At 45.0% G+C, this 144,179-nt stretch overlaps 2 protein-coding genes and 1 pseudogene across 2 annotated transcripts; 1 reads left to right on the top strand and 2 right to left on the bottom strand.

Annotated features, from left to right (window-relative positions):
• Positions 1-25,362: 25,362 nt before the first annotated feature.
• LOC136628746 (zinc finger protein 585A-like) lies at positions 25,363-105,255 on the bottom strand. The gene is made up of 11 exons (XM_066604846.1): positions 105,222-105,255; positions 93,439-93,562; positions 59,998-60,098; positions 59,305-59,484; positions 59,099-59,222; positions 58,952-59,016; positions 57,714-57,816; positions 42,505-42,596; positions 40,143-40,322; positions 39,937-40,060; positions 25,363-30,980 (listed from the first exon to the last, which is right to left on the bottom strand). The coding sequence occupies exons 3-11, from the start codon at positions 60,073-60,075 to the stop codon at positions 28,126-28,128; spliced, it is 3,801 nt and encodes a 1,266-aa protein (XP_066460943.1). The 5' UTR covers positions 60,076-60,098; positions 93,439-93,562; positions 105,222-105,255; the 3' UTR covers positions 25,363-28,125.
• Positions 85,186-87,645, top strand: LOC136628747 (myosin-9 pseudogene; annotated as a pseudogene).
• Positions 105,256-130,368: 25,113 nt separating the features above from the next.
• On the bottom strand, positions 130,369-143,993 carry LOC136628748 (zinc finger protein 420-like). The gene is made up of 7 exons (XM_066604847.1): positions 143,960-143,993; positions 142,119-142,219; positions 141,460-141,639; positions 141,254-141,377; positions 141,107-141,171; positions 140,509-140,596; positions 130,369-132,473 (listed from the first exon to the last, which is right to left on the bottom strand). Exons 1-7 carry the CDS (start codon positions 143,991-143,993, stop codon positions 130,393-130,395), a joined length of 2,673 nt encoding a protein of 890 aa, XP_066460944.1. The 3' UTR covers positions 130,369-130,392.
• Between the last annotated feature and the right edge of the window lie 186 nt (positions 143,994-144,179).

Raw genomic sequence — 144,179 nt, forward strand, 5'->3', positions numbered from 1 at the left:
GATAGATAGATAGATAGATAGATAGATAGATAGATAGATAGACTGTATGCAATAACCCAGATAGATAGATAGATAGATAGATAGATAGACAGACTGTATGCAATGACACGTACAGCTTGAAACCATAAATACTAGAGCACGCCAGCCATTTACAGTCAGTCTCCATTGGAGTTGGAAGTGGGCAAACATGTACTAGGCTATCTTCCCAAGAAGCCACAGCAGCCGGATAAATTGGATGTTCCACCCAACGGCTATTTTATTCAGCCTGCAAGGGGGAAGCAGCGGCCTACAAAACCTCAGTGGTCGCTGCTGCCGTCATCTAGATATATAAAAACGAATGTATGTATGTATGTCTGTCTTCGCAGCAACGCGCGACGGGTACGCTAGTTTATATATATAAAATTGAATGTATGTCTGTCTGTTTGTCCTTTATGCGCTACTACACCATTCATCCGATCGCCATGAAACTTTGGGAAGTTGTTGAGTACACTCCTGGGAAGATTATAGGCATAGTACAAATATTCTATGATAAATGGCGCGTGCGCGAGCGTCGTCAACGGTTACGACCCCCCCCCCCCCCCGTAGATCGTTCAATTTCCATCATTGCCACTAATTCTCTCACTTCCCGATGTCGTAGAAACATGAAATTTGGCACAAGCATTGATTATATCACAAATAGGAAAAGCTTATGGGTCCCAACTCGATTATTCAATTCTAAGTGCAAAAGAATTGGCGTCCAAATTTTACGTACGGAATCTTATTTTCTCGCTTCCCAATGTCATAGAAACTTGAAATTTGGCACGAGCATTGATTATGTCATAAATAGGAAAAGCTAATAGGTCCCAACTCCATTACTCAATTCTATGCGCAAAAGAATTAGCATCCAAATTTTACGTACGGAATGTTATTTTCTCACTTTCCGGTGTCATAGAAATGTGAAATTTGGCACGAGCATTGATTATGTCCTAAATAGGAAAAGCTAATGGGTCCCAACTCGATTATTCAACCCTAAGCGCAAAATTTGGCACGAGCATTGATTATGTCATAAATAGGATATTGGAAATGGTGAGGTAAAATAAAATCTGTGCTGTGATTGGTTGGTATATATTATACCGCTGAGGTAAAATGAATGCTGCGCTGTGATTGGTTGCTATTTTTTCTATTGCTGAGGCAGAATAAACGTTGCGCTGTGATTGGTTGTTATTTCTCTTACTGCTGACGTAACATGAAAGCTGCACTGTGATTGGTTGTTATATTTTATACTGCTGAGGTAACATATAAGCTGCGCTGTGATTGGGTGTTATATATTATAAAGCTGAGGTAACATGTAAGCTGCGCTGCGATTGGTTGTTATATATTATACCACTGAGGTAACCTAAAAAAAGCTGCGCTGTGATTGGTTGTTATCTAAATATATAAAAACGAATGTATGTCTGTCTGTCTTCGCAGCAACGCGCGGCGGGTAAGCTAGTATATATATAAAACAATCAATCACAGCACAGCTTTCATTTTACCTCAGCAGTATAAGGAATAGGAACCAATCACAGCACAGCTTTTATGTTCTCTCAGCAGTATAATATATAACAACCAATCACAGCACAGCTTTCATGTTACTTTAGCAGTATAAAGAATAGCAATGAATCACGGTACCGCTTTCATTATATTTCAGCAGTATAAGAAATAGCAACCAATCATATCACAGCTTTCACGTAACCTCAGTAGTATAAGGGATAGCAACCAATCACAGCGCAGCTTTCATGTTACCTCAGCAGAATAAGGGATAGCAACTAGGGATGGGCGAGTATACTCGCTAAGGCACTACTCGCTCGAGTAATGTGCCTTAGCCGAGTATCTCCCCGCTCGTCCCTAAAGATTCAGGGGCCGCCGCAGCTGACAGGTGAGTTGCGTCCAAAAAGAAGCAGGGTCAGGCAGCAGGTTAGGTGCTTAAAGATTTTAATGCATAAGCATCAGTTATAAACACCTCATTTATAAACACCTCAGTTATAAACAGCGCAGATTTCATGCTACCTCAGCAGTATAATATATAACAACCAATCACAGCACAGCTTTCATTACACCTCAGCCGTATAAGAAATAACAACCAATCACAGCGCAGCTTTCATGTTACCTCAGCAGTATAAGAAATAGCAACCAATCACAGCACAGCTTTCACATAACCTCAGAAGTATATGGGATAGCAAGCAATCATAGCGCAGCTTTCATGTTACCTCAGCAGTATAAGGGATAGCAACCAATCACAGCGCAGCTTTCATTTTACCTCAGCAGTATAATATATAACAACCAATCACAGCGCAGCTTTCATGTTACCTCAGTGGTATAATATATAACAACCAATCACAGCGCAGCTTTCATTTTACCTCAGCAGAATAAGGAATAGCAACCAATCACAGCGCAGCTTTCATTTTACCTCAGCAGTATAATATATAACACCCAATCACAGCACAGCTTTCATGTTACCTCAGTGGTATAATATATAACAACCAATCACAGCGCAGCTTTCATTTTACCTCAGGAGTATAATATATAACAACCAATCACAGCACAGCTTTCATTTTACCTCAGCGGTATAATATATAACAACCAATCACAGCACAGCTTTCATTTTACCTCAGCAGTATAAGAAATAGCAACCAATCACAGCACAGCTTTCATGTTACCTCAGCATTCTCAATATCCAGCAATTATCTTGCGAAACGTTCGGCGGATGCATCATTTTGTAGTTGAACACTCATCCCGTTGCTCGTAATGCCTTTTTTTTTTCGTGCTTGAGATGGAAATCAAACGATCTTTGTCTGGGGGGCATAACTGTGGACGATGCTCGCACACGCGCCACCTATCGTAGGATAGTTGTAATATGCCAGTAATCTTCCCTGGAGTGTACTCAGCAAGTTCCCAAAGTCTCATGGCAATTGGATGAATGGTGTAGTAATGCAGAAAGGACAGACAGACAGACATTCATTTATATATATAGATGAGTGCCTTTACACTGGGGACATAATGGCCTGATGATCGTGCGATGCGAGAGTGAGTGAAAATGCAGAATTATGAAGCCCATAATTTTGAATAGTTTCTTTCACAATGGCGATGTTTTTACACATGCGATGATGTGAGAGAAAAAAATCGCAGCATGCCCTATCTTTCTGCATTTTGTGTTTTTTTTCATCTCCCATGTTTCCCTATGGAGCCTCCTTTTTATCGCATCGTGAAACAGGAACTTGCGTCTTTCATGCGATGCGTTTTTAACATTAGAAATTCCTATTGCCTTTTGCACTAAAAAATTGCAGCAAAATCACATGAAAAAATTGCAAGTGGCAGCGATGTTCTTGTGAGAAAAAGCATCTCTGATGCTCCAGAATCGCGAGGAAAAAAGTCACAATTTTGGCGCGATTTTCACGCGGCGATATTGCGATCGCCAGTAGGAAGGAGCCCTAAACCTTTGATTTTGTGTATTTCTAGTTCTGCAAATGTCATTGAAAATCAAGTTTTTGTCATGGAAATGTTATAAAAATTTTCTTTTAAACCTGTATGAACCCTGGTGGGGTTATTTTTGAGGATGTTGTCCCAATTAATGATCCTAAGAGTAATTCTGAGCTGATCAAATTTTTCTTTACTAAAGTTTAGTTTTTTCTCTTGTTCCCTAATAGGGCTTCCTATTGAATGACAGCTGGACATTTTTTATATTGTGATCACTATTTCCCAAGTGTTCCTCAGCCTGCACTCCTGCGATTCTGTCCAGGTTGTAGCTTAATACTAACATTCTCTGAAAAAGCCAAAAAAATGCAATACCTGATGTGCTGCAGAGAAGGCACAGTCGCCGCAGGGCAGGCACAATCACCACAGGGCAGGCACAGTCGCCACAGGGTAGGCACACTCACCACAGGCACACTCGCCATGGGGCAGGCACAATCGCTGTAAACTCTTATAGAATGTAGTCAGCTAGACTATGATATTAAGGAACAAATTGTTCGCTGCTGACTAATGTACAGTCACCAACTCAACCCAGCCCAGATTGGGGAGGAGCGACTGCAAACAAACCTACCCTGCAATGTGAATGATACCAAAGAAGGATTATAGACTAAACTGGAGTAACCAATGCCAGTCAGCTGCTGTAAAAGCTAATAAAGTATTGGGGTGCATTAAAAGAGGTATAGGGGCGAAGGATGAGAACATTATCCTTCCATTATATAAGGCACTTGTCAGGCCTCACATGGAATACTGCGCACAGTTCTGGTCACCGGTGCTCAGCAAAGATGTCACAGTGCTGGAGGGGGTTCAAAGATGAGCAACTAAACTAATACATGGAATGAAGGGACTGGAATACCCAGAGAGGCTATCAAAGTTGGGATTATTTACTCTAGAAAAAAGACGGCTAAGGGCGCCCACCCACTGGCGATTTTTTTCCCTGCGAAATTCGCAGCATTTTTTTCTCTGCAGGGGTCTATGGGACTTGTAATGTTAAAATCGCGATCATGCAAAATCACAATTTACCGCGAGATCGTGATTTTAACATTACAAGTCCCATAGACCCCTGCAGAGAAAAAAATGCTGCGAATTTCGCAGGGAAAAAAATCGCCAGTGGGTGGGCGCCCTAAGGGGCGACCAAATAACTGTGTATAAATACATGAGGGGACAATACAAAGATCTCTGGCAATTTTGATCGTATCTTTGCATACTTTGTTTTTTTCCCTGTATGATTTTAGCGCTTCTTCACTGCCTTCTTGCTTTAGTAGTTTGAACGCTTTCTTTTTTTCGTTTATTGCCCCTCTTACCGTCTTGTCGAGCCACATTGGTTTCCTTTTGGTTGAGATTCTTTTATTTTTAAAGGGAATGAACTGCTCACATGAGGTGATTAGGATCCTTTTAAACTTTTCCCATTTGTCCTCTGTACTGATATTTTTGAGGATGTTGTCCCATTTAATGTTTAGTTTTTTTGTCACTCCCTGATAAGGCTTCTTATTGAATGCCATCTGGAAGTTGATTATATTGTGATCACTGTTCCCCAAGTGCCCCTCAACCTGTACATCATTTATTCAGTCCAGTTTGTTAGTTAGTACTATGTCCAGAATGGCCCTCCCTCTTGTTGGTTCCTGCACAAGTTGGTTCAGATAATTATCTTTAATTACTCTCAAGAACTTATCACCCCTATGAGATTTGCAGGTTTCGTTCTCCCATGTTATGTCTGGATAATTAAAGTCCCCTAAGATAATTACTTCATTGCGGTTTGACACTTCTTCAATCTGCCTTAATAATAAGTTTTCAGTTTCTTCTGCTTTTGGTAGTCTACAGCAAACCCCTATCAAGATTTTGTTATTTTTTTCTCCCTGTATTTCTACCCGCAGAGATTCCACCTGTTCTTCTCCTACCCCTATATCCTCCTGTAGTCTCGGCTTTAAGTACAATTTAACGTATAGACATACCCCTCCCCTTTTCTGGTTCCTTCGGTCTCTTCTGAAGAGATTGTACCCCTGTAAATTCGCCGCCCAATCGCACTTATCATCAAGCCATGTTTCCGTTATTCCGACTATATCATAGTTTTCATCGGCCATTCTCGCTTCAAGCTCACCCACTTTACCGATCAGACTTCTTGCATTCCTGGTCATACAATTTATATCGCTTTTTTTTGTTCTTTAAATACGTTTTGTTGCTATTCGTACTAATGGCTGATCTAACAGTTCTAACTGTACTAACCCTACTCCCTGCTCGACCCCCATTCCCCTTGCTTATACCCGGGTCACTAGCTACACTGACTACCCCACTATTTCTCATTTTGCCCTCCACCCAGTACCTAGTTTAAACACTCCTCCAGCCTTCTAGCCATCTTTTCCCCCAGCACAGCTGCACCCTCCCTATTAAGATGCAGCCCGTCCCTATGGTAGAGCCTGTAGCCGACAGCAAAGTCAGCCCAGTTCTCCAGGAACCCAAATCCCTCCTTCTTACACCAACTTCGAAGCCACTTGTTTACCTCCCTAAGATCCTGCTGCCTTTCTAGTGTGGCTTTTGGTGCAGGTAGTATTTCCGAGAAAACTACCCTGGAGGTCCTCGCCCTAAGTTTGGATCCTAAGTCCCTGAAATCATTTTTGAGGGCCCTCCATTGACCTCTAATTTGTTTATTGGTGCCGACGTGCACCATGACCGCTGGATCCTCACCAGCCCCTCCCAGTAATCTGTTAATCTGATCCACGATGTGTCGAACTCGAGCGCCAGGAAGACAACACACCGTTCGACGGTCCTGGTCTTTATGGCAGATTGCCCTATCTGTCCCCCTTATAATTGAGTCCCCCACCACTAGGACCTGTCTAGCCTGCCCTGCTCTCCCCGTCCCCGTCTCACTGGAGCAGTCATCTCACTGGCGTTCAGAGGGCATGTCGTGCTGGCTCTGTAATGGCATCGCCCTCATCTGCCAACGTTGCAGACATGTTGGGTTGTGCCAGTTCAGGACTAGCCTCCCTGGTTCTCTTCCCTCTACCCCTCCTTTCTGTCACCCAGCTTCTTGCCTGCTCCCCCTGCTCTTCCGTACTACCATCCGCCCCCACCTCTACCCCAGCGAGTGCCTGCTCAGTGAGCAGCAAACTCCTTTCCATGATGTCAATGGCTCTTAGTGTTGCCAGTTGCTCATTTAGATCCAGGATTTGGGCTTCTAAATGTGCAACGTGCACGCATCTTGCGCAAGAGTATGCACCCTCAATCGGCTGATCAAGGACCGCATACATTGCACAAGTAGCACACTGGATGACATTGCCAGGCATGGAGCTCATCCTAATGGGGATCTACAATTTACTTGTGGAAGTAGTGAAGAAAGACTTGTTCACACTCCGCTCACATGCTGCCACCTCTGCGCAACCGCTCACATGCTGCTGCCTCTGCGCAACCGCTCACACGCTGTCGCCTCCGTGCAACCGCTCACACGCTGCCGCCTCTGCGCAACCGCTCACCCACTGCCGCTGACCCGCGGGCGCCTCTGCACAACCGCCCACGCACAATCACTCGCGCGCTGCCGCTCCTTGCTGCCGCCTCTGCGCAACCGCTCACACTCCGACGCTCGCATGCAACCGCTCACCCACTGACGTGCAACCGCTCAGTCGCTGCTGCTCTGCGCAACCTCTCACACACTGACGCTTGCATGCAACCGCTCACACACTGACGCTCACCCGCTCACACGCTGCCGCCTCTGCGCAACCGCTCACACGCTGCCGCCTCTGCGCAACCGCTTACACTCTGTCGCCTCCGCACAACCGCTCACACACTGCTGCCTCTGCACAACCGCTCACGTACAACCACTCGTGCGCTGCCGCTTCTCGCTGCCGCCTCTGCGCAACCGCTCACACACTGACGCTCACCCGCTCACTCACTGCGACCTCTGCGCAACTGCTCACACACTGACGCTCCCCCGCTCACTTGCTGCCGCCTCTGCGCAACCGCTCACACACTGATGCTCACCCGCTCACTCGCTGCAGCCTCTGCGCAACCGCTCACACACTGACGCTCACCTGCTCACTCGCTGCTGCCTCTGCGCAACCGCTCACACACTGATGCTCGCACGCAACCGCTCACACACTGACACTCACCCGCTCACTCGCTGCTGCCTCGGCGCAACCGCTCACTTGCTGCCGCCTGTGCGCAACGGCTCACACAATTTTTTTTTTCTCCCTCACAAACACTTAGACCCACAGACACACTTAGAATTTTGCACTTCGAATTGAATAATTGAGTTGGGACCCATTAACTTTTCCTATTTATGACATAATCAATGCCCGTGCAAAATTTCATGTTTCTATGACACCAAGAAGTGAGAGAATTAGATTCCGTACGTAAAATTTGGATGCTAATTCTTTTGCGCATAGAATTGAATAATCGAGTTGGGGCCCATTAGCTTTTCCTATTTATGACATAATCAATGCTCCTGCCAAATTTCAAGTTTCTATGACACCGGGAAGTGAGAGAATTAGATTCCGTACGTAAAATTTGGACGGTAATTCTTTTGCGCATAGAATTGAATAATCGAGTTGGGACCCATTAACTTTTCCTATTTATGACATATTCAATGCCCGTGCCAAATTTTAAGTTTCTATGTGAGAAAATTACATTCCGTACGTAAAATTTGGACGGTAATTCTTTTGCGCATAGAATTGAATAATCGAGTTGGGACCCATTAACTTTTCCTATTTATGACATATTCAATGCCCGTGCCAAATTTTAAGTTTCTATGTGAGAAAATTACATTCCGTACGTAAAATTTGGACGCTAATTCTTTTGCGCATAGAATTGAATAATCGAGTTGGGACCCATTAACTTTTCCTATTTATAACATAATCAATGCTCGTGCCGAATTTCACGGTTCTATGACACCGGAAAGTGAAAAAATTACATTCTGCACGTAAAATTTGGACGCTAATTCTTTTGCGCTAGAATTGAATAATCGAGTTGGGACCCATTAGCTTTTCCTATTTATGACATAATCAATGCTCGTGCCAAACTTCACGTTTCTATGACACCGGAAAGTGAGAAAATAACATTCCGTACGTAAAATTTGGACGCTAATTCTTTTGCGCATAGAATTAAATAACGGAGTTGGGACCCATTAGCGTTTCCTATTTATGACATAATCAATGCCCGTGCTTTTAAGTTTCTATGACATTGGGAAGTGAGAGATTTAGATTACGTACGTAAAATTTCGACGCTAATTCTTTTGCGCTAGAATTGAATAATCGAGTTGGGACCCAATTACTTTTCCTATTTTGGAGATAATCTATGCTTGTGCCAAAATTCATGTTTCTACGACATCGGGAAGTTGGAGAACTTTTGGCGAGTCAGTGAGTGAGTGAGTTAGTCAGTCAATGAGTCAGTGAGGGCTTTCAGCTTTATATATATAGATGTTACTATGTTAAGCCAGCCAAAGATGGTGTGCCCCACCATACAGGATAGCAACTTTTTTGGCTTTTTTAGTGAATGTTTTTTGTTTTTTTGCTCTCACCTCTGTGATTTTAATGTTGTAAATAGTGAGATAGTGTAGGTTCTGGTGGACGCGTGGTGGCCTCGTGTGGCCCCTCAGCCTATGCGTTTTGGCCAAAATGCAGAACTCACACCAGCATTTATTAGTATGTATCAGTATTTTTTGTATGCAGTTTGCTGGAGATTTTGGGGGCGTCCAAGATGTCAGACAGTGTGTACCACTTTGTAGATACAGGGCGACCCACTTGTCAGTGAGAGTTGCTATCCTGTATGATGGGGCACACCCATCTGTAGCTGGCTTCTTTGGTATTGGTCACATGTGCGGGCTAGGTTTGTTTGCAGTTACTCCTCCCCATTATGGGCTGGGTTGAGTAGGTGACTGCACATTAGTCGGCATTGAACAATTTGCTCCTCAATATCATCCATGTGCCTGCCCTATGGCGATTCTGCCTGTGGCAACTGTGCCTGCTCTGCAGCATATTAGGTATTGTATATTTTGGCCTTTTTAGTGGTTTTTGGTTTTTTGCTCTCACCTCTGTGATTTTAATGTTGTGTAGGCAATTAAAGGGTGAAGTTGTGGATGGAGTATATCTCCTTCCCAGGCTTTAAGTCTGGACAGGGTGGCGATCCAGTCCACAACTTCACCCTAGCTCTCAGGAAGCGCAGCTGCAGGCACTGATCCCAGTACTGGAGCATAAAAGACTGCAGCTCCAGGAGGTCAGGGCCTGACAGCCTGAGGAGGAAGCCTCTGAGCACCTTGCATGGTGCAGCTTTCATTTAGTGATTCTTGCGTGGACTTGAGTACCTTGCGTGGTGCCTTGCACCAAGTGGAAAGAAAACAACTATTCTCTCTCCAAGGAATACGGGGCTCCGATATAGGATAATAACGTCCTTCTTTATTAATAATCCAACACCAGTTTCGCGAGCAACGCGTTTCGGTATACACAATACCTTTTTCAAGCTCCATACATTTACAATAAACTTACAAACATAAATAAGCACTCACATGGCCACGGGATTGTCTACAGCTCGCCGCAGGACAACTCCGTAATTAGAGGGGGCTGGTAAAAGCCTCCCAGGTAACTCACACGTTATACAGGTAAAACACATGGAACGCCCATCTGCGTTCCACGTTCTTCAACAAAACTTTATTTGGATTGCTAATGAACAGCAATCTCCATTCAAACTTCGTGCACACCCGCTATACGCTAGGTAATAGTGGTTATAGTTATAATAAACATACTTAAATATAGACAATATTCATATATTAAAAAATAATGAATAAAATTTGCTTAACCCCTTAGTGACGAAGCCTGTTTGCGCCTTAGTGACGGAGCCAAATTTTGGAAATCTGACATGCGTCGTTCAACGTGGCATAACTCCGTAAAGGCTTTACATATCCCAGTGATTCTGACATTGTTTTTTCGCCACATGTTGTACTTCATTTAGATTGTAAAAAGAGACCGATATAATTTGTGTATATTTATTAAAAGTACCAATATTGGAAAAATTTTGAAAAAATTGTCATTTTTTCACATTTTCAACCGTAATATCTCAAATATGTCCAAACATACTGTACAAATTTTTGATAAGATATGTATTTCCATCTGTTTACTTTATTCTGAATGCACAATTGAAAAACTTTTGTGTTTTTTTTAACCATTTAGAGGACGTACAAATTTAACATTACTTTTTAGCATTTTGAGGAGCACTTTGTTTTCCTGCACCAAGCCAAGTTTGCAGAGGCTCATAAGTGTCAGAATAATAGATACACCCACAAATGACCCCATTTTAAAAACTACACCCCTTAGTGTATTCACTGAGGGGTGTCATGAGTATTTTGACCCCACCAGTTTTTTTCAGGAATTAGTTCAATTTAGGGGACAAAAAATAAAATTTCATATTTTTGCAAATATGTCATTTTAAAGACATTTTTTTTTCCTATAGAGCCCATGAAAATGAGGATTTACACACCAAAATGGATACCCCCGTTTCTCCCGTGTTCAGAAACATACCCATTGTGGCCCTAATCTTATGTCTGGATGCATAACGGGAGCCAAAATGAAAGGAGTAGTCGGTGTCTTTCAGAACATAAATTTTGCTTGAAGGAGTTTTAGGCCCATAGCACACTTGTAGAGCTCTTGAGCGGCCAAAATCAAAGAGAACCCCCACAAGTGACCCCATTTTGAAAACTAGACCCCTTAATGAATTTATCTAGGGGTGTACTGCCCATTTTGATCCCACAGTTTTTGAATGAATTGAAGCAAAGCAAAAGGAAAAAATTGTGATTTTCGTTTTTTTGGCAATTCTGTCGTTTTAAAAACTGCTTTTTTGGTACAGCACACACATGAATAAAGACTTGCACCCCAAAGTGGATACCCCTGTTTGTCCCGTGTTCAGAGACATACCCATTGTGGCCCTAATCTTTTGTCTGGATGCACAACGGGGCCCAAAATGAAAGGAGTAGTCGGTGGCTTTCAGAACAGAAATTTAGCATGAAGGTGATTTAGGCCCCATTGCCCACTTGTAGAGCCCTTGAGCGGCCAAAACAACATAGAACCCCCACAAATGATCCCATTTTGAAAACTAGACCCCCTAACGAATTCATCTCGGGGTGTACTGTGTATTTTTACCCTACAATGTTTGAATAAATCTAAGCAAAGCAGTAGGAAAAAAATTACAATTTTCATTTTTTTGGCAGTTGTATCAATTTAAAAACTGTTTTTTTTGTACAGCACACATAGGGATGAAGACTTTCACCCCAAAATGGATACCCCTGTTTGTCCCGTGTTCAGAACCATACCCCTTGTGACCCTAATCTACTTAAAGGACGCATGGCTAGGCCTATAAAGGAAGGAGCTCCGGTTGGATTTTAGGGTACAACGGAATAAATTCCAGGCCCCATTGCCCACTTATAGAGTCATTGAGCGTCCAAAACTATAAAGACCCCCACAAATATCCCCATTTTAAAAACTAGACCCCTTAACGAATTCATCTAGGGGTGTACTGCGTATTTTGACCACACAGTATTTGAATAAATTTCAGCAAAGCAGAAGAAAAAAATTACAATTTTCATTTTTTTGGCAATTTTGTCAATTTAAAAACTTTTTTTTTTGTACAGTTTACATAGGAATGAAGACGTTCACCCCCAAATGGATACCCCCGTTTGTCCCGTGTTCACAAACATACCCATTGTGGCCCTAATCTACTTACAGGAAACATGGCAAGGCCTGTAATGGAGGGAACACGCGTTGGATTGCAGGGCATAACTGAATAAATTCCAGGCCCCATTGCTCATTTGTACGGAATAAAAATTGACTCCCTAAAATCCCCCCCCCCCCCCCTCCACGCCCTTTTCGGCGTTCCCCAAATCTTAGATAAAAGTAATAATGTGAACTGTGTAGTATTTCCAAAGACGGGTAATTATGGAGGCTGGTTGGGATGGGCACATGGGGCAATAAAACCGGGTATCCCCCCTCCTCTCATGCTTTTTGGGAGTCATTTTTTGACCTCAGTGGCGGGGATGGGGTGGAAAAAGTGGCGCTCTGTGAGTCTCCGTAAGCTTGATGAGGTGCGGCGGTCTCACACAGAAGGCGCTCAACAAGCTGCTCCTGGAACTCCAGGAAGGCGAGCATTCCCGGGGCTTCTTGTAAATTGCGTATTACAGGTAGCGGTCTGAATAACGCCGGGCTCACACAGCCGTAGGTGGATCCCGGCTGTGAGCCCGGCTGTGACCCTGCGTACGGCCGCGTAATGTACTGCGCATAACTGCGTACTTACACGGGCGGTCATGCGCAGTACACCTTTTTTTTGTTTGTATTTCCCGCACCATCGCTTAGCGATGACGCGGGTACCCGCAGCCCGTATACAACGTAGTAGCGTATGGGCAGCGGGTATATCCACGACCATGGAGCACAATGGGCTCTATGTTGCGGATATCCGCGGTAAAATAGAACCTGCTGCGTTCTCTTTTCTGCGAGTGGATTACGCAATTCCAACCCGCTACTGTGAGCGGAATTGTGTAATCCAATGCGATTGATCTGCGTATTACCGCTAATCAAACGCATGCGGAATCCGTAATTCCTATCCGGTCATGTGAGACCGGCCAAAGGTAGATCGCTACCATTTTTTCACGTGACCGGGGACCGCTCAACGAGGCCACCCGTCACTGCTCCAGGCTCTCGGCGACCAACGGTCGCCGAGAGCAAGGAGATATTAAGTTTCCTGGGCTCCCCGACTCCTGCGCATGTGTCCGGTGTTTTGCCGGCGGTCGCATGCGCAGAATACGGGAAAGTTCACGGAAGAAGATCGCGTCGGGGTGCAAATATGGAGGCCTCCGGTAAAAAATTTTATCTCCTCTCACCGATCGCATCAGTGAGGGGAGATGAAGCTTCACCTTTTTTTAACTTTTACGTGATCGCCATTATTCTTTGGATAACGGCGAACACGTGATCAGGAACCGCTCACCGCGGCTCTCCGTGAAATCTCCAGGCTCTCGGCTAAGTTTTGTAGCCAGGAGCAGGGAGATTTTAAAAAACCACGGCTTTTGCGCATGCGCCTGCCACTTTGGCGACGGGCGCGTGCGCAGAAGCTGGGTTGAGGTCCGCGGATAAATCCGCAGGCCTTAGGTACGTCATTTCATCCTCCCTCACGGATATGATCCGTGGGGGGAGATGAAACGCAAGCTTTTTTAAACTTTTTAAAACTTTTTTTTTACTTTTTGCACTTTTTTTTTTTTACCTTTTACCCCTTTTTTTTTTTTTTTTTTACTTTTTGCACTTTTTTTTTACTTTACATGATCACTGTCATCCATTGGATGACAGTGATCATGTCCCCAGCGACATCCCTCTGCTCTTGGCTACACATGGCAGCCAGGAGCAGAGCAATTTTGAATTTCCCGGGGCTCGAGCCCCTCTGTGCACGCGCCCGATGTCAATCATCGGGCGCGCATGCGCAGACGGGGATTTCGGGTCCCGGGACATCGGGACATCGCAGAGGACCGGGGGTGAGTATCTTCACCTCCCCTCATGGATCCGATCCATGAGGGGAGGTGAAACTTTACTTTTGTTTTACTTTTTAAACTTTTTCGCGATCACCGCTATCGCAATGGATAGCGGTGATCGCGGGCCCGGGGACCGCTCACAGTGGTCCCCGGTAACACCTCCTGGTTCCCGGCTACCTTCAGGAGCCGGGAGCCAGGAGATTTTAAATCTGCCGGGGACACCCGGGCTCCTGCGCGTGCGCGTGACGTCATCGTCAGGCGCGCATGCGCAGAAGGCCGCCGGCGGGTCCGGGAGGACCAGATCTCCGGGGGACACCGCCGACAAGCCGTGTGAGTATTTTCAGCTGCCGTGATGGATCCGATCCATCATAGCAGCTGAATTACTACTTTTTTACACTGTTTTGTTTACTTTTTTGCGATCGGCGCTATTCATTTTATAGCGCCGATCGCAAAGCCGGGGGGGACTGCCCGCATCCTGGGATGACAGCTCCATGCTGTCGGCTACCTGCGGGCACCGACAGCATGGAGCTGTCACGTCCTCAGGCCAGTGGGCATCAATCCAAAGAGGATGCATAAAACTACGTCCTCTAGGATTAAGGCCCACTTTCTGAGGACGTAGTTTCCCGATGGGGCCGTCGTTAAGGGGTTAAAGGGGTTCTGACATGAAAAAAAAAAATTGTACTCACCTTGCCTGGCCTGGCCCGATCGCCAGGCATGTCCCCTCCAGCCGGCATCTTCTTCTGTGCCCTTAAAGCAGAGCAGGAGCGGTCAAAAAGACCGCTTCCTGCTCTGGTCCGTCCGTCAGGCACTTCCGAGGTGAACGGACGGACCGCACAGTGCTTGCTGTGGGCGGCCCGTCCGTCCTGCTGAACTCCGGAGTGCTGAGCATGCGCAGTGGAGACGCGGCCCGTCCTGACTCCTGTCAGAGGGCACCTCTCCACTGCGCATGCGCGCGATTCCGGAGCGGCGCGGCTGCTGGAGGAAGAAGACTGCCTGCCAGGAGGCATACTAGCACTTTCTGCTTAGGTTAAGCAGCGCTGCTGATTAGAGCCACCTGATTGGCTCTTCGGCACCACGTGACTGCACAGCGTGCACCAATCAGGTGGCTCTAGTCAGGCTGCTTAACCTAAGCAGAAAGTGCTAATATGCTGCTGGGAGATGACCCCCGATGTCAACAACAACAGGAGAACAGGTAAGTATAAGATTTTTATGCTTTAGCAGCCATTAACCCATGGGTTCCCTGGGTCCATTAGGCAGACCAGGGAACAATGGCTGCTAAAGCATAAAAAAATTATTTGTGTCAGAACCCCTTTAAATAAACTATCTACGAATAACTTCATTCTATGTTATCAATCAACATGAAAAAAGGCAATAATATAGTAACAATTAATTGCATATTTACCTACATTTACACGGCACTTACTCTATACATACACTATCAATAAATATCATATAAAAAATTATTTATATATATATATATATACATATATACACACACACACACATATATATATATATAAAATTAATTAACCCCATAATATCCTCTACTAATAACTATAATAAATTATTTATGTTATATTTAATATTTCATATCATATTTCATATTTTTTCAAGTACTTCATTTAAACCATGTGGACATAGGGTATTAAATCTGTGAATCCGATACATTTCACATTTTCTTAGTTCACTAACTGAATCTGTTTCTAAATATTCTACTGGAGTTACAGTCATTTTTAAAAAGTCGGCATTATGGACATCGTTAAAGTGCCTTGATATACTATGAGTGCGCAGATTATTTTTAATATTCAGACGATGGTTATTAATTCTTGCTTTTAATTTGTTTTTAGTGCGACCGATATATCTAAATTTACACGGACATTCAATTAAATAAATGACTTCTGTCATATCACAAGACAGATACTGACTAATTGAAAATGTTTTATTCTTCCTATCGCTCTCATCATATATAATTTCTGTTCTTTTGTTGGTAATCACTTGGCAGCATTTACATTTAACATGTCGGCATTTATATACTCCCGATATTTTGGCGCATCTATGTTTATATTGAGTGAGTTTTTTATCCGGGTTTGATGGGGAGATAATATTTTGAATTGTCCCATTTCTTCTAAATATCAATACGGGATTTTTTTCAAGACTCCTCGAAAGGAAAGGGTCTTGAGATAATATTGGCCAGTGTTTTTTGATAATGTTCCTAGTTGTGGTACTATCAGTACTAAATTTTGTTATAAAGGATAGATTTTTAGAGTTTTTCTTATTAATCTTACTTTTAATTGGTGATTTTTTATTTATTGGATTCGTTTCTTTAGCTATTTTATTATATGCGTTTTCAAGGATTTTTTGGGGAAAATGTTTTTCTCTAAACCTATCTTTTATGAGAGCAGCTTGGTTTTCATAGTCACTGTTTAATGTGCAATTTCTCCTGGCTCTTTTTAGCTGGCCATATGGTATATTTTTCAGCCAGTGTTTGGCATGACAACTCCTGTAATCCGGGTAAGAGTTTTTGTCCACCTTTTTAAAGTGCGTTCTCGTAGTAATTTTTTTTTATCAAGGGGGATTAATTCTAGGTCTAAAAAGGTTATCTGGTCCTGACTAATATTACTAGAAAATTTTAAATTATTAGTGTTATTATTTAAAACTTCTATAAATTCTATAAGACTATTTAAAGGGCCCTTCCAAGTTATTAAAACATCGTAGATAAAACGTTTATAAAAGGCTAAATGTTCATGTGATAAGAATGCTTTTTCAAAATGGCCCATATACAGATTGGCGAAAGCCAGGGCGAATTTACATCCCATGGCCGTCCCGTGGGTCTGTAAATAAAAGGTTTTTTTTATATAAAAAATAATTATTTTTGCAGAAGTTCCTGCAAAAGATGACTCCCAATGATTATGTTGAGGCCTATTTGACCATGTTTGAAAGAACTGCCGAACGAGAGAACCACCCCAAGGCTCCACCCTCGAAGGCTCACCTTCTCTCTTCTTCCCTCCAGCTATTTGCAATGGGAGTGAGTGGGATTGGGATACAGCTAAGCACCACCCCCTCCCCACCCCTGGTCAGAAGCCAGCAATGGAAAGGGTGGAGCTGAGCTCCACCCCATCTCCCCCCTCCCATTGCAAACAGCCGAAGGGGAGGATAGAGGAGAGTTGAGGGATTTTAGCAGTCATGCTGCTAAACTCCCTCCCACCTCCCTTCCCTGGCCGCTATGATTGGCTCCCACAGGAGCCCATGCAGCAGATAATGTATTCCAGCCAGAAGGATAGTTCCAGGACTATCTTTTTGGCCCGGCATGAAAGCGCTCGACACTATATTGGCCCAGCCGGGTGCTTTTATGCCACGGGAATACGGCCATATAATCTGATGCATTGGAATCCAATGCATCAGATCATAGCATATATCGGCTAGCCATGAAAACAGCGTCCGATATAAACTCGTGTGAAAGAGCCCTGAGGATATGGTAATGGCAAAAGCAATAGAGGAGTTTACAGTGACTAGATGCATTTCTAGAGCGATATGATATTACAGGATATAGACATTAGTTGAACAGCGGGGTTGTGGATCCGGGTCTTGGAGTTAGGAACTCAAACGTTGATCCAGGGATTATTCTGACTGCCATTACGAAGTCGGGACTGAATTTTTTCCCTCAAGGGGGCTAATTAGCCTTGCCTAGTTGGGTTTTTTGCCTTCCTCTGGATCAAGAAGGGGGGTGGAAACAGGCTGAACTAGATGGACACTGTCTCCTTTCAGCCTAACCTACTATGTTACTATATTACTATGATAAAATGCATATACTGATAATTACATATTAATAAAAAAAAGCATATCTTGGTGATTATTATCTATCTATATAAAATTGAATGTATGTCTGTCTGTGTGCGTGTCTGTCTATCTGTCTGTCTGTTTGTCCTATATGCGCTACTACGCCATTCATCCGATCGCCATGAAACTTTGGGAAGTTGTTGAGTACACTCCTGGGAAGATTATAGGCATAGTACATTTATGCTACGATAAATGGCGTGCATGTGAGCGTCGTCGACAGTTACGACCCCCCCCCCCACGTAGATCGTTTGATTTCCATCATTGCCACTAATTCTCTCACTTCCCGATGTTGTAGAAACTTGAAATTTGGCACGAGCATTGATTATGTCATAAATAGGAAAAGCTAATGGGTCCCAACTCGATTATTCAATTCTAAGCGCAAAAGAATTAGCGTCCAAATTTTACGTACAGAATCTAATTTTCTCGCTTCCCAATGTCATAGAAACTTGAAATTTGGCACGAGCATTGATTATGTCATAAATAGGAAAAGTTAATGGGTCCCAACTCAATTATTCAATTCTAAGCGCAAAAGAATTAGCGTCCAAATTTTACGTACGGAATCTAATTTTCTCGCTTCCCAATGTCATAGAAACTTGAAATTTGGCAGGAGCGTTGATTATGTCATAAACAGGAAAAGTTAATGGGTTCCAGCTCGATTATTCAATTCTAAGTGCCAAAAGAATTAGCGCCCAAATTTTACGTACGGAATCTAATTTTCTCACCTCCCAATGTCATAGAAACTTGAAATTTGGCACGAGCATTGATTATTTCATAAATAGGAAAAGTTAACAGGTCCCAACTCGATTATTCAATTCTAAGCGCCAAAGAATTAGCGTCCAAATTTTACGTACGGAATCTAATTCTCTCACTTCCCAATTTAATAGAAACTTGAAATTGACACGAGCATTGATTATGTCATAAATAGGAAAAGCTAATGGGTCCCAGTTCGATTATTCAATTCTAAGCGCCAAAGAATTAGCGTCCAAATTTTACGTACAGAATCTAATTTTCTCACCTCCCAATGTCATAGAAACTTGAAATTTGGCACGAGCATTGATTATTTCATAAATAGGAAAAGTTAACAGGTCCCAACTCGATTATTCAATTCTAAGCGCCAAAGAATTAGCGTCCAAATTTTACGTACAGAATCTAATTTTCTCGCTCCCCAATGTCATAGAAACTTGAAATTTGGCACGAGCATTGATTATGTCATAAATAGGAAAAGTTAACAGGTCCCAACTCAATTATTCAATTCTAAGCGCAAAATAATTAGCGTCCAAATTTTACGTACGGAATCTAATTCTCTCACTTCCTGATGTCATCTATATATATAAAAAGGAATGTATGTCTGTCTGTCTGTCCTTTTGGCGCTACTACACCATTCATCTAATCACCATGAAACTTTGGGAAGTTGTTGAGTACACTCCTGGGAAGATTACTGGCATAGTACAACTATCCTATGATAAATGGCGTGCGTGCGAGCATCGTCGACAGTTATGCCCTCCAGACAAAGATCGTTTGATTTCCATCTCAAGCACAAAAGCAAAAGGCATAACGAGCAAGCATATTCAACTACAAAATGATGCATCCGCCGAACGTTTCGCAAGACAATTGCTGGATATTGAGAATGCTGAGGTAAAATGAAAGCTGTGCTGTGATTGGTTGCAATTTCTTATACTGCTGAGGTAAAATGAAAGCTGTGCTCTGATTGGTTGCTATTTCTTATACTGCTGAGGTAACATGAAAGCTGTGCTGTGATTGGTTGCTATATGTTATACCGCTGAGGTAACATGAAAGCTGTGCTGTGATTGGTTGCTATATATTATACTGCTGGGGTAACATGAAAGCTGCTGTGCTGTGATTGCTGGTTTTATATTATACCGCTGAGGTAACTTGAAAGCTGCGCTGTGATTGGTTGTTATCTAGATATATAAAAACGAATGTATGTCTGTCTGTCTTCGCAGCAACGCGCGACGGGTACGCTAGTATATTTATAAAATGCATATTTTGATAATTACAATTAATAATTATTTAATAAAAATATGGTTCTTTATGCAGATACTATGATTGTGGGTAGTGATAGAAATATTATATATAATACATTGTATGAAATGACCATGAATAAAGCATGCTACATTAACAATGTACGGCTATAAAAGGTACTACCGTATATACCGGCGTATAAGGCGACGGGGCGTATAAGACGACCCCCCAACTGTCACCTTATACGCCGGTATTCAGTGGAGAAAAAAAAAAAAATTCATTACTCACCTGCCCCGGCGTTCTGTCGCGCTCCGGCAGGATGTCGCTCGCTCCGGCAGGCTGTCGCTCGCTCCTCGTCCCCGGCGCAGCATAGCTTTCTGAATGCGGGGCTTGAAATCCCCGCTTCCAGAAAGCTAATACACACGCCGGCAGCCATGACAGCATTGAATGGCTGTGATTGGCTGAAGGCGCACGTGTTAGCAATCACACTATTCAATGATGTCATTGAATAGTGTGATTGGCTGAAGCCACGTGCGCTTTAGCCAATCACAGCCATTCAATGATGTCATGGCTGCCGGCGTGTGTATTAGCTTTCTGGAAGCGGGGATTTCAAGCCCCGCATTCAGAAAGCTATGCTGCGCCGGGGACGAGGAGCGAGCGACAGCCTGCCGGAGCGAGCGACATCCTGCCGGAGCGCGACAGAACGCCGGGGCAGGTGAGTAATGAATTTTTTTTTTTTACACTTTTTTTTTTTTGAATTACCGGCGTATAAGACGACCCCCGACTGCAGAGCAGATTTTTCGGGGTTCAAAAGTCGTCTTATACGCCGGTATATACGGTACTATAATTTTACCGCCAGTAATTTGTTTGTTGTTTTCAACATAATTAACATTTTTCCAGGTCCTCATTCAGACCCCGGGGTGAAAGGGTATCTAAACTTAAAACCCAAAAGCATCTCTCAGTTTAAGAATGAGAAAAGTCCAAGTTTGATAGTTTCAAGTGGCGTAATTTTCAATTTCGAGACATCTTGGTTGTGGTATTTCAAAAGATGTTTCGAAACACTATGTTTCCAAAAACCGTAAAGTATATTGAAACGGTGTTTAAGTCTTGTACACAAGGGGTTCACGTATTGAAGGCCACATGGGCATTTAATCATGTGAATCACATATACAGTAGCACAACTCAAATATCGTGTTAACTTGTAGGGAGTTTGGTCTTTCTTTATAAAAACTTCCTTTCTTCCATGTTGGATATTCGTACAACATTTACACCGGTTGAGGCCACATCTAAAAGTGTTTAATGCATATATGTGTATGCCGTTTATGCTGCATATTAGTTATGCTTCATAGAGGTGCTTTGTATACACTGAAACGCATTGTCCTTGTATTTTATTGTATGTTATGTTTTTAAATTAAAGGGGCTGTCCCGTGAAAGCAAGTGGGGTTATACACTTCTGTATGGCCATATTAATGCACTTTGTAATGTACATCGTGCATTAAATATGAGCCATACAGAAGTTATACACTTACCCACTCCGTTGCTGGCGTCCCCGTCTCCATGGCGCCGACTAAAGTTGCTTCTTTAGTCGCACGAACAGTCGCGCTTGTGCCCTGAAGGATTCCTCTTCTGTCTCCCTCCGGGCTCACGAGCTGCGTCCTGGCTCCTCCCTCTTCTCCGTGTCATCATAGCTCCACCTCCGTCACGTGGTGCCGATCAGCCAATTAGGTGGCTGTAATCGGCAGTGGAACGCAAGACAGGAGAAGATAATCTACGGTGCACCATGGGAGAAGACCCGCGGTGCACCATGGGAGAAAACCGCGGTGCACCTTGGTAAAGGACCGGCGGCCATCTTTAAAAGAAGAAAAGAAGAAGCTGCCCAAACGGGATGCAGGTAAGCGATTTTTTTTAAAAAATAACAAAGGGATTGTTTTTAACGGTGCACAATGTGGGGGTATGTAGAAAAAAAAATTTGATTTCGCTGCGGGACAACCCCTTTAAATAAGAATATTTATTATCATCATCTTCATCATCACTTAGTTTCCTGAGTTCACCAACAGTAACTACTCTGGTTATCACCACTTGGAGGAGTTTTTGTGTTTATCTATAAGTAAGTTTCCTCTTTCTTCATTTTTAACCTTGATAAATGGACACAGAATCAATAGCCTTCTTATGAGCGCAGGATTTTTTGTAATTGTTTTTCAATTAACTTTGTTTTTTGCTCCTTGCAGCTCTCCATCATTGGAATGGATGCCTAAGGCATAAGAGGGACGTATACGAATACAAAAACTGGGACTGCAGGTGTGGCACCTGGTTATCCTTTATTGGATCCGGGCGTCCACACCAGGTGAGTCCCTAAGTTTCATTTGGAGTATTCTTCTTTATATCTTCTCGAGGCGCCTTCCTAACTATACCATTTAGGCCTCATTCAGATGAGCGTGTGTTTTGCGTGCTCATAATGCATAAAAGAACCGATGGGTTCCTATAGAAGAGTTCATATGCGCAGAATTTAAAGTGCAAAACAGCACGCACCTAAAAAAGATAGGACATAGGTGAGCGTTTTGCAGGAGTTTATCAAACTCCTGCACATAGAACAGATCCCTCGCTGCTTACAGCAGGACAATTAAAAGATGCTTCTGGTTTGGAAAACAGTGCTGTCACAATGTTCAGTGATGAGGTGGCCTATGAGGAGCAGCTGCTCCAGGGAATGGGGAAAGTTTCACAAGCAAACTTTGTCTGTTCACACGTTTTCCGCATAAGCGAGGAGCATATTTTTTTCGCACACATAGGCACACAGAAACATGTCTGAATGAGGCTTTATTGTGTAAAAGTAATTTAAAAAAATCAAAATCTTATTAATCCAAATACCAAAGTTAACCTGATATTTGGTATATGCCATAAAAATAAAAATGAAAAAAAAACCAAACAAACAGAATTGCTGGTTTTTTGGTTCATCTTCCTCTAAAAAAAAACACAATTAAATGTGATTTAAAAAAAGCCTTATGGTAAAGGTGGAAATGACAACTCGCCCCATATAAACAAGATCTCACAAGCTCTGTTGGGGGTAAAAATGCAGTGAGGCAAACACAAATTTATTTTTTACTTTAAATGTTTATTGTGCAAAAGTAATAACACATAAAAAGGCTTTATAAATTTGTCATCAGTGTAATCGTATTGACACGCAGAATAAAGATCATGTCATTGATACTCTGCAGTGAATGCTGTATGAAAAAACAAAAACACATGACACAAATCTAGGGTTTTCCAAAGCACCCATAAATGTTTTATAGTTAAAACAATACAATATGTTTAGCCCAAAGTGCTGCCATTATAAACAAGCCCCCCTATTAGCAGGTCAATCAAAAAATGAAAACATTATGGCTCTTGCAAAATAACCAAGGAAAAGGGGAAAAAAAGTTGGGTCACTAAGGGGTTAAGACTGGTAATGTAAATGCTAGTTTTTAAGCTGAATGGCGCTGAAGTAAAATGCACCAAGTTTAAGAGATCTATGTCTCTTAACCCCTTAGTGACGAAGCCTGTTTGCGCCTTAGTGACGGAGCCAAATTTTGGAAATCTGGCATGCGTCGTTCAACATAGCATAACTCCGTAAAGGTTTTGCATATCCAAGTGATTCTGACATTGTTTTTTCGCCACATGTTGTACTTCATTTTGGTTGTAAAAAGAGACCGATATCATTTGTGTATATTTATTAAAAGTACCAATATTGGAAAAATTTTGAAAAAAATTGTCATTTTTTCACATTTTCAACTGTAATATCTCAAATATGTCCAAACATACTGTACAAATTTTAGATAATATATATATATTTTCATCTGTTTACTTTATTTTGGGCGCACATTTGAAAAATTTTTGTTTTTTTTAAGCATTTAGATGACGTACAAATTTAACATTACCTTTAAGCATTTTGAGAAACACTTGGCTTGGTGCAGGAAAACAAAGTTTGCAAAGGCTCATGAGTGTCAGAATAATAGATACCCCCCCAAATGACCCCATTTTAAAAACGACACCCCTTAATGTATTCACTGAGGGGTGTCATGAGTATTTTGACCCCACCATTTTTTTTCAGGAAATAATTCAATTTAGAAAAATAAAATTTCATATTTTTGCAAATATGTCATTTTAAAGAGATATTTTTTTCCTATAGTGGCCATGAAAATGAGGATTTACACCTCAAAATGGATACCCGTTTCTCCCTTGTTCAGAAATATACCCATTGTGGCCCTAATCTTATGTCTGGATGCACAACGGGGCCTAAAATGAAAGGAGTGGTCAGTATCTTTCAGAACATAAATTTAGCTTGAAGGCGTTTTAGGCCCCATAGCAGTTTTGTAGAGCTCTTGAGCGGCCAAAATCAAATAACCCCCACAAATGACCCCATTTTGAAAACTAGACCCCTTAACGAAATTTATCTAGGGGTGTACTACCCATTTTGACCCCACAGTTTTTGAATGAATTAAAGAAAAGCAAAAGGAAAAAATTGTGATTTTCATTTTTTTGTCAATTCTGTCATTTAAAAAACAGCTTTTTTTGTACAGCACACACATGAATGAAGCTTTGCACCCCAAAATGGATACCCCTGTTTCTCCCATGTTCAGAGACATACCCATTGTGGCCCTAATGTTATGTCTGGATGCACAACGGGGCCCTAAATGAAAGGAGTAGTCGGTGATTTTCAGAACATAAATTTAGCTTGAAGGCGTTTTAGGCCCCATAGCACATTTGTAGACCTCTTGAGCGGCCAAAACCAAAGAGAACCCCCACAAGTGACCCCATTTTGAAAACTAGACCCCTTAACGAATTTATTTAGGGGTGTACTGCATATTTTGACCCCACAGTTTTTGAATAAATTCAAGCAAAGCAAAAGGAAAAAAATTAGATTTTTGTTTTTTTGGCAATTCTGTCATTTTATAAACTGCTTTTTTTGTACAGCATACACATAAATGAAGACTTGCACCCCAAAATGGATACCCTTGTTTGTCCCGTGTTCAGAACCATACCCCTTGTGGCCCTAATCTACTTAAAGGACACATGGCTAGGCCTATAATGGAAGGAGCACCCGTTGGATTTCAGGGTACAACGAAATAGATTCCAGGCCCCATGGCCCACTTATAGAGCCATTGAGCATCCAAAATGATGAAAAAAAACCACAAGTGACCCCATTTTAAAAACTAGACCCCTCAACAAATTCATCTAGCGGTGTATTGCGTATATTGACCCCACAGTATTTGAATGAATCTAAGCAAAGCAGAAGGAGAAAATTACGATTTTCATTTTTTTGTCAATTTTGTCAATTTAAAAACTGTTTTTTTTGTACAGTGTACATAGGAATGAAGACCTTCACCCCAACATGGATCCCCCCATTTGTCCCATATTTCAAAACATACCCCTTGTGGCCCTAATTTACCTACAGGATCCATGGCAAGGCCTACAAAGGAGGGAACACCCGTTGGATTGCAGGGCACAACTGAATACATTCCAGGCCCCATTGCCCACTTGTACGGAATAAAAATTGTCACCTTAAAAAAATCCCCCCCCCCCCCCCACTCTGTGCCCTTTTCGGCGTTCCCCAAATCTTAGATAAAAGTAATAATGTGAACTGTGTAGTATTTCCAAAGACAGGGGTAATTACGGAGGCTGGTTGAGATGGGTACATGGGGCAATAAAACCGGGTATCCCCCCTCCTCTCATGCTTTTGGGGGGTATTTCGTGACTTCAGTAGCGGGTATGGGGTGTAAAAAGTGGTGCTCTGTAAGTCTCCGTAAGCTTGATGAGGTGCAGCAGTCTCACACAGAAGACGCTCAACAAGCTGCTCCCGGAACTGCAGGAAGGCGAGCGTTCCCGGGGCTTCTTGTAAATTGCGTATTACAGGTAGCGGTGTGAATAACGACGGGCTCACGCAGCCATAGGTGGAATCCGCTTACGGAGGCCCGCTGTGGATCCCAGCTGTGAGCCCGGCTGTGACCCTGCACACGGCAGAGTATTGTACTGCGCATAACTGCCTACTCACACAGGCGGTCATGGGCAGTACATTTTTTTGTTTGTTTGTATTCCCTGTGCCGTCGCTTAGCAATGACACGGGTACCCACAGCCCGTACACAATGTAGTTGCGTATGGGCTGCGGGTATATCCACGACCATGGAGCACAATGGGCTCTATGTTGCGGATATCCGTGGTAAAATAGAACCTGCTGCGTTCTCTTTTCTGCGAGTGGATTACGCAGTTTCGACCTACTAATGTGAGCGAAATTGTGTAATCCAATGCGATTACCGCGGATCAGACGCATGCGGAATCCGTAATTCCTATCCGGTCATGTGAGACCGGCCAAAGGTAGATCGCTACCTTTTTATCACGTGACTGGCGACCGCTCAACAAGGTCACTGCTCCAGGCTAACGACGACCGCCGTTCGTCACTGGGAGTAGGATATTTTAAATTTCCTGGGCTCCCCGCCTCCTGCGCATGTGTCCGGTGTTTTGCCGGCGGTCGCATGTGCAGAATCCGGGAAAGTTCACGGAGGTAGATCGCTACCTTTTTATCACGTGACTGGCGACCGCTCAACAAGGTCACTGCTCCAGGCTAACAACGACCGCCGTTCGTCACTGGGAGTAGGATATTTTAAATTTCCTGGGCTCCCCGCCTCCTGCGCATGTGTCCGGTGTTTTGCCGGCGGTCGCATGTGCAGAATCCGGGAAAGTTCACGGAGGAAGATCGCGTCGGGGTGCAAATACGTAGGCCTCCGGTAAAAAGTTTCATCTCATCTCACTGATCAGATCGGTGAGGGGAGATGAACCTTCACCTTTTTTTTACTTTTACGTGATCGCCATTATCCATTGGATAACGGCGAACACTTGATCAGGAACCACTCACCGCGGCCCCCCGTGAAATCTCCAGGCTCTCGGCTAAGTTTTGTAGCCAGGAGCAGGGAGATTTTAAATTACCCTGGCGATCCACGGCTTTTGTGCTGCTCCTGCCATACTGGTGACGGGCGCGTGCGCAGAAGCTGGGGTACGGTCCACGGATAAATCCGCGGGCCTTAGGTCTGTCATTTCATCCTCCCTCACGGATATGATCCGTGGGGGGAGATGAAACGTAAGCTTTTTTAACTTGTTTTTTACTTTTTAGAATTTTTTTTTACTTTTTAAAACTTTTTTTTTACTTTTTATACTTTTTTTTAAACTTGAAATGATCACTGTTACCCATAGGATAACAGTCATCATGTCCCTGGTGACATCCCTCTGCTGCAGGCTACACATGGCAGCCAGGAGAAGAGGGATTTTAAATTTCCCGGGGCTCGAGGCCCTCTGTGCACGTGCCCGATGATTGACATCAGGCGCACATGCGCAGACGGGGACTTCGGGGTCCCGGAACACCGGGGACATCGGCGGATTGGATCCATAAGGGGAGGTGAAACTTGTACTTTTTAAAAACTTTTTCGCGATCGCCGCTATCCAATAGACATCTCCTGGTCCTTCAGGAGCCGGGAGCCAGGAGATTTTAAATTTGTCAGGGGCTCCCGGGCTTCTGCGCATGCGCGTGACGTCATCGTCTGGCGCGCATGTGCAGAAGACTGGCGGCGGGTCCGGAAGGACCAGATCTTCAGGGGACACCACGGTCAAGGCGGGTGAGTATTTTCAGCTGCCCTAATGGATCCCACCCATCAGGGCAGCTGAATATCTAACTTTTTACACAGTTTTATTTACTTTATTGCGATCGGCGCTATCGATTGGATAGTGCCAATCGCAATGTTGGGGGGGGGGGACTGCCCAGGATGACAGCTCCATGCTGTCGGCTACCTGCGGGCACCGACAGCATGAAGCTGTCACATTCTCAGGCAAGTGGGCATTAATCCAAAGAGGACTCATAAAACTACGTCCTCTAGGATAAAGCCCACTTTCTGAGGACGTAGTTTCACGATGGGGCCCTCTCTAAGGGGTTAAATTTGTCACATATTTTAGCAGTCCATGTTCTAGAAAAATCAAATCCACCCAACTGGTGTAGATTGATGGTGTAATGTAAGCCAATTTTTCGCTGTAAAGGCAGACACATAATTTTGTGCTATAAAGTGTGACCAAATTTGCGACTTTTTGACAGAAAGCTGATGCAGGCATATTGATAAATGCTCTACCCCATCAGGGCTCCATATTACTTTATCTTTCTTTTGTCTCACTTGAAACTTTTCTTTGACAGTAAAAGTTTACATTTTTATCTCATGCCTTCGGTCAGTAAAATTATTTTGAAAAAAAAAAGGTTACTTTTCCAAGATAGCTCTTTGAAATTCAAGAAGACTTGATTTTTGAGTAAAACATTTCACCCATTCTCAACATGAAAAAGCCTTCTCCCCCGTGTGAGTTCTGTGATGTCTAACAAGCTTTGATTTCTCTGTATAACATTTGCCACATTCTGAACATGAAAACGGTTTCTCTCCTGTGTGAATTCTCTGATGTTTATCAAGATGAGTTTTATCCTTAAAACATTTTCCACATTCTGAACATGTAAATGGCTTTACCCTTGTGTGAATTCTCTGATGTCTATGTAGATCTGAATTATCCCTAAAACATTTGCCACATTCTGAACATGAAAATGGTTTTACCCTTGTGTGAATTTTCTGATGTCTATGTAGATGTGAATTAGACATATAACATTTGCCACATTCTGAGCATGAATATGATTTCTCTCCTGCGTGAGTTCTCTGATGTTGATCACGCGATCTTTTTTCCTTAAAACATTTTCCACATTCTGAACATGTAAACGGCTTTTCTCCTGTGTGAGTTCTCTGATGTCTATGTAGATCTGAATTACACTTAAAACATTTTCCACATTCTGAACATAAAAACGGCTTCTCCCCTGTGTGTGTTCTCTGATGTTGATCAAGATTTGTTTTAGCCTTAAAGCATTTGCCACATTCTGAACATGAAAATAGCTTCTCTCCTGTGTGATTTTTTAGATGTGCATATAGAGTTGAATAATACATAAAATGTTTGCCACATTCTGAACATGAAAATGGCTTCTCCCCTGTGTGTGTTCTCTGATGTTGATCAAGATTTGTTTTAGCCTTAAAACATTTGCCACATTCTGAACATGAAAATAGCTTCTCTCCTGTGTGATTTTTTAGATGTGCATATAGAGTTGAATAATACATAAAATGTTTGCCACAATCTGAACATGAAAATGGCCTCTCCCCTGTGTGAATTCTCTGATGTTTCTGTAAATTTGAATTATAGCTAAAACATTTGCCACATTCTGAACAAGAATATGGTTTCTCTCCTGTGTGAGTTCTCTGATGTCGATCCTGACTTGATTTATCCATAAAACATTTGCCACATTCTGAACATGAAAATGGCTTCTCCCCAGTGTGATTTCTCTGATGCCTAACAAGCAGTGATTTCCGTCTAAAACATTTGCCACATTCTGAACATGAAAATGGCTTAGCCCCGGTGTGAATTCTCTGATGTTGATTACGATTTGATATACTATAAAAATATTTTCCACATTCTGAGCATGGAAATGACTTCTCCCCTGTGTGAATTCTCTGATGTGCAATAAGATCTGGTTTATACAGAAAACACTTCCCACACTCTGAACATCGAAATGGCTTCTCCCCTGTGTGAATTCTCTGATGCCTAACAAGCAGTGATTTCCGTCTAAAACATTTGCCACATTCTGAACATGAAAATGGCTTAGCCCCTGTGTGAATTCTCTGATGTGCAATAAGATCTGGTTTATACAGAAAACACTTCCCACACTCTGAACATCGAAATGGCTTCTCCCCTGTGTGAATTCTCTGATGTTTAACAAGCTCTGATTTATACAGAAAACACTTCCCACATTCTGAACATGAAAATGGCTTATCTCCAATGTGATTTCTATGATGGGTTGTAAGTTGTGATTTTTTATAAAAACTTTTTCCACATTCTGAACATGGAAATGGCTTCTCCCCTGTGTGAATTCTCTGATGCGTAGCAAGCTCTGATTTATGAAAAAAACTGTTCCCACATTCTGAACATGAAAATTGTTTCCCTCCTGTGTGAGTCCTTTGATGACTGAGAAAATTTGATTTGTGGGCGAAAGATTTCCCACATTCTGGACATGAAAAGGTTTTTCCTGTGTGAATTCTCTGATGTTCAACAAAATAAGCTTTAGTTGAAAAACATTTTCCACATTCTAAACATGAAAATGGCTTATCTCCAATGTGATTTCTATGATGGGTTGCAAGTTGTGATTTTTTATAAAAACTTTTTCCACATTCTGAACATGGAAATGGCTTCTCCCCTGTGTGAATTCTCTGATGCGTAGCAAGCTCTGATTTATGAAAAAAGCATTTCCCACATTCTGAACATGAAAATTGTTTCCCTCCAGTGTGAGCCCTTTGATGGCTGAGAAAATGTGATTTGTGGGCGAAAGATTTCCCACATTCTGGACATGAAAAGGTTTTTCCTGTGTGACTTCTCTGATGTTCAACAAAATAAGTTTTATTTGAGAAACATTTCCCACATTCTAAACATGAAAATGGCTTCTCTCCTGTGTGAGCCTTTTGATGCCTAGTTAGAACTGACTTCCTGCTAAAACACCTTCCACAAACAGTGCAAGAAAATGGCTTCTTATTTGTGTGAACAATCTGATGTTGATGCAAAGTTGAGTTAGAAGTAAAACATTTCCCACACTCTGGACATATAAATGGCTTCTCCCCTGTATGAATCCTCTGATGTACAACAAGCTTTGCTTTATATAAAAAACATTTCCCGCACTCTGAACATGAAAATGATTTTTCTCTGTGAGTTATTTGATGTGTAGTAAAAGCTGATCTTTGGTTAAAACACTTTCCACATACAGTACATGAAAATGGCTTCTTCTCCGTATGAACTCTCTGGTGTTGAGTAAGTTGTGGTTTAGTTTTAAAACTTTTTGCACATTCTGAACATGGAAATGGCTTCTTCCCTTTGTGAGCTCTTTCATTTTCTCCCCTTTTGTGACCTTTATTTACCTTATCAGTCAGTGATGAATCAGATGATGGGACCTGTATAAGAGGATCAGATGATGGATCTTTGCTGTGAAGAGCTGAAGGGATAACTGGGATAATGGCAGGTTCTTCATATGTATCTTGTGTAAGACTACAATCATCTGCGTTACACTTGGCAGATATCAGACGTCTATCTGAGCTCCCGGCACCGTCATCTGCCAAGATAAAATGGATTTTACTATTTATTAAATCGAAATAGCCTTAAAATGATATTTTTAAAACATTTCTATATAACGATGTCATTACAAATTGCAAATCACGTAGCAAAATGCAATTAGTAACTGACTAAGACAGTGAAAGCAAAACAGATCAGTCTAATAGTAAGCTTACTGAGTAAATCATGATGTTTGGCCACAGGTTGTTCTTTTGCAGATTTCCACTTCTGTAGTGAAGCCTCCAAATTAGGAGGAAAAATTATTTCTAGTTTTTTCTTTCATTACAATAAATGCTTCTGAGGTTGGTGAAAAAAATCAGCATAAACAAGAGCACCAACAACTGCATGCGTTAATTTGGCCTTGTAAGTAACTAATTGCGACTGTCAGGGGCCTCTAGCTTATCTGAGGGGCATGCAATACATTTTGCAGCACCGCCCTCCACAAGCCTCGGGTTTTGCCCTGGTAGATTTCTGAGCTCAAAGAACTCAAGAGGAGAATTTTTGTCTAACACTAAAATACTTTTCTAGTAGTCTTTATTGGGGGAGACAGGACCATGGGTATCAGCTGCTACCAAGAGTAGTACTAAGAGTGAAAAAGTTAGCTCCTCCTAGGCAGGTTACAGCCACCTATAGCCACTGAACTGATCAGTTTGGATGCCAGCAGTAGGAGAAGAACAAGCTGAAGATAACTGGTATCAGAACACCACAAAAATTGACAAAACTCAACAACATAGTACAACTGAGAAGGGTATAGTAAGATGGGAAGAAAATGGATGGTTGTATTGTCCCCTTAATGAAGGCTACAAGAAATGGACTTTATAGCAAAACTAGCGTACCCGTCGCGCGTTGCTGCGAAGACAGACATACATACATACTTCGTTTTTATATATCTAGATGACGGCAGCAGCGACCACTGAGGTTTTGTAGGCCGCTGCTTCCCCCTTCCAGGCTGAATAAAATAGCCGTTGTGTGAGAATCGCTGGGGGGGGAGACATTCTTACTGCTGGAAGAATTGCTGGGGGGGGGGGGGGGGAGACATTCTTACTGCTGGGAGAATTGCTGGGGGGGGGATGGGAGACATTCTGACTGCTGGGATAATCGCTGGGGGGGATGGGAGACATTCTGACTGCTGGGAGAATCGCTGGGGGGGGATGGGAGACATTCTGACTGCTGGGAGAATCGCTGGGGGGGGATCGGAGACATTCTGACTGCTGGGAGAATCGCTGGGGGGGTATGGGAGACATTCTGACTGCTGGGAGAATCGCTGGCGGGGGAGCGGAGGCATGACTGCTGGGAGAATCGTTGGGGGGAGGGGGGCATGGTGACTGCCAAGAAAATCTCTGTGGGGGAAGGGGGGCATGATGACTGCCAGGAGAACCGCTGGGGGGGAGCCATTATGACTGCTGGGGGAACCACTTGGGGGGAGGGGGGCATTATTATTGCTGGCGGACAGCTGGGGGTGGCATTGTGACTGCTGGTGGACCACTGGGGGGGGGTATTATAACTGCTGGGGGAACCGCTGGGGGGGGGGGAGCGGGCATTATTACTGCTGGGGGACCGCTGGGGTATGTCACTCTTATTACTAATGGGGGGAGTGTCACTATTATTACTGCTGTGGGATGTCACTATTATCGCTGGGGTGAAGGTGTCACTATTACCGCTGGGGTATGTGTACATGTGGCAGAAATGGGCAGGGCTCTTTCAGAATAGACCGGGTGCAGATTTTGACTGCTTTTTAGATGCGGAAATGCTGCAGAATTTTCCACAGAAATCTCCGCTGAGGACATTCTGCAGTATTTCCGCGTCCAAAAAGCAGTCAGAATCTGCACCCGGTCTATTCTGAAACAGCCTTGTCTTTTTTAGAACGACGGGGGTAAAATCATACGTTGTGATAAGCCCCGCCCCCTGACGTGTTGGCACTTTGCGATACATAAGTGGGTTTTGGGTTGTAGTTTGGGCACTCGGTCCCTAAAAGGTTCGCCATCACTGGCCGAGTACATGTTTGCCCACTTCCAACTCCAATGGAGACTGACTGTAAATGGCTGGCGTGCTCTAGTATTTATGGTTTCAAGCTGTACGTGTCATTGCATACAGTCTATCTATCTATCTATTTATCTATCAGGGTTATTGCATACAGTCTATCTATCTATCTATCTATCTATCTATGACATCAGGAAATGAGAGAATTAGATTTTGTAGGCCGCTGCTTCCCCCTTGCGGGCTGAATAAAATAGCCGTTGGGTGGAACATACAATTTATCCGGCTGCTGTGGCTTCTTAGGAAGATATCCTAGTACTTGTTTACCCACTTCCAACTCCAATGGTAATTGGCTGGCGTGCTCTAGTGGTTCCAAGCTGTACGTGTCATAATACAGCCTTAATGACATCACAATGCAGCTTTATAGAACATGTTGGGGCATGTTCAAGGGCGTCCGATGTTGATGACATCAGTGATGACATCACAATAGCAGGTGGCTTACTTATTCGATCTAGGTGGGGGGGGGGGTGTAACTTTCGACGACGCTCGCGCGTGCGCCATTTATCGTAGGATATTTGTACTATGCCTATAATCTTCCCAGGAGTGTACTTAACAACTTCCCAAAGTTTCATGGCGATCTGATGAATGGTGTAGTAGCGCATAAAGGACAAACAGACACGCAGACAGACATACATTCAATTTTATATATATAGATAAAAATCCTCTTTTTTCTCTCATTTCATTGGGGGAAACCATGAGATGTCTTAAAGCAGACCCTGGGGTGGGAAACAGAAAGGACAGGGCTGTAACCTGCCTAAGAAGGGGCACATAAGTGCAGGCCCCTGCATGACCGGGTTGACTGGGAAACAGAAAGGCACAGCAGGGGTTAACAGTGAGAGCATTAGGGGAGGGGTTTTAGTGACGAGGCAGTTAGGGATTGGGGGAGCTGGCAGAAGGGGGGAGAGGGTGTAGAGGGCATAAAAGGAATTAATTTGGGCGGGAGCACCATATTTTATCAGACATTGGAGAGTACAGCAGAGCCAGTATAACGGAGTGCAGCAGTTAGTGAGGGCATTTGCGGAGATAAATATTGCGAGCGGAGTGATAGCAGAGGAGAAGCCACTAATAGACTTACTTTCAGGCATGTCTTCGGTGGAGGAAGCGCTAGCAGTCCTGTGGGCAGTGGCGGAGCATCACCCCCCCGGATGGATACAGGAGCAGGTAGCAGGAGCGGCGGGCGGGGAGACAGACCAGCAGGTGCTCAGTGGCAGAGTGTGCGTGCGAGCAGGGCCCGACCTCCGGCAAGACGGATAACCGAGGAGGCGGAGCTCAGGACTCGGCGCAGGAGGAGGACCCCCTCCGGGGACCCTCTGGCCAGTCGTCCACCGCTTGCAGCCAGCGGCAGTGGAGCCAGATTGTCCAGGAGGAATTCTGGACAACACCCGGGTCCAACGGGGTGGGGCCTCGGGGGCCTGACACCTTCCATGGGGAACAACACACGGCTACCCCCCTTGGTGATGTGCCGGTCAGTGGGGGAGCCAGGCAGCGCGATCGTGGTCGGGAGGGGGGGGGGGTCCTGGGACAGCAGGACAGCAGCAAGTCTGCACGGTCCGCTCACAGGGAGCATGACCGGGGGAGGATGATGGGCAGCGGTTAGAAGATCCGCCTAGGGCCACGGGAAGCTCGTCCGAGCGTCTCAGGGACATGGACACAGGATTGCATTGCGAGTTATTGGGAGGCGGGCGGCAAGTGAGGAGAGCGGTATTTGTGCCGCAGTCAGACTGGGCGGCAAATCGGCCCGGGTCAATTCGGGGAAACAGGACGAATACAGCAAGGGAGCATTTTCCAATACCAGCTGGACAATTCGGGAAGAGACGCAGCTCGGATGGAAGAGAGTCGACCGGATCTGTGGTGCACGGCTGATGGGATCACAGCGGCCTGGTGAGCATGACTGTATTTCACACTTATCTAATGTTAATGTTGGTAATATTGTAAGAGTGGGGGACAGGTATGTAGTTAGGAGCGGTGGAGAATGTGTGGGGGTCGGACAGCATGAGGGGGATATTAGGTTGTTATTGGGTAACATGCGAGAGATGTTGGCTCGTTGCGAGCAGGGTCTGGGGTTGCGTAGTCAGGTAGTGACATCGCCAGTGGCAGCATGGTTGGCAGGCACAGAAGGACGTATGCATGAGAGGGAAAATTTATTGGGGAGTCAAAGGGTTATGACCGAGTCAGGGGTGTCTGGCGTGACGGTAGGAATACAGACGGAAAGGGAGGGTGAAGTGATTCGGTTAGATGACAAGGCAAGAGGGGAGGTCTACGTATGTTTTGAGGGGCCGTTGGGGGCCCATTTAAAAAAGCATGTGAGGGAAAAAATATGGAAAGATGAGTATGTGGAGATTTTTTCCCTCTTGCCGCTAGAAAAGTTTAATTTGGATAAGGGGAAAAAGGACTGATTCAATGAAGGACAAGGAAGAAAAGAAACGATGGAGGCTAATTCCGCAGAATTTTCAAAATTGGTTGCAAGCTTTTGCGATTTTAGCTAGTGTGATCGGGAAAAAAGCCCTCGAAAACTGTTTGGGTTTGTTTTGTTACCTGGATGCAATAGGGGAGGCGTACCGCACGTACGGCGGGCAGACTTGGCTTCGCTACGACGAACAGTTTCGTCAGCGAAAGGCGGTACGGCCTAGTATAAGATGGGATAACAAGGACATTGGGCTTTGGTTAAAAGTGATGGCCCCAGCACAGTACGGGCATCCTTTTCAGGGAGGTGCCGGCACTGCTGGCTCAAGGATCGGTAGTGCAACAGGGCAGCAGGGTGGGCAATACAGCAGTAAAAAGCCAGGAGTATGTTGACTATTTAATGAGGGAAAGTGTAAATTTGGTGCAACATGCAGATTTAAGCATGTCTGTTCAGTATGCAATGGGGACTCGCACGGAGCAGCGCGCTCTATCAAGAGAGATAAGGGAAGAAGCGGAGGTGGTAGTGGAAAAAGGGATGACGCCGGTGAGGCTTCAAAAGATGGTCCCTTATCTAAATAGATATGGGGACCGTGAAAAAAGTTTATTGTTGTTCAACGGTTTTAAGGAAGGTTTTAGAATTCCTCCTCCGGGGCATACGGTACCTTTGTCGTTAAAAAACCTGAAGTCTGCTTTGGAGCATGGGGAGGTGGTTAGGGAAAAACTGGATAAGGAGGAGCGCTTAGGAAGAATGGCGGGCCCATTTTTGTCCCCACCTTGTCGAGATTTGATTATTTTACCGCTGGGGGTGGTGCCTAAAAAAGAGCCGAATAAGTTTCGGCTAATTCAGCATTTATCATATTCAAAGGGGGCATCAGTCAACGACGGTATTGACCCTGAGCTTTGCTCAGAAGTTTACACTTCATTTGACACTGCGGTAAAATGGGTAAGGAAATATGGCCAGGGAGCTTTGCTAGCAAAGACTGATATCGAATCGGCTTTTCGTTTATTACCGGTCCATCCGGACAGTTGTAGATTGCTGGGGTGTTTTTGGGACGGGCGGTATTATGTTGACAGATGTTTGCCCATGGGCTGTTCAATTTCTTGTGCATATTTTGAAGCGTTTAGCACCTTTTTTAGAATGGGCAATTTGCGATGTAACAGGAGTGCGTTCCGTTATTCATTACTTGGACGATTTTTTATGCATCGGGGCTGCAGGGTCACCCATGTGCGTCTCCTTATTAGCTACAGTTCAATGGGTGGCGAATCATTTCGGCATACCATTGGCTCCGGAAAAGACAGAAGGGCCAACGACTGTTTTGAGTTTTCTGGGGATTACGATTGATACCCAGGCTATGGAATTTAGGTCACCCCAAGATAAGTTAGTATCCTTGAGGCATGATTTGCGGAAAGCCAGGGCAGGAAAGAAGATTACGTTGCAGGCATTACAATCGCTGTTGGGAAAATTAAATTTTGCTTGTAGAATCATGCCCATGGGCAGAATATTTTGTCGAAAGTTGGCGCGGGCAACGGCAGGCGTAAATTAGCCGCACCACTTTATAAGGGTTACTAAATGAAGGACGATTTGGAGGTTTGGTTGTCATTTTTAGACGAATACAACGGAAGGTCCACGGTAATGGATGAGGGGGTTGATAGTGCAGAATGGATATTGTTTACTGATGCAGCGGGAAGTGTAGGTTTTGGAGTGTTCTTTAGAGGTCAGTGGTGTGCGGAAGCATGGCCAGAGGAGTGGGTGACAGCCGGCTTGACCAGGAACTTAAGCCTATAAGAATTGTTCCCTATTGTGGCGGCTGTAGCGATTTGGGGAGAGTGGTTTAAGAACAAAAAAGTTGGATTTTATTGTGATAACATGGGGGTTGTGCAGGCCATTAACACCGGATCTACGCACTCACAGCCAGTCATTGAGCTGTTACGGCAGTTAGTATTGTTGTGTTTAACACGGAATGCATGGGTAGTAGCAGTATATGTCCAGGGGGTAAAAAATTCTATTGCCGACTCACTCTCTCGCTTTCAGTGGGAGCACTTTCGGACTTTGGCGCCAGAGGTAGACAAGGAAGGACAGCCATGCCCTCCGGAACTTTGGCGGCTGGTCGACGTGCGACGGAACACCTAATTCAGAGGTCGCTGGCGGCCGGCACTTGGAAGGCATATGAGGCAGCGTGGAGTGACTGGGAACATTGGATTGAGGAGATTAGAGAAGTATATTCGGATGAAGACAGGGTAGGGTTGTTATGGTTGTTGAGCAAAGCGTATGGTGAGGGTTGGTCATTTTCTAAGGTGGAAAGAATTATGGCGGGTTTGGCTTTTGGTCTGAAATTTCGGGGCATGCAGGATATTACAAAGCATTTTCTTATAGGCCAGGCCATAAAAGGTTTTAAAAAAGAGAAGAGAACGAAGGATAGTAGAAGGCCTATCTCGTTTGCTATATTGGAACAAATGGAAAAAGTATTGGAGGAGATTTGCAGGGATGGCCTGGAGGTGGTTAAATTTAGGGCGTTTATTTCTTTGGCCTTCTTTTGGCACGTTTCGCATTGGCGAATTGGTGTCGCCAAGCAGGACAACGGGGGGAGGATTGGAGAGGTCGGATGTTACGATAACGAAGGATAGGATAGAGATATGGCTAAAGCGTTCAAAGACAGACCAGTTTGGAAAGGGAAAAAATATTATATTAGGGATAGTGGGGGGGGGGGGCGCAATGTGTCCGGTAAAGTGCTTGGGTAACCTGATTAGAATGTCACCAAATAACCGAGGCCCATTATTTCGACATGGAGATGGATCGTTCTTATCTAGGTTCCAGTTTGGGGTGGTGTTAAAGAAAGCGTTGGGGAAGTTGGGACTTGAAAATGCAGGGTACTCCTCCCATTCATTTAGAATGGCGCAGCAACAGAGGCTTTTGAATGGGGTTTGAGTCCTGCAGTAGTGCAAAAAAATTGGGCGATGGCGGTCTAACCGATATCGGTTGTACGTACGACCTGAGGGGTGGTTTAGGCACATATAGGTGGATAGTTACATATATATACAGTATATATATAATAAAAAAAAGAAAAAAAGAAGAGATAGCAGTTTTCTTGGGATTTCTTATGTTCTTGTGTTTTGACAGGTAATGGACCAGCGTTGGTGTGGATCCTAGGACATTCATTTGTTTTTTGGGCAGCGGAGCGGGCGAATATTAGGCCGAATGGAAGACAGCTGGGATCACCTGGAACAAGTAGCACCCTATTGGTTTGTGGTTGGGTCTGGTGCGGTGTAACGGCCAGGTAAGGGATCCCGGGTGGCTTAAAATGTGTTTCTAACCTCCCAGTGCGGGGAGCTAGTGGTGCCTCCGAGCCGGGAGTACGGTTGGAGGCAAGATACGTTTTGTTGTCTATTAAGCACCAGATCCTTAACTTTATGGTTGCGCCTCCAGGGGTCTCCCTCCCCGCATATTAAAATAAATTGTTTTATAGTGTTAATTTTAATAAATGGCTGCTGTGGCCAAAAATTTCCAAAACGTAGGTTGTCGAGTCTATTTTTCTTGGGTGATAAGTTGTAGGATGCCAGTGTTGAGTCGGGCATACCCGGGTCGTGAAAAAGGCTGAATGCTGAGTCATTGTTGCCTGTGAAACCTTAAAGGGGTTGTCCCGCGCCGAAACGGGTGTTTTTTTTTTTTTTTGCATAGGCCCCCCCGTTAAGTGCAGGACAAACCCAAGGGATGTGTTGAAATTAAAAAAAAAATTTTACTTACCCGAATCCCTTCTCTGCAACTCCTTCCTTCTTTTCCTCCAAGATGGCCGCCGGGATCTTCACCCACGATGCACCGCGGGTCTTCGCCCATGGTGCACCGTGGGCTCTGTGCGGTCTATTTCCGATTCCAGCCTCCTGATTGGCTGGAATCGGCATACGTGATGGGGCGGAGCTACGCGATGACGCTTAGAAGGGGGCGGAGCCAGAACGCCGCTCGTGCCCGGACCGACCAGAAGGGTGAAGACCCTTCTGCGCAAGCGCGTCTAATCGGGCGATTAGACGCTGAAATTAGACGGAGCCATGGAGACGGGGACGCCAGCAACGGAGTGGGTAAGTGAATAACTTCTGTATGGCTCATATTTAATGCACGATGTATATTACAAAGTGCATTAATATGGCCATACAGAAGTGCTTAACCCCACTTGCTTTCGCGAGACAACCCCTTTAAGACCAAGACTCTCATCTGCACTTTGTAAAATTTGGCAAAATAAGTGTGGCCAGAAGACGATGTGACAGTTCTGCAAAGCTGAGTGGATTCAGCCAGGTGCTTCACTTCACATGAGCACCTACTGAGTGGGTAGAGGGCGCCAAACTCCTGACAGGGAATGTAGACCCTTCACTCTGTAAGCCTCTAGAATGGCTGAGCAAATCTGACATTGATATTTCTCTGGTGTTTTTCTCTTACTGGATGGAACTGGGGGAAACACAGACAGACACTGAAGTCATTCTTTACATACAGATAATAAAGTCCCCGTGTATTTAGTCCTGTCTATTACCTGGTGATGGGAGCGGCTGGCGGGTCTCCATCATGGCCTCCTTGTACAGATCCTTGTGTCCTTCTAAATACTCCCACTCCTCCATGGAGAAATAGACAGCGACATCCTGACACCTTATAGGAACCTGACAACACAATATACAGTCATTACCCAGAAGCCTCCAGTGCTGTTACTGTATAATGTCCCAGCATTCCCTGCAGCGTCACCTCTCCAGTCAGCAGCTCAATCATCTTGTTGGTGAGTTCTAGAATCTTCTGTACATTGATGTCCTCATGTATCAGGGGGTGAGGTGGGGGCCCCGAGATTGGGCTCCAAGGTCTTCCCCATCCATCACACACAGGGGCCCGACAGCCATTACTAGAGGTCTTCTTCACTACTGTATAATCCTATGTATGGAGAGACATTAATAAATGTCATTACAGATATTTCTAGAGTCCATCACCTCCCCAGTGACATAACCCGTTATTACCATATGTAAGAATGATGTGACATCATCAGAATCTCTCCCCTCTTTAACCCCTTAGTGACAGCCTTATCAACTTTCTCCGTCCTGCTGTTGCAGGACGCATCGCGGCTATTAACCCTTTAAGTGCCCCGAACATCGTTGATCGCGGTGAGATCGGGGGAGCCGTGCAGGTGTCATGGCAGTGGGGTGGCTTGATAGACTGCCTGTGAAAAAGCAGTATGACATAATGCTATAGCATTACGTGATACTGCAGGAGCGATCAAAGCATCGCTGGTTGTGGTCCCCCCTGGGGACTGAAAGAGAGTGTAAAAAAAGAACAATAAAGTTTTAGTTATTATTAAAAAAAAGTAATAAAAGTTAAAAAAACAAAAAAACCTTTTGCCATATTTGCAATAAAAAAAAAAAAAAAAATAAACCAAAAATACTTGTTTGGTATCGCTGCGTCCGTAAAAGTCTGATCTATCAAAGTAATGTATTATTTACCCCGCACAGTGAACGTGGTAAAAAAAAAGAAAGAAATAAAGAATGCCCAAAATGCCCTTTTTTGGTCACCCTATCTCCGAGAAAAAATGTAATAAAAGGCGATCAAAAAGTCAACTGTATGCAAAAATGGTAACAAAGGAAAAGTCAGGACATACCGCACAAAATGAGCCCTCACACAACTACATCGCCAAAAAAATAAAAAGTTACTGTGTGCAGAAAATGGACACAGAAAATAATTTAAAAAATTAAATAGCTTAAAAAAAAATACAAGTACTACAGCAAAAAAAAAATACTATATAAGTTTGGTATCGTAGTAATCGTACTGACCCATAGAATTAAGTTATGAGCTCGTTTTTGTTGCAGTTTGTGCGCCGCAGAAACAGGACGCACCGAAAGATGGTGGAATGTCGGGGTTTTTTTCCCATTTCTCTCCGCTTAGAATTTTTAAAAAGTTTTTCAGTAAACTATATGGTACAATAAATAGTGCCATTGAAAAATACAACTCATCCCGCAAAAAACAAGCCCTCATACAGCGACGTCGATGGATAACTAAAGGAGCTACGATTTTTTAAGGGAGTAGGACAAAACGAAAATGGAAAAAAGCAAAAAAGCTCCGTCACTAAGGGGTTAACCCCTTAAGGAACAGGCTGTTTAGTACCTAAAGGACCAGACACTTTTTAGGGATTTTACCCATGTAGTGGTTTAACTGCCCTATTTTTTTCGTTTAGCTACCTAAATTATTTTTTGTTGCATTTTTTCCCGTAACATATAGGGCTATTTTTTAATATCTTTTTTTCACTGACATTTTTTCCCATTTTTTAGTTTTATTGGGGGCAAAAAGCTAAATAAAAATCATTAAAAAAAATAACTTTAAATATTAAAATTGGTATATTTACACTAAAAACGTATGAGAACGGGTTCCTCATTTTGTTTTGGGCGTTTTAAAATTTAGTATGTATGGTTTTGGATTATAGGCCGCATATAGCGACAGTTTTGGTTGGAGGCAGCTTTGGGTTATTTTCTTATTTTTATTTTATTCTGTAATTTTCTTTTACTTAGATAGTAAAAAACATAATTACATACATATGTCCCCCATGATGTCATACAAGATCTCTGGAGGATATTCACATGTTTTGGGTTTGTTTTTACTTGACATTTTTCCACTGTAGCTGGGAAATTCGTAGGAGCCACAGTTACAGGGAAAAATATTCCCTGTTGTGACATTAGTCACTGGCAGAGCTGATCAGGCTCTAGTATGACCCTGTAGCTCTGCTGTAGCAGGGAATCCCGGTGGTCATGTGACCACACTTCCACTTGTTAGTACATGGTGCTTATTGAGCGCTGTGCACTCGGGGAAGGAGAAGACAGAAAGGGTTAAAAACCCGTCCTGCCTTCTCCCACAGGTTATCAGCTGTGACTAACAGCTGACAACCCGTTCTGTCTCTGATTAATTGCAGAGACAGGAGGCTTAAATACCCGCCGTAATTTTACTTACAGCTGGGATTTAAGCCGGGGACCAGGCGCCATAAATTTACTGTGCCTGGTCCTTAATAGGTTAATGACATCATCAGTTATTACCATAGATAAGAATGATGTAATGTGACATCAGAATCTCTCACCTCTCCAGTAAGCTGGAAGAGTATATTTAGGGTGAGATTTAATATGCTCTCCGCCATCTTGTTCCTGTCCTTCTCCATCCTTGTGTAGGCACCTGAATAGAAATATGAGGCAACATTAAAGTCACGCAAAATCCCAGAATTGTTGCTAGAATGAGGGAAGCTTTAACCCTTTCCACTCCAGTGTCGGGACATCATCATTTTCCTGCACAGCTCCGATGTCGGTACAGGCCCGACACTGCAGTGCAGGAGTGCATCTGCACCCGATCATCAGTCACATCGGGTGCAGATACATTCCTGCACTGTTCCTCATTGAGGACCCCCGAGGAGAAGGCAGAAAGAGTTTTTAACCCTTTCTGCCTTCTCATTTACACATTACATAGCGCTCAATTAGCGCTATGTGATGCATGAAGATTCTGGACGGCAATCATGTGACCGCCGGTGTCACCAGACCCCCAGCAGTAACATAAATGCCGAGCCTGCATTGTGGGGGGACCTGCTTACCTGTCCAGCGTCTTCTACCTTCTCCCTTCTGGCCGTGCGATCATGTGACCGCTGGGTGCCACCTGACCCCAGCGGTCACATGATCGCCGAGCCGGGAGGCAGAAGAGAGAATGCGGAAGACGCCGGACAGGTAAGCAGCTCCCCCCACAGTGCAGTGAGCACCTGCACCCTCCTGAACTCTGTCAGTTCAGGAGGGTGCAGGGAAAACGTATTTTTTCTCATTCATTCTCCCCAGCAATTTATTTGGAGCTGGGGAGAATGGATGAGAAAAAAATAATTGGATTGGAAAGGGTTAATGGATATATTATTTTATCAAATTCAAATGAATCACAAAGAGAACCATCCTAAGTTATGGTGCTGTAAGGGAAGATCTAGAAAGGGAGCTAAATAAGCTTATTTAGCCAAGTATACCAGATGAAAGGCATATATAAGACAGAAAATAGCCTAATGGTTATACCCTCCAAAAGAGAATGATATAAAATTATATACTTTGTTGACATATGCGCTCAAAATAGACAAAGAATAGGTGGTTGAACTAAATCCTTACTGAGTGCATAAATTAGCTAAATATATATTGCTAGGCAGGCTGTGAGGGCAATTGTCTGTAGCCAGTAATATAGTCACACAGCTTGTAGTGTTTTTCGGTGATTACATAACTGTTAGCAACCAATAGTAGGATGCACAGTGTGTCAGTTAATAGAGGTGCTATATAAGCAGACATATAATAATATCCCATTAACCCCTTTAGACAAAATATTTGGGTCAGAAGCGGCGCTCCAATGGTGTATGGAAAAGTAGAGAACAGAACTAGTGTGGAAAGACATTCACCGCAACTGATCCGGTCCTATGGTTAAGAGACCGGTCAGTTCGTTGGTCCACAGGGGCCTTTCAAGCCAAATTTGGGGCAGTACACGTTGACGGTCCTAGAACATCCCCTGAGGGAGAGCAGCAGCGAGCGACTCCAAAACAACCGTGTTGAGGAGGAGAGAAATATATATTCAAAATGGGAAAAAACTCACTTTATGCGCTCCGTCAAACTGTGTCAGAATAGAGAAATCTTACTTGTTGAGGGGTGCCTGGACTCCTGGCACCCCCAATATCCAAGGAAGCAGAAAAACTCCAGTGGAGCAGGCGTATTCTTCATAGGTCTTCATTAACCCCTTAACGACCGGGCCATAGCCTTTTTACGTGCTCCCGAAGTGGGCTTTATTCTATGAGGACGTAAAAACATGCGTCCTACAGAGAATAAAGCCCCTCGGGCTCTGGACGTGATAACTCCATGCTGTCGGTGCCCGCAGGTAGCCGACAGCATGGAGCTGTCATCCCGGGCTGCGGACCCCCCCCCCCCCCCCGGCAATGCGATCGGCGCTGTCCAATCGATAGCGCCGATCGCATAAAAGTTAAAACAAGTTTTAAAAAAGTTAAAGATTCAACTGCCCTGATGGATCGGATCCATCAGGGCAGCTGAAATTACTCACCCCTGTCCGCCGCACTGCTCCCCGCTCTCCTCGTCCTCCGGGTCCTGAAGCCGTCCTTCTGCGCATGCGCGCCAGGCGGCATTACGTCAGTCGCATGCGCAGAAGGCCCGGCGGCGCGGGAAATTTAAAATCTCCTGTAAGTAGCCGGGAGGCAGGAGATGTCAGTGGGGACCAATGGATAACGGCGATCGCGGAAAAGTAAATAAAGATGTTAAAAAAAGAAAAGTTTCACCTCCTCTCATGGATCGGATCCATGAGGGGAGGTGAAAATACTCACCCCGCTTCCTCCATGTCCTCCGGCCAGTCTCCGGACCCCCCGCTGGCTCCTGCGCATGCGCCGATGTGGCGCGCATGCGCAGAAGGCTGGCGAGCCCAGCAAATTCAAAATCTCCCTGCGCCCGGCTGTCACAGATAGCCGAGTGCAGGGAGATATGACTGGGGACCGCTGTATGCGGTTTCCAGTCATATGATCACCCGGTGATCATATAAAGTTAAAAAGTAAAAAAAAAAAAAAAAAAAAAAAAAAAGAAGTTAAAAGTTAAAAAAAAAAGTTTAAAAAGTTAAAGTTTCATCTCCCCTTACGGATCGTATCCGTAAGGGGGGATGAAATTACGTACCCAAGGTCCCGGATTTGTTCCCTGGTGGGATGTTTATCCCCAGACCTTACCCCAGCGTCGGCGCATGCGCCCATCAGCATGATGGCGGACGCATGCGCAAAAGTGAAAGATTGCCCAAGAAATTTAAAATCCAAGCCAAGAGCCTGGAGATGTCACGTGGAGCCGCGGTATGTGGCGATCACGTAAAAGTTCTTAAAAAAGTGGCAGTTTCATCTCCCCTCACCGATGCGATCGGTGAGAGGAGATGAAACATCTTCTCGGAGGCTTCCGCATTTGAATCCAGATGCGATTATCCTATATTGGACCCTTCCGGCTGCTGCGCATGCGCCCGCCGGCAAAATGCCGGACACATTCGCAGGAGTCGGAGAGCCCAGGAAATTTTAAATCTCCTTGCTCCCAGCGACCAACGGTCGCTGAGTGCTTGGAGCAGTGACCGGAGGCCTCGCTGAGCGGTCCCCGGTCACGTGATAAATTAGCGATCTAACATTAGGCCGGTCACACATGACCGGAGAGGTATTACGGGTTCTGCATGCGCTTGATCAGCGGTAATCCACGGATCAATCGCATGCATTGGATTACACAATTCCCCCCAATTAGTGGGTCGGAATTACGGAATCCACTCGCAGAAACAGAACACGGCATGCTATATTTTACCGCGGATATCCGCGACCTAGAGCCCGTTGTGCTCTATGACCGCAGATATACTCGCAGCCCATATGCAAACACATTGTGTACGGGCTGCGGGTACCCGGGTCATCTCTAAGCGACGGCGCGGGAAATAAAAACAAAAAAAAAGTACTGCACATGACCGCCTGTGTGAGTAGGCAGTTATGCGCAGTACATTACACGGCCGTACGCAGGGTCACAGCCGGGCTCACAGCTGGAATCCGCTGTGGGCCTCCGCAAGCAGATTCTGCCTACGGCTACGTGAGCCCGGCATTATTCAGACCGCTACCTGTAATCCGTAATTTACAAGAAGCCCCGGGAACGCTCACCTTCCTGCAGTTCCAGGAGCAGCTTGTTGTGCGCCTTGTCTGTGAGACCGCCGAACCTTAGCAAGCTTACGGAGACTCACAGAGCGCCACTTTTTACACCCTATACCCGCTGCTGAGGTTACGAAATACCCCCAAATAGCATGAGAGGAGGGGGATAACCGGTTTTCTTGCCCCATGCGCCCAACCCAACCAGCCTCCGTAATTACCCCTGTCTTCAGATATAAAACGCAGTTTATATTATTACCTTTATCTAATATTTAGGGAATGCCAGAAAATGGGGATGGCGGGGGGGGGGGGGGATTATTTTTAGGAAGTCAATTTTCTTTCCGTATAAGTGAGCAATGGGGCCTGGAATTTATTCAGTTCTGCCCTGAAATCCAGCGGGCATTCCCTCCATTATGGGCCTAGCCATGTGTCCTGTAAGTAGATTAGGGCCACAATGGGTACGTTTCTGAACACGGGACAAATGGGGGTATTCATTTTGGGGTGAAAGTCTTCATGCCTATGTACACTGTACAAAAAAACCAGTTTTTAAATTGACACAATTGCCAAAAAAATGAAAATCGTAATTTTTTCCTTCTGCTTTGCTTAGATTCATTCAAATACTGTGGGGTCAAAATACGCAGTACACCCCTAGATGAATTTGTGAAGGGGTCTGGTTTTCAAAATGGGGTCATTTGTGGGGGTTCTCTATCGTTTTGGCGTCTCAATGGCTCTACATGTGGGCAATGAGGACTGGAATTTATTCCGTTGTACCCTGAAATCCAAAGGGTGCTCCTTCCATTATAGGCCTAGCCATGTTTCCTTTAAGTAGATTAGGGCCACTATGGGTATGTTTCTGAACACAGGACAATGGGGGTATCCATTTTGGGGTGGATGTCTTCATTCCTATGTACACTGGACAAAAAAAAACAGTTTTTAAATTGACACAATTGCCCAAAAAATGAAAATCATAATTTTTTCCTTCTGCTTGGCTTAGATTCATTCAAAAACTGTGAAGTCAAAAAAGACATCGTACCCCTAGATAAATTCTTTAAGGGGTCTACTTTTCAAAATGCGGTCACTTGTGGGGGTTCTCAATCGTTTTGGTCACTCAAGGGCTCTACAAGTGTGCAATAGGGCCTAAATCTCCTTCAAGCAAAATTTCTGTTCCGAAAGCCACTGGTTGCTCCTTTCATTTTGGGCCCCATTGTGCATCCAGACATAAGATTAGGGCCACAATAGGTATGTTTCTGAGCACAGGACAAACAGGGGTATCCATTTTGGGGTGCAAGTCTTACATTCATATATGTGCTGTACAAAAAAACTGCTTTTAAAATGACAGAATTACCAATAAAATGAAAATCGTAATTTTTTTCCTTCGGCTTGGCTTAGATTCATTCAAAAACTGTGAAGTCAAAAAAGTCATCGTACCCCTAGATAAATTCGATAAGGGGTCTACTTTTCAAAATGGGGTCACTTGTGGGGGTTCTCTATCGTTTTGGTCACTCAATGGCTCTACAAGTGTGCAATAGGGCCTAAATCTCCTTCAAGCAAAATTTCTGTTCCGAAAGCCACCGGTTGCTCCTTTCATTTTGGGCCCCATTGTGCATACTGCCGTAATACTAGGGCCACAATGGGTATGTTTCTGAGCAAGAGACAAACAGGGGTATCCATGCTGGGGTGCAAATCCTCATTTTCATGTGTACTATAGAAAAAATTCCTGTCTTTAAAATGACATATTTGCAAAAATATGAAATTTTAGTTTTTCTCTTCTAAATTGCATTGACTCCTTAAAAAAAACTGTGGGGTTAAAATACTCATGACACCCCTCAGTGAATACGTTAAGGGGTGTAGTTTTTAAAATAGGGTCACTTGTGGGGGTATCTATCATTTTGACTCCTATGAGCCTTTCCAATCTTGGCTTGGTGTAGGAAAACAAAGTGTTCCTCAAAATGCTGAAAAGTAATGTTAAATTTGCACGTCTCCTAAATGGTTAAAAAAAACGAAGGTTTTTCCAATGTGCGCCAAAAATAAAGTAAACGGATGGAAATATATATCTTATGAAAAATTTCTATATTATTTTTGCACATATTTGAGATATTGCAGTTGGAAATGTGAAAAAATGATGATTTTTTCAAAGTTTTCCCAATTTTGGCGCTTTTAATAAATAAACACAAATTCTATCGGTCTTTTTTTTCCGCCTAAATGAAGTACAACATGGTGAAAAAACAATGTCAGAATCGCTTGGATATGCAAAACCTTTCTGGTATTTTTCCATGCTAAAGTGGCACGTGTCAGATTTGCAAAATTTGGCCTGGTCATTAAGGCGCAAACAGGCTTGGTCACTAAGGGGTTAAACTGCTATGCTGATTATGCAGCAATCACAGTCGTGACAGAGTTCCCTGTCAGGCCACAAAGAACTGCCTCAACACCTAAGCTGAAAAACCTGTAACACATGCCCTCCCAACCTCTTTCGCCACACAGGCTTTCTCAAAGAGTTCAGGTAGGTTATAATTAAGGCAGCGCTGCGCTGACAGCTTTTTATAGAGAGGGTGGGATGATTAGATGTCTAGCCAATGTGAGGCTATGTCTATGCAGGACCAATGAGCAGCGGTTCTATCATGAATGACAGCTCAGAGAACGTAATCTATCCAATAGGATATAGTGACAATGTGTGTCCTATAGAGTGCAGTCACCGGCCCATGAGCAGGCAGGACAGGGTGTAAGCAGTCCCCTCTGCCCTTGTGCCCAACACTGTAAAAACTCAGTACATATGAAAAAAGAAATTGAAACTTAGCAGGAAAAAGGCAGATACAGCTATGTCATTTCTGTAAGCACCGGTATGCAGCGCATGTGCCCTAGTTGGAAATAGCGACTTTGAAAAAAAGACTTTGCCAGAGTAGTATTGAAGTATCCTAGGCAGGCAGTAAATGTAATTAAATACAGTAGTTGTATGCAGCTACAATCAAAACTCAGGGCCACCAGTTTATCATTTCAACAAGGATAATCTTTTATAAACTGGGCCAGGATAGAAGAGTCTTCAATTTCTCCTTATTTTAAGGCCGTTTAACCTTTTTATTTTTTACTTCTTCAAATATCCTGGAAAACACCTTTAAGATACTCAACTTAAAGGGGTTGCCCAGGGTTCGAAGAACGAGGCTGCTTTCTTCCAAAGACAGCACCATCCTTGTTTGTGGATGGAGTCTGGTATTGAAGCTCAGCTCCCATTCACTTCATTGGATCTGAGCTGCAATACCAATCACTATGGACAAGAGTGGTGCGATGGGTGGAAGAAAACCGGGGACAAGAAGCAATCAAATTCAACCCAATTTGTCACCAAGCACCAGCCACTGAGTCTTTTTTCTTACTAGCTAGCGATGCGTTTCCAACTCTATATCATCTGGAGAAAGTTATGGATAACCTCACAGACAAGGAACATCTGGCTAATCAGGCCATTGTGATAGAATATGGATATTGTTATCCAGGCAGCCGGCAAGAGATGAAGTACGGTTATCCAAGAGGGAAGATCATCCTGTAAATGATGAACTGGCTTTATCAATATTGCTTCTCCTCCTTCTGTTTTTTTCCTTTTGTTCTCCCCAATACCTATACTGATCTGCCGGCTGCTTTTTGTTTTCCTCTTTTTTCTGCAACCTATATACATTACTGGTCAAAAATTTTACACCACTACAATTTTCCCCACTTTTATTGCCATTTATGCAGTTTAATGTCTCAATTATACTTTGAAATGAAAACATAGAACTAACAAGTTAAGATGAATAAAAATACAGATAGTCGCCTACTTACAAACAGGTTCCATTCCAGGAAGATATTTGTAAGTATCAAGTTTCCCTGAGAATAAGACCTATTCCCATAATAAGCCCTACCTTGATTTTAGGGGGAAAAGGGCGGGGATGGGGGACTTGAAATATAAGCCCTCGCCACACTATATGAAAAAAAAAAAATCAAAAAACACAATACTCACTTAGCAGGCGTCGTCCCCGTCTCTCCCACTGGGCAGTGGCACTCTGACCAGGCTTCTGTATAGTACTCAATGCCAATGGATTATCTCCTGTTGGTGACAGGGCTTGAATACCCCGCCTCCTGCAAGCGATGGCTCTGATTGGTTAATCCAGCGCCGGCTCTTATTGGCTGAGGCTGTCAGGGTTTCCTCCAGTTTCCAAGTGTCTTTTGATGGTATAGGAAACTGTACTGCCTGCAACCTTGGCCAATTCTCTGTAGGACAGACCTACACTTCTAAGGGTTATAATTGCCTGTCTGTCTTCTTTGGTCAATTGCCTGTTTCCTGCCATTATGATAGCAATGCGTGCGCATAAATTCCGACTATCGTTGCATTTCAGGTTAAAATATCAAAAGCTTTTGATGTTTTTAACTTATTTTTGACCCTTTGAACCATTTTATGTTATTTGGACCTGAACTGTGCTAATGTCATAAATAACTGGAAGATTGAGATGTTCTAAAACTTTGACTGATAATGTTCTGCCACTCATTCATCTACTGAATTATATGCAAACTCATTAGAACAATCTGAGCCTGTTCTGCCATTAATCTTCCTTCTGTTTTTTCTACCGTACAGTTTCATAAGGTCCGGTTTTCATATTGTTCTGGTTTTATCTCTTCTAATTCCTATATGTTTTTATATGTTTTATGTATTAATTGAGTAATCTGATTTGGAATAACTGTGTTGCATTGTGCCTGAGTCCGATCAGCTGACAGGCTGATGTCACACGCTACGGAATACCTGCGGCTTTTAAATTCTGCCTGTTGCCTGTAAGTGACCGGATGAAGATGTCAATCCGACACCAGGATGAGTTGTCCCTAATAAATGTGGAGTACTGAATAATTTCCATCCACCAGCAGTGCCACGGATCCTCCTCCTCCTCTGTGGTAGACCTGATCTCCCAAATACTAGTGCGATGCCTTAGGATATGTTTACACAGAATGCTTTTGGTGCGGACTCCACCTCCCTCTGTGACCAATCAGTGTCCTATCGCTTCTAATAGCAATCGGCGTGGATTATTGCTGTAGATGGATTTGAAATTGATGTTTTTGATGTCTTTTTTCTCAAATATGAGGTGACAGATGTTACTATAAATTAGTAAGTCTACATACACAGCGGTTTTGGCGTGTTCTTTTGGCTATAAACCCCTACTGTAGGTGATGTTTAGTGAATCCTTAACGCTGTGAAGAAGGGATAGTTCAGCAGCACAGACGAGCAGACAAGGCTTGGTGTTGTAGAAGAGCCGGATCCTAGCGACGGTGCAGCAGAGCCGACAAGGTTTAACATGAAATTTCAATTATCTGTTTGTAGGACGCACAGGCTTCCTGCCCTTAATGAAGTAATTATTGCTGTAAACAAATAGGTCTCCATTAGAGATGAGCGAGCACCAAAATGCTCGGGTGCTCATTACTCGAGACGAACTTTTCGCGATGCTCGAGGGTTTGTTTCGAGTAACGAACCCCATTGAAGTCAATGGGCGACCCGAGCATTTTTGTATATCGCCGATGCTCGCTAAGGTTTTCATTTGTGAAAATCTGGGCAATTTAAGAAAGTGATGGGAACAACACAGAAACGGATAGGGCAGGCGAGGGGCTACATGTTGGGCTGCATCTCAAGTTCCCAGGTCCCACTATTAAGCCACAATAGCGGCAAGAGTGCCCCCCCCCCTCCCAACAACTTTTACTTCTGAAAAGCCCTCATTAGCATGGCATGCCTTAGCGAAGCACCACACTACCTCCAACAAAGCACAATCACTGCCTGCATGACACTCCGCTGCCACTTCTCCTGGGTTACATGCTGCCCAACCCCCCCGCACGACCCAGTGTCCACAGCGCACACCAAACTGTCCCTGCGCAGCCTTCAGCTGCCCTCATGCCACGCCACCCTCATGTCTATTTATAAGTGCGTCTGCCACAGGAAAAGCAGGCACACACTGCAGAGGGTTGGCACGGCTAGGCAGCGACCCTCTTTAAAAGGGGCGGGACGATAGCCCACAATGCTGTACAGAAGCAATGAGAAATATAATCCTGTGCCACCTCCATCTGGAGCTGCACACGTGGGCATAGCAATGGGGAACCTATGTGCCACACACTATTCATTCTGTCAAGGTGTCTGCATGCCCCAGTCAGACCGCGGTTTTTTATAAATAGTCACAGGCGGGTACAACTCCGCAATGGGAATTCCGTGTGCACCCACAGCATGGGTGGCTCCCTGGAACCCACCGGCGGTACATAAAAATATCCCATTGCATTGCCCAACACAGCTGAGATAGTAATGTCGTGCTTAATGCAGGTGGGCTTCGGCCCACACTGCATGCCCCAGTCAGACTGGGGTTCTTTAGAAGTGGAAACAGATGCATTTACAACTCCCTGTGGACCGACAGCATGGGTGGGTGCCAGGAAGCCACCGGCGGTACATAAATATATCCCATTGCATTGCCCAACACAGCGGATGTAACGTCAGCTGTAATGCAGGTGGGCTAAAAAGTCATTTGATTACACTGTAGGCGAGGGCCCACAAAAATTGCTGTATCAACAGTACTAATGTACATCCAAAAAATTGGCCATGGCCAACCAAGAGGGCAGGTGAAACCCATTAATCGCTTTGGTTAATGTGGCTTAATTGGTAACTAGGCCAAGAGGCAGCCCAGTTAAAATAAAAATTGGTGGAGGTGAAAGTTTCAACGCTTTAATGAGCATTGAAACGTATAAAAATTGTTTAGAAAAATTATATGAGTGAGCCTTGTGGGCCTAAGAAAAATTGCCCGTTCGGCGTCATTATGTGAGGTTTCAGGGAGGAGGAGCAGGAGGAGGAGGAGGAATATTATACACAGATTGATGAAGCAAAAAGGTCCCCGTTTTGGATGGGGATACAGAACGATGCTTCCATCCGCGGGTGCAGCCTACGTATTGCTTAGGTATCGCTGCTGTCCGCTGGTGGAGAAGAGAAGTCTGGGGAAATCCAGGCTTTGTTCATCTTGATGAGTGTTAGCCTGTCGGCACTGTCGGTTGACTGGCGGGTATGCTTATCTGTGATGATTCCCCCAGCCGCACTAAACACCCTCTCTGACAAGACGCTAGCCGCAGGACAAGCAAGCACCTCCAGGGCATACAGCGCGATTTCAGGCCACGTGTCCAGCTTCGACACCCAGTAGTTGTAGGGGGCAGAGGCGTCACGGAGGACAGTCGTGCGATCGGCTACGTACTCCCTCACCATCCTTTTACAGTGCTCCCGCCGACTCAGCCGTGACTGGGGAGCGGTGACACAGTCTTGCTGGGGAGCCATAAAGCTGTCAAGGGCCTTAAAGAGTGTTGGCCTGTCTGTGCTGTACATCCTGCCTGATCTCCGCGCCTCCCCTGCTACCTGGCCCTCGGAACTGCGCCTTCGGCCACTACCGCTGTCGTATGGGAATTTTACCATCAGTTTGTCCGCCAGGGTCCTGTGGTATAGCAACACTCTCGAAACCCTTTCCTCTTCGGGTTTGAGAGTGGAAAGGTTCTCCTTATACCGTGGGTCAAGCAGTGTGTACACCCAGTAATCCGTAGTGACCAGAATGCGTGTAACGCGAGGGTCACGAGAAAGGCATCCTAACATGAAGTCAGCCATGTGTGCCAGGGTACCTGTACGCAACACATGGCTGTCCTCACTAGGAAGATCACTTTCAGGATCCTCCTCCTCCTCCTCCTCCTCCTCCTCAGGCCATACACGCTGAAAGGATGACAGGCCAGCAGCATGTCTACCCTCACCAGTGGGCCAAGCTGTGTCTTCCCCCTCCTCCTCATCTTCCTCCTCCTCCTCCTCCTCCTCACCGCGCTGAGATATAGACAGGAGGGTGCTCTGACTATCCAGCGACATACTGTCTTCCCCCGGCTCTGTTTCCGAGTGCAAAGCGTCTGCCTTTATGCTTTGCAGGGAACTTCTCAAGAGGCATAACAGAGGAATGGTGACGCTAATGATTGCAGCATTGCCGCTCACCATCTGGGTAGACTCCTCAAAGTTTCCAAGGACCTGGCAGATGTCTGCCAACCAGGCCCACTCTTCTGAAAATAATTGAGGAGGCTGACTCCCACTGCGCCGCCCATGTTGCAGTTGGTATTCCTCTATAGCTCTACGCTGCTCATAGAGTCTGGCCAACATGTGAAACGTAGAGTTCCACCGTGTGGGCACGTCGCACAGCAGTCGGTGCACTGGCAGATTAAACCGATGTTGCAGGGTGCGCAGGGTGGCAGCGTCCGTGTGGAACTTGCGGAAATGTGCGCAGAGCCGGCGCACCTTTCCGAGCAGGTCTGACAAGCGAGGGTAGCTTTTCAGAAAGCGCTGAACCACCAAATTAAAGACGTGGGCCAGGCATGGCACGTGCGTGAGGCTGCCGAGCTGCAGAGCCGCCACCAGGTTACGGCCGTTGTCACACACGACCATGCCCGGTTGGAGGCTCAGCGGCGCAAGCCAGCGGTCGGTCTGCTCTGTCAGACCCTGCAGCAGTTCGTGGGCCGTGTGCCTCTTATCTCCTAAGCTGAGTAGTTTCAGCACGGCCTGCTGACGCTTGCCCACCGCTGTGCTGCCGCGCGACACCGACTGCTGGCGACGTGCTGCTGCTGACACATCTTGATTGCGAGACAGAGGTTGCGGAGGAGGAGGAGGGTGGTTTAGTGGGGGAAGCATACACCGCCGCAGATACCAGCACCGAGCTGGGGCCCGCAATTCTGGGGGTGGGTAGGACGTGAGCGGTCCCAGGCTCTGACTCTGTCCCAGCCTCCACTAAATTCACCCAATGTGCCGTCAGGGAGATATAGTGGCCCTGTCCGCCTGTGCTTGTCCACGTGTCCGTTGTAAAGTGGACCTTGCAGTAACCGCGTTGGTGAGGGCACGTACAATGTTGCGGGAGACGTGGTCGTGCAGGGCTGGGACGGCACATCGGGAAAAGTAGTGGCGACTGGGAACTGAGTAGCGCGGGGCCGCCGCCGCCATCATACTTTTGAAGGACTCCGTTTCCACAACCCTATACGGCAGCATCTCCAGGCTGATAAATTTTGCTATGTGCACGTTTAACGCTTGAGCGTGTGGGTGCGTGGCGGCGTACTTGCGCTTGCGCTCAAACACTTGCGCTAGCGACGGCTGGACGGTGCGCTGAGAGACATTGGTGGATGGGGCCGAGGACAGCGGAGGTGAGGGTGTGGGTGCAGGCCAGGAGACGGTAGTGCCTGTGTCCTCAGAGCGGGGTTGGATCTCAGTGGCAGGTTGGGGCACAGGGGGAGAGGCAGCGGTGCAAACCGGAGGCGGTGAACGGCCTTCGTCCCACCTTGTGGGGTGCTTCGCCATCATATGTCTGCGCATGCTGGTGGTGGTGAGGCTGCTGGTGGTGGCTCCCCGGCTGATCTTGGCGCGACAAAGGTTGCACACCACTGTTCGTCGGTCGTCTGTACTCTCAGTGAAAAACTGCCAGACCTTTGAGCACCTCGGCCTCTGCAGGGTGGCATGGCGCGAGGGGGCGCTTTGGGAAACAGTTGGTGGATTATTCGGTCTGGCCCTGCCTCTACCCCTGGCCACCGCACTGCCTCTTGCAACCTTCCCTGCTGCTGCCCTTGCCTCCCCCTCTGAAGACCTGTCCTCAGTAGGTGTAGCAAACCAGGTGGGGTCAGTCACCTCATCGTCCTGCTGCTCTTCCTCAGAATCCTCGGTGCGCTCCTCCCTCGGACTTCATGCCCTTACTACTACCTCACTGATAGACAACTGTGTCTCATCGTCATCGGCCTCCTCACCCACTGAAAGGTCTTGAGACAGTTGCCGGAAGTCCCCAGCCTCATCCCCCGGACCCCGGGAACTTTGCAATGGTTGGGCATCAGTCACGATAAACTCCTCTGGTGGGAGAGGAACCACTGCTGCCCAATCTGAGCAGGGGCCCGAGAACAGTTCCTGGGAGTCTGCCCGCTCCTCAGAATGTCTCATTTTCATGGAGTGAGGAGGCTGGGAGGAAGGAGGAGCAGCAGCCAGAGGATTCTGAGTTGCAGCAGTGGACGGCGCAGAACTCTGGGTGGACGATAGGTTGCTCGAAGCACTTTCTGCCATCCACGACAGGACCTGCTCACACTGCTCATTTTCTAATAAGGGTCTACCGCGTGGACCCATTAAATGTGCTATGAATGTGGGGACGCCAGAAACGTGCCTCTCTCCTAATCCCGCAGCAGTCGGCTGCGATACACCTGGATCAGGAGCTCGGCCTGTGCCCACACCCGGACTAGGGCCTCCGCGCCCTCGGCCGCGCCCACGTCCTCTAGGCCTACCCCTACCCCTCAGCATGCTGTATTACCAGGAATGCAGAAACACAACACTGTAATTTAATGTGCCGCTTATTGGCCTGTGGTTGTAGGCTCACTTCGCTTACGGAACGCCAGGAAATAATTTTGCGCAAGCCTGCTGTAACACTTAGCTGGCTGCGTATTTATTTGGAGAACTACAACCCGCAGCAGACACAAACCCAGAACACTGAGCAGAGTGACAGGCAGGCCAAATATTTGTTTTTCTTCAAATATTTTTTTCAAAAGGACCACTGCGTATATTCAATCTATATATGTCTTCTGGCCCTGCCTACACAATTCTGTCCCTGTAGTATTACTGCAGGGCGCAATGCTCTGCACGGCCGATATAGCAAAAAAAAAAAAATGTGCAACACTGCTAAAAGCAGCCTCCACACTACTGCACACGGTTAGATGTGGCCCTAAGAAGGCCTGTTGGGGTTCTTGAAGCCTACACTAACTCCTAACACTCTCCCTGCCTAACCACCACTTCTGTTCCTGTAGTATTACTGCAGGGCGCAATGCTCTGCACGGCCGATATAGCAAAAAAAAAAAAAATGTGCAACACTGCTAAAAGCAGCCTCCACACTACTGCACACTGTTAGATGTGGCCCTAAGAAGGACCGTTGGGGTTCTTGAAGCCTGCACTAACTCCTAACGCTCTCCCTACAGCAGCTCCAACACTATAGCACTGTTCCTCAGCTATCTCACAACGCATCTGAGGCGAGCCGCGGGAGGGGCCGATTTTTATACTCGGGTGACACCTGATCTCCCCAGCCACTCACAGCAGGGGGGTGGTATAGGGCTTGAACGACGCAGGGGGAAGTTGTAATGCCTTCCCTGTCTTTCAATTGGCCAGAAAAGCGCGCTAACGTCTCAGAGAGGAAACTGAAAGTAACTCGAACATCGCGTGGTACTCATTACGAGTAACGAGCATCTCGAACACGCTAATACTCGAACGAGTATCAAGCTCGGACGAGTACGTTCGCTCATCTCTAGTCTCCATTCCTGGCAGGTTATATCAGACTAATGACTGTAATTACTTTATTATAGCTAATAAAATAAAAAATGCCCCATAACTTACACATTCCATGCTTTACTACAGGCGAGTAGTCCTAGTGCCCTGATGACTGGGGGCCTGTAGTCTCATATATTTACTGCCACTAACAGGCTTACAGAATGAACCAGCTGGGAGGACGGGGCCCGGACTGCAGGATCGGTCATCACCAATAATCCCACAGACCATAGAATAGCATATCTGCAGCCGCTGACTGAGGGGAATCTGTGACTCCTCTCTGCTGTATTTAGTGGTTACTACTCACCTGGGCGGTTACCTGTAGGAATCTCCTCTTTACACCGCTGATCGCCCCTCACATTTGTCTCTGTAGTATTAATATCAGTCAGATCTTCATCCTGATACAAAAGCTGTGAGACAAATATTGTAAAAGTCAGCAGACGGTTGGAGAAGTCATATGGAAGGTTTTACATGACAAGAGAAGATCATTAATCATCATGATGACCAAGAATGACCTGACAGGAGTAGTTATCTGAGCCACATAGCTGCAGGTCTAGAAGCTCTGCATATACGAGGTGTGTTTAAAAAGTATCCAACCTCTATTTCCAAAAAAATATTGTATTCAGATAAAGCAATTTTACACTAATCTTCTTCTAAGTAGTCTCCTTGGGTAGTCACACACTTCTCCCAACACCTCTTTTAAATGGCGCATACCTGGTCCATCTTATTCTGCATGATGTCTTCTCTAGACTGAAATCTGGTTCCTTTCAGGGACATTTTCACCTTGGGTAAAAACCAGAAGTCACATGGAGCCATGTCGGGAGAGGATGGAGCCTGACTCTCCACTGATGTGCGCCCATCGTTGAAGCGTTTTTACCACTCCTTTATCTATGTGATGCCTATTGCTTCATCCTCAAACGCCTTTTGAATCTTGCGGATGTTTCCACTAGGGAATTGCCAAGCTTCACACAAAATTTAATGCAGTAATGTTATGTTTCTCTGTCATTTTGTCAAAAAAGAAAAAAAGTCAGACACTTCCTCACTCATTGGCTGTCTGCCGGCGACTGGCAGCTTCTGTAGGCAGGAAGAAAAGCCAAGCCTGTGTATTAGGGTCACCTTAGTACATGCACCAAACCGCGCATCTCTAACTTTATTGGTTTATACACAAAAAATTATGGTTGGACTTTTTGAAGATAATGGCAAAATGACCCCTCAGGATCCTCATACACATGTATATCCGGCATGGCTACACATGCTGCATGTTGTCTCAGTGGAGGAGATCAGCGTCTACCAGACACATCCGCGGTTTGTCTCGGGGGACATAAAGGAGCAGATAGATATAAATCCAACCTGTTGGCTCCTTATTCCCACCAGCAGTCTCCACTGCCAGAAAACTGGGAGAAGATCCAGACAACATGTAATGTCCCTGGTCAGCGGTAAGCCTGCCATCTCCACCGGCCTCATCACACAAGGAGAAGACATCTAATAAGACTGAAGACAAGAGCTTCACAGCCTTCTACAGATCAGAGGGACATCTCCATCTACCTGGTGGTCCTGTGGAAGAAGAGGACGGGGACATCTCTCTGGTGGGCTTCTCTTACTGGATGGAACTGGAGGAAACACAGACAGACACTGAAGTCATTCTTTACATACAGATAATAAAGTCCCCGTGTATTTAGTCCTGTCTATTACCTGGTGATGGGAGCGGCTGGCGGGTCTCCATCATGGCGTCCTTGTACAGATCCTTGTGTCCTTCTAAATACTCCCACTCCTCCATGGAGAAATAGACAGCGACATCCTGACACCTTTTAGGAACCTAATAACACAATATACAGTCATCACCCATAAGCCTCCAGTGCTGTTACTGTATAATGTCCCAGCATTCCCTGCAGCATCACCTCTCCAGTCAGCAGCTCAATCATCTTGTTGGCGAGTTCCAGAATCTTCTGTACATTGATGTCCTCATGTATCAGGGGGCGAGGTGGGGGCCCCATGATTGGGCTCAGGGATCTCCCCCATCCATCATACACAGGAGGCTGACAGCCATCACTAGAGGTCTTCTTCACTACTGTATAATCCTGTATATGGGGAGACAGTAATAAATATTACTACAGACATTTCCAGAGTTCATCACCTCTCCAGTGACATCATCTGTTATTACCATAAATGAGAATGATGTATTGTGATATCATCAGAATCTCTCCCCTCTCCAGTGACATAATCTGTTATTACTAGAGATGATCGAACGTGTCCGTAACGGACACTTACGCACCCGGACACCGGCTTTCCCGAACACTTCAGTGTTCGGGCGTAAAGGTTCGGGGGCCGCCGGGGGGCGGGGGTCGCCGTGGCAGCGCGGGCGGCAGCAGCGGGGAACAGGGGGGAGCCCTCTCTCTCTCCCTCTCCCCCCCACTCCCCGCCGCACCCCCCCGCGCTGCCACGGCGACCGCCGAACATTTTTCGCCCGAACACGGAAGTACTCGCAAAGTTCGGTGTTCAGGCGAAAAGGGGCGGGGCCGAACATGTTCGATCATCTCTAGTTATTACCATAGATAAGAATGATGTAATGTGACATCATCAGAATCTCTCACCTCTCCAGTAAGCTGGAAGTGCATCTCTAGGGTGAGATTTAATACACTTTCTGCCATCTTGTTCCTGTCTTTTTCCATACTTGATCCTATATTGTGGACACCTGAATAGGAAGATGGACCAATGTTAAAACCACACCCAATTCAACATGAAGATACGCAATTTCTAGAGCTAACTATAACTTTTTTTTTTTTTTTTTTGACAAGAAGTAGATATTTCTTAATGAATGAAAAAGCAATCCCTACAAATAACGAAATAGAATTTCATATAGACATGCCCATAACCACGGAGCTCAAAAATAAAAGTAATTTCTTCCCAACTGAAGCAAAAGGACCTAACATAGAACTATTTTTCAATAACGTAGCACGAGAATTGAAAAACCTACATAAAAACAACCAATATAAAGACAATTTATCAAAAAAAGAGAGAGAGATTCTAAAAAAACTATCAGAAAACAAAGAATTGGTAATAAAAAGAGCTGACAAAGGGGCGGGAATTGTCATCATGGATAAAGATAGATATATACAAATAGGTAACGATCTAGTAAACGATAAAAATAACTATAAAAAAAGTCATAAATGATCCCACAATAACGATCCATAAAGAACTAAAAACAATGGTTACGGAAGCAGAAGCAGAAAACGCAATTAGTAAGATGGAAGCAAAATATATAATAAATATAGAACCAGAAATCCCATTCCTATACCACATACCAAAGATCCATAAAAATGCACAGAATCCCCCCAGTAGACCTATAATATCAGGAATAAATTCAGTAACTAGCCGCTTAGCGGAATATATAGACAAAATCTTACAAAAATATGTCATTAGCCTCCCTACTTATATTAAAGACTCCAGCCAAATAATAGATACTATACAAAAAATTGAATGGAAAGAAGAATATATGTGGTGCTCACTTGATGTAGAATCGTTGTACACAAGTATACCACACGAATTAGGGGTAGAAGCAATTGAGTGGTTCATAAACAATGACCCACTCATGCCACAGTCTCAAAAAAAGCATTTATTAAAATTCATAATCTTTGCATTAAAAAACAATTATTTTTCTTTTTTTTTTAATTTTTATTTTCAGACAACCGGAACAGCGATGGGGAGCAAATTTGCTCCGACATTCGCTAATCTATATATGGGACAATTCGAGGCCGAAAAATTCAAAAATAATAATATAGTATACCATGGTCGTTACATTGACGACATACTAATAATCTGGAAAGGTTCAAAACTAGAACTAGAAAATTTCATCATTAATATCAATAAAAACGAAAAAAATCTAAAATTCACATCCACCATTAACAATAAAGAAATAATTTTCTTAGATCTAGTTTTATACATTAAAAATAATATCATAAATACAAAAACTCATTTTAAAAAGGTAAACAAAAACAGTTATCTACAATACAACAGCTGCCATCACAAAAAATGGAAAAACAACATACCTTACAGTCAATTACGACGAGTTTACAGAAACTGCAGTGAAAAAGATATCTTTGAAAATCAAGCAAAAAACATAATTCACCGTTTTGAAAACAAAAATTACCCAAAGCAATTACTAAAAGATGCTTATCAAAAAACCAAAAAAAGTGAAAAAACAATAAAAAAAATAAACACAAAACAAAACACCTACAGCAATAATACTTTTATTACAAAATTTAGTACAGACCACAATTACATAAAAAATATCATACAAAAAAACTGGTCCCTTTTAAAAAATGACCCCTACCTCGGTAAAACACTAGAAAAAACCCTAGAATTATTTTTAGAAAAAATAGAACGATAGGTAATAGTTTAGCTCCATCAAATCCTCTAAATAAAAAAGAAAAAAACAATCCATTTAAAGAGAAAAATAAAACAATAACAGGTGGTTTTAAATGTAACAGCAAGAAATGTAAATGTTGTACACATATATGTCATAAACAAAACTATGTACAAAAAAGTGAGGAAAAAATAGAAATAAAAGAAAAAAATGACATGTAAAAGTAAAAATATCATCTATCTATTAGAATGCCCTTGCGGCTTGCGTTATGTTGGAAGAACAACTAATAGCCTGAATATAAGGATCAATCAACATCGATATAACATAAAAAGGGGGTACGAAAAACACAGTATATCTAAACACTTCCAAGAAAAACACAATAAAAACAGTGAAAAATTAAAACTAATTCCGTTAGAAACCATAAAACAAAACTCAATAATGAAACTGAGAAGAAAAGAAATGTACTGGATCTACCGTCTGAACACCTTAAAGGGGTTGTCCCGAGGCAGCAAGTGGGTCTATACACTTCTGCATGGCCATAATAATGCACTTTGTAATGTACATTGTGCATTAATTATGAGCCATACAGAAGTTATAAAAAGTTTTATACTTACCTGCTCCGTTGCTGGCGTCCTCGTCTCCATGGTGCCGACTATTTTTCGCCCTCCGATGGCCAAATTAGCCGCGCTTGCGCAGTCCGGGTCTTCTTCTTTTCTGAATGGGGCTCCGTGTAGCTCCGTGTAGCTCCGCCCCGTCACGTGCCGATTCCAGCCAATCAGGAGGCTGGAATCGGCAATGGACCGCACAGAAGCCCTGCGGTCCATGAAGACAGAGGATCCCGGCGGCCATCTTCAGCAGGTGAGTATGAAGACGCCGGACCGCCGGGATTCAGGTAAGCGCTGTGCGGGTTGTTTTTTTAACCCCTGCATCGGGGTTGTCTCGCGCCGAACGGGGGGGGGGGTTTAAAAAAAAAAAAAACCCGTTTCGGCGCGGGACAACCCCTTTAATGCCAGAAGGATTAAATGAAGTACTGGAGAAATTTTAACAAAATAAATGCACTTACATGGGAATTAGATAAAAAATTATAAAAAATACACAATAAAAAATAAAAAGTTTTATGTAGAATATAGTAAAATGAATAGATAGTAATCCTAGATAATAATTTTATATGAAAAATTTTTAAAAACAGAACTGGATTATGGTGTGAATAGGAGAGACAATTGAAACGAAAACAATAAAGGTTAATGGAAAAAAAAAAAAAACCTATGGAATGCAATGCATTCCAAAAGAGCTCCGTGGACAGACAAGGGAACAATAAAGTACCCTAATTGAAAAGAAAAAAAAAAACACGCCCCTAGATGATTGGGGAGTGAGCCACACATACATGTTATTCCACACTATATAAGGCAGCATATATGAAAATGTCTGTATGAACTTGAAAAAGACACATATTGTGTTGAAACGCGTTGTTTTAAAGAATAAAAAAAGATTGGTTTTCTGCCAAGGCGCGGGATAGTTTTTATTTTTTACTTTTATACTAAGTTAAACAGTGAGTCATAGCTATCCGTTAAACTCAAAGCCAGGATTAGCATACAGCCACATTGCCCTCTGCCTCATCTATACTCCACTAAACTCAAATCAATCCTTCAGCTAGATCAACTAGTGGGGAGATGGTCTGTCAAGTCAGTTCAGTTAAGAAAAGGAGAGAGTGAGTGTTGAAGTCAGGTCCTACTCAAGTTAAAGGTTACTGTATTCCTCATCGTGTTCAATTGTCTGCCTAGTAATGCATCTTTGTGTACCTGTTAAAAGTACTTTTGCTGAAAATTGTGAATTCCATTATACTGCAAAATACCAAAGTCAGTAAATCTGCATACTCCCAGATTACTAAAATACTACTGGACTCGACTCATTTATTTAATCGTCATTTCACCCCCGAGGTTCCAGTTGGAGTACTGGCGTCACTGTGACAAAACAGGCCTTCCTGCCACCCATACTAAGGTACATTTCTTGAGTCGCTTCTCCGCCGTTGCACAATCACTTGCTGGAGGCGGAGTATTCAAGCCCAGTCACCAGCAAGAAATGCTCCGTCACCATTGAGGACTGCACGGAAGCCTGCCGGAGTGCCACAGCACAGCAGGAGGAACATGGATGGCACCTGCTATGCGAGTATAAGACACCCCCCAAAAATAAGACCCTGTGCCTCTTTTGGGCCAAAAATCAATATAAGACAGGTTCTTCTTTTTGAGGAAGCACTGTAGTATTTATCCAGTTCAACCTATTACGCTCCAATGTTGATCCAGAGGATGTAAAAAAAAAAAAGTTAGAAGCAAATTTTCTCCATTTAAGTCCTTCCTGACTCCAATCTGGCAATCAAAGTAATGTCTTTTTCAACAGCCCTTTTGAAGTTAATAATAATTATAACATAATATTGTTTCGCTCAAGAAAGATGTCCAAGCCCCTCTTGAACTCTTATCGAGTTTACCATCACCACGTTCTCTTGCAAAGAGTTCCATAGTCTCACTACTCTTATGGTAAAGAACCCCCTTCTATGTCGGTGTAGAAACCTTTTATCCTCTAAACATAGAGGATGCCCCCTTGTTACAGTCACAGTCCTGGGTATAAACAGATGATGGAAGAGATCCCTGCATTGTCCCCCTCATATAGTTATACATAGTTATTAGAGAGACGCTCAGCCATCTTTTTTCTAAACTACTCAAGTATAAGCCGAGTTTTTCAGCACATTTTTTATGCTGAAAAAGCGCCCCTTGGCTTATACTCGGGTGAGGTAAAAAAAAACAAAAAAACGCAATACTCACCTCCCAGCCGGCATCTGTGTCCCTGGCGTGATGGTCTCCCCTGCGGTGTGGTAAGCTGCTTGAGAGTTATCCCCGCTGTCATCTTCCTGCTCGGCTTTGAATTCCCCAGCGGTCAGCTCTGTATAAGTAAGCGCTGTGATTGGATTGAGCTGTGGTGCACCGGTGGTTAATACAACAGGCTAGCAAGGGCTATTGTTCTCATGTCACGTGGCAGGGTGCCTTCACTAACCTGATGGTCCCGGGTTCCACACCATACCCTTTTGTCAAGGGAGCTGCTTCAGTTATACGGAGTGCAGGATGGACTTCTGACACTGGGATTTCGTGAAACAGCTTTAACTTTACTACAATTGCTTATGTACATTCCAGGTTACGAGTCAATCAAAGTATAGCATGCGGTATTACAAATAAGCAGTAGATGGATGATCATTTGGTCATCACGACTTTAAAGGTGACCGCTTCAGCAGAGATATTGACGATACAGTCTATGATGCTCTTGGGAATGTCTCTTACTTGGCTGGTAGCAGGAATATCTTTGCTAACAGTTAGATTCAATTCTCGATATACACAGTCCAGTTTAGATTAACCTCTGCTGTGGGGCTCCATTCACACTGCATTACAATTTTCACTTGGTACTCACAATTCCGTTCCGTCACGCGGTACCTGGAAGGACGCATGCGGGACAATTCATCAGCGTGCTAGCTGACCAATACCGCTCTCCACCAAAAGTTAGAAACAGCATACGCAGGGAGGTCCTTGTACAACTTATCCTCTCTGTCTTTAGCTCCAGCTCTGTCTCGCTTCCTCAGAGCTCATCACACAATAATCCCCTTCACAGCGTGGACTGGCACAAAAATGGCAGAGTGGGCTAAGGTCCCAGGAGCGCTCACTCTGTCTGCCCTTTGTTCTTGGCTCACATGTTACTCTACTCTCTTCCCCCTCCAAGAGCCAACTGACTCCCTTTGCTGTCGGGTCCCTCCCACCTTCTTGGGGGATGTGGAGCTCTGCAGCATCTGCTGAGGGGCTGCTTGATAACCAAAATCACATCTCATCTGTACAATTTAACCCTTGTATCTCTGCATAGCCTGAGATATGCAAGGTTCTGCAACTATAACACAGCGCAGTGCAAAATACAAACAATATATATTATAATGCATTGTGAAAAATATGCTTTATGAAACCACACGACAACTTTGCACTGGGGTGTAACACGGACTCTGGTTCTGGGGCACTAGAGAGCGCCAGCCAATCACAGCCGGTGCTCAATCATTCACAGCCATTCAGTGAATGACATCACTGAATGGCTGTGATTGGCTTATTGAGCGCCGGCTGTGTGTTAAAGGAGATGTCCCGAGGCAGCAAGTGGGGTTATACACTTCTGTATGGCCATAATAATGCACTTTGTAATATACATTGTGCATTAATTATGAGCCATACAGAAGTTATAAAAAGTTTTATACTTACCTGCTCCGTTGCTAGCGTCCTGGTCTCCATGGTGCCGACTAATTTTTGGCCTCCGATGGCCAAATTAGCCGCGCTTGCGCAGTCCGGGTCTTCTGCTGTTCTCTATGGGGCTCCGTGTAGCTCCGTGTAGCTCCGCCCCGTCACGTGCCGATTCCAGCCAATCAGGAGGCTGGAATCGGCAGTGGACCGCACTGAAGAGCTGCGGTCCACGAAGATAGAGGATCCCGGCGGCCATCTTCAGCGGTAAGTATTGAAGTCACCGGACCGCCGGGATTCAGGTAAGCGCTGTGCGGGTGGTTTTTTTAACCCCTGCATCGGGGTTGTCTCGCGCCGAACGGGGGGGGGGTTTAAAAAAAAAAAAACCCGTTTTGGCGCGGGACATCTCCTTTAATATCTTAACATAGTTTTCTGTAATCTACAAATACTGATATTTTACTGCACAATCCAGTGACTCTACAGTTTAGTCTAGAATTTAACTCCTCGTAGAAGCTGATCAGATTGGATGACAGGAGTGATCTGGCATAAACCCGTGCTGATACAGAGTTATGCAGCCATTTTCCTTGAAGTACTTCAGTTTTGCATCTTTTAGAAACCCTTCAAACATTTTACCCACAATGGTAGTAAGACGTACCTGCCTGTAATTTCCAGGTTTTCTTTTTTCATCCCTTTTTGAATATTGCAGCACATTGGCTATGCACCAATGCAGTGGAACAGACCCCGTCGCTAGAGAGTATAGATTATAGAATATAGATACAAGTCTGTTTATCACATAACTTAATTTCCTTAAAACCTGCGATTGCACGGCTATCTCTCTTCATACAGCACGGGTGCAGGCTGTTTATTACAGCTGACACCTGGCTGTGCAGGCCAATCGCGGCTGTTAACCCTTTAAATGCTGCTTTCCATTCTGACCGTGGCATTTAAATCTCCCGATGTTTGGGGGTCCCATACGGTCCCCGCAATGAGATCGCAGGGAGCCGTGCGGGTGTCATGGCAGCTGGGATCCTTTCTTGGTAGTATGCCCATCAAACCATCCTCAATGGGGTGGCTGGCTAGACAGCCCGTCAGATCGCAGTATAATGTAATGCTATGGCATTACAGCATACTGCAGGAGTGATCAAAGCATCTCAAGTTGTGGTTCCCTGGAGGGGGGGGGGCTTAAAAATAAAATAAAACTTAGTTTTTATTTTTACTAGGTATTAAAAAAAAAGTAATAAAAGCTTTAAAAAAAACTCTTTTCCCATATTTACAATAAAATAATCTAAGTAATAAAACAAGACTACATATTTGGTATGGCTGCATCTGTAAAAGTCTGATCTATCAATGTGATGCACTATTTGCCGCGCATAGTGAACGTCACCCGAAAAAAAAATAAAGAACACCAGCAATGCATTTTTTGGTCACCCTGTCTACAAGAAAAAAATGCAATAAAAAAACATCAATAAGTCATATGTTTTCCAAAATGGTCCAGACACAAACTACTGGATGTGCTGCACCAAATGAGCCCTTGTACAACTAAGTCGATGCAGAAGTAAAAACGTTATTGCACGCATAAGATGGTGGCAGAAAATACATTTTAAAAATTTAAAAAGGCTTTGAAAAAAAATAAAAGTAGAGCAGAAAAAAAACTGTATGTTTGGTATCGCAGTAATCGTACCGACTAGAGATGAGCGAGCGTACTCGGAAAAGCACTACTCACTCGAGTAATTTGCTTTATCCGAGTATCGCTGTGCTCGGGTCTGAAGATTCGGGTGCCGGCACGGAGCGGGGAGCTGCAGGGGAGAGCATGAAGGAACGGAGGTAAGATCTCTCTCTCCCTCTCTCCCGCGCTCCTCGCTGCGACTCACCTGTCAGCCGCAGCGGCACCCGAATCTTCAGGGACGAGCACAGCGATACTCGGATAAAGCAAATTACTCGAGCGAGTAGTGCTTTTCCGAGTACGCTCGCTCATCTCTAGTACCGACCCATAAAATATAGTTATTATGTCATTCTTGTTGCAGTTTGTGAGCTGTAAAAACAGGACGCACTGAAAGATGCCAGAATGTCATTTTTTTTCTCATTTACTCCGCTTAAAATTTAAAAAAAGTTTTTCAGTACATTATATGGTACATTTAATAGCACTATTGAAAAATACAACTTGTCCCGCAAAAAACAAGCCCTCGTACAGCGACGTCACTTTATAAATAAAGGAGTTACGATTTTTTTAAAGGGGAAAGGAAAAACCAAAAATGGAAAAAAAAAAAAGGGTCCGCGTCATTAAGGGGTTAAGGACCCTCCACCTACTATTGGTGCCAATATGTACCATGACCGTGATGTGTCGAACTCGAGCACCAGGATGACAACATACTGTTCGACGATCCCGGTCTTTGTAACAGATTTTCCGGTCTGTCCCCCTTATAAAAGGAGTCTTCCAGGACCTGTATAGGCTGCTGAATAGACAAAAGTGCTGCAGAATATGTTCACGCCATACAAATAACAATTGCATCGCCCATTCTTCTTTGCGATGCGAGATTACATTGAAAACATCACAAATGAGAATGAAACCATTGAAAATCATTGGTTTCATTATCATACGTTTTCACTCACTCTCGCATCGCAGGGAAGTCGGATCGCCAGTGGGTGTGAGCCCAAACTCTGCTGGATGATACATTTGGGTAATTTTTATACTGTTTAGTCCAACTTTAGGCTGGATTCACACGGGCATCAGCATTTTTACCTTCACCCGCTGGCAACATAAAGACGGATGAACGGGCGCACAAATCAAAATGTTTGTGCGCCAGTTCAGACGGCCTGAGCCCAGCGTATATACGCCGAGGCAGCTCTGCTAAACTGTCTCCCCCTCCCCATTTCTCGGTTAGGAGAGGAGGCGGGACGGAGCGGGAGCTAGTGTGCTAAGCTCCTGCCCCCTCTCCGCCAGCAATAGAAGGGGGCGGAGCTTAACCACCCCTCCCATTGCAAACAGACGGCGAGGATTGGAGTTACGCTGCTAAGCTCCCTCCCACCTCTCTTCTCCAGCAGCTGTCATAGGCTCCCATAGGATCCTATGCAGCCATTGCCAATGTAAAAGCGCCCAGCCAAAATGCACCTTCTTAGCTGGTCGAGCACTTAAACCCCACGGAAATACGGCCACGTGTAAACCAATGCATCAGAGGGGCAGCGTATATCGGCCGGGCGTGAAAACCTGGCCGATATACGCCCGTGTGAATCCAGCCTTATGCCACATGTTCTTTGGCTTAGTACATGCTACATTTTTGGAAAACATTGTCACATTTAGGATTTTTTTTTTTTTTTTACAAAACCATGTATTTTTTTACAGAAACAGCAAAAAAAGAAAAAAAAAAAAAAAAGAAGTGGCCAAAAGCCTCTAAAACACATCATAAATGTGGAGCAAAGCCGATCAGACAGTTTTCTGGTGCAATTTGTACCGGATATCTGGTGCATTTTCAATAGTAAATCTGCCCAGAGCAGAGATGTAGTAGGTTTTCCTGCACCAGGGACAAGATAGTTTGCCCCCAGTCCCTCTTCCCCCTTCCTTAGCCAATTAATGAATTATTGTTAGATTAATCCAAGTTCTTTTTCTTTACGTTGTGGAGATAAGATCTGGGCATCTCATGGATCCTGACAAAAATTCAGTTTGGGCGCCTCTGTGCAACTTGACCAATGGACAGTATTGCCGAGCAGGGACACAATGGGTGAGCTTGGCAAAAAAGTGAGTGGTCCAAAACGTATCCCTCTTTTCTCTGCTGAAAACTTGAAAGTAAGACGTATGAGCGTATACTGTATACTTCACACAGGTGCATGCATATTTGCAGGAGTGTAGCATTTTTGCAAAATGAACTATGCTTTTTTGCGCACGCATCGGCATATTTTACTGTACTTTTTGCGCCTGCAAGTCATGTTCATTTGCACATGGCAAAAAATATGCACTGATTAAAATGTCTAATTAGTCTAATGAGTTCCAGTTCTGCTCCTTTAGCTGCACACAGTGTTTCACCTGCTTACATGTTGTGCACACATTTGTGCATCCCTATCTATATATAAAGACGAAAGCCCTCACTGACTGACTGACTCGCCACTAATTCTCCTACTTCTCGTCGTAGAAACATGAAATTTGTCGCGAGCATAGATTATGTCCAAAATAGGAAAAGTTAATGGGTCCCAACTCGATTATTCAATTCTAGCGTAGAAGAACTAGCATCCAAATTTTACGTACAGAATCTAATTCCCTCACTTCCCGGTGTCGTAGAAACGTAAAATTTGGCACAAGCATTGATTATGTCAAAATTAGGAAAAGCTAATGGGTCCCACCTCGATTGTTCAATTCTAAGCACAAAAGAATTAGCGTCCAAATTTTACATACGGAATCTAATTCTCTCACTTCCCAATGTCATAAAACATGAAATTTGGCACGAACATTGATTATGTCATAAATAGGAAAAGCTAATGGGTCCCAACTGGATTACTCAATTCGAAGCGCAAAAGAATTAGCATCCAAATTTTACGTACGAAATCTAATTCGCTCGCTTCTTAGTGTAATAGAAACTTGAGATTTGGCATGGGCATTGATTATATCATAAATAGGAAAAGTTAATGGGCCCCAACTCGATTATTCAATTCTAAGCGCAAAACAATTAGCATGCAAATTTTACATACAGAATCTAATTCTCTCACTTCCTGATGTCCTTTTATATAAAGAAAACGTCGCATGGTTACCTCCACATGTGTTTCCTGGGTAACGCAAAAAAGGATGCAAAATGGTGAACATATTTTTTTCCCGGTATCTCTAAAGTAACCACGACTTCATAAGATTTTCCGTGTGAACACCAGATAAACACCAGTACCAAATTAACTCGGGTGAAGCCGGGTATATCAGCTAGTATATATAAAGACGAAAGCCCTCACTGACTCACCCACTGACTGACTGACCCGCCCCTAATTCTCCAACTTCCTGATATCGTAGAAACATGAAATTTTGTAAGAGCATAGATTATGTCAAAAATAGGAAAAATAAAGAGGTCGCAACTTGATTATTTAATTGTAGCGCAAAAGAATTAGTGTCGAAATTTTACGTACGGAATCTAAATCTCTCACTTCCCAATGTCATAGAAACTTAAAATTTGGCACAAGCATCGATTATGTCATAAATAGGAAAAGTTAAATGGGTCCCAACTCGATTATTCAATTCTAGCGCAAAAGAACTAGTGTCCAAATTTTACATACGGAATCTAATTGTCCAACTCCCTAATGTCATAGAAATTTAAAATTTTGCATGGGCATTGATTATGTCATAAATAGGAAACGTTAATGGGTCCCAACTCGATTATTCAATCCTAGAGCAAAAGAACTAGCGTCCAAATTTTACGTACGGAATCTAATTCTCTCACTTCTTGTTGTAATAGAAAGTTGAAATTTGGCATGAGCATTGATTATGTCATAAATAGGAAAAGTTGAGGGGGCGTGGCCGGCTAATGCAGGAGTAAGTCGCACCTCAGACCAGCTCCCGCAACGGACCCCTACATAATTGAATGTGGATGACCCAGGCCAGATTGCTTACCGGAATGGCAAGAGGGAAGAAAAGAGGAACCCTGAGGACTTCTCCGGACGACTCGGGGAGAAGAATAACAGCCTTCCTGAGGAGAACGGAGGGAGAGGAGCCCCGCGCAGCCGCACCCAACATGGCGCCCACAGCGCATCCTGCAAGGCAGACGAGCTCCGATACGGAGCAGGAGCGGCCGGAAGAAGGGGATCCCCAGAACAAGGCAAGCGGGGACAGCGGGCAAGCAACTCTACACACACCCGACACCAGGCGCCGCGGAGGAGCCGCCGGAGCCAGCGGGGAGAAGCAGGAAGGAAGAGAGCCGCAGACATCAGCAGCGCAAGCAGAGGGAGAGGAGCAGCAGTCAGCCGGGAACGGACCTCAACACCCGCGGCGGCGGGAGCGGTGAGTGGGGCGGACGGAACAGCCATAAGGGAGGGGGACGCCGCACACAATGCAGAGGCCGAATATGCCGGAGGCCAGGCGGCCCCCCCGCATCCTCCCCCTCAGAGCCGCACAGTAACAGCTGAAACAGAGGACGGGGCACAGCAGAGCAGCGTCCTGACCCAGCCCCCCATGCTAGAGGGGTCCCCAAAGCCCCAAGGGGCAGCAGGCTCAGACCCCACCACCAACAGAAGAAATGCAAGAGCCCACACAAACCAGGGGCTCCTACACCCCATGGAGTTAGGGGAAGAACCCCCACAACATGTACCCCATCAGGGCAGCATATCCACAGCACACACAGGCTGCATCCCCCCGCTACACAGCCCCCCAACGGCCCCCGGTTCTTCTCCCGGGAAGCTCTCTGGACCCAGAGACGCCTCCAATGCACCCCCAAATGGCGGCCACCTGGTCCCAGGAACAGTCATAGGGACCCAGTCACATCACGGCACCCCACAGCCGCAAAGAAACACAACTCAGAGAAGAGTCAGGCAGCCCACTGCCCAAGGAGCAGTTGATTTCATGGACCCCAGTCCAGGGCCGCACAAACAGACCCCAAGACACAACAGCAGCGACGACCCCAGTAATAGAGAGGGCCAACCAACTGACCCCAGACGCGCATCACAGAGAGAACCCGGTAACCTCTCCCCCACGCCAGAAGCGGAAGACAGCTGGGATTGGAAACAACATCTCAGAGCAATGCCGACACAAAACCATATCGACACGCTATTCCAACAGCTGGAAACTGCCCGCAAGAAAGACGTGGAGTCGCTTCAATACGAGATTCGACAAATAGGGCAGAGAGTCGAATCAGTTGAGGAGGCCCAGGAGAAGATAACGGAGACCCTCGAGACACACAATCAAGAAATACACCTGCACTCCCAGCAGATCCTAGACCTATATACCCATCTAGACGACTTGGAGAATCGTCATCGACGAAACAATCTACGTATAAGGGGCCTCACAGAGGAAGTTGAACCATCACAACTTGAAGCCTGGGCACAATCCTTCTTTAATAAAGTCTTGAAAAGACCAGAGTCCGCCACCTTAGAAATAGACAGGATCCACAGATCGCTAGGCCCGAAGTCCTCCGATCCCAGCAGACCCAGGGGCGTGGTCTGTCGAATACATTTCTTCAAAGACAAGGACTTAATCCTACAAAAACTACGCCCGCTCAGAGACCTATCCTTCAAGGGAGCGCCGATTCAAATTCTCCCAGATCTTTCGCGGCGAACCTTACAGCTACGCAAAGCCCTGAAGCCTTTATTAACCCTCCTACAGGAAAGAGAGATCCCATACAGATGGGGATTCCCCTTCCAACTGCATGCCTCCAGGAATGGCAAGTCAACAACCTTCAGAGGGCTGGGCGATCTACCGAACTTCTTGGGCACACTAGAACTCCCCCCGGTCCGACTCCCAGACTGGCCCTCTCCATGTACCCTCCCAGTGATGCCCCCGAGGAATACCTGGCAGCCATCGAACACAAGATCTAGACTTCGACGAAAAGAACCACGCCAGGAAGGGGGGAGCAACACCAGAAGCGAAGCGGCGGAATGACTGTGCTGAAATCATCTCTTCTATGCCATACAACTGTTTTTGACTTTCCTCTCTGTCGTTCTGACATACTTTCCCTCCCCCCCCCCCCCCACTCCCATCTTTAAGAGACGCCTCCCTAGAGGAAGGTAGCGTTAGGTTAAATTGACGGGGAGGGGGGGGGGGGGGAATTGGATCCGTTCCGGCCTGGGAACATCCACTCACACCACAAATATACTCGGTCCGTCAAACCGGGAAACTTTCACTACAAGGGGTCGGGAAGCGGGAGGGAGCTCACCCTTCCTTGGCCCCCACTCTCCCACGTAGGGTTAACAGCTAACTAAAGCTGTTGTTTACTGCCTGATATAGGCAGGACGCTAACGCGAGGGGACCCTGAGTATCCCCCCATTAGCTATAGTTTATCCCCATGTTGTATGTTCTCCCCCGCATATACCCTTCACCCACGGCCTTCCCCTATGTGTCTTTTCCTTCCCCCCCTCCCTACCCCGATCCACACGAGGGGAGACGAGAGGCACGCTCCCACCCTTGAGCAAACTATAAATGGCGAACTTAACTTTTTGCTCGTTTAACACCAAAGGCCTTAACAGCCACCAGAAGAGAAGGCAGCTCCTCTACCACCTCCATAAAAAAAAGGTGATGGTGGCCCTATTACAGGAGACCCACTTCAGGGAGGGGAGCGTGCCGAACTGCTCCTCTGCGTACTACCCCATATGGCTACACAGCCCCGACCCCTTGAGAAAGGCGGGAGGGGTCTCCATTGCCTTGCACAGGACTCTCCAGTACCAGCAAATCGATTCTCTGATAGATCCAGGCGGCAGGTATATATTTCTTAAAGCAGAGATATTGGGCATAATAATTACATTTGCGAACATTTATCTCCCCAACCAGCACCAAGTCTCCACCACACTGAGAGCATTGAATGCACTTGCCAACTTCGCAGATGGATCGAAAATTATCCTGGGTGGCGACCTTAACACGGTAATGGATCCCATCATGGACTCATCATCGGGTAAGTCCTCTGTCTCCCGAACTGCAATTAGGACACTCAAAAAAAAGCTAGATACGCTTCAACTAGTAGATCTCTGGAGAATATTACACCCAGAAGTTCGGGATTACACCTTCCACTCAGCGGCTCACAATTCCTATAGCAGGATAGACTACCTCATTATCTCACACAGCCTTCTAGATAGCTCCCCCTCATGCTCGCATGGTGACCTGCTGTGGTCAGACCACTCCCCAGTCTTCGGAGGCCTGGCGGGGTGGGGATCTGTACCAAGACAACAGACATGGAGACTTAATGATAACTTGCTAAAGGACCCTTTGTGTGTCTCAGCAATTAAGAAAGAGATAGAAATTTTCAAAGAGACACATCAGTTGGACCAAACGTCTGCACCAATTAAATGGGAGACGCTCAAATGCATAATAAGGGGCCTGCTGATCTCCCATGGGGTCAGAATTAAAAAAGAAAGATCGGAAGCCCTGACGCGCTTGTTGGCTTCCCTGAGGACCAGGGAGTCAGCCAATAAAAGGCAACAAAGTGAGGTCCTGAGAGCAGAGATCTCCTCAATACGACAGCAGATCCTAGAGATTTTGGATCGACGCTCCCTGGCCTTTAGGGACAAACTTAGACAAGGGTCGTTCGAGTATGGGGATAGGTGCGGGAGTCATCTCGCCAGAACCCTCCACCCCAGGTCGCCCCTCACCTATATACCTAAAATCCAGTCAACCAAAGGGCACCTGGTGCACAATACCAAAGATATATTGGAGGAATTTAAATCCTATTACAATAAACTCTACAATATCCCGACAGAGTCCCATTCTTCCACCCTAACCCTAGGCAAGGAGATAGAAGCTTACCTGACCGAACACGCCCCAAAGGGCTTGACGCCCACAGAGGCGGAGACCCTAGAACAGGACTTTTCCCCACAAGAATTGCTGGACATAATCCAAAACTTAAAAATAAATAAAAGCCCAGGGCCGGACGGTTTTACGGCCAGATTTTATAAATTATTTGCAGAGGAACTCGCCCCACTTGCAATAGAGGCATTTAACACAGTAAACGGAGGTTATCCGTTCCCCAAACAAGCGTTACAAGCCCACATCACAGTCATCCTCAAACCAGGGAAGGACCCCTCGGCCTGCGGGAGCTATAGACCGATTTCGCTAATAAATATCGACATTAAGATGTTCGCAAAATTGCTAGCAAACAGGTTGCAGAATCTTATCTCCGGACTGATACACTTTGAGCAAGTCGGCTTTGTCCCAGGCAGAGAGGCAAGGGACAACACCATTAAAACAATGTCCCTAATAGCCAGGGCCAAATCAACAAACACACCGTTATGTCTCTTGGCCATAGATGCCGAGAAGGCTTTTGACAGGGTGAGTTGGACCTTCCTCTCTGCCACATTAAGGAAAATTGGTTTGGGCCCACAGATGCTCCAGTGGATCATGGCGCTGTATCGAGATCCCACGGCTAGAAGAGTGAACGGGACCCTGTCTGACCCGTTTACAGTGTGTAACGGAACGAGACAGGGGTGCCCCCTCTCCCCCTTCCTATACATTCTGACCATGGAGTCCCTAGCCAACGCCATCCGAAGCAATGACTCAATAAAAGGCCTCAGGATAGGCCCTACAGAACACAAAATGGCCTTATTTGCTGACGACTTGCTATTATACTTAACCAATCCCCGAGTTGGCATGCCCGTGCTCCTAAAAGAATTCGAAAAATTTGGGAGAGTTAACAATTATAAAATCAACGCACAGAAGTCGGAAGCCCTGAACGTCTCGCTCCCGCAGGCCGAGGCCTCCCATTTGGGGTCGGCGCTCCCCTTCCGCTGGGTTAATTCACACATAAAATACTTAGGGACAAACATTGCCGCAGACCCATCCCTAGCCTATAAACTGAACTGCATTCCCTTTGTCGAGAGACTTGAAAAAGATCTAGGCAAATGGAATCCCCTCTTTATTTCATGGAACGGGCGTATCAACGCACTGAAAATGGATATACTGCCCAGATTCCTTTACCTTAGCCAAACTATACCGATTGGGCTTCCAAGAGCATTCTTCACAAAAATCAGATCACTAATCACAAACTTTGTATGGAAGGGGCACAAACCGAGATTACAATACTCCCTACTGTCGAGAGAAAAGGAAAGGGGGGGTCTGGGTCTACCGGACTGTCCCTATACCACAAGGCCAGCATCGCAAATTGCGCGTTCGACATCTTTAAAAACATAGACTCAAAGCTCTGGGTGGAAATAGAGCACTCGGGCAGAATCGATGGCCTATACGGAGCCATGTGGATCCCCCCCAAGTGGGTCAAGCACATCCCCAACATCTCTCCCTTTAGCCTTCAATTATTCAATACTTGGGCAGGTTTTGCGCCGAGATTAGGATTAGCTACAGTCCCGGGCCCCCTAACGCCACTCATGGCAAACCCCTCATTCGAAATCCCCATAAGCCAGACGGGGCTGTTATCCCTTCCAGCAGACCCAATCCCAAGATTGAGAGATGTGATGACCGCAGAGGGACTTAAACCCATGACCGAGATCTTGGGCCAGACTCCGCCACAGCCAGGCTCCTGGCTCCAATATCTGCAGTTAAGGGGTTTTGTGAGCTCGCTGACGCCGAAGGTGAATCTGACGGCACCACTCACGGAGTTTGAGCAACTCTGCCTATCGAACACAACCCAGAGACACATGATCTCCAAGATTTACAAAATGCTATTGAGTCGGGAGACGGAGGACAGGATACCGAAATACAAAGAGTCCTGGGAACGGGAACTGGGGGAAAACTTCACCGAGGAGGAATGGAGCAAAATCTGGGTACTTACCCACAAGGTTTCCTCAGCAGGCCGAATCCAGGACCTTAATTATAAGATAGTTTCTAGATGGTATAGGACCCCGGACCAACTACAGAGAATTTTCCACCATTCCTCCCCGGTGTGCTGGAGATGCAATGGGAGCAGAGGCACAATGGCTCACATCTGGTGGGAATGCCACTCAGTGGCTGACCTCTGGAGGGAGGTGACAATCCTGTACAATCGCATCAGTCGAGCAGACGTGACCATGACACCCAAACTAGCCCTGCTATCACTGTTCCCGTGCGCTATAAGAGCAGCCAAAACGAGTCTTCTAAAACATTTTATAATTGCAGTAAGAAGACTTATCCCAAGGTTCTGGCGTTCAGTAACCATCCCCACTAGGGGCATGTGGGTGGAGGAGCTCCACACCCTCATGAGATTCGACGAGTTAGGAGCGGACGAGCCAAAACTGTGGGAAGAATACCACAAGACATGGCAGCCATGGGTGGAGTTCAGGGGAACAGACAATTTTAAACGGTGGATAGACCGAGGCACACTCGACTGAGCTACCTCAGCAGGAGCGGGGACGACATTCTGCATAGCCTCACCCGTTCTCAACTATCTAGTCTCCTCCCCTCCCCACCTACCTCCCCCCCCCCATCTTTCCTTCACCCCCATCACCATTACCCCCGTGTGTGTCTTAGTTTAAGTAAAATATAAGTTAATAGGAGAGGAGGAGTTTTCAAGAGAGCTTAACACAGGTTCGAGATGGGTTATTCAACCTCGAATTTCAGATCTAAGATGAAAGACAGAGTGAGGGAATGCCACAGTGAGTAGGCTCCCCACATCATACTAGATGTCCTCGCAAGAGGCAGTCATACCCCTCTCTAAGCTTTCTCCTCTCCTCTTTTTTCAATTTTCAATTTTTGGTAGAAGCAGTTGCTTTTAGTGACGTTAAATAGACAACTACCTTTGAAATTATCTCTGTTGTGTATTTGTGTGAATTGATCATAAGCTGATGTCAAACAACAAATGTTATGTAATTAATAAAATTTAATTGAACCATAAATAGGAAAAGTTAATGGGTCCCAACTCGATTATTCAATTCTAAGAGCAAAAGAATTAGCGTCCAAATTTTATGTACGGAATGTAATTCTCTCACTTTCCCGTGTCATAGAAATGTGAAATTTGGAACGGGCATTGATTATGTCATAAATAGGAAAAGCTAATAGGTCCCAACTCGATTGTTCAATTCTAAGCACAAAAGAATTAGCGTCCAAATTTTATGTACGGAATCTAATTCTCTCACTTTCCCGTGTCATAGAAATGTGAAATTTGGCATGAGCATTGATTATGTCATAACTAGGAAAAGCTAATGGGTCCCAACTCGATTATTCAATTCTAAGCGCAAAAGAATCACCGTCCACCTTTTACAAACGAAATCTTATTCTCTCACTTCTTGGTGTAATAGAAACTTGAGTTTTGGCACGGGCATTGATTGTGTCATAAATATGAAAAGCTAATGGGTCCCAACTCGATTATTCAATTCTAAGCGCAAAAGAATTAGCGTACAAATTGTACGTATGTAATCTAATTCTCTCACTTCCTGATGTCATTTTATATAAAGGAAACGTCGCATGGTTGCCTCCACGTGGTGTTTCCTGGGTAACGCAGAGAACTATGCAAAATGGTGAACATATTTTTTCCCCAGTATCTCTAAAGTAACCACGACTTCATAAGATTTTCCATGTGAACACCAGATAAACACCAGTACCAAATTAACTCGGGCAAAGCCGGGTATATCAGCTAGTTGACTTATATGGGTAGTTTTGGTGTGCTAATGCGCAGGAAAATAGAGCACGCTACGTTTGTTTTTGTCACGACTGGAATGCACATGTGATCGAACCTTTACAAATCAATGGGTTTATTCTCTGTGTATTGTGTGCACAAATACATCTGTGTGAAGAGAACCAAATGTGCGATCTTGTATAGGTCATATACCTCTGGTGTAGTTAGTGCTATTCTCCACTAGATGTCGCCTGTGTACTGAGGAATGCAGCTACAGAACTAGGACAGAGGAGAAAAGCCTCTGCTATCAGTCACCTCACAGCGGGAAGTCTGATCCCACAAAGGGAGTGAAGGGTTAGTAATAACCTGCCATGAGGGGGGGTCAATGGGGGGTACACGGACCTCCACCTGCAGAGCCCCCAGCAGCCCTGTGCTTTACTGATGGGTCATTAGTGAATGAGCGGCTCTACAAGATGCTTCCTTCTTGTGAATGATGGAAGTTGCTTCCTGTCTGAAAGCAGAAGTAGCTTCTAACCCTTTCACTGCTGGAGAGGTGACATTTGCTCCTCACACAGCAGTTAATAAGGAGCTTAGGGGTCATTCAAGGTAAACATTCCACTGAGGCTTCTCCAACAGACGATGGCTCAGGGGCTTTCTGCAGTGACAGAAAGAAGGCAGCATGATGTCATTTGTAGGCTGGGGAGTCTTCCACACAGGGACTCGCAGTCTATGGAAAGCAGCGTGTCACCTTGTATTAGATTCTCCCCAAGTCAGAGAAGATTAACCTGTGACATTCCACCAATTCCAGTTGCAAGTTATGGTGGGCAGCCAAAATGCCTACTGCCATTTTCTAATTACACTATGAAGTGCTCTGTGATTGCAAAGCCACAAAACAAGTGTAATACTATGGTAGTCCTAAAAGTGTGAGAGGCCGAGTGTCCCCTCAGTGACGTCCTGTACCGTACGAGAGGCCGAGTGTCCCCTCAGAGACGTCCTGTACAGTACGAGAGGCTGAGTGTCCCCTCAGAGACGTCCTGTACAGTACGAGAGGCCGAGTGTCCCCTCAGAGACGTCCTGTACAGTACGAGAGGCCGAGTGTCCCCTCAGAGACGGCCATTACAGTACGAGAGGCCAAGTGTCCCCTCAGAGACGTCCTGTACAGTACGAGAGGCCGAGTGTCCCCTCAGAGACGTCCTGTACAGTACGAGAGGCCGAGTGTCCCCTCAGAGACGTCCTGTACAGTACGAGAGGCCGAGTGTCCCCTCAGAGACGTCCTGTACAGTACAAGAGGCCGAGTGTCCCCTCAGAGACGGCCATTACAGTACGAGAGGCCGAGTGTCCCCTCAGAGACGGCCATTACAGTACGAGAGAATTGCAATGATTCTCCGCTCGTGGACAGGGGGAAAAGCACTATCCATAGCAACGCTATGGAGAGCTTTCACTGCGATCCCCGCGGCTGGGTTATCATCGCCGCGGGGAACGCAATTCAAACCCGCCCATGGACAGGCAGCCTTAGGGCTCATGTCCACGGGCAAAATGTGATTTAAAATCCGCAGCGGATCTCCCGCGCGCGGATCCGCACCCCATAGGGATGCATTGACCACCCGCGGGTAGATAAATACCCGCGGATCGTCAATAAAAGGCATTTTAAAAAAAATGGAGCATGAAAAAATCTGGACCATGCTCCATTTTCATGCGGGTCTCCCGCGGGGACGGCTCCCGCGGGCTTCTATTGAAGCCTATGGAAGCCGTCCGGATCCGCGGGAGACCTAAAATAGGAATTAAAAGCATTTACTCACCCGCAGCGGGCCGCGAAGCTCTGCTCTTCCTCACGGCCGCATCTCCCTTGCTTCGGCTCGGCGGATGTGCCCGGCGCATGCGCGCGGCACGTCGACGACGTGCCGGCGACGTGCCGCCGGCGTCAGGAATTCATCCGCCGGCCGAAAATGAAGATCCGGCCGTGAGGAACAGCTGACCTTCCCCGCCCGCTACGGATAGGTAAATGCTTTTAAATTTCTATTTTCAGCGCTCATGTCCGCGGGGCAGGAGGGACCCGCTGCAGATTCTCCATGTAGAATCTGCAGCGGATCTGATTTTCCCCGTGGACATGAGGCCTTAGTCTTATTTTTTGATGCATCATTTTTCAGGCATGTCCAAAAAACAATCGCTCATCTGAAAGAACCTGTAGGAAGCCAGAGATTCTTTTAGATGCATTTTTTGACGCCCCAAAATGATGCTTGTGTGAAAGAGGCCTCATTGTGTGATGGCTGATGGGAAGGTTGAGTATGAAACCACTGGATGCAAGGAATTGTGCAGTATTGTGCATATACTGATTGTATATTTGCACACCTCCCATAGAATGCTACGGGGCCCTTGGTGCACAAATACACAGGAAAGCAGAGCAGTGCTCAATAGGTGGCGCTGTAGAGAAAAGTGAAGGAACAATACGGTAAAGCTATATCTAAGGCCGGGCTCACATGGGCGTAAGTTTACTGCATATTACAAACGTGCTGTAGACCCTTGTTATACGTGGAAACTCACAGGAATTAGCGTGTCAGAATTGTGTAATACAGAAGCGCAAAACAAACACAGCACATTTTAATTTGCTGCATATATGCACAAGATAGAGCCCGTGTTCTCTATGGGTGCGTATATACGTGTGCCCATATGCAATTACATTATGTATGGGTGGTGTGTATGCGTGCCATCGTGAAGAAACGGCGAGGGAAATCTAAACAAAAACAGGTGTACTGCACATGACAACATGTGTGAAATACGCCGTCATGCCCAGTACAATTTTGCCGCCATACGCAGCAGTATGCTGGGTGATCATCGGCTCCACAACTGTAAAATGCTGCGTGACCCCCTGTCGGGAAAATCTAAGGGTCTCCTTCCAATATGTTACCGATTGCCAAATTAGCAGAGTATCAAGCCGGCTTGGAGAAATCAATGCGACATGGACAACAGACTATGTGCAAGAAGTTTCTGATTTTAATTACTGAACCTCTAGTTTATATACTATTCCAAAGATATGAAGGCATTATGCCAAAAAGCGTACATGTATTCTCGACAATCTGGAATTTCCCATATATTTTTAGAGATTACAGTATTTGAGGCGAAACTGCTTATGATTGAGTTTCACCCAAAACCAAAGTACAGAAAACAGGAAGCCATCTGCATAGTGGTAATGGCCAGCAGGTTAGTATTTTTATCTTGTGAGTGTTAGCAAAAATCATGTTAGTATTGTCCATTAACTGTGATTATGAAAAGACAAGACGGAGGGACTTCAGCTCTCATCCCTCACACCCCCACAGCGTTTTACGCACATGGCTGTGTGACCCCCGCAGCGTTTTATGCTCACGGCCATGTGGGCCCGACCTGAAATAACCATTCAGGCCATGCATGATCTATCTTTTTTAAATCCACTGAATTGGTATAAAGCATTAGCTGGTATGATATCCGGACTTGTCAATGTATAACACTGGGAAGAGAGAGAGAGTATTCAAAAAGATCTAGAAAAGCTTGAACAGTGGGCGGCGACTAACAGAATGGTATTTAACAAGGAGAAATGCAAAGTCCTACATCTGGGCAAGAAAACTGAAGAAAACACATACAGAATGGGAGGAATTGGACTAAGCAGCAACACATGTGAAAAAGACTTGGGTATACTAATAGATCATAGACTGAACATGAGTCAACAATGTGATGCAGCAGCCAAAAAGGCAAACACAATTCTGGGATGTATTGAGAGAAGCAGAGAGTCTAGATCACATGAGGTAATTATCTCCCTCTACTCTGCCTTAGGGCTCCTACCCACTTGTGTTTTTTTAACGCTGCAATATCACAGCATTGTTTTATGTGAATATCAAAGGGGCTTTCTACTGTTAAAAACGCATTGCAAGTTTGTGCTGTGTGATTTTTGTGTGATGCGTTTTTAACATTAGAAAATCCCATTGACAATCAATTTAAAAAAACACACTGATATCGCAGCGTTAAAAAAACGCAGGTGGGTAGGAGCCCTTAGTCAGATCTAATCTGTAATACTGTGTCCAGTTCTGGGCACCCCACTTTAAAAAAGATATAGACAAACTGGAACAAGTTCAGAGAAGAGTTATCAAAATGGTGAGTGGTCTGCAAATCATGTTCTATGAGGAACGGTTAAAGGATCGGGGAATGTTTAGCTTGCAAAAAAGAAGGCTGAGAGGAGACTTAACAGCTGTCTACAAATATCTGAAGGGCTGTCACACTGCAGAGGGATCAGCCTTATTCTCATCTGCACAAGGAAAGACTAGAAGTAATGGGATGAAACTGAAAGGAAGGAGTATCAGGGAAATATCCCTCGTATGTCATCCATCCCCCTGGCAATTCTTAAAATCTTCCCAGAAGAAGACTTAAGGATTCCAGTGTTACTTAGTCTTGCTTTCTTTAAGAGCTTATTACATTGTTTTCCCACTGCACTTTTTCACTGGTGTTCTTCAACTATTTCTCTTGGGGTCTTCAAGTGTTTGCCGCTAGTTGGGTGTGTGTTTCCCGCTATAATATGCCTGTATGTTCCTTTCCCCCCCTCTCTTCCTTCTCACCTCAGGTTCCTCCTCCTGGCTAAGGAGGTTTTCCCGAGATTTTATATATATATATATATATATATATATATATATATATATATATATATATATATATATATATATATATATAGTAGGGGTGCGCTACAGAGGATGGCCTGTAGGGGGCAACAGACAATCAGTATGGTGCCTGAGGCAAGAGGGAAAACACCCACAGGTGTGGTCAGTGAGATAAAGGTTTGTTCCTGTTGCAGTGGGAGAGTGTTTGGCTTAGATAGCCAGCTCAGTGGAGCTGGGAGGGCTGCTAGCCCAGGGTCTGGTGCAGAGCAAGAAGGCCAGAGGTTGACAGAGTGGCGCCCCTAACCTCAACACCTGGGAGAGGTGTGTGTGTGTGTCTGGGAGAGCCAGACTGCAATTAAAAAGGAACTCCTGTTGTACGCAGAGAGAGACGCTGTGGACTCAAGGAGCTACGTGGTTCCAGCAGGACCCTTGGGGAACGCCTGCCCTCGGACTGGGGTCCGGTGATATCAAGGGCTTAAGGACCAGCTGTGCCCTGGACAACCACAGGTCTGTGAAAACCAATGGACTTATTGCTTTTTCTTTCAACCCTGTGGAGGATTATATTGAAGGGACTTTCAAAAGGACTGTGAAGGGACTTTAAGAAGGACTTTTGTGTTGCAAAAGTTATTATTCTGGAGACCCAGTCGGTTATGTTTCTGATAACGCTTATGTATGAATAAATGAGAAGTAAAGAAGTAAAAGTGACCATTTGGCATGCTATTTAACCCCCGTGGTGCTATTTAACCCCTGTGTGTCACATATGGTGGAGGATGCGCTGGCACAAGCGGTGAATGTCCCAGCTCAAAGACGCCAGTGAAAAAGCAAACAACCTCCATGAGTATGGAGGAATTGCTGAAGCGGTTGATACAAGAGAGGCTGCAGCAACAGGAGGAAAGGCAACTCCTAATAAAGCAGTTGGCTGCACTGACAGAGTCAGTCAAAACTACAGAGAATGAGCACCTCATAAGTGTGCCTACCCACTTGCGTTGCCGATTTTCGCACGTGAAAAACGCGGCGTTATTTGCGCGTTTTCCGCGCCATTTTCGCGGCGTTTTTTGCAGCCCTCCTTTGACAATCATGGGTGCATTAAGAGAAAAATAAGGAGACATATGCAACTGACAGTTCCTATGTGAAAAAAAACTCACGAAACGGAAAAAAAACCCCAGATGGACAAGAACACATTCTATACTAATTGCTCTTGAGAAAAAACGCAAAACATCGCAGGAAAAAAAATCGCAAGTGGGTAGGCACCCTAAGAGAGACTGAAACTGATCACAGGGCTTTGTTGGGAAAACAAATTCATAAGTGTGAACAAGGTTGTAAAACGTTGAAGACACAGTCAGCAAAGAGGAATATTCAATGGGAAGTTCAGGTAAAACAGCTCTAAGAAAAGCTGAAGATGGAAAAAGACGCTTGCAGCAAAGCAGAGAAGCAAGCAGAGGTATTGAGAGGTATACTGGACTTCAAGAAAGCCCAAGAAGCTCGTCAGGTGCAGGTGCTGACCCAGCTACAGATAAGCAGGGATGAAGAAATAGAGCTATATGAAGCTCAGATGCAGAACCTTAAGCAGACTCATGCGCTAGCTAAGAGCGAACTGTCCCAACGGTTGGAGCAAGCTGAAAAGAGGAATGAAACCTTGGAAGAGTTCAAACAAGCTGTGCAGTATGAACAGGACTGTAAGAAACTGCAAATGAAAACCCAAGAGTTGGAGATGACGTGTGGCGACTTAGAAAGAGCTTCTACAGATGCACATAATCAAACTACAGGTTTGCAGAATCAGATTGCAGAGTTGAAAATGCAGTTAGCAAAGAAAAATGGTGACTTGGAGTGCCAAGTAAGTCAGCTCAAGGAAGAGCTGGAAATAGAGAAAGCTGCTTGCAGTCAGGCAGAGAAGCAAGCAGAGATCTTGAAAGACTTACTAGATTAGAGAGAAAACCAGGAAACACTGCATGAGAGACTGGTGTCCCAGCTACAGATGAGCTTGGATGAGAAAGCTGAAATACATGGAACCCAAATCCAGGAGCTGGAACAGAGTCATGCTGTAGTTGTGGGGAAACTGTCCAAGAAGTTGAAGCAAATTGAAAAAGTGAAAGAAACATGGAAAAGCGAGTGTCTTGAGCTGACCCAAAAGGTGAAGGGGTTGTTGGAATACAAGTGTGCATATGAATGCAAGAAAAATACATTAGAGATGCAGCTTCAAGAGCTACAAATAAAAATAATTGAAGGTGACAGTGTGCAGACAGCGTTGTCTGAGCAGGTGAGCAGGCTGCAGGTGAAGCTGGAAGCTCAGAGTGAAGAGTCTCAGAGGCTGGTGCAAGAAGAGACGCAGCAGAGGCTTGGTCTCAGTGCAGACCTGAAGACTATGCAAGGTGAGAAAAATGTGTTCCTCAAGCAGGCAGAGGAGGATGCAGAAGCTAAGAGAAACCTATCAGAGCAGATTGCAACACTTCAGGCTGAGGTGGTGGATCTGGAAGATAGACTGGAGAAGAGTGCTTTGTGCTTGGATTCTGTGGAAGAGCTGAAAAGAAAAATACAAGGAGAATTAGAAACTACAGCACAGCAGTGTGAAGAGAAAACAGCCTTCTGTGATAAACTTGAGAAGGTTAAAGTAAGTCTTCAGCAAGAGGTAGAAGATGTTACTGTTAAGCTTGGTCAGCAACAGGAGCTTGTGTCCAAACTGGAGAAGAAACAGAAGCTGTGTGAACAGGAGCTGACTGAAGAGAAAACCAGATCTTCAAGATATGCCACTGAACCTCAGAATGCAGAAAACAGGGCTAGCGAGAAAGAAACAGAGGTACTAACCCTGACACGCAGCCTTAAAGTGGTGTCACAAGAAAAAGCAGAGCTTCAGCAGTTCTCAGAGAAGTTGTGCATGAAGATGAAATGCTGGAAATCAAATAGTCAAGCGGCTGAAAGAAGGGTTCAGAGACCAGAAATGTCTAAACCCCAGTTCAGACATAAAAGAAAAAAGGTGATCTTGTTAAAGAATCTGAAAGAGTTACAAGTAGTAAAGAATGCCAAATTATGTTTACAAAGGGAGACTACTGAAGCTGAGAAGGTCTCACAAGTGGCAGCAGAAGTCTTGGAAGAACTGCAGCAAAAGAATAATGATGTAAAAAAGCAAACTCAGAAAGTGAAGAAACAGTTTGTCCAAGTGGGAGAAGCCTATCACAGGGATGCTGGCTCCAAGGACCAACTCATCAGTGAACTGAATACTACCAAGCAAAAGTCAGAGTCAGAGGTAAAGGAGCTTCGAAGAATGCTAATGGTTCTAAACGATGACAACATTGTACTAAGAGAAGAAATAGAATTGTTACAAAGTGAGGAAAAAATGATAATTATAAGCCTTAATAAATTGAAAAATGAAGTGGAGACTGTAATCCAAAGCAAGGCCATGCTGGACCATGAGCTACAAGAGGAACTGGAAGAATACAGAGACAAGGTTCTTGAGCTAGAAGAGACCTTCAAAATGCAGGCTCAGTTAGAAAGTCTCCACAAGCCGTCCTGCACTGAAATGGAGGACTCTGTTAGCTCCAAGGATGATGGTGAAAAGACTGTACCTAAACTAGAAAAGTCTACTAAAGCCTTGGAACAGCAAATAGAAGAAATGAAGGGTCAGGTAGAGAAACTCGTCTATAAGTTACAAGCCACAAAGTTGCACTTGGGAGTCAACTTGCAAGCTGTGAGAGCACAGTCTGACAGAGATCTGTAAGAATGTGAGGAGCAGAGTGAAGACAAGAAGAAGGAACTCATCAGACAGGTAAAAACAGAAAGAGACCCCGAGGCTGGAGTTTTGACCCTGGAGGGCCAGAAGAAGAAAAATGTGATAAGGCCTTCATCAAGGGGGAGGGATATGTAGGGGTGCGCTACAGAGGATGGCCTGTAGAGGGCCTGATGCAAGAGGGAAAACACCCACAGGTGTGGTCAGTGAGTTAAAAAGGTTTGTTCCGGCTGCAGTGGGAGAGTGTTTTGCTGAGAGAGCCAGAAAGACAGCTCAGTGGAGCTGGGAGGACTGTTAGCCCAGGGTCTGGTGCAGACCAAGAAGGCCAGAGGTTGACAGAGTGGCGCCCCTAACATCAACACCTGGGAGAGGTGTGTGTGTGTCTGGGAGAGCCAGACTGCAATTGAAAAGGAACTCCTGTTGTATGCAGAGAGAGAGAGAGAGAGAGAGACGCTGTGGACTCAAGGAGCTACGTGGTTCCAGCACTTGTGGACCCTTGTGGAACGCCTGCCCTCGGACTGGGGTCCGGAGATACTAAGGCCTTAAGGACCAGCTGTGCCTTGGATAACCACAGGTCTGTGAAAACCAATGGACTTATTGCTGTTTACTTCAACCCTGTGGAGGATTATATTGAAGGGACTTTGGAAAGGACTGTGAAGGGACTTTAAGAAGGACTTTTGTGTTGCAAAAGTTATTATTCTGGAGACCCAGTCGGTTATGTTTCTGATAACTAGAGATGAGTGAGCACCGAAATGCTTAGGTGCTTGTTGCTCGAGACGAGCTTTCCGCGATGCTCGAGGGTTCGTTTCGAGTAACGAACCCCATTGAAGTCAATGGGCGACTCGAGCATTTTTGTATATCGTCGATGCTCGCTAAGGTTTTAATTTGTGCAAATCTTCAAAACCTACGTAAGTGATGGAAACGACACAGATACGGATAGGGCAGGCGAGGGACAACATGCTGGGCTGCATCTCAGACTCGCCGTCCCACTATTAAGCCACAATAGCGGCAAGAGTGAGCCCCCCCCCCTAACAATTTTTACTTCGGACAAACCCTCATTAGCAAGGCACACCTTAGCTAAGCACCACACTACCTCCAACAAAGCACAATCACTGCCTTCGGGACACGCCGCTGCCTTTTCTCCTGGGTTACATGCTGCCCAACCCCCCCCCCCCCCCGCACGGCCCTGCGTCCGCAGCGCACACAAAAGTGTCCCTGCGCAGCCTTCAGCTGCCCTCATGCCACACCACCCTCATGTCTATTTATAAGTGCGTCTGCGATGAGGAGGAACCGGAGGCACACACTGCAGAGGGTTGGCAGGGCCAGGTAGCGACCCTCTTTAAAAGGGGCAGGGCGATAGCCCACAATGCAGTAGAGAATCAATGAGAAATTGACGTTCGATCTTCATTCCAATCCTGTGCCACCTCCGTCAGGAGCTGCAAACGTGGGCATGAGTTACATAGCTATGGGGAATCCATGTGCCCACACAGTATTCATTCTGTCTAGGTGACCCATAGCTCAATCGACAACACAAGGGGAAAGCCATCTGCACTCTGTCCCCTACCCAAGTCAGCCAGTGTCTTTGTGCCAGACAGGTCAAACACCGCAATGGGAACTAAGTGTGCACCAACAGCATAGGTGGGTCCTAGGCAACCCAAGACATGAACAATAAATAAATCAGAGCGGCCAAACATGGCAGACTTGCACCGCGCCGACGACATAGGCCTCGGCCCACAGCTTCAGCAATCGTAGGCATGAAGCGGACTTCGATGCTAGTTCATCTGCGACGGGTTCATTAAATCAGTTTGCTTTCTTTTCACCGCTCCAATGACTGGATTATCAGGGAAAAGCTCCACAGCCCCAACCTGGCGTACTTGCACTTCCCTCGGGACATAGGCCTCAACCCACACCCCCAGCAAGCGCGGGCATGCAGCGGACATCGATGCTAGTTCATCTGCGACTGGTTCATTAAATCAGTTAGCTTTCCTTTCACCGCTCCAATGACTGGATTAGCAGGAAAAAGCTCCACAGCCCCAACCTGGCATACTTGCATTTCCCCCGGGACATAGGCCTCAGCCCACACCCTCTGCAAACGCAGGCATGAAGCGGACTTCGATGCTAGTTCATCTGCGACGGGCTCAGTAAATCAGTTACCTTTTCTTTCCCAGCTCCAATGACTGGATTAGCGAGGAAAAAGTTGCACAGCCCCAACCTGGCGCAGTTGCAGTTCCCACGGGACATAGGCCTCGGCCAACAGCTTCAGCAATCGTAGGCAGGAAGCGGACTTTCACTGCACCCAGGACATAGGCCTCTGCACAAACCCTCAGCAATCGTGGGCCTAGAGCGGACTCCAATTCTAGCGTAGCTGTGAACGTCTCATTAGCGCTGTATCGTTCCTCTTGTTTGTCCCAATGCAGTGCCCCGGATAGCTGAGGTAACGTGAGATAAAATACAGGTTGGCTTCAGCCCACACTGCATGCCCTAGTCAGACTGGTTTTTTTTCATAGTCACAGGCAGGTACAACTCAGTTATGGGAAGTCTGTGTGGACCCACAGCATGGGTGGCTCCCTGGAACCCACCGACGGTACATAAATAAATCCCATTGCAGTGCCCTGGATAGCTGAGGTAGCGTGAGATAAAGTACAGGTTGGCTTCGGCCCACACTATATGCCCTAGTCAGTCTGTGTTTTTTTCATAGTGCCAGGCAGGTACAACTGCGCTATGGGAAGTCTGTGTGGACCCACAGCATGGGTGGGTCCAGGAAGCCACCGACGGTACATAAATTAATCCCATTGCAGTGCCCCGAATAGCTGAGGTAACGTGAGATAAAGTACAGGTTGGCTTCGGCCCACACTGCATGCCCTAGTCAGTCTGGCCTTTTTTCATAGTCACAGGCAGGTACAACTCCGCTATGGGAAGTCTGTGTGCACCCACAGCATGGGTGGCTCCCAGGAAGCCACCGACGGTATATAAATAAATCCCATTGCAGTGCCCCGGATAGCTGAGGTAATGTGAGATAAAATACAGGTTGGCTTCGGCCCACACTCCATGCCCTAGTCAATCTGGGGGTTTTTTTTGGGCCAGATACGTAGAACACCGCGATGGGAAAACTTAGTGACCCCATACTATGCACAGACACCTGTAATATTCCTGTAGCAAAGTGATAAGCAGACCCCACTAACAGTTATGTTGCAAAAGTCTATGTAGACCCCCAGTAACATTTCTGTAGTTACAGTATAGACAGACCCCAGTAACATTTCCGTAGCAGCAGTATAGGCAGAGCCCAGTATTAGTTACATTTCAGTAGTAACAGTATACACAGACCCCAGTAACATTTTAGTTGCAGAAGTATACACAGACCCCAGAAACATTTATGTAGCAGCAGTATTGGCAGACCCTTGTAACATTTCTGCAGCTGAAGTATAGGCAGACCCCTATAACGTTAATGCAGTTACGCTCCTCTCCTTTGGCCCAAACCAGTGTCTCAGATAACTGTGGTAACACGAGAGAAAATACATGATGCGCATTGCTGATCCCCTGACTCCAAGCGGGAGGAGGAGGTGGCGTTACAAGGCCAAGACACCATGACCAGGACCCACTATAGTCTGTGTGGGAAGCAAGTTAGCGGGCCCAGGGTCAGGCTCAGTTCCGCGCCTCCACCTTGAATTTTGCCTCCATGGGCAAAATCAAACCTTCAGATACGAATTAGAGCCAGTGGACAAAAGTAAAGCCACAGAACAAAAGTGGAAGCGACAACAGCTATGTGGAAAAGCTAGTATTTTCTGAGACAAGAGGGGCATTTGATAGCAATGAAAAGGATATTCTAGGTACTAAAAGTCGGCACTCCTCCTCATCTCAATCAGAAATATGGAAAGGCTTCGTTCATATTTTTTCTGTCGACCATTTCAAAGTGTTAGCAATGCACGTTTCTGGCTATACCACTCATCTTTGTCAGGAATTACCAAAGATGATCACAAGTAAAGGCCTCATCAATCAGTCCAAAATCAGTCCGGGAGTATGTGGATCTCAGCTCGCCTGCTTCCACCAAGGATATGTGCCTGCTGCAACTCTGTCCCCAGCCCTGCAGGGATGCTGTGTTCTATAGTCGGCTCTATTCCTACCTCAGCTGTACACTAAAATATGTAATTATTATCAGTACCAACAAGATGGAAGCCACTATTGCTCTACCGGTCGGCTGAATGCTTCAGCTAGGGATAATGGAATAGGACCCCGGTTGTATTTTGTTGGTTTTCGGAACTGTGGCCAGGATTAAGAGGGATGGCCAGGGGCATTCATATTGTGCCGGTTTAGGTGAAATTCTTGGACCGGCACAAGACGGACCAAAGCAAAACCATTTGCCAAGAATGTTTTCATTGTTGGAGGAGGAGGGGGAGGGTTTAGATGAGGAGGCATGACCGCCGCAGATACCAGAACCGAGCGGGGGTGGACGTACGCTGTGCTGTAAGTTGACGGGACGCACAGAGCGGTGTAAAAATTAGGCAATTATTGGCCTGCACTTGGAGGCTGACAGCAGTACTGTAACGCACACTGTAGGCCCAACAAATTATACGCTTGCCTGCAGCAAGGCCGAGCTGGCTAATAGTGAGCCACTACAAGTCACAGCAGCCAGAACAGTAATGCACACGGTCACAGGTAGCCCTAAGCAGGAGCTTTTTTGGGGTACTTGTTGACAGGATTCTACACTAGCACTGTTCCTGCCTCACCAGTACTGCCCCTATATATACTCTGTATAATTGGCTGCAGACTGAGAACGCAATAGTCTGCAGAGCACAAGATGAAAAAAAAAAATCGTGCAAAACTGCTCCTAGCAGCCACAACAGTAATGCACACGGTAATATGTGGCCCTAAGAAGCACTGTTGGGGTTCTTGCAGACACAAACAGTAGCCTAACATTCTCCCTATAGCAGGAACAGCACTCTCCCTAATCTCTGCCAGTGTGTGTCTGTGGCTAGCAGCGGACGGGACTGATTTAAATACTCGGGGGTCACTTGATCTCACCAGCCACTCACTGCAGGGGGGTGGGATAGGGCTGGAACGTCACAGGATGAAGTTGTAATGCCTTCCCTGCAGGTCTATTGGCCAGAAAATGGTGCAAAACATGCAGGAAAGGAAATGTAATTGAGGCGAGTACCACGTGGTGCTCGTCTCAAGTAACGAGCGTCTCGAACACCCTAATACTCGAACGAGCATCAAGCTCGGACGAGTACGTTCGCTCATCTCTACTGATAATGCTTATGTGTGAATAAATGAGAAGTAAAGAAGTAAAAGTGACCATTTGGCGTGCTATTTAACCCCCGTGGTGCTATTTAACCCCTGTGTTCTCACAATATATATATATATATATATATATATATATATATATATAAAATGTGAAATAGGCAATTGCGCTATTTCTACTTTCCAAGGTTCAGTAAAGGGTGTTTCTATACCCCAGGGCTATATAATCTTCCTGCGTTTATAGGACTCAGTAATTTTACACACCCAACTGAAGAGAACTAAGTGCAGTAGTAAACCTATTAACCCTTTCCAATCCAATTTGTATCCTGGTTTTCCTAGGGGGCTTACTCTTTTTCTGCCATTATACAACGGCACTATCTGCTGGCTAAAGCCAGTACTGCATAAGGTGACACGTTGGATAGGCTCCGACAGCAGAGAGGCTGGCAATATACACCAAGAGAACCCTGACGGACGTCTTCCAACATCAGAGCTGTACAGCCTTAAATCGTAATGTCTTCAGACGTCAGACAGTGGATTGGAAAGGGTTAACATGCAGTATTCTTCCCGCCAAAATGACATGTTTTTTGGGACTCAAAGCCTTACACAAAGAAAAGATTCGCACATTTAGCTTTAGACATGAAGAGGAGTAAGTCACAAAAGCACAGATTGGGTGGTAAGATATAAATGTCTTACCTGTAACAGCTGTTTACTGGCGTCCTCGCTCTCTTGGTCCAGAGGTTAATTGTGGTCTTTTTGACACCTATTTTTTCAGGAAAATATCTCTAGTATGTCATCCTGCGTACAAATGGAAGTGAATCTGCAGATTCAAAAGAAGAATCAAAGGGGTTGTCTGCCGCCGAAACTGATTTTTTTTTTCCCCCCATGAATGCCCTGTAGAGGAGAAGCATCACACATTACAGCTTTACCCATAAAATGTGATATTTTCCTCACCTTTTTATTCCTTTTCTTCCCCTTATAAAGCTTGCCTGAAGGATTTTTCAAAGATGGCGCCGCTGGGTAGTTCCCATGATGCACTGCTGCCTCTCTCTCCTCAGTGCGCGCTCCCGATGACACCGGTCACATGACTGGAGGACCGGCGTCATGGAGACGCACGCTTCACTGCTTTGAATGAAGCCGGCAGCCGGCTGGCCCCATGCAAAGTAATGAGAGAGCAGGGAAAGCAGTGCGATCTGCTCCTACAGCTGTCACAGCAGTAGGAGCAGATCGTGATCTCTAGCAGCACTTTCAATAGCAGACGATGGTCTGCTATTGAAACTGAAAGTAGCACCAAGCATGCCCTACACACATGCCCCTCCCTCAAAGTGCCCCCTCTACACTGTCCCCCTCCAGTGACCCCCACAGCCCCCCCTTCACAGTGCCTGCATACAATTCACCCCCCACAGTGCACCCTCCACAATGACCTCCCCACAGTGCCGCTAGCACCCCCCCCCCCCCGCATCTGACAGCCCGGCCGCCGGCACTACCAGCACCCCCCCCCCTCTGCATCTGACGACACTAGCACCCCCCCCCCCCATCCCTCTGCATCTGACAGCCCGGCCACCGACACTAGCACCCCCCCCCCTCCCCCCCCTCCCCCCCGTCAAGACCTGGAGCCGGCCCGACAAGAAGAACAGAAGACTTGTCGTAACCATGGACGACGGAGGAGCAACACAGGGGGGGGCACCCCTAAAGGTAAGTCAATAACATCTGTTTGCATCATTTTCCATGCACAATGTATATTACAAAGTGCATGGAAATGGGCAAACAGAAGTAATGAGATGTAATGTTTCTGGCCGGACAACCCCTTTAAGTACCAGCTGGTAGAGAGAAAAAAAAACGGATACACCCTCTGTTCATAGTGCTCAAATTATCTCTGAGTTTATTGCGTCTGAAACAGCTCCTCTTACGAGCTTTAAACATAATTAAAGCGACGTTGATTTTGTGCCAAACATATTTTTTCCCTATTAGTCAACTAATTTCTATGTCGTTATCATAGTTGTAAAATATATTTTATTGCATTTATCACCTGAAGCTTTATCATATCCGCCTCATAATTCAATATCAGCTTGTTTATTACTATATGAGGTTATCCTAACTAGAGATGAGCGAGCACGCTCGGTAAGGTCAGTTATTCGAGTGAGCATCGCTTTTCTCAAGTAACTGCCTTCTCGTCCGAGCTCGGGGGAAGGGAGGACCTTACCGAGTGTGCTCGCTCTTCTCTAATCCTGACCCATTCTTGTGAGATAGGGTCACAGCAACCTACACGTATTATTTTAATAGGTAATACAAGAAAATGAACAATCGTTTAAAGGGAATATCATACAAAAATTGAATCATGACTAGAGATGAGCGAGCACCAAAATGCTCGGGTGCTCGTTACTCGAGTCAAACTTTTTGTAATGCTCGAAAGCTCGTTTCGAGTAACGAACCCCATTGAAGTCAATGCGAGACTCGAGCATTTCTCAAGCTCACCGATGCTCCGCATAGGGGAGGTTGTGTGAATCACCTGAAAACATCAGAAAGTCATGGAAACATCACAGAAATGGATAGGGAACAGTAGGGGCAGCCTGTAAGGATGTATCTGAGGCTCCCAGGTCCCACTATTAAGCCAAATTGGGGGCAAGAGCCTTGCGGTTACCCCCCAAACAACTCACTTGGGACAGACCATAAGCAGCAAGGCACATGCGCTGGCACATTTTAACTTAGCACCACATGGTACTGGTGTATCTTGATGCCACCGGAAGCTAGGGGTGTAACAGCTGTCACGAGCAGTGAATTTCCCTGTCACACCCCTGGCTTCGGATAGGGAGAAAAGATACAGCAGGAAGGAGTAATGGCCGTGGCAGATACTCCCTCACATTTACCTGGCGTTGTTCCTTGTCAGTGTCCCCGGTGGCGTCCCATTTCAACGCAGCGGCAGGCCGGCATTTTCCCTGCATGCTCCGAGGCTAGGAGCACTCCCCCGCTGTGAGTCCCTGTGGCGCACCCCTCTCCCTTCTGCACTGCAGTAGCCGGGTCCCCTGGTCTCAGTCCCAGCAGCCCGCCACGCTCCCTTCAGCACTGCAGCGGCAGCCAGGCCGGCCTCTTCCCTGCCTGCTCTGCACCTGGTACTGGTTCCCCGGTGTCAGTGGCGGCCCGCTATCTTGAATGTGTGCTGTCCTGCTGTATGTGTCCTGCGCCGCTACTGCTCCCCCGCTGTCAGTGTCTCTGGCTGCCCGTCGCGTAGGAGAGACATGTACAACCACGACATGCCGCCTTACAGCGAGGAGGAGCGTATTGGCGGGGGCACATGATCAGGTCACTGTCGGCAGGGGCAGATGGCCAGACGGCTGCAGGGAGGAAAGGGGGCCACAAGTGCAGTGCGGGGGCACATGGCCAGCACAGAGTCGCTGGGCCCACATTGCTAGGCAGCCGCAGTAGGAAAGGTGGGCTGGGAGCGCAGTGTCAGGAGCAAGGCACCGGCTTAACCCTGGAGGGTGGCCAAAACACCTGGCACATGCTGCTGCAAGTAGCCAATCGGGAGCTAGGGGTGTGACAGGGGCGTTCCTGCATTGAAGCCCTGTCAAACCCATAGCTTCCGGGGGCGTCAAGATACACTAATACCGCACCACACTAGGTGCAACCAAGGACAATCACTGCCTGCGGGTGACACCGCTGCCTCTTCTCCTGGGTTACATGCTGGCATTGCTGTCCACCCCCCCCCCCCCCCCCGCACGACCCTGCGTCCACAGCACATACAAAATTTTCCCAGCGCAGCGTACAGCTGTCCTCATGCCACACGCTTGCTTCATAGCTACACTACCCTCATGTCTATTTATAAGTGCATCTTGGATGAGGAGGAACCGGAGACACACACTGTAGAGGGTTGGCAGGGCCAGGCAGCGACAGTCTTTGAAAGTGTGAGCGATAACCCACAATGCTGATGAAAATTGCTCATAAATCAACGTCCGATCATAATTCCAATCCTGTGCCACCTCTGTCACAAAATTGTCAGGAGCCGCAAATGTGGGCATAAAGTGGACTCAGTTGCCAGCACTTCTACACATCTCCACAATGCACCAGTGCATACTAAAACCAAAGATTGGTTTGAAGCAGGAGGTGTCGCAAAAGCAGCCACCACAGATATACAGTGACCATGTGAAAGTCTCATTAAATTAGTTACGCTTCCTGTGAACTCTCCAATCCAGCATCTCGGATAACTGTGGTAACACGAGAGATAATACATGCCGACCAGCGCAGACCCCCAGGGATGCGTGCGTTTATCATACCTAAACCAATCCGGCTGTTTACCACTCGGGGCATTATACGTCAGCGGATATCCAAAAACAGGCATTGTACAATGAGTTGACCTGTTATACAGCCGGATGCTTGCGAAAGCCTAGTGTGCACTACTAGGCACAACAAACGTGTGAACTGCTGTGAACATCTCATTAATTCAATTATGCTTCTTTTGATTGGTCCAAACCAGTGTCTCAGATAACTGTGGTATCACAAGAGTAAATACATGTCGACCAGCGCTGATCCCCAGACCGCAAGCAGGAGGGGGAGGTGGCATAATAAGCCTGAGAAACCGTGACAGAGGTAGGACCCGCAATCCTCTGGGCACATGAGTGGGCCCAGGATCAGACTCAGTCCCAGCCTCCACCTTGTGTGACCCAATGTGCCTTCACTTACGGTTCCTTTAAACGCTGAATGAACCACGAAGAAATGCCACTGGCCAAACCTGGCACAGTTGCAACCCCCCAAGGACCTCGGCCCCTGCGCACAGCCTCAGCAATGGTGGGCATAAAGCGGACTCGGATGCTAGTACTGCTGTGAATGTCTCATTAAATCGGTCCCAGCCTCCACCTTGTGTGACCCATTGTGCCGTCAGTTACATCGCTATGGGAAACCCTTGTGTACCAACACAATTCATTCTGTGTATGTCAGATAGCTGACACCCAGTAATCCGTGTTGGCCAGAATGTATCTCCTCCTCCTCTAGGACCCGCTATCCTCGGTGTTGGTAGCACGTGAGCGGTCCCAGCCTCCACCAAGTTCACCCAATGTGCCGTCAGGGAGATGTAGTGTCCCTGCCCACCAGCACTTGTCCACGTGTCCGTCATTAAGTAGACCTTCCCAGTAACCGCGTTGGTGAGGGCACAGTTTATGTTGCGGGAGACGTGCTGGTGTAGGGCGGGGATGGAGCACCAGGAAAAATAGTGGCTACTGGGGACTGAGTACCGAGGTTCCGCCGCCGCCATCATGTTGCGGAAAGCCTCTGTTTCCACTAGCCTGTATGGCAGCATCTCCAGGCTAAGTAATTTTGCAATGTGCACATTTAAAGATGGTGCATGCGGGTAAGTGGCCGCGTATTTCCGCTTTTGCTTCAATGCTTGTGTTAGCGACAGCTGAACGCTGCGCTGGGAGACATTGCTGGAGGACGTGGAGGTAAGGGTGTGGATGCAGGCCAGGAGGTGCTCGTTCCTGCGTCCTGGAAGGGGAATTGGATCTGTGTGCCAGGTTGTGGCACAGGGGAAGAGGCAGTGGTGTGACCCATAGGCGGTGAATGGCCCTCGTTCCACCTCGTGGGGTGCTTGGCCATCATATGCCTGCATATGTTGGTGAGTCTGGTAGTGGTGGTTTCCCTGCTGATCTTAGAGCGACACAGGTTGCACACCACTGTTTGTCGGTCATTCACGCTCTCACTAAAAAAACCTCCACACCTTTGAACACCTAGCCCTCTGCACGTAGGCTTGCCGCGAGGGGGTGCTGTGGGAAACAGTTGGGGATTTGGTCTGGCCCTGCCTCCCCCCCCCCCCCGGCCACCCCACTGCCTCTTCCAACCTGTTCTGCTGCTGATGTTGCCTCCCCCTCTGAAGCTCTGTCTTCAGTAGGCTTAGCAAGCAAGGTAGGGTCAGTCAACTCATCGTCCAGCAGCTCTTTCTTGGAATCCTCTGAAGTCCACTCCTCCCTCGGACTTCCTGCCCTTACAACAACCTCACTGACAGACAACTGTGTCTCATCATCCTCATCACAAAAAGCTCCTGAGACAGTTCCTGGAAGTCCCCAGCCTCATCACCCTGACTCTAGGAAAGTTCCAAATGTTGGGCATCGGTCACGACAAACTCCTCAGGTGGCTGCTGAACATTTTTTTCCGACTCAGGGCAGGGACCCGAGAACAGTTCCTGGGAGTATGCCTGTTCAGAATCTCTCCTTTTACTGGAGTGACCAGACTGAGGAAGGAGGAGCAGCCTGAGGATTCAGAGGAGCAGTCCCTTGGCTAGCATTAGTGGACTGCGTGGAAGACTGGGTTTTGGATAAATTGCTAGAAGTGTTATCCGCTATCCACGTCAGCACCCGATTGCACTGTTGTGCTTGTAATAAGGTCTACCACGCAGATCTGCAAAATGTGAGATGAAGCTGGGGAGCGGAGATACGCAGTGCTCTACTAATCCCTCAGCAGCAGGCTGTGATTCCCCCCACCCAAAGACTTGTAGATACCAGAGGCTCTATGCTGTGACAATAAATTAAACCACTGTATAGTGCTGATACCTATGGGTAATTTACCGCTCACAGAGACTTGTAGATAAGAGAGGCTGTATGCACTTCAAGAAAAAATTAGCCCACTGTTTAGCGATGAGAATTATGGCTAATTCACCGCACACAGCGAACGGGAGATGTGAGATGCTCTGCACTGGCCCAGCAAAAATTAACCCACTGTTTATCGATTGGAACTACCTTCGGCTAATTCACTGCACACAGCGAATGGGAGATGTGAGATGATCTGCACAGCCCCAGAAAAAAATTAACCCACTTTACAGTGATGAAACTACGGCAAATACACAGCACACAGCAAATGGGAGATATGAGATGCTCTGCAGTGTCCCAGCAAAAATTAACCCACTGTTTAGCAAAGGGAACTACCTTCGGCTAATTCACTGCACACAGGGAATGGGAGTTGTGAGATGCTCTGCACTGGCCCAGCAAAAATTAACCCACTGTTTAGCGATGAGGACTCTGGCTAATTCACCGTACACTGCAAATGGGAGATGTGAGATGATCTGCATAGCCCCAGAAAAAAATTAACCCACTCTACAGTGATGAGAACTACGGCAAATTCACCGCACACAGCAAATGGGAGATATGAGATGCTCTGCAGTGGCCCAGCAAAAATTAACCCACTGTTTAGCGATGGGAACTACCTTTGGCTAATTCACTGCATACAGCGAATGGGAGATGTGAGATGCTCTGCACAGGCCCAGCAAAAATTAATCCAGTGTATAGCGATGGGAACTACCTTCAGCTAATTCACCACACACAGTGAATGGGAGATGTGAGATGCTCTGCACAGCCCCAGAAAAAATTAACTGACTGTTTAGCGATAAAAACTATGGCTAATTAATCGCACACGGAGAATGGTAGATTCTCTGCTTAGGGCTAGATGCTTGAAAAAAAAAAATGGTGCACTACTGCTCCCAGTCAACCAAAAAAGTAATGCACACAATGAGGAGTAGCCCTAAGAAGGACTGTTGGATTCTTGAACTCAGGATCCAGGCCTAACTGCACACCCTACACTAAGGGTGGACACCCACTGGCGCTTTTTCTCCACGGCGCTGCGAGAGTAAAGTTAAAGTCTCGCAGTGCAGTGCGATAAAAAAGCCAGCATCACGCCGGGATATCGGGGACGAAGGAATCCTCTGCCACAGCTGTGACAGCTGTGGCAGAAGTCCCCGTCATTCTATCCCATTGCTTTCAATGGGATCGGCACTGCCAAGCCCCGCAGTAAGATTATCGGAAAAGGGCTTGAAATATAAGCCCTTCCCCAATAATCAGTAGAAAGTGTGTAAAAAAATTTGTTAAAAATTTGCTCACCTCTCCGGCGCTCAGACGCGTCCTCCTGGTGGCTCCCCTGCACTGTTATTAAGCTCTTTCAGCAGTCGGGGATTTAAAAATCCCCGCCTCCTGAAAGGGCTGTGCAGATCGGCTGAGGGCTCAGCCAATAGCAGCTACTGCTTAGCTATTGGCTGAGCGCTCACCCAATGACACATAGCCCTTAGCTATTCATTCATTGAAAGCAATGGGATAGAATGCCCCGGACTTCTGCCACAGCTGTGGCAGAGGATTCCTTCATCCCCGCGGTCCCCGAGGGGATGAAGGAAACTCCTGCCACAGCTGTCACAGCTGTGGCAGAAGTCAGCGGCATTCTCCCTATGTTTTCAATGGGGCTAGCGCTGCTGCCGCTGGCCCCATTGTAACCACTAGCGATATGCCGGCGTCTTTCTTGCGCTGTGAGGCGAGAGTTTTCTTGTGCTCTCATAGCGCAAGAGAGCAAAAAAAATCGCCAGTGAGCATCCACCCTAACACTTTCCCTAACCTCTGCCAGCATGCATCTGAGGTCCATTTGGTATTATTCAAATATACTTCAGTCTGAATTATTGTAAAACTTGGGATTTTCTTTAACACAAGCATTTTTAGCAATTTCAGCTTTTGCAGAAGTAATAAGGTTAGATGAGGATTTAAGTCAACTTACAATCAGCCTGGATACCTGACAAAGTTCACTGCCCATGACCTATCTGGAGCCAGAGACTCGCCCTTATGGATTCGATCTTTTGTCTATAACCGTCTGTAAATAGGCCAGAGATCTCTGCTGCGTTTTTGCAGATTAAGGTTACATTTTGTAGCCACAATATAAATTATAACAGACAGGATGCACATCTGTATCCATCAAGAAGGCAAAAAACAGGAAGTACATCTAGCATGTAGCAAGCCAAATTATGTCAGCAAAATAGTAGGTCGAAGGGCTTATTCAGACGGTCGTATATCAGTCGGGTTTTAACGGCTGGACGATGTACGCTGCCCCTCTCTGCAAGGGGAGGAGGTGGGACGGGCTGGGAGCAGTGCATTGAGCTCTCGCCCCATCTCCACCCCTCACTACTGTTTGCAATGCAGGGGTGGGACAGGGGTGGAGCTAAGTTCCACGCCGCCCCTCCAATTGTAAACAGTGGTGAGGGGCAGAGAGGGGCGGGAGCTCAATACACTAGCTCCCAGCCCAACCTGCCTCCTGCCCGTGCAGAGAGGGGCAACGTATATCAGCCGGGCATGAAAATCTGACCGATATATGCCCGTCTACATAAGCCCTAAAGAAAGAGTTACAAAACTGGATAGAAAAAAATACGTACAGCGATTCCCGTTTAAGAAATCGATTTGTCTTGGTCCTGGTTTTTTGTCCATAAGATGAATGTCATTTTCTCCCATCTAAAAAGTTTTCGCTGAAGAAGTGGAATTTTGTAGGTTCCGGGCAGAAAACTTTCCCATATAAACAATGTTTTATACTAATTTTTACCAATGCGATCCCTAATCACAGCAGCGCGTGCAATTCTTATGGCGTTGCTATGATTTATACTTACAGTACTTTATATTTACTAAGGCCTCATGGTCACGGCGCGTGTGGATACCGAATGCAGATCTCCGCAGGGGAGGACCTACGAGTCAATGCGGAAAATATTTTTAACTCCTTCCCGCTCCAGGACTTAAGGGTACGTCATGGAGCGTCGGGGTATGTATGAAGAGAGGTCGTGGGGCGACCTCTATCCATACAGCATGGGCGTCAGCTGTTTATTCGGCCGATCGCTGTTATTAACCCTTTAAATGCCGCTGTCAATTCTGACAGCGGCATTTGAATTACCCAAGCCATGTTCGGGGGTCCCATACGGCACCCCGGCGGGGAGATCGGGGGAACTGTGCAGGTGTCATGGCAGCCGGGGGCCTTCTGAAAGGCCCCAGGGCTTCCTTAGTAGACTGCCTATCAAGCCATCTCTTTGGGGTGGCTTGATAGACTACCTGTCAAATAGAAGTATGACGTAATGCTATAGCCATTTCTATTATTAAAAAATAAAAATATGTATTTGGTATCGCCGCGTTCGTAAAAGTCCACTCTATCAAAGTAGCACATTATTTTTTGAATAACGTTGTCCGAAAAAAAAAAAAAAAAGAACGCCAGAAATGCACTTTTTTTAGTTACCCTGTCTCCCAGAAAAAACGCAATAAAAAGCGATCAAAAAGTCGTATGTATTCCGAATTGGTACTAACGGAAACTACAGGACATCCTGCAAAAAATGAGCCCTTGCTCAACTACGTCGACAGAAAAATAAAAAGTTATTGCGCGCACAAAATGACCGCAGAAAATCATTCAAGAAAATTAAATGTCTGGAAAAAGAAAAAAGAAAACAAGAATAGTACAGTAAAAAAAAAAACACACAGGTTTGGTATCGTAGCAATCATACCGACCCATAGAATAAACTTGTCATGTTGTTTTTGTTGCAGTTTGTGCGCCATAGAAACTAGACGCACCGAAAGTTGGCGGAATGTCTTTTTTTCATTTTACTCCACTTACAATTTTTTAAAAGTTTTTCAGTACATTATATGGTACAGTAAATGCCATCATTTAAAAATACAACTCGTCCCGCAAAAAACAAGCCCTCATACAGCGACGGCGATGGATAAATAAAGGAGTTACGATTTTTTTGAAGGGGGAAGGAAAAAACCAAAATGGAAAAAGAAAAAGGGGCCGTGTCATTAAGGGGTTAATGTTTTTCTGTGCGGATTCAATGTTTTTCTGTGTGTATGCACAGCGGATCATCCGCACAGAAAAAGAAGGGGAGAAAAACAAACAAAAAAAACAACCCGTAAGCCCAATGGTGACTTCCCGCAGCTCCCTGCCCGGTCTACAAGCTACCCAAGAAGTATCCACTAATGTATTTGCATTGTGGATCATACGCTTCCATAGAGATCAATGGAGCCCGCCCGCTAAAATAGGGAATGCTGGCTACTCGCTTAGTGCTTCATACTCTGCGTGCCAACATGACCGTATGCTCAAGAATGCCCGCCCCGGCGCAGTGCATTCGCACATGAACAAGGTAGGTTGAGGTACATCTGTGCACATGTGTATATTACTGTAGGTTTTGCACATGTAGGGCAGATTCACACACAGGCGTGCAGCACACCCCGTCCATGGATATGAAGGCTATTTAGCCCAATGAGGTCCAGATGTGTTCTTTTTTCACAGTTTGGCGCAGTGTTTCACGCATCCTCTTGCATATTTGCGCCCCCCCCTCCCCCCATAGACTTCTGCCAAATGCAGAAAGAAAAAGCAGGACCTACGTTTTTCTGCACGCAAAAATTAATGGCTTCTATTCTGTGCGTATATTTTACATGTGCAAAAAGGAGCACAAATACGGCTTCTTTACCTAATTGTAAGGCCGGCTTCACACTGGCATACGCGTTTTTGCACATGCCTCAGCACAATAGATTTGTACGGTGTACAAGGTTTTTTGCGTGCGCATCAGCGTATTTTGCAGTACTTTGTGCACACAGGGCCTGTTCACTTGTGCGCAGACGAACACGCCCCGATTTAATTGGATATTTAACCTATTGAGGTACAAATGTCTTTTAATCACAGAATTGCGCATCCCGTTGTGCATTGTCCGCACATCTCATTCTTAGGGCTCTTTCCCACGAGCGCATCTACGGCAACAGCGTTTTTACATTTTCATGCCTGCTCTGTATAAGCGCCTGAATACACGCTTTTCTGCAATCTTGGCCAGTGTTTTCGCGCCCATTCACACAACCATGAGCGTCGTTTTTAGTGAAAAATTACGCCGCACCCCGGAAAACCCTCGCTCTGCCATAATCCTCGGGGTGCCTTCCAATGTCTATATAGAGGCACCTGTAAGCTTCTCGCAGCATTGGATGCTGCATAAATGCCTCCCCCTCCCTTCTCTTTCCCTGCTCCCATAGGAGTCTATGAGACCCGCCGGCGTATATTGGCCAAAGCATAGTTCCAGAACTATGTTGTGGCTGAGCGTATATACGCCGGCCGCGTATATGGTCTATTTTCCGCGCTGCCGGCGTATTTACGCGCAGTATATTCACCCGTGTAAACGACTACATTGGAAACCAATGCCTCATATGGGTGCCGTATATGCGCCCGGGCGTGAAAACACGCTGTATATGCGCTCGTGGGAAAAAAGCATTATATGGGGATCCTTGGTGCCCAAACAGAGAGAAAGATAGAACAAGTCCGAAGGTTTTTTTTTTGCACGGGCATAAACAGCAATGACAACAAAATCAATGGGTTCTATTCTCTGCGTATTAAACATAAACTTGCACGCGGCTCTGCCACCCTGCATACGTTATCCTCTGCCGCCCTGCATACGTTACGCACACTGCTCTACTACCTTTTACCCTGCATTGGAGTAGGGGGTCACTACAAGCTACATTGTATGGGGAGTAATCAGTAAAACCCGTAGAAAGTAACTAACTTCACAGAGTTCTGGCCTCAAAAACAGGAAGAGAAGTTCCAGCTGACATGTCGGGGGAGAACCCGCGCTCCCACTTCATCGGGCCTAGTAATGTTACCCCAGACTCACCTTAGTATATATGGTATCCAAACTTATAGCGAATTAGCATCAAAAAGTCATCTGATTACCCGCTCACCTGGGCTCTGTGGATCCGCACACTGACTGCTGCTGCATAGCCGGAAGGTCTTGCGGCTTCACTGCTATGTCTGCTTGTATTTCACAAGTACAACTTCATTCACTGGGAGTTCTACTGTTCTATTTCTAGTGCTATAGCACCATCTAGTGGTGATTGTATAAGGACTCATTCACATAGGCGTGAGTGGATTCATGAACCCAAAAATGGTGTTTTCCTGCATATACTGTATATTTTTAAGTGATAAATAAACCACAGGATGGGCCGATCCATTCCATCACAGTAAGGTTCCTTTATAATCTCTGCGTATTTACACACGCCCATTAACTGCAATGGGCCTGCGTGGTAATACATACCGAAATAGGACATGCTGTGTATTTTCTCAGCCGACCAAAAGTCACTTGAAAAATACGCAGCTGCAAAGGAACCCACTACAAACAATGGGTCTTATTCAATGTGTAATACATGGCGTGTTTACATCCATGTGAATGAGCCCTTAAAGCAGGTCAATGTTGGATATTGAGTATATGTGCATCTGTGGTCTATTTCAATTATGACATTTGAAGGGTTAATATAGAAATATTAAAGACGTCACACCTCATTAAAAAAAATAATAAAAGTAATAATAATAATAATCTGTATTTGTATAGCGCCAACATATTCCGCAGGGCTTACATAGACAGGGGGATACAGAAAGACAAAAAGTACAAAAATTACAGAACCACGGTTACATAGTAATCAGTTGGTGGAAACAATAGGGGTGCGGGTCCTGCTCCAACGAGCTTACATACTACAAGTAATGGGGTGATACAGAAGGTAAAGAGATGGAGATGTGCACGGTATGGCGGGGTGGAGAGTGAGCGATGTTATACACATAGACAACGGTCAGACATTTAGCCGTGTGACGACAGAAACAGTATGACTGCAGGAGCGGTTTATGATGGCTAGCAGGGATTGCAGTCAGTAGGTCAGGGAGCATGTTATCAGGCAGTGTATAGAGGGGTTTGTTTAGGGAATGCGATATGCCTCCCTGAAGAGGTGCGTTTTTAGAGCACGCCTGGAGTTTTTCGAATCCTGGATTGCCCGGGTAGCCTTTCGTAGTGCGTTCCACAGGACTGGTGCTGCTCTGGAAAAGTCTTGGAGGCGGGATTGAGAAGTTCGAATTAGAGGGGTGTGCAGTCTAGTTTCGTTAGCAGAGCGGAGAGCCCGGGCTGGGTGATGGATTGAGATGAGGGAGGCAATATAGGGGGGCGCTGCGCTGTGGAGGGCTTTGTGGATGAAGGTAGTAAGTTTAAATTGAATTCTGTATTTAACGGGCAGCCAGTGCAGTGACCTGCATAGGGCAGAGGCGTCTGAGTAGCGGCTGGACAGGAAGATGAGCCTGGCTGCCACATTCAGGATGGATTGGAGAGGGGAGAGTCTGGTGCAGGGGAGGCCGATCAGCAACGAGTTGCAATAATCGAGCTGTGAGTGGATGAGGGCAACAATAAGCGTTTTTAGCGTGTCTATGGTGAGAAAAGGCGGATTTTTGGATGTTCTTAAGGTGCGACTGACATGTTCGGGCCAGAGATTGGATGTAGGGGGTAAAGGAGAGATTGGAGTCGAATATGACCCCAAGGCAGCGGGCGTTTCTGTCTGGGAGTTATGGTGGCACCACACACTGAGATGGAGATGTCAGGATGAGGTCAGTTAGTGGAAGGAGGAAACACCACTAAGTCAGTTTTAGAGAGGTTTAGTTTTAGGTAGAGAGAGGACATGGTGTTAGAGACAGCAGACAGACAGGTAGTGATGTTTTGGAGGAAAGGTGCAAAGATGTCACGAGAAGAGATGTATAGCTGGGTGTCATCGGCATAGAGGTGGTATTGGAGGCCAAATCTGCTGATGGTTTATCCAACAGGGGCTGTGTAGATAGAGAAAAGGAGGGGGCCGAGGACCGAGCCCTGGGGGACTCCAACAGCAAGGGGAAGAGGAGGGGAGGTAGAGCCAGCAAAGGGGACGCTGAAAGAGCGGTCAGATAGGTAGGAGGAGAACCAGGAGAGAGCAGTGTCCTTTAGGCCGATGGAGTGAAGCATACTGAGGAGGGGTTTGTGGTTGACAGTGTCAAATGCTGCGGAGAGGTCGAGGAAGATCAGTAGGGAGTAATTGCCCCTCGATTTGGCTGTCGTTTGATACCCTTGTAAGGGCGCCCACCCACTGGCGTTTTTTTCCCTGCGAAATTCGCAGCATTTTTTTTCTCCTGGGGTCTATGCGACTTGTAATGTTAAAATCGCGATCGCGCAAAATCGCAATTTACCGCGAATCGCGGTGAATTGCGATTTTGCGCGATCGCGATTTTAACATTACAGGTCCCATAGACCCCTGCAGAAAAAAAATGCTGCGAATTTCGCAGGGAAAAAAAAACGCCAGTGGGTGGGCGCCCTAAGGGCAGTTTCTGTCGAGTGTTGGGGTCGGTAGCCAGACTGTAGGGTGTCTAGGAGAGAGTTCCCTGATAGATAGCTTACAAGGCGGGAGTAAACCAGACGTTCTAGTAGTTTGGAGATGAAGGGGAGGTTTGAGATGGGTCGGTTGGCAGCGTCAGTCGCGTCCAGAGTCGGCTTCTTTAGCAGTGGGGATATGATGGCGTGTTTGAAAGAAGAGGGAAAGATGCCAGAGGTCAGAGAGAGGTTGACTATAGGGGTGAGATGGGGAGGACCAGTGGGGAGAGGGATCAGAGGAGGTGTGAGAGAAGAGGGTCGCTAGCGCAGGTGGTGGGGCGAGCAGAGAAGAGCAATTTCCTTAATAGGGGGGTCAATAAAATGTACCAACTACATCCAAATAAAAAAGATTGAGTGAGAATAATCATAAAGGTAACAAACATATTGGGAAATAAAAAAAATACTAAAATAATGTTTCCTAATGTTTTAGGAACACGAGACTAAAAATATACACTGCTACGTAGTTGCAAAATGAACAATAGTTTTTTTGGGTGTGCATTGTTTTTTTTTACTGTACTTTTTGCACTCGCAAGGCATCTTCATTTACATGCATTAAACGTGTGTGTGTCATTCCTTGATGTACCTCTTGGTTGTTCTCCTGCAGGAGAGCCTGGTATCGGCTCCTGAGCAGTAGGGGTGCTGGCTGACTCCTGATCCTCCTTCTTGTTTGGGTCAAATGCTTACAGTCTTCGGCTTCTTTCACATGAGCGCATATTGGCTGGCCAATAAACGCTACGTTGTGTGAGAAAAAACTGGTAAACAGGTGCACAAATCAAACATTTGTGCGTCCGTTCATATGGCCTGGTGATGCTGGCTGACCTCACCAGGCCATTTCCCCTCCCTCCCCATTGCAGGCTCAACTCTCTTCCTCCCCGCTCGTTCTGTGCAATGGGAGGGGGCGGGATGTGACGGGAGGGCCGAGCCAAGCGTCGGTCCACCCCGCCTCCTCCCATTGATGGCTATGGACAAGTCGTGGGGAGAGGGTGGGCGCTTAGCTTATATTTTAAGCCCTTCCCCAAAAATCACCACAGGGGTTACTGCTTTCAACCACCATAAGGTACCTACGGTTGTAGAAGTGACATTACTAAGATTTTTATCCACTAATATAAAGTCAATTCTACTATACACCTGAAGACTTATTTACACGAGTGTATATCAGTTGGATTTTCATGCCCGGCCAATATACGCTTCTATCTAAGCAGTTCCCCCCCTCCCTGGCCCTCACCGTCTCTCTGCCTCTCTCCTCCACTCCGGTGTTTGCAATGGGAGGGGGCAGAGCTAAGCTCTGCTCTGCCCCGCCCACTCCCATTGCTGGCTATGGACAAGGGGTGGGGAGGGGATGGGAGCTTAGCTCTGCCCCCGTCCCGCCCACTCCCTTTACAAACCACTCAGAGGGGAGGAGAGAGACAGAGAGGCGGTGAGGGGGAGGGAAGGGGGGGAAATGCTTAGATGGAAGTGTATATCGCCCATCCGTGAAAACGCTGGCTGATATACGCTCGTGTAAATAAACCTCGAGGATGTCAGAAGAAAGTATATATTGCGTTCTGCTGGTTGTTGGAATCGCCAGTTTATTATTATTTAGTTTATTATTATCAAAAAGAGAAGCGATAGATGGAGTTTGCTTGATAGATTTACTATTAGATGATTGCATAGAAGGCCAGAGAGTTGTAATAAAATCCCCTACTAGAATTTAAAAAGCCAACCTTATGTCTATTTATAATTGAAAGGTTTTTTTTCTAGATATATGCTGTCCAGAATTAGGCACATACAGTGAGACTAAAGTGTACGTAGCATCAACAATCACTTTTTCATGGGAGTGTGAGGGTATATGTATATATTGCTATATGTTTTTTATATCTTTATACCTGTATGGAAACTCTATGCAATGCTATAATGAAAAAACTTAATCTGTAGCCTTAAAAATGATATCAGATATGCAAAAGGCTTTGCAAGGCGAAGAAGAATGTGTCTTAGAAACCGCAAAGAGGAACAAGGTGCAAAGGCAATATGCTTGGCTGCTTTCCCAGAAAGAACCTTGTGACTTCTTGCTCAGAAGACTGAGAGGAAAAGCAGAAGTGCCTAATATAGACAATGGACATGTGATTGTTTGCCACTGCTTATTTGATTGGACATATATGGTTATGTTATAGACTTGGACCAATGAGATGCTATATGCTTTGTGATGCAACAGAAGGGTATAAAGCCCCGTGTAAGCCAGTAAAGACACGTTATTACTCCTGTATAGGGAACCATACCAGACCTGTGTGTGGTGTTCTTCCTTTATCGCAGGCTACGGGATATTGGGGTGGGTTTGGTTGGTGCTGTATAAATCGATTACCCTGACAGGAGAATGCCACCGTATCCTTGACAGCCCCAGTCACTCCACATTTTGTAGCCTCTTTCCATAACATTGATCTTTTAACAGCCTTGATGCTCGAGGATGTACATTTACATCATGGAGGTTCAGGGTTTGTATGGAGGTGGATCGGGAGTCGATCCCGTTCCATACAGTTCAGTTGTTGGCTGTTTCTTGCAGCTGAAACCCGCCAACAACAGCAGCAGCGCTGATAGCAGCTGTTAACCCTTTAAATGTAACTGCCAATTCTGAGAGCAGCATTTTGAATGCCCCGATTGGAGTTTGGCGGTCCCCAATGGCCCCCCATGATGAGATAGCAGGGTGCCGTTTAGTTGCCATGGCATTCTTGGGCCTTCTGAAAGCCCCCAGGGCTGCCATTTCAGATTGCCAATCAAGTCATACTAGATAACTGTACATCATACTATTCATGAGCAATCATAAGTTGTTATTATATATATATAATCAGTTTAAAAAAGCTTTGGTGACATCCAGCCGTCCAGCTCAATAGGACCCTTTATTTGGTCAGATCATGCTCCAGTTTATGCAGAATTTGCAGATTTCCAGGGTGACATTCGCAAAAAAATATGGAGGTTAAACAATAATTTGTTAAAGGATCCCCTTTGCATCCAAGATGTAAAAGCAACCATAGCCAATTTCATAAAAGATCACCAAAGGGACTAAACACGGGCCCCACTTAAATGGGAGGCTTTGAAATGCGTCCTGAGTGGAACTTTGATTTCGCGCAGAGCTAGAATAAAAAAAGAGCGTTCACGGGAATTGGGAAAACTACTGTCATCTCTGCAGGATCAAGAAATGGCAAACAAGAGAACCCCGAGCAATGCGTTACAGCCGGATATCTCATCCCTTCTCCAGCGAATTAGGTCAATCTTAGACCAGAGGACGTTGGCGTATAGGGACAGGATTCGTAGGGAAGCTTTCGAGACAGGAGATAAATGTGGTCGTTGGTTGGCCCGGACTCTCCATCCTAGAGCGCCACAGATGTTTATACCAAAGCTCCACAAAGCTGGGGGAAATCTTGCTTTCTCTACCCGGGACATATTGGAGGAATTTCGCCTTTATTACACAGGCTATATAATATAGAGAGGCAGCACATGCTAGGTGAAGATAGCAGAAAGGAAGAAGAAGCATATTTAAAAGAGTTTGGACTGGGACCCTGAGACCTGGAGGAATCTGAGGCTTTGGATCTTGATTTCCCCCATGAGGAGATATTGGAGTGTATTGGGGAGTTAAAATTAGGCAAAAGCCCAGGCCCAGATGGGTTCTCGGCATGATTTTATGAAATATTCAAAGAAGAACTATCTCCACTCCTAATGAAATCCTTCAATGAAGTGTCTCGGGGAAGTCCTTTACCGCCTCAGGCTCTTCAAGCGCATATTGCAGTTATCCCGAAGCCAGGGAAAGACCCCTCCTTATGTGCAAACTACAGACCGATCTCCTTGATTAATATAGGCATGAAAATGTTCGCCAAGCTCATAGCTAATAGACTCAGTAAGTTTATCCCTAATTTGTTCCATAAAGAGCAGGTGGGCTTTGTCCCTGGAAGAGAAGCCAGGGGCAATACCATTAAGTCTATTTCTTTGATTAGCAGGGCTAGAGTGGGAAATAAACTGCTCTGCCTGCTCGCAGTTGATGCGGAGAAGGCGTTCGAAAGGGACAGGTGGAGGTTTCTTGAAGGGACTCTCCAAGAGTTGGGATTGGGATGGAGGATAAGGGAGTGGATCATGGCATTGTATAGTTGCCCCTCGGCTAGAATTAGGGTAAACGGTTCCCTTACGGACACCATAATCATCCGCAATGGCACTCGTCAGGGCTGCCTTTTTTTGCCCCTTACTCTGCATCCTATCAATGGAGTCTTTAGCCAATGCCATTAGGAAAAACACTTCAATCAGATGCTTAACAGATGGCACCACTGAGCATAAAATGGCGTTGTTTGCGGATGACCTCTTCCTGTTCCTGTCGAACCCCAGAGTAGGACTGCCAGTTGTGATAAAGGAATTTACGAGATATGGGCGGGTGAGCAACTTTAAGGTCAACCTCCAAAACCCCGAAATTTTATATGTGACACTTAAACAGAATGAAGCTCAAAAGTTCGCAGAAGCATTCCCCTTTAAATGGAGATCCTCATCTATTAGATACTTAGGGGTGCAACTACCCGCAGACCCCACCCAGATCTTTGAATTAAACTTCTGGCCTTTTCTGTCTAACCTTAAGGCGGATTTGGAAAGGTGGAGCCCTCTTTATGTGTCATGGACGGGCAGAGCTAAAGCAGTAAAAATGGACTCCTTACCGAAGTTACTGTATTTGTGTTAGACTTTGCCTGTCCATCTCGACCAGCGTTATTTTCTTAGCATCCGATCCCTGATCACTAATTTTGTGTGGAAGGGGTGTAAGCCTAGTCTTAGCTTCACGCTCCTCGTCACCCTAAGGAAGAGGGGGGATTGGGGCTTCCAGACTTTGTCCTATACTATAAGGCGAGCCTTGCTAACTTTGTACTACCTCTACTCCAGGGAAGGGGTTCCAAGCTATGGGTAGAGATGGAGCATGGATCGGAGTCTGCAACGGTTCAGGGGGCCCCTTGGATCCCAAGGAAGCTCCTAAGGGAAATTCATAGCCTCTCGCCACTTCTGATGGAAGTCCTTGGATTATGGGGGGGTATTCACTCCGAAGATGGGCGTGATATCCGTTTTGGGCCCACTGACTCTGCTGGTGGTCAACCCTCAGTTTTTGGCCTCTAAAGGTAAAACTACTGTTCTGTCCCTTCCTAATGCTTTGATTCAATGTACAAGAGATGTGGTCACACAATCGGGGGTAAAGCCCTTAAGGCCCCCTGTCCACGGGCATTGCGGTATCCCGCTGTGGAGCTCAACCGCGGTAGCTGCCGCAGGAGCCACCGACGAATCTCTGCCGGTCCGCCTAATCTGATAGATAGGCTGACCGCGGAGAATCGGGGCAATTCTCAGCATGCTGCGAATTGCCCGCCGCAAGCGGAGAATCACAATGCTTCTCCGCTCATGGACTGTGGGCCGGTGCTTTCCATAGCAATGCTGTGGAAAGCTTCAAACACCGTGAAATCAGCGCCATGGACAGGGGGCCTAAGGGATTTACCAAGAACTCTAGACCTCCCCTGGGCGCCTGGCTGAGCTATTTTCAGGTGAGAGGTTATGTGGAATCTCTAAAGCCCAGAGGCTGTTGCACTTTACTGCTGACACACTTTGAAGCTTTGTGTATGTCGTCATCCCCTGTTGAGCACGAGATCTCGTTGATATACAAATTGTTGTTAACCCGTGGGACAGAGGACAACCTCCCCGGTTACACGGGGCATTGGGAGCGAGAACTGGGGGTGTCTGCGCCGGATCAGAATGGAAGAGGGCCTTCCTCTTGTGCCACAAGAGCACAAAATTTAGTAGAATTCAGGAACAGAACTTTAAACTTTTATCATGCTGGTATAGGACACCATCAAGGCTGCATCAAATGGACACCCGAATCTCCCCTGCGTGTTGAAGACGTCAGGGCAGCCCTGGGACAATGGTGTATATATGGTGGGACTGTCCCCCCGTTTGAGATCTCTGGTGCAGCGTGGAACTTCTCTATAACAATATGACGAGGTTGATGGTGTCCATAACAGCTAAAATGGCCCTCTTGCTAATGCTACCTGGGTCTATGGCAAAGATTAAATCAGCTCCACTCCCCTCTCCCTCCCACAAAGATTATTTGGACAGAGAAACTTAATACGCTTATGAGATATGAAGTGGAGGGGTTATTGGAGGAGGTGGAGTGGGACAAGTTTCACTAACTTTGGAGGCCATGGATTGCCATGAGAGCCTTAGCTTCCTTCGAGAACTGGTTGAAAACAGGTATTTTGGACTCCTAAGGGTCTTTTGAACCAAGAAAGCAAGGTCTTTTCCTCTCCCTTTTCCTCTTTTCCCTTCCCCCGATCCCCATTCTCCCTCTCCCCCTCCCAGTTTTGTTTTTATTGAAACTTAATATATTTTATTTCAGTCATCATAATACTATTCTGCAGCAATGCGGTGTTGTCATGATTCGACTGAAAATTACTGGCCGATTAACTTTGTGCAGTGTTGTTGTGTACTTTATGAAAATGTTTAATAAAAATGATTGAAAAATCATAAAAAATCTTTGGTGCTTAAAAAAAAAAGATGAACTTAAAGTTTTTTTCTTTTTTTTTTTTAAAAACCTTTTGCCATATTTATAATAAAAAAATCAGCATAAAAAAACCCCAAATTTTTGGTATTGCTGCATCCATAAAAGTGTGACCTAAAAAAGTTACGCATCACTTATCCTGCATAGTGAACGTTGTCGGAGAAAAAAAATGCCAGAATTGCGCTTTTTTGGTCACCCTATCTCCTCACATAACTATGTCGACAGAAAAATAAAATAGTTATGGCGATCAGAAGATGGCAGCAGAATTTTTTTTCCCCAAAGATATTTTATATTTTAACTCCTTAATGCCACAGTGCGTATGTTTACGTCCTAGCTGTGGGGTACTTTGCACAACTGGACGTAAACTTTTATAGTAACATAGTAAGTTAGGCTGAATGAACACAATGTCCATCTAGTTCAGCCTGTTCCAACCCCCCTCCCTTTTTGGTCCAGAGGAAGGCAAAAAAAACCCCAATGAGGCAGAAGCCAATTTAGCTCATTTGGAGGAAAAAATCCTTCCCAACTCCATAATGGCAGCCAGAATAATCCCTGGATCAACGTTTGAGTTCCTACCTGACTCCAAGACCAGGATCAACAACCCGCTGGTCACCTAATGTCTATATCCTGTAATATCATAGCGCTCTAGAAATGCATCTAGTCCCTCTTAAACTCCTCTATAGATTTTGCCATCACCACGTCCTCAGGCAGAGAGTTCCATAGTCTCACTGCTCTTACAGTAAAGAACCCCCTTTTATGTTGGTGATGAAACCTGCTTTCTTCTAGACGTAGCGGATGCCCTCTTGTTACCGTTGCAGTCCTGGGTATAAACAGATCATGGGAGAGATCCTTGTATTGTCCTAATGTATTTATACAGAGTTATTTGGTTTCCCCTTGACCCTCTTTTTTCCAGGGTGAATAATCCCAATTTGTATAGTCTCTCTGGGTATTCCAGTCCTCTCATTCTGTTTATTAATTCAGTTGCCCTTCTTTGAACCCCCTCCAATACCGTAACATCTTTCCCGAGCACCAGTGACCAGAACTGTACACAGTATTCCATGTGGGGCCTGACAAGCGCCTTATATAGTTAAAGAATACTCTTCTCATCCCTTGTGAGGCTTGAGGGACAGTTAGGAGGGAAAGCCTCATGGGATCTGGGAGCTTTATGTACATGATGGTCGGATGATATGTCACCCTCTATGGAGGAGGTTTTCTGGTTAACCATGATATGTTACAAAGGTCATTACTGGGTCAGAAACGATGGCACAGAGTGAGTTCTGCCCAGTGATGGACTGGTTGGCAGCAGCAAATGATTGGCTGAAGAGAAATGGCGGGAAATGCCTGTGGTTGTTAGGCAGAATCTGGTGGCCTGACAGTGGCTGGTGATTGGTCCAGAGGAACAAGCTGAGAGGAGCAGCAGTGAGATATGGAGGTGCAGGGATGTGGGGCCATCATCATCTGGAAAGGAAGCAGCATTTGTCCCGGTGTAGTTGATGGGAGATTGTTGCCCGCATTAAGCGGGTGGGCAGGTAAACTTGGGGAGAGTTTGGTGGTGGTAAACTCGTGTCTGTAAGACAGAGTTTACATGAACTGTTATGGTTATTGATTGGTTAATAAACTTGGGTCTGTAAAACAGAGTTTACAGGAAGTGCTATGGTTATTATTGGTTACATTTCTCCCCAATGTTTGTAACCCCGTTAATAAACACTGCGGCCTTCTTTATCCAATATTGGTGTCTGTGTCGGTTATAAAGTTTGGTAAGGTTTTATTAAAGTGTAAGATCCCATGCCCCTATACCTTTTTTAATGCACCCCAAAACTTTATTTGCTTTAGCAGCAACTGACTGGCATTGGTTGCTCCAGTTATGTCTACAGTCAAATACCGTAAGGTTTTTCCATCTCACTTTTCCCTAGCAGTACCCCATTTAGTGTATATTTTTGACCTCCGTTTTTCCTGCATAACCTTATATGTATCAATATTGAACTTTATTTGCCATTTTCTACCCAAGCCCCCAGCTTATCTAGGTCCATTTGTAGCCGTACATTGTTCTTCTTTGTATTAACCTCTTCATGACCACACATTGTCCTCTGTTGTATTAATTATCTTGTATAGTTTTGTATCATCTGCAAATACTGATATTTTACTCTGCAGTTCCTCTAATCAGGTCATTGATAAATATATTGAACAGAATGGGGCCTAATACTGAGCCCTGTGGCACCCCACTAGCAACGGTGGCCCAATCGGAGTACGAACCATTTATTACCACCCTCTACTTTCTATCTCTGAGCCAGTTCATTACCCAACTACACATGTTTTCACCCAATCCGAGCTGTCTCATTTTATATATCAACCTATTATGTGCCACGGTGTCAAATGCGTTAGAGAAATCCAGATGAAGGAGATAAATAGACTCTCCCAGGTCCAGCTCATTGTAGAAGATTATTTGTAAAGGGGCCAGTGACTTCAGTGCAAATCATTTTACTGCTTATATAATTGAAGAAAAGTTTAGGATTTTTTTTGCTCTCTTTGGCAATCGGTCTCTCTGCCTCCTACTTGACAGTTTTTATCCTATCTTTTCCTTACATCATTTGTTATTTTCCCTGTATGATTTTGGGGCTTTTTGGCTGCCTTCTTGTTTTAGTAATTTAAATGCTTTCTTTTTTCACTTATTGCCCCCCTTAGGCCTCATGTCCACGGGGAAAATCAGGCCCGCTACGGATTCTCCATGGAGAATCCGTAGCGGGTCCCTCCTGCCCTGCGGACATGAGGCATAAAAATAAGAATAAACTCACTTCTCACCTGCTCCGGATCTTCCCTTTGCCGCGGCATCATCTTCCCTGCGTCACAGCCGGATCTTTTTTCTTCGGCCCCGCGCATGCGCCGGCCCGAAGAAAAAAGATCCGGCCGCGACAGAGAGAAGATGGAGCCGCGGCGAAGGGAAGAACCGGAGCGGGTGAGTAAATTCCGATTTTTGTCTCCCGCGGATCCGGACGGCTTCCATAGGCTTCAATAGAAGCCCACGGGAGCCGTCCCCGCGGGAGACCCGCACGAAAATGGAGCATGGTCCAGATTTTTTCATGCTCCATTTTTTTTAAATCACTTTTATTGACCATCCGCGGGTATTTATCTACCCGCGGGTGGTCAATGCATCCCTATGGGATGCGGATCCGCGTGCAGGAGAAGAGTTAAAATCCGCTGCGGATTTTAATTCTTCTTTTGCCCGTGGACATGAGGCCTTACAGTCTTGCTGAGGCACATTGGTTTCCTTCTACTCATAGGGCTTTTATTTTTAAATGATATGAACTGCTCACATGAGTAATTAGGATGTTTTTAAACTTCTCCCATTTGCCGTCTGTACTCAGGGTTCATACGCGTCATGGAAAACCTAGAATTTGATGAAAGTCTTTGTTTTTGTCATGGATGTTTTTCTGAGTAATACTAATTTCTGAGATTCTTGCGTGTTCTACTTATGTTTGTCCAAAACTATTTTGTTTATTCTATTAGAATCCAGTATTGTGTTAAACACTATAGGCCAAAGGAATAAAGAAATTGTTTTGGATAAACAGAACTAAAAACCACACAAGAACCTCAATACTCAGTCTTAAAAATACAAAAAATATTTCTGATTTTAAAGTGCATTGAAGTTTTGTTTTCAACCGCCCTCTCATGGCTTGTGTTTTTTTTATTTAAAAAAAAATGATTTAACTGGAAATAACTTGACTTAGCAGGGTGTCTTATTATTATTCTATATAAAACAATGAAAAAACAATAAAGCTGCCATTACACTGTTGACGCAATTGCATGATGATCGTGCGATGCGAGAGTGAGCGAAAATGCAGAATTATGCAACCAATAATTTTCAATAGTTTCGTTCACATTTGCGATGTTTTTACACAGGCAATGTTGTAAGAAAAAAAATCGCGGCATGCATTTCTGCATTTCATCTCCAACGTTTCCCTCCTGGAGCCTCCTGTTTATCGCATCGTGAAGCAGGAACTTGCAATTTTAGTGCGATGCGTTTTTAACATTAGAAATTCCTATTGCCTTTTGCACTAAAAAAATTGCAGCAAAATCACGTGAAAAAAAAATCGCAAGTGGCAGCGATGATCTTGTGAGAAAAAGCATCTCTGATGCTCAAGATCGTGATTTTCACGCAGCGATATCGCAATACCAGTGTGAAGGAGCCCTAAATCTTTGATTCTGTGTATTTCGAATTCCGTGAGTGCCATAGAAAATCAAGATTTTGTCTTGGAAAGGTCATGAAAATGTTTTGTTTTTTTTAAACCTGTATGAACCCTGGTAGGGATATTTTTGAGGACGTTGTCCCAATTAATGTTAAGAGTAATTCTGAGCTGATCAAATTTTTCTTTACTAAAGTTTAGTTTTTTTGTCGCTCCCTAATAGGGCTTCCTATTGAATGACAGCTGGAAAATAATTATATTATGGTCATTATTTCCCAAGTGTCCCTCAACCTGCACCCCCGTGATTCTGTCTGGGTTGTTGGTTAATACAAACATTCACTAAAAAAGCCAAAAAATGCAATCTTTGGCTGACTTCTTTGGTATCATTCACATAGCAGGCTAGGTTTTTTTGCAGTCACTCCTCACCATTTCGGGCTGGGTTGAGTGGGTAACTGCACATTGTCAGTCAGCATTGAACAATTTGCTCCTCCATAACATAGTCTAGCTAACTGCATTTTATTAGGGTTTACGGCGATTGTGTATGCCCTATGGCAATTGTGCCTGCCCTATGGCGATTGTGCCTGCCCCGTGGCGACTGTGCCTCCTCTGCAGCAAATCAGGTATTGCATTTTTTGAGCTTTTTCAGTGACTGTTTTTGTTTTTTTCCTCCCACCTCTGTGATTTTTAATGTTAGTTAATACTAAGTCCAGAGTGTCCCTTCTTCTAGTTGGCTCCTGTACAAGTTGGGAAAGGTAGTTATCTTTAATTATTCTTAAAAAGTTATCACCCTTATGAGATTTGCAGGTTTCGTCTTTCTTCCCGTATTATAACTGGATAACTGAAGTCTCCCATAATAATTACTTAATTGCGGTTTGACACCTCTTCTATTTGTCTTAATAATAAGTTTTCAGTTTCTTCTTTTATTTTTGGTGGCCTATAGAAAATCCCTATCAGGATTTTGTTATTTTTTGCTCCCTGTGTTTAAAGTGTCACTTGTGATGGCAATCGCGGCCACACTGTAGTGATGACTGCTAACCTAGTTAGCAGCCAATCACTACTTGCGTGTGAGGGACCAATCACAGTGGTCCTGTCCTAGCGATTGCTGTGATTGGTCAGTCAACACTCAATGACCAATCACAGTGCAGCAGCCTGAGTTTGCGCTGTTTACAGTGTGATCTCTCTCTCCAAGCAGCACAGTGGTTTTTTTCCCTGGAGGTTGTAAAGAGAGAGTCCTGTGTCTAAAAAGAGAGAAACTATAGCAATCATCATTAGTGTAGTGTAGATGTAGCTGTGTTCAGTCTAGTAGTATAGTGTAGGTGGATGGTGATTCATCTAGTACTGTAGTATAGGTATAGTCTGATCAGTACATATATTAGTGTAGTGTAGGTGTAGTGTGATCAGTCTAGTAGTATAGGTGTAGTGTTCATAGTCACCCATCCCGTCATTAGTCAGTGCAGCATATGGTTAGTCAGTTAGTCATTGGCATAGCCATTAGTGAATAAAAACAAAACAATACACAAAAAACAAAAGTTCCTGCTGTGCTTCTGCTCCCATTCTGTGGTTACATTTTTATAGTAGTATGGCCCACAGGAAGTTTACTGAGGTAAAGGCTTACGCAGTTATTGCATCTGAGTAAGACCCAAGTAGTGAGGATGACCCCATTTTTCTGGCATTATCCTCCTCATCATCAAGTGAGTCTGAGCTCCCTGTTCACCCCCGAGAAGGCTTCCAAGGACTGCCACTTCTGAGGACCCCAATGCATCTGATGCTCACTGGATTACTCCAGAAAATTTCAGACCCCAGATCCCTGACATGGAAACTCAAGGATACAATTTTAATACAACATGGCTCAGAGGGGCTAACTTTTTTAAGTTCTTTTTTCAGATGACTTTATTGCCCACATTGTAATCCAAACTAATTCATATGACCATAATTTCATTCAAGAAAATCCCAACTCCAGTTTTGCAAAACCCTGCAAATGGACACCTGTGGATGTATTAGAGTTCACAAACTTTTGGGGTCTTGTATTATGAACAGGGCTAGTAAAGAAGCTGAGCATCAAGACCTACTGGAGCACAAATATTTTGTACCACACCCCAATGTTCCACATGGCTATGTAAAGGACGCTGTCTGTATTTAAATTTGCGAGCTTCTACACCCTGAGCGGCAGCCCTTCATACTGAGCTGGACAGTTCCTCCTAATAAACCTTGTCATTCTAGGAATCCCTTGGTTCTCTACTCACAACCCGACCATCAACTGGGAATCAAGAACTATCACCTTACCCTTAGAGCCGTGATGGCGAACCTATGACACGCGTAACCATAGTCGCTGACACACGGCCGCTCCCCCATTAATGAATACCGGCAGGGGCCGTGACTCCTCTGCTGGTATTCATTAACCAGCACTACTAACAGCGCTGATCCCGGTGCACACTGTGATGTCAGTGTGCACCAGGATCCTCCTCCCCCCGTCCCCCGACGTCCGGGGGAGAAGGCGTCCTGGAACACACTGACGTCACAGTGTGCGCCGGAGATCATCGCTGCTGGAGGGCACCGGGCACAGGAGGAGCGGAGCATCCACGAGGTAAGTACATGGGTCTGGGGGGGGGGCGCTGTGAGGGGGCAGTCACCGCTGGGGGGGGCATCTGTGTGTGGGGCAGGTAATGCTGGGGGCCGCTGTGTGGAGGGCAGGTAATGCTGGGGGCTGCTGTGAGGGGGCAGGTAATGCTGGGGGTCACTGTGTGTGGGGCAGGTAATGCTGGGGGTCGTTGTGTGTGGGGCAGGTAATGCTGGGGGGCGCTGTCGCTGCTGGGGGCCGCTGTCGCTGCTGAGGGCTGCTGTGGGGGTCGCTGTCGCTGCTGGGGGCTGCTGTGGGCGGCGCTGTCGCTGCTGGGGGCCGCTTTCACCGCTGGGGGCTCATCATTACTAAGATAAGTGAGGTGGAGGCTGGGAGAGGCGAGGGCCTGTGCTATGGGTGTTTTGGGTTTATTAAATACAGTTTACAATTATACATATTTGTTATTTAAACTATAAATATCACGAATTTATGGATTTTTTTCTCAAAGTGACACACCACCTGAGTCATGCTCGGTTTTTTGGTGAATTTTCACACCGAGCTCAAAAGGTTGCCCATCACTGCCTTAGAGCATTGCAAGATGAATTGTCAATCCAAGCTGCCCATTTCCAGTCATGGCCAAGACCCCGAGAGTGTTCCTCTACAAAGACACAGTGAACATATCACTATTCACACCAGTACACACTGAATATGCCTGTTTACCTCATGTCTGGCCACCTGTACAGACACACAGAACTTGACATTGTTCATACCTACACAGCAACATCTATTGCTGCAAACACCAGGGTATTGGGAAATCAGCATCCTTTAGCCAGAGAGGCTGATATATATGTGCAGCAGACCAGTGAGGATGGGCTGGCTGGAGAATGCCACACCTAGCCAGCACAATTAACCCATATTTGTGAAGGTGTGCTTCTGGAAACCCATAGAACAACAGGTCCCAGCAGCACAACCTAACAATATCATTGTAAATTGTGCAGAACCTGGCCTGTGCATAAAAGCTTGCTTCAAATTATACCACACGTCCCAGGAATTTTACTTGTATTGTTCTGTTGAAATACCATTATATGATTTATACTGAAGTACTCCACACAGCTTGTACACAAAGAAGTCACATGATGGTCCTTCCCTTCTGAACCCTGCCATGTGCCCAAAAACAGTTTATGTCCATATGCGGGGCATTTCTGTGCTCGGGAGCAATAGGGTGCTTTCTCTCTTTTTGCCCCTGGCAAAAAATAAAAATCTGGGGCTAAACCTACATATTACTGGAAAAATTGGAATTTTTCGTTTTCAACTCAAATTGTTAAAAATTTTTCCAAAACACAGTGTGGACGTTTTTGAACAGCTTAAAGCATGTCCTGGGTTTCCACAATAAAGGCACAGATTATCAGCACAGCATCTTTCTTTTTCAGCGGTGGAAATTGATTCTGTTGTGGCTTCAGTCCTCAGTGGAGGACTCAATATGGATTGACTGAAGGAAAGAGTTGTTCTGGTGCCCAAACCCCGCAGTCTCTATTTTCGCCACTCGTAAAGTCTCTTGTTAATCCGGATGCACAACTGAATGAAGTCTTTCAGGTTATCAGGAGTCTCCACTCTGGCAAGTTCATCTTTTACCCACTCAGATAATCCACGGCGGAATTGGCTCTCTTGTGCAGCTGGATTCCATGTGGTATCATTCGGCCGGCGACAAAATTCCGCCATATACTCTGCAGTGGAGCATCGCCCTTGTCGTAGGTTATGTAACCTCCTTTCAGCCATGGCATGGTGGTTTATATCATCAAAGATTTAATCCATAGTGGTTGTGAAGGCTTCTAGGCTATCAAGGAGATTACTGTTGGTCTGAATGTACTGCGAGGACCATGCAAGCGCCTCATCACTGAGGAGGTTAATGATGAAAAACACCTTCTTCCTGTTGCTGAGAAGCAAAGTGTCTGCATCTAGAAATAAATCTGGCATTGATTTAGGAAACCTCGATATTGGCAACAATTTCTTGCAAATTTTGGTGGCAGTGGCATGCTGATGTCTGGCACTGATTGCTCATCCTCAAGAGTTGCCTTTGTAACCCCTCAACCTCTCATTGCATAGCAGCAACCCTTTCCTGGTAGGGGGCACGAAACTCTTGGAGCTCTGTTACCTGTTTCCTGAGTGTGGACACTACGGACTCCATTTTGGGGCGTGATTATTTTGTAATATCTAACCAATGCTGGATAGGACCCACGGGTGTAGTAGCCATGCGGAACTGGAAAATAGTCAGGGGGAAGCTGGAGGTCATCAGCAGGTAGTCGCAGTTGCAGGACAATGGATGAGGTGGAAAGTGTAGTCAGATGGAAGCCAGGAGTCATTATCAGGTAGTCTTGTAGAAAAAGTGGAGAAGCAGGTAACGTAGAGCTTGACCAAACAGTGCCATGAAGCAGAATATTCATTCAAGGAGGGAATGGCAGGGTCAGGTTTATTTAGAGGGCAAATTAGGGAATGAACAAGACACGGGGTGGACTAGACAGAGAAGACATGGAATCAGGAATAAGGAAGAGGAGACAAGGACAAGATACATGAGACTAAAAGCCCATTTAGAGACAACGATTATCACTCAAAATTCGCTCAAAAGCCATCTTTTGAGCAATAACCATTGCATCTGAATGCATGGCAATTGTGCACTATTCGTTCATCGATGATTTCTAGCAAACTAGAAATCACCAATGACTGTTATCAGTGCAGCACGCTAATTTTATCAGTGGGCAGCACTGATAGTATTCTTTCAGCTGGTATCCCGCTAGCAGTTCTCAGATATAACTCAGTAAAAAAATCCTCCTGCGCTCTTAATCGGGGTTTTTTGCAAACCAAAAGGGAAACTAAAAAGTCTCCACAATGAGGAAAATATATTTAATTGTACAATAAGTACATAAAAAACATATGACTAATAAAAATTCTTGCAACGCGTTTCAGCACTATATCAGTGCCTTTTTCAAGCATGATGCTTGATATCTGTTTCTTTCCCCATTTGTGTGGTACAACACCCACTGGGGTTTTTTCTACTGCTGCATCTCCTCTTATGAGGATTTTTGGGGACCTTGCATTAAGAAGAACATCTATAGTTCTACAGGTGACCGGGGATCATCGGTGCAAGCGGGTTTTTTCTCCCTGAGGTGGGGATCCCGCTTTGCACCAGGTGAGTAAAAATCCCCTTATTTCTCTATTTCGGATCCCTGTATGGTGGCGCGGATCTACACTTTGAGCTAGCAGTTCTCAGAGAGACACCAGCTGAAAGCTCCAAGAACAATGCAGCTGTTTGCATATACAAAACAGTTGCTTTGTTCTCTGAGCTATCACGGCAGTATCCCGCTCTGCCTGCATTAACTCTTAAGTAGCTAATTAGCTACTAAGAGTTATGCAAAGGTGATCGCTCAAAACTGTCACTCAAATTGTGTAAATGGGTCTTAAGAATCAGAGGGAGCTATCTAGCATGCTGAATAGCTCAGTACGAAGGGCTGCCACACAGGGTGCAAGAGGTTGCAGGTTTAAATCCTGACAGTTGTGGACTCCATCCTCTGTGGGAGCTAGCTTGTCCCAATGAGTCTGGGATAAGATGCAACTACAGCTTATTACCCACAGAGAAAAACTATGATATCAGAAGCAAGGAGCTTTTCACCGAATGGAGGCACTTTTTGAAAGGAGACCATTATCCAGTAACGGTTCTTACTGACCATAAGAACTTAGAATTTCTCTGTACTGCCAAGAGGTTATCTGCAAGATAAGCACGATGGGCCCTATATTTCTGCAGTTTCAATTTTATCGTATCCTACTGACCTGGTTCCAGAAAAAGCAAGGCAGACGTTTTGTCCAGGGTATTTTCGGAGCCTGAAGAGGGATCAAACACAATTCTGTCCCCCCAAATTTTTGGAGGTATCCTGCACTGTGAAAACCTAAAAATTTAAGGGAGGATACGAAAATTACCCTTTCCTAATTCGTCCGTCTAAGGATGTGAAGCTTTCTTTCAAAAATGGACTTTGGAGGTGAAAACACCAGCTATATGTTCCTGATGCGGGTTGACTTGAGGTCCTTAGACTGGTCCATGATTACAAGCAAGTCACAAGGACTTTGGAACTCTTGCTTTGTTCCTTCTAGTGGCCTGACTGTAGGGGCGATGTGAAGAGGTATGTCACCTCTTGCGACGCATGTGCTCGAAACAAAACACCATGGGCTCACCCCAGAGGCGTAACTTAAAGATTTCAGGCCCCAGTGCAAAATCTGTAACAGGGCCCCCAACTATAATGCTTTATTCATAGTACTGGACTCCCTTTATGGAGGAGATAGGCCTCATGGGCCCCCTAAGGGTCCTGGGCCCGGGTACAACCACATCCCCTGCATCCTCTATAGTTACGCCCCTGGCTCACCCCCTGGGATTCCTACAGCCCCTTCCAGTTCCATCCAGGCCATAGGGATCTGTATGTATCTATGGACTTCACTATGGATCTGCCCCACTAAAAATGAATGACTGACATTCTCGTCATCATGGACTGACTTACAAAGATGACTCACTTCATTCCCCTCAAGGGAATTCAAACTGCTGAGCACACCGCAGAACTGATGATCCAGGAAATATTTAGACTGCACAGAATTCCTGATGATGTGGTCTCTAACAATTCACATCAAGATTCTGGAAGCACTTCTGTACAGCCCTAGGAATCACCATGAATCTTTCTTTGGCTTTTCATCCTCAGACTAAGGCTGGGTTCACACGGGGCATATTCCCGTCGGAAATCTCGCGATTTGGCCGCAGCAAAAACCGCGAGATTTCCGCCGGGAGAGAACCGCCGCGGTTTAAGCCGCAGCGGCTTTGAAGCAGTCCAGCCGCTGGCTTTTCCGTTGCGGCTGGCGCTCCCATAGAGGAGAGCGCGGCCGCGACGAAAATAAACAAAAAAGAAAAGGTAAATAGACATGCTGCTTCTCTTGAAACTGCGGCGGCGGCTACCGCCGCGGTTTCAGCCGGATTTACCTCAGCGGATTAGCCGTCCCGTGTGGACGAGATTTTTGAGAAATCTCATCCACATGGCTGGCTAATCCCGGGATTAGCGGCCGCGGGCGGATCTGCAGCGGCAAAACCGTCCTGTGTGAACCCAGCCTAATGGCCAGACCGAGAGCACAAACCAAACTCGTGAGCAGCATCTCTGCTACTTCATTTATCATCTCCAGGACGACTCGGTAGATTATTTACCAACAGCAGAGTTTACCTATAATAATGCTAAACACAGTTCCACTGCCCAAACTCTGTCCTACACTACATCAAAAGTACATTGAAGGCAATGTACTTTTGATTTTTCCTTCACACTCAAGAATACGAATTGTGTATTCCGTGAGCTGAAGAAAAAGCACAGCATGTTCTATTTAGCCACAGAATCAATGTGGAAAGCCTCAATTAAAGTCAATTGCGGCGTCTAACCCGCAGACCATGTGCAATTAACATTGCGTATGGGCTGCAGGTACCCACATCATCACTAAGCAACAGCATGGGACATACAAAAAAAGAGAAAAAAAGTACTGCGCATGACTTTCTGCGAGCCTCCGTGGTCGTCTGTAATACAGGTACTTGCAGAATGCAGGGTCACCGGCCGGGCTCACAGACAGAATCTGTTGCGGGCCACCCACATGCGAAATCCACCCTGTCCGTGCGATCCCGGCCCAACCCAGAGAGCCATGCCCCTCACTGCGAATTACAGGGAATCTCTCCATGATTTATCACACATACAGTAAAAACAGTGTGTTTTTCAAAGACTGAAATGGCATACGCCCCTGTGTATGAGCCCTAAGCTTCATCGGCAAATCATATTGAGTACTTCTTACTTGCTGAACAAGAAGTTCCCGCTCCAATAACACATTTAATAGTTACAGAAAGAGATGGATAAAAATTAAATAACTGTTAAACAAAAATACATTTCACATTCAGTTTAATTCCCGTGTAACATCAGAGGATTTAGCAAACTGCTGTTTTGAATACTTTAAAGGTATGAAATGTTTAAAACGGGGTAATTTATGGGGAGGTTTAATGTAAAAATGTCACTTTAGAACTGAACTGACGACTTGAAAAATGTGTTTTGTAAATGCCACTTTCTCTTTCATGTGCATTATAATAATTTTTCTACATTTTCTATAAGTGGTGCTTCTCACAAATAAATACAGGATGTATCAACCTAAATTTACCAATTAACAATGTGTCACACAAAACTAATCGCAGAATCGCTTGGGTAAGAAAGAGCATTAATATATTTTGCTGTGTTTAAAAGGGACAAAATTGTCTGTGCCTTTAATGGGTTAAAGATGTGATCATTGGTATACTGCACTGAACTACTAATGTATTGCAGTGTAGTATGCTTTTGACTGCTTTAGCACAGGAATGATTATGGCTCAGTGAATGGAGTTAGAGCAGGCCGGGGATCATTCCTGCTGCCTGTCTTCATTCTTAGTAAACAGGCAGTCATTCGTAGATGAACGACTGCTTGTTGACACCGGCTGATCCTTTTTTCAGTTTTTATGCATATAGAGACTGAACAACTAATGCATTAATGCATTAATATGGAAAGATAATCATTCAGATTCTCACTGATCGCGGGAATCTGATTTCTCTTTGGCACATCTTTTAGCAGTTCATGGGGAAAAGTTATCAAAACCGATGCAAAGCAAAAGTGTCAATAGCAACAAATCAAATTTCATCTTTTATTTCCAGATTCTCTTATGGAATATGAAAGCTTAAATCTGAGTGGTTGCTATGAGCAACTACTCCACTTTTCCTTTGCACCAGTTTTCCCCACCATGTTGTAGAAAAAACAAATCTGTGCCTGCTGGTGTAAATTTATGCCATAATTTATGCCACTTTTTTGTGTAAATTATAGTAAATTTGTAAGGCAGAAGAAGACCATGTCCACTCCTGCTAAGCTTACCCACTTTTTAGGAAAATGGAAATTTAACAGAGGCAGTGAAGTCCAATTAGTTTGGAAAGAACTGACTATGTGGACCCTTAACCAAAAAGAATTATAATAAAATATAACTTTTATTAAAGAAATAACTAAAAGGAAGAACATACACACATAAATCTAGATCCAGGAAAACGATAAAAATGTATTGATACCACTGTCCATAAACAGTAATAGACCGGTCAGTCTGAGTATCGTTATGACTCAGCCATTTAGTGTATTCGGTCTCTTTACAGAATCTGACAGGATTATCAGAATCTATTGTGTACACGTCAACCTAATCAGGAGATGAAAAAGTGACATAAGTCCGACAGTGACCCGAACTCCAAAGATCAGGTTCGGTGATGTATACGTCGTTCACATCGAGAAAATAAGCTATGCCGGACCACTAAAAATTGTAAGCGTAACCCAACGCGTTTCTCCCACAACGTGGGTTCATCAGGGGTTTCAATACGCAAAAAAATGGTACTTTGCTGGTTTAATGACTCCCAGTCAGAAATCGGATAGTGGTACAAAAATAAATAAAAAATTGATGAAGCCTCAAAATGTCCAGCGCTGTCAAATAAATGACACACTGGATATAGAGGGATCAATCAGAGTAGAACTGTCATTTCCACTGGTGACAATTATATTACTGGATAGATTATTGTCGCCATATAAGACAAATGAACTGACAGGACTACGAAAACCCTACTACTACAATGGTAGAAATAAGAGTAGGGTATAGGTAAGAAAAATTTCTACCCTTTATGCGAGAGAAAGTTATAATTTCTCAGGGATAATGGTCCCGAGTACAGAGAGATAGAATAATTTTAGCCGTTAAGTCAAAGAGTATCCCGAGGGCAAAATTTTTGCAATCGGGTCCCTGGATAATCAAATGGCATATTCACAGCAGCCCAGAATAGCCGCCTTTTGGATAGCCAGCTGATAAATTTTCGCTCTAGACCTACAAGGAAAATTCCTAAGACCTATAATAGTCCCTCAATAGAGTGGAAAGAGGATTCAAAGACCTATATTAGTCCCTTAATAAGGTGGTCACTAAGTCAGAGCCTTAATAAGCAAAACTGAAATCAAACAAATAAACAAACCGGCGGCATGTCAGCCCTGGTGGTGGACTGACAGCATACCACCACCAGGGCTGACATGCCGCCGGTTTGTTTATTTGTTTGATTTCAGTTTTGCTTATTAAGGCTCTGACTTAGTGACCACCTTATTAAGGGACTAATATAGGTCTTTGAATCCTCTTTCCACTCTATTGAGGGACTATTATAGGTCTTAGGAATTTTCCTTGTAGGTCTAGAGCGAAAATTTATCAGCTGGCTATCCAAAAGGCGGCTATTCTGGGCTGCTGTGAATATGCCATTTGATTATCCAGGGACCCGATTGCAAAAATTTTGCCCTCGGGATACTCTTTGACTTAACGGCTAAAATTATTCTATCTCTCTGTACTCGGGACCATTATCCCTGAGAAATTATAACTTTCTCTCGCATAAAGGGTAGAAATTTTTCTTACCTATACCCTACTCTTATTTCTACCATTGTAGTAGTAGGGTTTTCGTAGTCCTGTCAGTTCATTTGTCTTATATGGCGACAATAATCTATCCAGTAATATAATTGTCACCAGTGGAAATGACAGTTCTACTCTGATTGATCCCTCTATATCCAGTGTGTCATTTATTTGACAGCGCTGGACATTTTGAGGCTTCATCAATTTTTTATTTATTTTTGTACCACTATCCGATTTCTGACTGGGAGTCATTAAACCAGCAAAGTACCATTTTTTTGCGTATTGAAACCCCTGATGAACCCACGTTGTGGGAGAAACGCGTTGGGTTACGCTTACAATTTTTAGTGGTCCGGCATAGCTTATTTTCTCGATGTGAACGACGTATACATCACCGAACCTGATCTTTGGAGTTCGGGTCACTGTCGGACTTATGTCACTTTTTCATCTCCTGATTAGGTTGACGTGTACACAATAGATTCTGATAATCCTGTCAGATTCTGTAAAGAGACCGAATACACTAAATGGCTGAGTCATAACGATACTCAGACTGACCGGTCTATTACTGTTTATGGACAGTGGTATCAATACATTTTTATCGTTTTCCTGGATCTAGATTTATGTGTGTATGTTCTTCCTTTTAGTTATTTCTTTAATAAAAGTTATATTTTATTATAATTCTTTTTGGTTAAGGGTCCACATAGTCAGTTTTAGGAAAATGGTGAGCACTGTGTAAGATGGAAAAATTTTGTGCAGTAACACAATTGACAAAGTTTGTGACTTTTTAGGCCAGAAAACTGGTGCAAGATCATTGATAAATCCTCCTCCTCCTCCTCCCAAACTGTGCATTGCTTTCCCTTTCTCCTGCATTACATAAAAACCAACTGCAAATGTTTTTTTGTCTTATGCCTGTCATTGAAATGCATTAAAAAAAAAAAGGCTACTTCCCAGTGTGAGTTCTTTGATGTTTAAGAAGATTTGATTTCCGAGTAAAACATTTCCCACATTCTGAACATGCAAATGGCTTCTCCCCTGTGTGAATTATTTGATGTTTAATAAGATTTGACTTTAGAGTAAAACATTTCCCACACTCTAAACATGAAAATGGCTTCACCCCTGTGTGAGTTATCTGATGTGTAACAAGATTTATTTTCTGGGTAAAACATTTGCCACATTCTGGACATGAAAATGGTTTCTCCCCTGTGTGACTTCTCTGATGTCTAACAAGATCTGGGTTACTAGGAAAACATTTTCCACATTCTGAACATTGAAATAGTTTCTCTCCAGTGTGAATTCTCTGATGCATATGTAAACCTGCAGTATACAGAAAAGACTTCCCACATTCTGAACATGAATATGGCTTTTCTCCTGTGTGAGTTCTCTGATGTTGATCAAGTTTTGATTTATGTTTAAAACATTTTCCACATTCTGAACATGAAAATAATTTTTCCCCTGTGTGAGTTCTCTGATGTATACATAGACCTGATTTATAAAGAAAAGATTTCCCACATTCTGAACAGGAATATGGTTTTTCTCCTGTGTGAATTCTCTGATGTTGAACAAGTTGTGATTTAATAAAAAAGCCTTTCCCACATTCTAAACACGAAAATAGCTTCTCTCCTGTGTGTACTTTCTGATGTCTGACAAGTTGGGATTTACTTCTAAAACATTTCCTACATTCTTTACATGAAAATGGCTTCTCTCCTGTGTGAATTCGCTGATGTGAAACAAAATCTGTTTTGGTATTAAAACATTTCCCACACTCTGAACATGTAAATGGCTTCTGGCCTGTGTGAATTCTCTCATGTGTAATAAGACCTGATTTATGTAGAAAGCATTCCCCACATTCTGAACATGAAAATGGCTTATCTCCTGTGTGATTTCTATAATGGTTTGCAAGTTGTGATTTAGTAGAAAAACATTTCCCACATTCTGAACATGAATATGGCTTCTCCCCTGTGTGTATTTTTTGATGCTGATAAAGACTGTATTTATCTCTACAACATTTACCACATTCAGAACATGAAAATGTTTTGTCCCCTGTGTGGCAATTTTGATGTTGATTAAGATGGGTTTTCACAGAAAAATATTTGCCACATATTGAACATGAAAATGGTTTCTTCCCTGTGTGAGTTCCTTCATGTTCAACAAGATAAGATTTCTTCGAGAAACCTTTCCCACATTCCGGACATGAAAATGGCTTCTCCCCAGTATGAGTCCTCTGATGTTTAACAAGATTTGATTTCAGGGAAAAACATTTTCCACAAATTGAACATGAGAACGGCTTCTCCCCTGTGTGAGTTCTCTGATGTTTAACAAGGTTTGATTTCAGAGTAAAACATTTCCAACAGATTGAACATGAGAACGGCTTTTCTCCTGTGTGAGCTCTTTGATGTTCAACAAGATCTGATTTCCTAGTAAAACATTTCCCACATTCTGAACATGTAAATAGCTTTTCTCCTGTGTGAGCTCTTTGATGTATAACAAGATTTGATTTCTTAGTAAAACATTTCCCACATTGTGAACATGAAAATGGCTTCTCTCCTGTGTGAGCTCTTTGATGTTCAAGAAGATGTGCTTTCCTTGAGAAACATTTCTCACATTCTGAACATGCAAATGGCTTCTTGCCTGTGTGAGTTCCCTGATATATTACAAGATCTGATTTGATTTTAAAACATCTCCCACATTCTGACTTTTCACCTGTGTAGATTTGCTGCTGATTAACAAGATCTGATTCACTTGTAAAGCATTTCCCACATACTGAACATGAATACGACTTCTCCCCTGTGTGAGCTCCTTCATGCTCTCCCCTTCTGTGACTTTTCTTTTGCTTATCAGTCTGTGATGAATTAGAAGATAGAATCTGTATAAGAGGATCAGATGATGGATCTTTACTGTGAAGGGCTGAGGGGATATCTGGGATAATATCAAGTTCTTCAAATGTATCTTGTGTGATTTCACTATCCTCTGCTTTACAATCTGTAGATATCAGATGCACATTTGAGTTCCAGATACTGTCATCTGCAGATAATAAGACTGATTTTACATTTTTTATGAAACAGCCTTAAAAATGATATTTTATAACATATCAGTCTAAAGACTTCATTACAAATTGCAAGTCATATAGCATTTATTAAGTAAGATAGTGGTGGAAATAAAAACTACAATATAACAGTAGACCTCAGAGTGAGGACTAGTAAATCATGATGTTCGGCCACAGGTTGTTCTTTTGTAGTTTCCCCTTTTGTGGTGAAGCCTCTATTTTCATAGGTTCATGTATTAGTGTACCTTGCAGAAAAATATCAAACAAGTGGCAGCATACATAGTGAAAAAATAGAAAAGTCCTTTTTATTCCTTCATTAAAAGTGCTCAGCAGAAAATCATAAAGGGACCTGGGAGTGTTATTAGGTGTCTGTCTCACAAACTCCTTGATACCTACATGCCCTTTATCACAGGCAAGATAGAGGAAGATGCAGAATTTATATATAGTTAAAATTAGGAGTGGATAAAAAAGAAGAACCCGACCTTTAGGGCTAATGCCCACAGCCGGATATCCACCGCGTTTCACTGCAGCTATTAGGTTCTATTGAACCTAATAGCTCAATGTACACGCTGCGGAATTCCACAGTGGAATTCGACAGCGTGAAATTACCAGCGGCATGTCCTATTTGCCGCAGGCATGCACGCGGACGGCTTCCATTGTAGTCAATGGAAGCCACCCGTCACGCAATACTTCCGCTGTAACACAGTGGAAGTATAGCATGAATACACACCCCGCCCACCGCCGCCCATGTCATATGACACTTGCCGCGCATCATGAGGGGCTTCGCGCAGTAGATCCGGAGTTGAGCATGGGGTCTTTGGGGCTGCACCGTGACGGACTCTGCTGCGGTATTCCGCTTGCGAAGCCCGTCATGGCCATGAGCATTAGGCCTTACAGTTTTAACTTTTAATAAAACCTATGCTTTCAGAGTAGATAAAAATCTGCAAAAAAAAAGATTCAGCACCGAGATCCACATGTGTTAATCTGAATCTGGCCTTATAACTAACTAATTGTGACTGTCATCAATAATATGGGGACGCTTTGGGATCTGAAAAAGGGTATGCAATAGATTTTGCACCATTTTCCTCCCCAAGCCTTGTATCCCTGTTCGTGGTAGCTCACAAGCTCAAGGTACATAAAACGACCTGTTGCATGCTAGTCAAGAACTCTCTCCGCTAGGCTATCAGGTCTTGGATAGTTCCATTGCTGAAACCTAGCCTTGTTCTTTATTTCCCAGTTACCTAGCCCCTGCCTCCTGGTCCTGACCCTGCCTTTGTACCGGATTTCACTTCCTATATAAGCCTAGCCCTGCCACTCCTTCAGTGCGTGATTATTGAGCTCCCAGCCTGTAATCAAGCTCCACTGCTACCTCATCCTCTGTACTGCAACTGAGAACACCTGCTAACGACCCGGCTTCCACTTGACTACGATTCCTGCCTCATCCTCTGTACTGCAACTGAGACCACCTGGTAACGACCTGTGGCTTACATTTCACTATGATACCTGCCTCATCCTCTGTAGTGCAACTGAGACTACCTGCTAACAACCCAGCTTCCACTTAACTACTCTCCAGTCCAGCTTGGCTACTACACCTAGGCTCCAATCCAGCGCCGATAAGACATTTCAAAATAATCACGCCCAAAAAATGGAGTCCGTAGTGACCACACTCAGGAAACAAGTCACTGAAATTCAGGAATTTTGTGCCTCCTACCGAGAGAAGGTTGTTGCTATGCAACGGGAGATGGAGGGGCTACAGAGACAGCTCTTGGATATCTGCATAACACTGCCAGCAAACTTTGCAAGTGACCTTCACCAATATTTGGGTTTCTTGTATTAATGCTGTATTTATTTCCAAATGCAGCCCACATTGTTTACCAGTGACTGGAAAATTGTATATTTTGTCATTAACCTCCTCACTAATGAGGTGCTTGCCTGGGTCTCGCCATACGTCGAGACCAACAGTAATCTCATTGACAGCCTCAATGCTTTCATGGCCACTATAGGACATATTTTTGATGATCCAAATCGCTGTGTTATGGCTGCCAGGTTGCATAGTCTTCTACTAGGGCGACGTTCTGTTGCAGAATATGCAGCAGAATTTAGTTCCTGGGCTAATGATACCACGTTGACTCTTGCTGCACAACAGAGCTAATTTTGCCAGGGATTATCTAAGTGGGTAAAAGACGAACTTGCTAGAGTGGAGACTCCTGATAACCTGTAGGACTTCATCCAGTTATGCATCTGGATAGATCAAAGACTTTCCAAGGGGTGAAGGGAGAGATTGCGGGGTTCAGTCACCAGCACCCCGTATTCTTTTAGTCCCCACCTAAGGACTGAAGCTGTGCCCAAACCCATGCAGTCATCTGCAGACCTCTCTCTATCATGGAAAAAGAAATGCGCCGGGCTGAAAATCAGTGCCTCTACTGTGGGAGTTCAGGACATTATGACCTAAACTGTCCAAGCAAGCCCCAAAGGTCTCTTGCCTTGGCCCACACCAAGCCAATGGCCAATCTAGTCATCATGAACCAAGAGGATGCAACCAAATACACCTTTTCACCAGTAAATCAGGATGGTGTGGGAACCCTTCCCCCACTCCACCATTTTGTCCTCCCAATTGAGATTGTAATGGGCAATCAGAAGACACAGTGCTCAGTGATGTTGGACTCGGGAGTGGGTGAGAACTTCATGGATTTAACGTTCGCTCATGACAAAGACATTACAACCAGACTCAGGTCCATACTGATAGATATGGAAACCGTGGATTGGTCACCCTTACCTTCAGGCCCCGTCACATAGGAAACAATTGAATTGGAGCTCCACATGAACCCTGACCACCACGAAACAATCAGCTTCCAGCTCATCTCATCCCCCAAGTTTCCAGTGATTCTCTGAATCCCCTGGATTTCTCCCCATTATCCCTCTATCAACTGGGAAACCAGGACCATTGTCTTCCCCTCAGAATACTGTAAGGAAAACTGCCAGATGGCACCATCCCATCCTAAGCCAGTACAGGACCTCGAGGATGAGCAAGAGGACCTAAAGAAATTACCAGAAGGCGAGTGGAAGACGGCCTTCAGGGCAAGATATGGACACTTTGAATCCCTAGTGATGCCGTTCGGTCTTTGCAATGCGCCCGCCACCTCCCAGCACTTTATCAACAATGCTTTTCGAGACCTGCTGAATCAATTTGTGGTGGCATATCTTGACGACATCCTCATATTCTCTGACAATTTGGAGGAACATCGCGGACACATTCCGGTGGTCTTGGAACAGCTCCAAAAGAATAATTTCTATATCAAGTTAGAGAAATGTGAGTTTTAACAGACTCAAATACAATTCTTTGGACACATTATCTCCCCAGAGAGCTTAAGTATGGATCCCAGCAAGATTAAAGCTGTCCTGGATTGGCCCATTCCTAAAAATCTGAAGCAAGTACAGCGCCTGATTGGTTTCACGAATTTCTGCAGGAAGTTTATCAAGGACTTCTCAAAAGTCATCTCTCCCATCATCTGCCTCACAAAGAAAGTGCACACATTTTCCTGGTTCCCAGAGCCACAAACTGCTTTTTAAAAACTAAAGACTCCATTTACCTCAGCACCAATACTGATCCACCCAAACCCAGAGTTGCCTTTTGTTGTGGAGTTGGACACCTCCGATTCCGCTGTGGGAGCCATTTTGTTATAGCGAATGGGAGATAAGATACAACTACACCCTTGTGCATTTCTATCCTACATGTTGTCACCCACAGAGAAAAACTACGATGTGAGGAACAAGGAGCTTCTGGCCATCAAAGTGGAGACACCCCTTGGAAGGAGGCCATTATCCAGTGACAGTTCTTACTGACCATAAAAATTTAGAGTTACTCCGCAATGCTAAGAGGTTATCTGCGAAACCAGCACGATGGGGCTTGTTCTTCCCCAGGTTTAATCTTATAGTGTTCTACCACCCCGGTGCCCGAAATGGCAAGGCAGATGCACTATACAGGATAACTTCAGAGTCTGAAGAGAGGGCAAATACTGTTGACACAACTCTGTCCCCCAAAAATTTTTTGGCCATCTTACACTCTGAAGACCTCCTAACAAAGCTTAAGGGAAGATGTGAAAAACACCTGTTCTTAAGTCGTCCTTCTAGGGATGTGAAGCTTTTCTTTACAGAAGGGCTATGGAGGCAAGAACAATAACTGTATGTTCCCGAAGCTGCTCGACTCAAAGTCCTTAAACTAGTCCACCATTCCAAGTTGGCTGGTCACCAGGGAGCCACAAAGACTTCAGAACCTCTACTTCATTCCTTCTGGTGGCCTGACTGCAGCAGGGATGTGAAAAAGTATGTCATCTCTTGCGAGGTATGTGCTTCGAACAAGACGCCACGAGCTTGCCCTCCAGAGTTGCTACAGCCCCTTCCAATCCCATGCAGGCCCTGGGGATCTATATCCATGGATTTTATAGTGGATCTACATTAAAATCAGGATCCCTCAAAAGGGATGACTGCTGTCCTTGTGGTCATGGATCAACTTATGAAGATGGCCCACTTCATTCCCGTAGAAAAGTTTTCCACTGTACCCCACAGACTTAATGATTCGGGACGTTTTCCAATTACACAAAATTCTTGATGATATGGTCTCTGACAGATGGTTCCAGTTTACCACAAGGTTTTGGAGACATTTCTGCACGGCTCTTAGTATTACCGTAAATCTCTCCTCTGCCTTTTATCCGCAGTCTAACGGCCAGATGGAAAGAACAAATTAAACTTTGGAGCAATATCTCTGCTGCTTTATCTCTCATCTACAGGATGACTGGGTGGATTATTTAGCAACAGCAGAGTTCACTTACAACAATCCTCAACACAGTTCTACCGCCCAGAGCCCGTTCTATTCCAACTACACTACATATCCTGTCTTTATTCCTGGCCTCCCTATTAACACTCCGGTCCCAATGGTTAACCATGGACTGACAGCGTTAGCAGAAACTCAGAAGCAATTAAAAGAGACCTTACAGGAAGCCCAGAATACCTACAAGAATGTGTCTGACCCTCATTGTCAAGCAGCTCCTACCTTCCAGGTTGGACAAGTACGGACATGTGCACACACCATAGGGAATGCATTGTTGCAAATAGAAGCGTGTTTTTGTACGTGCGTATGTGTGTGAACCCACCCTAACCAATTAAAGACACCGCCTATTTTTCCATTTTAGTTTTTTCCTCCCCGCCTTTAAAAAATCGTAACTCCTTCATTTATCCATCAACGTTGCTGTATAAGGGCTTGTTTTTTGCAGGATGAGTTGTATTTTTAATGGTGCTATTTAACATACCATACAATGTACTTAAAAAACGTAAAAAATTCTAAGTGAAGTAAAATGAAAAAAAAAACAAAAAAAACATTCGGATATCTTTCGGTGCGTCTTGTTTCTACGGCACACGAACTGCAACAAAAATTACACGATAACTTTATTCTATGGGTCAGTACGATTGCTACGATACCAAACTTCTGACGCCATCTTCTGCGCATAATAACTTCTTTATTTTTCCATCCACGTAGTTTTGCGAAGGCTCATTTTTTGCGAGACATCCTGTAGTTTAAGTTGGTACCATTTCGGAATATATACGAATTTTTGATAGTTTTTTATTGCCTTTTTTCTGGGAGACCGAAAAGGTGCATTCCTGGCGTTCTTTTTTGGGTTTTTTTCAGACAACGTTCACCAAGCATTTTTGTTTTATGATTTAAGTTTTATTATTATAGATATGGCAAAAGAGGGGTGATTTAAACTTTTATAACTTTTTTTTTTTAACAATTAGTAAAACTTCATTGAACTTATTTTTACTTCCTTTTTTAGCCCCCCCCCCCCCCTAGGGGAGCACAACGAGCAATACTTTAATCGCTCCTGCAGTATGATGTAATGCCATAGCATTACATCATACTGCAATCTGACAGGAAAGCTATCAAGCCATGCCATGGGAATGGCATGATAGGCAATCTGCCAAGACAGCCCTGGGACCTTTCAGGAGGACCCTGGCTGCCATAACACCCGCACGACTCCCTGCAATCTCATTGCGGGGGGGCCGTATGAGATCCCCGAACATCATTCAGGGGATTTACATGCTGCTGTAAGAATTGACAGCAGCATTTAAAGGGTTAATAGCGCTGATCAGCCGCGTGGCTGACTGCAGCTACTGCCTGCGGGTGTCAGCTGTAATAAACAACTAATGCCCATGCTGTATGAAGATAGGTCGCCCTGTAATCTCTCTTTATACATAGCCTGACACTGTACAAGGTAAATGTACGTTGTGGAGTGTTAAGGCGTTAAAAAAGCTAGGGGCAAAAAATAATGTAAAAAGCAGAGAAAAGCAGCAAAGATGGCGACACAGAGACTCAATGCCAGAGAGAGTAAAGCGAACTCTAAATCGTTCTTCAGAAATATAAAAATTGTAAAAACATTAATACTGTGTGATGAGCATGATGAGGAGAAAGCAAATCTATTAAATAGTTTTTTCTCTAGTGTATTTACTCAGAAAAATGAAATGTCAGGTGAAATGCAGAGTTATAAAGTAAACTCTCCTTAAATGTCACCAGTCTAATGGTCAATCTACATGGGCCTACAGTTGTTTAAATAAATGTACGAGTGCTGACATCACCGCTAAGTTTGTCAGCATTCGTGTAGACTGTTAACACACAAAGATTTTGCCGCTGGATCGCAGGCTTCTCATTGGCTGCTCACTCTGCCTTTCACCTCCTTTGTGAATCATGGAGTGGTGAGCATTTACAAAGGACAAGAAGCCAGCGATCCAGTTAGTATTTACACTGAACAATTATCAATTACATTTAAATGGGCCATAACCCAAGAAAAAGAGCCACAGATTAAAATAGACAAATCCGTGGCCTTGTTTGTATACACCGCTGGGTTCTAAGCAATTAATTAATCTGCTAGACAAACCATTTTTTCTAATATTTAAGGACTCTAAATTGGCATACAGCAAATGTGGTGCCGATATTCAAAAAATGGTCAAAAAGTGAATCTGGAAACTATAGGCCAGTAAGTCTAACTTTCATGCTATATAACACCATATCAGCATCGGTTTATAAGGGGTCGCTCCTGTCAAACCAATCTGATCAGTTATATGGGAACATGATAAGAACATTGTTCTTCCTCTTCACAAGTCACAGGTCAGACCACACATGAACAATTGTGGACAGTTTGGGGCACTGGTACTCAAGAAGAACATACCAGAGCTTGAGTAGGTACAAAGGCGGGAAACTAAATTAACAAATGGAATAGGAGGAGTACAATACCCAGAGAGGATATCACAATAAGGGTTATTTAGTGTAGAAAAAAGACAGCTGATGGGCAACCTATGTATAAATATATTGAGGTTCAATAGAGAGATCTCTTCCAAAATCTATGTTTATCAAGAACTGTGACTGTTACAAGAGGGCAAGCTCTGCATCTACAGGGAAAACATCAACAAAAAAAGGTGTTGTTTACTGTAAGAGCAGTGAGACTATGGAACTCTCTGCCTGAGAACGTGGTGATGGTGAACTCACTAAAAGAGTAATAGAAGGGTCTGCACGTCTTTCTTGTGTGTTACAATATTTCATGCCATAGTCACTGATTACATTAGCAGGGTCTGTGATTCATGAAATTATTCTGATTGCAAGACTTTGAGTTGGTAAGGATTTTTTTTCCCTGAAATAAGAAAAATTGGCTTCTATCTCAGTCACCATCTGAATTATAGATGCTTCGTGTAAAGGTACCTTAAGTAAGCTCTCAGCTGTTCCCACAATGACCCCTTCCAAAAGACAATACAGGCTATGCCAAGTGTGGGGAGTCATCGCGCCATTATGGTATAGACAATGTGTGTTTAAGGAGCTAAGCAGTAGGTCCAGAGACTTAATCGCCCAGGACACTATTGTATTAGTTTAGAGCCCAGATGGGAAGCCCTTCATGTTGTTCTGTAATGCTTACATTGTGTGTATTTGGTGATATAAAGCTGGATGATATCCGTTTTAATCATGCTACTCACCTGGGTGGTTATCTGTAGGAATCTGCTCTTCAAACTCTTCTTTGACCATCACAATTGTCACTGTATTATCCATATGCTGATATAAAAGCTGTGAGACAAATACTGTAAGTCAGCAGACAGTTTGAGAAGTCATGTGGAATGTTTTACATGACATGAAAAGATCATTAATTATTATGACGACCAAATATGACCTAACAGGAGTAGTTATCTGAGCCACATAGCTGCAGGGCTAGAAGCCGGACATATATATTAGATGGTGGCTCAATGACCCCTCAGGAACCTCATACACATGTATATTCGGCATGGCTAGACACGCTGCACGTTGTCTCAGTGGAGGAGATCAGCGGCTACCAGACACATCCGCTGTTTGTCTTGGAGGAAATAAAGGAGCAGATAGATATAAATCCAACCTGTTGGCTCCTTATTCCCATCAGCAGTCTCCACCGCCAGAAAACTGGGAGAAGATCCCAACAACATGTAATGTCTCTGGTCAGCGGTAATCCTGCCATCTCCACCGGCCACAAGGAGAAGACATCTAATAAGACTGAAGACAAGAGCTTCACAGCCTTCTACAGATCAGAAGGACATCTCCATGTACCTGATGGTCCTGTGGAAGAACAGGACGGGGACATCTCTCTGGTGGGCTTCTCTTACTGGATGGAACTGGAGGAAATACAGACAGACACTGAAGTCATTCTTTACATACAGATAATAAAGTCCCCGTGTATTTAGTCCTGTCTATTACCTGGTGATGGGAGCGGCTGGCGGGTCTCCATCATGGCGTCCTTGCACAGATCCTTGTGTCCTTCTAAATACTCCCACTCCCCCATGGAGAAATAGACAGCGACATCCTGACACCTTATAGGAGCCTGACAACACAATATACAGTCATCACCCACAAGCCTTCAGTGCTGTTACTGTATAATGTACCAGCATTCCCTGCAGCATCACCTCTCCAGTCAGCAGCTCAATCATCTTGTTGGTGAGTTCTAGAATCTTCTGTACATTGATGTCCTCATATATCAGGGGCTGAGGTGGGGGCCCCATGATTGGGCTCGGGGTTCTTCCCCATCCTTCACACACAGCAGCCCGACAGCAATCACTAGAGGTCTTCTTCGCTATTGTGTAATTCTGTTTATGAGGAGACATTAATAAGTATTGCTACAGACATTTCCAGAGCCCATCACCTCTTCAGTCTATCAACTATTACCATAAATAAAAATGATGTAATGTGACATCATTAAAATCTCTCCCCTCTCCAGTGACATCATCTGTTAACCCCATAGATAAGAATGATGTGATGTGACATAATCAGAATCTCTCCCCTCTCCAGTGATATCATCTCTGTTTACTATACATAAGAATGATGTAATGTGACATCATCAGAATCTCTCCCCCTCTCCAGTGATATCATCTCTGTTTACTATACATAAGAATGATGTAATGTGACATCATCAGAATCTCTCACCTCTCCAGTGACATCATCTGTTATTACCATAGATAAGAATGATGTAATGTGACATCATCAGAATCTCTCACCTCTCCAGTGACATCATCTGTTATTACCATAGATAAGAATGGCATGATATGACATCATCAGGATTTCTCACCTCTCCAGTAAGCTGGAAGAGTATCTCTAGGGCGAGATTCAATATACTTTCTGTCATCTTGTCCCTGCCCTTCTCCTTTCTTGATTCTACATTGTAGAAACCTGAATAGAAAGACGCACCAATGTTGAAACCTCATAAAATCCCACATAAAACATACAATTACTGGAGATAATGAGGGAAAACTTTTGAGCAGATAATAAAGTGTAGATTTTGTTTTTTCTCTTTTTGTTTGAATTGGAACAATCTTGTCAAGTCAGTTCCTCCATGTTTCACGGTTTTGGATACACGTAAGGACTACAGCCAATCATGACATACATATTGGTATTACCATCTTGACCAATCTTCTGAATGCAATGAATGTATACAGAAACTTAACCCATTTAGGACCAGCCACTGTATATATACGACGGCTGGTCCTGGGCTTAGAGGACCGCTGATAGTAAAAAAATACGTTGGTGCTCTAAGTCTCCTGCCTCTGCAATCAGTCAGAGACAGGAACCGGTTATCAGCTGTTAGTGACAGCTGATATCCGGGAGCAGAAGGCAGGAGGGGTTTTTAACCCTTCCTGCCTTCTGCTTCCCCGATATACAGTGCTCAATGAGCACTGTCTGGGCAAAGTGAAAGTAAGAAGTAAGAAGTACTTTCACTACGGGAGCCTCGGGGGGTCATGTGACCTCCTGGGATTCACTGCTACTGCAGAGCTGGATGGTCAGACTTAGACCCTGGCAGCTCTGCAGGTGACTAATGTCACCACAGGGGTTGCTTTCCCCTGTAACTGGGAATCCTATGGACGCCCCAGCTACAGTGGGAAAATGTCAAATAAAGTTAAAAAAAAATGTGAATGTCCCCCAGAGGTCTTACATGACGTCATGGGGGACATAGATAGTAAAATACACAATTACATACATGAGTAAAACAAAACAGAATAAATAACAGAATAAAACAACAATACATACAAAAGAAAGAGAATAACACAAAGCAGACGCCAACAAAAACCGTCGCCGTATGCGCCCTGTAAACCAAAACCATACATACTATATATCAAAATGTCCTAAATAAATAGAGGAACCCATTTCCATACTTTATTTTAATGTAAATACAAAAATAATTTTTTTTAAAACTGTAAATGTTAAAAAAATCATTTTTTTTAGCATTTTACTCCCAATAAAACTAAAAACGGGAAAAAAAAGTCAATGAAAAAGATATTTAAAAAATAGTCCTATATGTCACGGGGAAAAAAACGCAGCAAAAATAATTTTGGTAGCTAAAGGAAAAAAAATGGAGCAGTAAAACCGCCACATGGGTAAAATCCCTAAAAAGTATCTGGTCCTTAAGGTAGAAAACAACCTGGTCCTTAAGGGGTTAAAGGAACCTCGGGCGAATCGGCACTGGATTGGGGGCAGATTTTATGTATATTGTAATTTTAACAATTCAAATGACAGATTAGTTTTGTTCTTAGAGCTGGACAATCCAATCACTTAATTGCTATATACAGCAATCAATGTCGGATGCAGTGCACTCCCAATCCCTGGGGCTGACATGCACATCACCACCCACAGAGGAGGAACAAGTATGTACAGTGTGTCAGCTCCAACAAGGTTTTATCAAGCATAAACAGCACATGATAGTCAGTGTATATATTTATTTATTTATTTATTTTAGACTGGGCGTGCATAAAGAACAGACAACAGAAATCCATATATATATATATTTTGCCATAGATAGATATAGATGTTGGCTTTCAATTAGTGACAAATTAAGTTTTTAACCACACAAAGTTAGAGGTAGGTGGAAGGTCATTAAAAGTTACCTGAAATCATTTTTAATGACCTTCCACCTACCTCTAACTTTTTCATTGGTGCCAATGTGCACCATAACCGCTGGGTCCTCACCAGCCTCTCCCAGTAATCTGTCAACTCAATCCACGATGTGTCAAGCTCAAGTGCCAGGAAGAGAATACACTTTCTGATGAACCCGGTCATTGTGGCAGATTGCTCTGTCTGTACCCCTAATAATTAAATCCCCTATTATCAGGACCAGCCTAGCCTACCCCGCACTCCT

Source organism: Eleutherodactylus coqui, chromosome 5 (genome assembly GCF_035609145.1).
Source record: "Eleutherodactylus coqui strain aEleCoq1 chromosome 5, aEleCoq1.hap1, whole genome shotgun sequence".
Classification (NCBI taxonomy): domain Eukaryota; kingdom Metazoa; phylum Chordata; class Amphibia; order Anura; family Eleutherodactylidae; genus Eleutherodactylus; species Eleutherodactylus coqui.

Excerpts from the sequence above, each read along its gene's own strand:
- LOC136628746 (XM_066604846.1), bottom strand. The coding sequence starts at position 60,075 with ATGGAAAAAGACAGGAACAAGATGGCAGAAAGTGTATTAAATCTCACC. Across the intron at positions 57,817-58,951 it reads TTCTTCCACAGGACCACCAG|CTTTTGTATCAGGATGAAGA; the intron begins GTAGATGGAGAT and ends TTTGTCTCACAG. Across the intron at positions 40,323-42,504 it reads TCTTCCAGCTTACTGGAGAG|GATTATACAGTAGTGAAGAA; the intron begins GTGAGAGATTCT and ends CTCCATACATAG.
- LOC136628748 (XM_066604847.1), bottom strand. The coding sequence starts at position 143,993 with ATGGTGCACATTGGCACCAATGAAAAAGTTAGAG. Across the intron at positions 141,640-142,118 it reads TCTTCCAGCTTACTGGAGAG|AATTACACAATAGCGAAGAA; the intron begins GTGAGAAATCCT and ends CCTCATAAACAG. Across the intron at positions 140,597-141,106 it reads TTCTTCCACAGGACCATCAG|CTTTTATATCAGCATATGGA; the intron begins GTACATGGAGAT and ends TTTGTCTCACAG.